The following is a 144179-nucleotide window of genomic DNA, read 5'->3' as shown; positions in this document are numbered from 1 at the left end:
GAGCTGTGACCTCACCTATGGTAAATGGTGGATCATGTGTTATCTACTGTATATAGAGGTGTTAGCAGTCATTGTACAGGAGGAGGAGGAGGTGAGCTGTGACATCACCTCTTGTAAATGGTGGATCCTGTGGTATATACTGTATATAGAAGTGTTATCAGTCATTGTACAGGAGGAGGAGGTGAGCTGTGAAATCACCTATTTTTAATGGTGGATCCTGTGTTATATACTGTATATAGAGGTGTTATATTAGTCATTGTACATGAGGAGGAGGAGGAGGTGAGCTGTGACATCACCTATTGTGAATGGTGGATCCTGTGTTATCTACTGTATGTAGTGGTGTTTTCAGTCTTTGTACAGGAGGAGGAGGTGAGCTGTGACATCACCTAGTGTGAATGGTGGATCCTGTGTAATCTACTCTATATAGAGGTGTTGTCAGTCATTGTACAGGAGGAGGAGGAGGTGAGCTGTGACATCGCCTATTGTGAATGCTGGATCCTGTGTTATATACTGTATATAGAGGTGATATCTGTCATCGTACAGGAGGAGGAAGTGAGCTGTGACATCACCTATTGTGAATGGTGGACCCTGTGTTATCTACTGTATATAGAGGTGTTTTCAGTCATTGTACATGAGGAGGAGGAGGAGGTGAGCTGTGACATCACCTATTGTGAAAGGTGGATCCTGTGTTATCTACTGTATATAGAGGTGTTATCAGTCATTATTCAGGAGGAGGAGGTGAGCTGTGACATCACCTATTGTAAATGGTGGATCCTGTGTTATATAGTGTATATAGTAGCTGTTATCAGTCATTGTACAGGAGGGGGAGGAGGTGAGCTGTAATATCACCTATTGTAAATGTTGGATCCTGTTATCTACTGTACATAGAGGTGTTATCAGTTCTTGTATATGAGGAGGAGGAGCAGGTGAGTTGTGACACCACCTATTGTGAATGGTGGATCCTGTGTTATCTACTGTATATAGAGTTGAAATCAGTCATTGTACAGGAGGAGGAGATGAGCTGTGACATTACCTATTGTGAATGGTGGATCCTGTGTTATCTACTGTATATAGAGGTGTTATCAGTCATTGTACAGGAGGAGGAGGTGAGCTGTGACATCACCTATTGTAAATGGTGGATCCTGTGTTATATAATGTATATAGAGGTGTTATCAATCATTGTACAGCAGGAGGAGGTGAGCTGTGACATCACCTATTGTGAATGGTGGATACTGTGTTATCTACTGTATATAGAGGTGTTATCAGTCATTGCACAGGATGTGGAGGTGAGCTGTGACATCATCTATTGTAAATGGTGGATCCTGAGTTATCAACTGTATATAGAGGTGTTATCAGTCAGTGTACAGGAGGAGGAGGTGAGCTGTGATATCATCTATTGTAAATGGTGGATCCTGTGTGATATACTGTATATAGAGGTGCTATCAGTCATTGTACAGGAGAAGGAGGTGAGCTGTGACATCACCTATTGTGAATGGTGGATCCCGTGTTTTCTACTATATATAGAGGTGTTATCAGTCATTGTACAGGAGGGGGAGGAGGTGAGCTGTGATATCACCTATTGTAATTTTTGGATCCTTTGTTATCTACTGTATATAGAGATGTTATCAGTCATTGTACAGGAGGAGGAGGTGAGCTGTGATATCATCTATTGTAAATGGTGGATCCTGTGTTATATAATGTATATAGAGGTGTTATCAGTCATTGCACAGGATGTGGAGGTGAGCTGTGATATCACCAAATGTAAATGGCGGATCCTGTGTTATCCACTGTATATAGAGTTGTTGTCAGTCATTTCACAGGAGGGGGGGAGGTGAGCTGTGACATCACCTATTGTAATTGGTGGATCCGTTTTTATCTACTGTATATAGAGGTGTTATCAGTCATTGTACAGGAGGAGGAGGTGAGCTGTGATATCATCTATTGTAAATGGTGGATCCTGTGTTATATACTGTATATAGAGGTGTTATATTAGTCATTGTACATGAGGAGGAGGAGGAGGTGAGCTGTGACATCACCTATTGTGAATGGTGGATCCTGTGTTATCTACTGTATGTAGTGGTGTTTTCAGTCATTGTACAGGAGGAGGAGGTGAGCTGTGACATCACCTAGTGTGAATGGTGGATCCTGTGTAATCTACTCTATATAGAGGTGTTGTCAGTCATTGTACAGGAGGAGGAGGAGGTGAGCTGTGACATCGCCTATTGTGAATGCTGGATCCTGTGTTATATACTGTATATAGAGGTGATATCTGTCATCGTACAGGAGGAGGAAGTGAGCTGTGACATCACCTATTGTGAATGGTGGACCCTGTGTTATCTACTATATATAGAGGTGTTATCAGTCATTGTACAGGAGGGCGAGGAGGTGAGCTGTGATATCACCTATTGTGAATGGTGGATCCTGTGTTATCTACTGTATATAGAGGTGTTATCAGTCATTGTACATGAGGAGTAGGAGGAGGTGAGCTGTGAGATCACTTATTGTAAATAGTTGTTCCTGTGTTATCTACTGTACATAGAGGTGTTATCAGTCATTGTACGTGAGGAGGAGGTGAGCTGAGACTTCACCTATTGTAAATGGTGGATCCTGTGTTATATACCGTATATAGAGGTGTTATCAGTCATTATACAGGAGGATGAGCTGAGCTGTGACATCACCTATTGTGAATGGTGGATCCTGTGTTATCTACTGTATATAGAGGTGTTATCAGTCATTATACAGGAGAAGGAGGTGAGCTGTGACATCACCTATTGTAAATGGTGGATCCTGTGTTATATACTGTATATATTAGCTGTTATCAGTCATTGTACAGGAGGGGGAGGAGGTGAGCTGTGACATCATTTATTGTGAATGGTGGATTCTGTGTTATCTACTGTATATAGAGGTGTAAAGGTGTTATCAGTCATTGTACAGGAGGGGAGGAGGTGAGCTGTGATATCACCTATTGTGAATGGTGGATCCTGTGTTATCTACTATATAGAGAGGTGTTATAAGTCATTGCACAGGATGTGGAGGTGAGCTGTCATATCACCAATTGTAAATGGTGGTTCCTGTGTTATCTACTGTATATAGAGGTTTTATCAGTCATTGTACAGGAGGAGGAGGAGGTGAGCTGTGACATCACCTATTGTAAATGGTGGATCCAGTGTTATATACTGTATATAGAGGTGTTATCAGTTATTGTACAGGATGTGGAGGAGGTGAGCTGTGATATCATCTATTGTAAATGGTGGATCCTGTGTGATATACTGTATATAGAGGTGTTATCAGTCATTATTCAGGAGGAGGAGGTGAGCTGTGACTTCACCTATTGTGAACGGTGGATCCTGTGTTATCTACTGTATATAGAGGTGTTTTCAGTCATTGTACATGAGGAGGAGGAGGAGGTGAGCTGTGACATCACCTATTGTGAAAGGTGGATCCTGTGTTATCTACTGTATATAGAGGTGTTATCAGTCATTATTCAGGAGGAGGAGGTGAGCTGTGACATCACCTATTGTAAATGGTGGATCCTGTGTTATATAGTGTATATAGTAGCTGTTATCAGTCATTGTACAGGAGGGGGAGGAGGTGAGCTGTAATATCACCTATTGTAAATGTTGGATCCTGTTATCTACTGTACATAGAGGTGTTATCAGTTCTTGTATATGAGGAGGAGGAGCAGGTGAGTTGTGACACCACCTATTGTGAATGGTGGATCCTGTGTTATCTACTGTATATAGAGTTGAAATCAGTCATTGTACAGGAGGAGGAGATGAGCTGTGACATTACCTATTGTGAATGGTGGATCCTGTGTTATCTACTGTATATAGAGGTGTTATCAGTCATTGTACAGGAGGAGGAGGTGAGCTGTGACATCATCTATTGTAAATGGTGGATCCTGTGTTATATACTGTATATAGAGGTGTTATATTAGTCATTGTACATGAGGAGGAGGAGGAGGTGAGCTGTGACATCACCTATTGTGAATGGTGGATCCTGTGTTATCTACTGTATGTAGTGGTGTTTTCAGTCATTGTACAGGAGGAGGAGGTGAGCTGTGACATCACCTAGTGTGAATGGTGGATCCTGTGTAATCTACTCTATATAGAGGTGTTGTCAGTCATTGTACAGGAGGAGGAGGAGGTGAGCTGTGACATCGCCTATTGTGAATGCTGGATCCTGTGTTATATACTGTATATAGAGGTGATATCTGTCATCGTACAGGAGGAGGAAGTGAGCTGTGACATCACCTATTGTGAATGGTGGACCCTGTGTTATCTACTATATATAGAGGTGTTATCAGTCATTGTACAGGAGGGCGAGGAGGTGAGCTGTGATATCACCTATTGTGAATGGTGGATCCTGTGTTATCTACTGTATATAGAGGTGTTATCAGTCATTGTACATGAGGAGTAGGAGGAGGTGAGCTGTGAGATCACTTATTGTAAATAGTTGTTCCTGTGTTATCTACTGTACATAGAGGTGTTATCAGTCATTGTACGTGAGGAGGAGGTGAGCTGAGACTTCACCTATTGTAAATGGTGGATCCTGTGTTATATACCGTATATAGAGGTGTTATCAGTCATTATACAGGAGGATGAGCTGAGCTGTGACATCACCTATTGTGAATGGTGGATCCTGTGTTATCTACTGTATATAGAGGTGTTATCAGTCATTATACAGGAGAAGGAGGTGAGCTGTGACATCACCTATTGCAAATGGTGGATCCTGTGTTATATACTGTATATATTAGCTGTTATCAGTCATTGTACAGGAGGGGGAGGAGGTGAGCTGTGACATCATTTATTGTGAATGGTGGATCCTGTGTTATCTACTGTATATAGAGGTGTAAAGGTGTTATCAGTCATTGTACAGGAGGGGAGGAGGTGAGCTGTGATATCACCTATTGTGAATGGTGGATCCTGTGTTATCTACTGTATATAGAGGTGTTATAAGTCATTGCACAGGATGTGGAGGTGAGCTGTCATATCACCAATTGTAAATGGTGGTTCCTGTGTTATCTACTGTATATAGAGGTTTTATCAGTCATTGTACAGGAGGAGGAGGAGGTGAGCTGTGACATCACCTATTGTAAATGGTGGATCCAGTGTTATATACTGTATATAGAGGTGTTATCAGTTATTGTACAGGATGTGGAGGAGGTGAGCTGTGATATCATCTATTGTAAATGGTGGATCCTGTGTGATATACTGTATATAGAGGTGTTATCAGTCATTATTCAGGAGGAGGAGGTGAGCTGTGACTTCACCTATTGTGAACGGTGGATCCTGTGTTATCTACTGTATATAGAGGTGTTTTCAGTCATTGTACATGAGGAGGAGGAGGAGGTGAGCTGTGACATCACCTATTGTGAAAGGTGGATCCTGTGTTATCTACTGTATATAGAGGTGTTATCAGTCATTATTCAGGAGGAGGAGGTGAGCTGTGACATCACCTATTGTAAATGGTGGATCCTGTGTTATATAGTGTATATAGTAGCTGTTATCAGTCATTGTACAGGAGGGGGAGGAGGTGAGCTGTAATATCACCTATTGTAAATGTTGGATCCTGTTATCTACTGTACATAGAGGTGTTATCAGTTCTTGTATATGAGGAGGAGGAGCAGGTGAGTTGTGACACCACCTATTGTGAATGGTGGATCCTGTGTTATCTACTGTATATAGAGTTGAAATCAGTCATTGTACACCAGGAGGAGATGAGCTGTGACATTACCTATTGTGAATGGTGGATCCTGTGTTATCTACTGTATATAGAGGTGTTATCAGTCATTGTACAGGAGGAGGAGGTGAGCTGTGACATCACCTATTGTAAATGGTGGATCCTGTGTTATATAATGTATATAGAGGTGTTATCAATCATTGTACAGCAGGAGGAGGTGAGCTGTGACATCACCTATTGTGAATGGTGGATACTGTGTTATCTTGTGTATATAGAGGTGTTATCAGTCATTGCACAGGATGTGGAGGTGAGCTGTGACATCATCTATTGTAAATGGTGGATCCTGAGTTATCAACTGTATATAGAGGTGTTATCAGTCAGTGTACAGGAGGAGGAGGTGAGCTGTGATATCATCTATTGTAAATGGTGGATCCTGTGTGATATACTGTATATAGAGGTGCTATCAGTCATTGTACAGGAGAAGGAGGTGAGCTGTGACATCACCTATTGTGAATGGTGGATCCCGTGTTTTCTACTATATATAGAGGTGTTATCAGTCATTGTACAGGAGGGGGAGGAGGTGAGCTGTGATATCACCTATTGTAATTTTTGGATCCTTTGTTATCTACTGTATATAGAGATGTTATCAGTCATTGTACAGGAGGAGGAGGTGAGCTGTGATATCATCTATTGTAAATGGTGGATCCTGTGTTATATAATGTATATAGAGGTGTTATCAGTCATTGCACAGGATGTGGAGGTGAGCTGTGATATCACCAAATGTAAATGGCGGATCCTGTGTTATCCACTGTATATAGAGTTGTTGTCAGTCATTTCACAGGAGGGGGGGAGGTGAGCTGTGACATCACCTATTGTAATTGGTGGATCCGTTTTTATCTACTGTATATAGAGGTGTTATCAGTCATTGTACAGGAGGAGGAGGTGAGCTGTGATATCATCTATTGTAAATGGTGGATCCTGTGTTATATACTGTATATAGAGGTGTTATCAGTCATTGTACAGGAGAAGGAGGAGGTGAGCTGTGACATCACATATTGTAAATGGTGGATCCTGTGTTATATCCTGTATATAGAGGTATTATCAGTCATTGTACAGGAGGAGGAGGTGAACTGTGACATCACCTATTGTAAATGGTGGATCCTGTGTTATATACTGTATATAGAGGTGTTATCAGTCATTGTACAAGAGGAGGAGGAGGTGAGCTGTGACATCACCTATTGTGAAAGGTGTATCCTGTGTTATATACTGTATATAGAGGTGTTATCAGTCATTATACAGGAGGATGAGGTGAGCTGTGATATCACCTATTGTAAATGGTGGATCCTGTGTTATATAATGTATGTAGAGGTGTTATCAGTCATTGTACAGGAGGAGGAGGAGGAGGTGAGCTGTGACATCACCTATTGTGAATGGTGGATCCTGTGTTATCTACTGTATATAGAGGTGTTATCAGTCATTATATAGGAGGAGGAGGTGAGCTGTAACATCACTTATTGTGAATGGTGGATCCTGTGTTATATACTGTATATAGAGGTGTTATCAGTCATTGCACAGAATGTGAAGGAGGTGAGCTGTGACTTCACCTATTGTGAATGGTGGATCCTGTGTTATCTATTGTATATAGAGGTGTTATCAGTCATTGTACAGGAGGAGGAGGAGGTGAGCTGTGACATCACCTATTGTAAATGGTGGATCCTTTGTTATCTACTGTATATAGAGGTGTTATCAGTCATTGTACAGGAGGAGGAGGTGAGCTGTGATATCATCTATTGTAAATGGGGGATCCTGTGTTATATACTGTATATAGAGGTGTTATCAGTAATTGTACAGGAGGAGGAGGTGAGCTGTGACATCACCTATTGTAAATGGTGGATCCTGTGTTATATACTGTATATAGAGGTGATATCAGTCATTGTACTGGAGGAGGAGGTGAGCTGTGACATCACCTATTGTAAATGGTGGATCCTGTGTTATATACTGTATATGGAGGTATTATCAGTCATTGTACAGGAGGAGGAGATGAGCTGTGACATCACCTATTGTGAATGGTGGATCCTGTGTTATCTACTGTATATAGAGGTGTTATCAGTCATTGTACAGGAGGAGGAGGTGAGCTGTGACATCACCTATTGTAAATGGTGGATCCTGTGTTATCTACTGTATATAGAGGTGTTATCAATCATTGCACAAGATGTGGAGGTGAGCTGTGATATCACCAATTGTAAATGGTGGACCCTGTGTTATCTACTGTATATAGAGGTGTTATCAGTCATTGTACAGGAGGGGGAGGAGGTGAGCTGTGACATCACCTATTGTAAATGGTGTTTCCTGTGTTATCAACTGTATATAGACGTGTTATCAGTCATTGAACAGGAGGAGGAGGTGAGCTTTGACATCACCTATTGTGAATGGTGGATCCTGTGTTATCTACTATATATAGAGGTGTTATCAGTCATTGTACAGGAGGGGGAGGAGGTGAGCTGTGATATCACCTATTGTGAATGGTGAATCCTGTGTTATCTACTCTATATAGAGGTGTTATCAGTCATTGTACAGGAGGGGGAGGAGGTGAGCTGTGATATCACCTATTGTAAATGGTGGATCCTGTGTTATCTACTGTATATAGAGTTGTTGTCAGTCATTTCACAGGAGGGGGGAGGTGAGCTGTGACATCACCTATTGTAATTGGTGGATCCTTTGTTATATCCTGTATATAGAGGTATTATCAGTCATTGTACAGGAGGAGGAGGTGAACTGTGACATCACCTATTGTAAATGGTGGATCCTGTGTTATATACTGTATATAGATTTGTTATCAGTCATTGTACAGGAGGAGGGGGAGGTGAGCTGTGACATCACCTATTGTAAATGGTGGATCCTGTGTTATCTACTGTATATAGAGTTGCTATCAGTCATTGTACAAGAGGAGGAGGAAGTGAGTTGTGACTTCACCTATTGTGAAAGGTGGATCCTGTGTTATATACTGTATATAAAGTTTTTATCAGTCATTATACAGGAGGAGGAGGTGAGCTGTGATATCACCTATTGTAAATGGTGGATCCTGTGTTATATAATGTATGTAGAGGTGTTATCAGTCATTGTACAGGAGGAGGAGGAGGAGGTCAGCTGTGACATCACCTATTGTGAATGGTGGATCCTGCGTTATATACTGTATATAGAGGTGTTATCAGTCATTGCACAGGATGTGAAGGAGGTGAGCTGTGACATCACCTATTGTGAATGGTGGATCCTGTGTTATCTACTATATATAGAGGTGTTATCAGTCATTGTACAGGAGGAGGAGGAGGTGAGCTGTGACATCACCTATTGTGAATGTTGGATCCTGTGCTATCTACTGTATATAGAGGTGTTATCAGTCATTGTACAGGAGGAGAAGGAGGAGGGGAGCTGTGACATCACCTATTGTGAATGTTGGATCCTGTGCTATCTACTGTATATAGAGGTTTTATCAGTCATTGTACAGGAGGAGGAGGTGAGCTGTGGTATCATCTATTGTAAATGGTGGATCCTGTGTTATATACTGTATATAGAGGTGTTATCAGTCATTGTACAGGAGGAGGAGGAGGTGAGCTGTGACATCATCTATTGTAAATGGTGGATCCTGTGTTATATCCTGTATATAGAGGTAATATCAGTCATTATACAGAAGGAGGAGGTGAACTGTGACATCACCTATTCTAAATGGTGGATCCTGTGTTATATACTGTATATAGAGGTGTAATCAGTCATTGTACTGGAGGAGGAGGTGAGCTGTGACATCACCTAATGTAAATAGTGGATCTTGTGTTATCTACTGTATATAGAGGTGTTATCAGTCATTGTACAGGAGGAGGAGGAGGTGAGCTGTGACAACACCTATTGTAAATGGTGGATCCTGTGTTATATACTATATATAGTGGTGTTATAAATCATTGTACAGGAGGAGGAGGAGGAGGAGGTGAACTGTGACATAACGTATTGAGAATGGTGGATCCTGTGTTATCTACTGTAAATAAAGACGTTATCAGTCATTGTACAGGAGGAGGAGGAGGTGAACTGTGACATCACCTATTGTAAATGGTGGATCCTGTGTTATCTACTGTATATAGAGGTGTTATCAGTCATTGTACAGGAGGAGGAGGAGGTGAGCTGTGACATCACCTATTGTGAATGGTGGATCCTGTGTTATCTACTGTATATAGAAGTGTTATCAGTCATTGTACATGAGGAGTAAGAGGAGGTGAGCTGTGACATCACCTATTGTGAATGTTGGATCCTATTTTATCTGCTGTATATAGAGGTGTTATCAGTCATTGCACAGTAGGGGGAGGAGGTGAGCTGTGATATCACCTATTGTGAATGGTGGATCCTGTGTTATCTACTATATATAGAGGTGTTATCAGTCATTGTACATGAGGAGCAGGAGGAGGTGAGCTGTGACATCACCTATTGTGAATGTTGGATCCTGTTTTATCTGCTTTATATAGAGGTGTTATCAGTCATTATACAAGAGGAGGTGAGCTGTGACATCACCTATTGTAAATGGTGGATCCTGTGTTATATACTGTATATAGAGGTGTTATCGGTCATTATACAGGAGGATGAGGTGAGCTGTGATATCACCTATTGAAAATGGTGGATGCTGTGTAATCTACTGTATATAGAGGTGTTACCAGTCATTGTACAGGAGGAGGTGAGCTGTGACATCACTTATTGTAAATAGTTGTTCCTGTGTTATCTACTGTACATAGACGTGTTATCAGTCATTGTACATGAGGAGGAGGAGGTGAGCTGTGACATCACCTATTGCAAATGGTGGATCCTGTGTTATCTACTGTATATAGAGGAGTTATCAGTCATTGTACAGGAGGGGGAGGAGGTGAACTGTGATATCACCTATTGTGAATGGTGGATCCTGTGTTATCTACTGTATATAGAGGTGTTATCAGTCATTATACAGGAGAAGGAGGTGAGCTGTGACATCACCTATTGTAAATGGTGGATCCTGTGTTATATACTGTATAAATTAGCTGTTATCAGTCATTGTACAGGAGGGGGAGGAGGTGAGCTGTGACATCACCTATTGTGAAAGGTGGATCCTGTGTTATCTACTGTATATAGAGGTGTTATCAGTCATTGTACAGAAGGGGGAGGAGGTGAGCTGTGATATCACGTATTGTGAATGGTGGATCCTGTGTTATCTACTGTATATAGAGGTGTTATAAGTCATTGCACAGGATGTGGAGGTGAGCTGTGACATCACCAATTGTAAATGGTGGATCCTGTGTTATATACTGTATATAAATGTGTGATCAGTTATTGTACAGGATGTGGAGGAGGTAAGCTGTGACATCACCTATTGGAAATGGTGGATCCTGTGTTATATACTGTATATAGAGGTGTTATCAGTCATTGTACAGGAGGGGGAGGAGGTGAGCTGTGATATCACCTATTGTGAATGGTGGATCCTGTGTTATCTACTCTATATAGAGGTGTTATCAGTCATTGTACAGGAGGGGGAGGAGGTGAGCTGTGATATCACCTATTGTAAATGGTGGATCCTGTGTTATCTACTGTATATAGAGGTGTTATCAGTCATTGCACAGGATGTGGAGGTGAGCTGTGATATCACCAAATGTAAATGGTGGATCCTGTGTTATCCACTGTATATAGAGTTGTTGTCAGTCATTTCACAGGAGGGGGGAGGTGAGCTGTGACATCACCTATTGTAATTGGTGGATCCTTTTTTATCTACTGTATATAGAGGTTTTATCAGTCATTGTACAGGAGGAGGAGGTGAGCTGTGATATCATCTATTGTAAATGGTGGATCCTGTGTTATATACTGTATATAGAGGTGTTATCAGTCATTGTACAGGAGAAGGAGGAGGTGAACTGTGACATCACGTATTGTAAATGGTGGATCCTGTGTTATATCCTGTATATAGAGGTATTATCAGTCATTGTACAGGAGGAGGAGGTGAACTGTGACATCACCTATTCTAAATGGTGGATCCTGTGTTATATACTGTATATAGAGGTGTAATCAGTCATTGTACTGGGGGAGGAGGTGAGCTGTGACATCACCGAATGTAAATAGTGGATCCTGTGTTATCTACTGTATATACAGGTGTTATCAGTCATTGTACAAGAGGAGGAGGAGGTGAGTTGTGACTTCACCTATTGTGAAAGGTGTATCCTGTGTTATATACTGTATATAGAGGTGTTATCAGTCATTATACAGGAGGATGAGGTGAGCTGTGATATCACCTATAGTAAATGGTGGATCCTGTGTTATCGACTGTATATACAGGTGTTATCAGTCATTGTACAGGAGGAGGAGGTGAGCTGTGACATCGCCTATTGTGAATGGTGGATCCTGTGTTATATAATGTATGTAGAGGTGTTATCAGTCATTGTACAGGAGGTGGAGGAGGAGGTGAGCTGTGACATCACCTATTGTGAATGGTGGATCCTGTGTTATCTACTGTATATAGAGGTGTTATCAGTCATTGTACAGGAGGAGGAGGTGAGCTGTGACATCACCTATTGTAAATGGTGGATCCTGTGTTATCTACTGTATATAGAGGTGTTATCAGTCATTGTACATGAGGAGGAGGAGAAGGTGAGTTGTGACATCACCTATTGTGAAAGGTGGATCCTGTGTTATATACTGTATATAGAGGTGTTATCAGTCATTGTACAGGAGGAGGAGGAGGTGAGCTGTGACATCACCTATTGTGAAAGGTGGATCCTGTGTTATATACTGTATATAGAGGTGTTATCAGTCATTGTACATCAGGAGGAGGAGGTGAGCTGTGACATCACCTATTGCAAATGGTGGATCCTGTGTTATATACCGTATATAGTGGTGTTATCAATCATTGTACAGGAGGAGAAGGAGGAGGTGAGCTATGACATCACCTATTGTGAACGGTGGATCCTGTGTTATCTACTGTAAATAGAGATGTTATCAGTCATTGTACAGGAGGAGAGGAGGTGAGCTGTGACCTCACCTATGGTAAATGGTGGATCCTGTGTTATCTACTGTATATAGAGGTGTTAGCAGTCATTGTACAGGAGGAGGAGGAGGTGAGCTGTGACATCACCTCTTGTAAATGGTGGATCCTGTGGTATATACTGTATATAGAAGTGTTATCAGTCATTGTACAGGAGGAGGAGGTGAGCTGTGAAATCACCTATTTTTAATGGTGGATCCTGTGTTATTTACTGTATATAGAGGTGTTATATTAGTCATTGTACATGAGCAGGAGGAGGAGGTGAGCTGTGACATCACCTATTGTGAATGGTGGATCCTGTGTTATCTACTGTATGTAGTGGTGTTTTCAGTCATTGTACAGGAGGAGGAGGTGAGCTGTGACATCACCTAGTGTGAATGGTGGATCCTGTGTAATCTACTCTATATAGAGGTGTTGTCAGTCATTGTACAGGAGGAGGAGGAGGTGAGCTGTGACATCGCCTATTGTGAATGCTGGATCCTGTGTTATATACTGTATATAGAGGTGATATCTGTCATTGTACAGGAGGAGGAAGTGAGCTGTGACATCACCTATTGTGAATGGTGGACCCTGTGTTATCTACTATATATAGAGGTGTTATCAGTCATTGTACAGGAGGGCGAGGAGGTGAGCTGTGATATCACCTATTTTGAATGGTGGATCCTGTGTTATCTACTGTATATAGAGGTGTTATCAGTCATTGTACATGAGGAGTAGGAGGAGGTGAGCTGTGAGATCACTTATTGTAAATAGTTGTTCCTGTGTTATCTACTGTACATAAAGGTGTTATCAGTCATTGTACGTGAGGAGGAGGTGAGCTGAGATATCACCTATTGTAAATGGTGGATCCTGTGTTATATACCGTATATAGAGGTGTTATCAGTCATTATACAGTAGGAGAAGGTGAGCTGTGACATCACCTATTGTAAATGGTGGATCCTGTGTTATCTACTGTATATAGAGGTGTTACCAGTCATTATACAGGAGGAGGAGGTCAGCTGTAACATCACCTATTGTAAATGGTTTATCCTGTGTTATCTACTGTATATAGAGGTGTTACCAGTTATTGTACATGAGGAGGAGGTGAGCTGTGACATCACCTATTGTGAACGGTGGATCCTGTGTTATCTACTGTATATAGAGGTGTTTTCAGTCATTGTACAGGAGGAGGAGGAGGTGAGCTGTGACTTCACCTATTGAAAATGGTGGATCCTGTGTTATATACTGTATATAGAGGTGTTATCAGTCATTATACAGGAGGATGAGGTGAGCTGTGACATCACCTATTGTAAATGGTGGATCCTGTGTAATCTACTGTATATAGAGGTGTTATCAGTCATTGTACAGGAGGAGGAGGTGAGCTATGACATCACCTATTGTGAATGGTGGATCCTGTGATATCTACTGTATATAGAGGTGTTATCAGTCTTTATACAGGAGAAGGAGGAGATGATGAGCTGTAACATCACCTTTTGTGAATGGTGGATCCTGTGTTATCTACTGTATATAGAGGTGTTATCAGTCATTATATAGGAGGAGGGGGTGAGCTGTGACATCACTTATTGTGAATGGTGGATCCTGTGTTATCTACTGTATATAGAGGTGTTATCAGTCATTGTACAGGAGGAGGAGGAGATGGTGAGCTGTAACATCACCTTTTGTGAATGGTGGATCCTGTGTTATCTGCTGTATATAGAGGTGTTATCAGTCATTATATAGGAGGAGGGGGTGAGCTGTGACATCACTTATTGTGAATGGTGGATCCTGTGTTATCTACTGTATATAGAGGTGTTATCAGTCATTGCACAGGATGTGGAGGTGAGCTGTGATATCACCAATTGTGAATGGTGGATCCTGTGTTATCTAATGTATATAAAGGTGTTATCAGTCATTGTACAGGAGGAGGAGGAGGTGAGCTGTGACATCACCTATTGTAAATGGTGGATCCTGTGTTATATACTGTATATAAAGGTGTTATCTGTCATTGTACAGGAGGAGGAGGAGGAGGGGAGCTGTGACATCACCTATTGTGAATGGTGGATCCTGTGTTATCTACTGTATATAGAGGTGTTATCAGTCATTGTACAGGAGGAGGAGGTGAGCTGTGACATCACCTATTGTAAATGGTGGATCCTGTGTTATATACTGTATATAGAGGAGTTATCAGTCATTGTACAAGAGGAGGAGGAAGTGAGCTGTGACATCACCTATTGTAAATGGTGGATCCTGTGTTATATACTGTATATAGAGGTGTTATCAGTCATTGTACAGGAGGAGGAGGAGGTGAGCTGTGACATCACCTATTGTAAATGGTGGATCCTGTGTTATATACTGTATACAGTGGTGTTATCAATCATTGTACAGGAGGAGGAGGTGAGCTGTGACATCACCTATTGTGAATGGTGGATCCTGTGTTATCTACTGTAAATAGAGATGTTATCAGTCATTGTTCAGGAGGAGGAGGAGGTGAGCTGTGACATCACCTATTGTAAATGGTGGATCCTGTGTTATCTAATGTATATAAAGGTGTTATCAGTCATTGTACAGGAGGAGGAGGAGGTGAGCTGTGACATCACCTCTTGTAAATGGTGGATCCTGTGTTATATACTGTATATAGAGGTGTTATATCAGTCATTGTGCATGAGGAGGAGGAGGAGGTGAGCTGTGACATCACCTATTGTGAATGGTGGATCCTTTGTTATCTACTGTATATAGTGGTGTTTTCAGTCATTGTACAGGAGGAGGAGGTGAGCTGTGACATCACCTATTGTGAATGGTGGATCCTGTGTAATCTACTCTATATAGAGGTGTTGTCAGTAGTGTTGAGCGAGCACTAAAATGTTCGGGTGCTCGAAGCTCGGGCCGAGCTCACTGTGATACTCGGGTGCTCGACCCGAGCAACGAGCCCAATGTTAGTCTATGGGAGACCCAAACATTTTTGCGGCGGCTCCCCCGGCAGTCTGTAGAAAGCCTAAAAAGTGCCCAAAACGATAGTGACAGTGCTCAAATGACATGGGGACAGCATGAGGATCACCCCTGGAAGCATTTCTGACCCCCAGGTCACTGCTGTCAACAACGTGGTCAGAGGTATTAAGCCACTTTTACAGGCTCACAATAAAACGTTCAAAAACGAAACTTAAAGTGCTTTCCTGTGAAATATGTTAACCCCTTAACGACCATGGGTCTTTCTGTTTTTGTGTTTTCCTTTTTTGCTCCCCTTCTTCCCAGAGCCAGAACTTTTTTATTTTTCGGTCAATATGGCCATGTGAGGGCTTATTTTTTGCGGGACGAGTTGTACTTTTAAACACCATCACTGGTTTTACCATATCGTGTGCTGGAAAATGGGAAAAAAATTCCAAGTGCAGTGAAACTGCAAAAAAAATGCAATTCCACAGTTGTTTTTTGGGTCCTTTTTTTACCACGTTCACAGATTGCTAAAACTGACCTGCCATCATTATTTTCCAGGTCATTACGAGTTCATAGACACCAAACATGTATAGGTTCTTTTTTATTTAAGTGGTGAAAAAAAAATCCAAAGCTTGCTAAAAAAAAAAAAAAAAAATGACGCCATTTTCCGAGACCCTTAGCTTCTCCATTTTTCGGGATCTGGGGCTGGGTGAGGGCTTATTTTTTGCGTGCCGGGCTGACGTTTTTATTGATACCATTTTGGGGTAGATCCGATGTTTTGATCGCCCGTTATTGCATTTTATTGCAAAGTTGTAGCGACCAAAAAAACTTAATTCTGGCGTTTAAAAATTTTTTCTCGTTACGCCGTTTACTGATTGTATTAATTCTTCTTTTATATTGATAGATCGGGCGATTCTGAACGCGGCGATGCCAAATATGTGTATGTGTTTTTTTTATATATATATATATATATATATTTTATTTTGAATGGGGCGAAAGGGGGGTGACAAACTTTTATATATTTTTTATTTTTTTAGTATTTTTAAAAACTTTTTTTTTACACTTTCTGCTTGCTTCTATAGTCTCCAGAGGAGACTAGAAGCAGCAGTTGTCTGATTGCTTCTACTGCATACAAGCGATGAGCAGATCGCTTGTATGCAGGAGAAATGCTCACTTGCTATGAGCGCTGACCACTAGGTGGCTCTCATAGCAATTGAAACATGACAACCACAGGCGTCTGCTGCAGACCCTGAGTTGTCATGCCCACCCATTGGTGACCCGCGATCACATGACGGGGTCACTGTGGGCGGGGCTTAGGACTCCCGGAAGCGCGAGTTAAATGCCACTGTCAGAGATTTAACATGTTAACAGCCGCGGGTGGATTGCGATTCCAATAATCAGCTGACATGTGCTCGCTTCAGTGCGGGCTCACCGCCGGAGCCCCCGCTGAACCGGCCTTCTCGACCTGGTGCGTACTATTACTGACCAGGTCGGAAAGGGGTTAAGGAACATCCTTTCCAGGGTAAAGACTTGTGTATAAGGTAAAATAAATAACCAAAAACAAAAATACTCCTCCACACCTTGGGCTATGTTCACAAGTAGCATTTTTTATGCGTTTTTGCACGTTTGTATTGCTTTCAACCGTGACAAATGCATTCACCGGGAAATGTCATTTTAACATTTTACAACCTTATCTGGCCATGTGCTGTGTGACACATGCATACAGTGCTAAAAACACATGGGAACAGCATGGGGAAGACCCCTGGAAGCATCTCTGACACCCAGGTCACTGCCTAAAAGTGTGCCCATCAGAAGTGATCCTTGCCGCATCAGAAGATGCAGACTTGCAACTATCCCCGTGCAAGTCCTTGTCCCAGGGCAGTGTTCAATTGTACCTCCCCCATAACTTGCAATACAAGCGCAAGTATGCAGCCTGCCACCCACCCACCCCCGGGCTGCAATACCATACTGCTAGCTTGCTTGCACTTGAAATTGGGCCTTTTAGGCATGTGGAGGTGGAATCTGGCCACCACGTCATGGCTGCGTCGGTAGCCTGGTATCCATACTCAGTCCCCTGCCGCCCGGCGGCCGGGTGTCCACGCTTGGTCCCCAGCCGCCAGGGGGCGGCCGGGTATCCATACTCGGTCCCCAGCCGCCCCGCGGCCGGGTGCCCACACGCAGTCACCGGCCGCGTGGGGGTGGCCGGGTGTCCATAAACGGTCCCCAGCCGCCCCTATTTGTCCCGGTGCGTCTTATACACAAGCGCGCATGCCAAAACATTACCTGTGCCCTCCCCAGTGCATTTAGTGGGAAGGACAGCCTAACCACAAACACGTGGACAAGTGAATGTGGCCAGGAATGGTCCATCTCACTGACGCCTTCACACTGGGTTAATATTGTGGAAGCCGGGACACAGTTGGAGACTGGGATGCAACACGTCCTCCAGACATAGAGGATTGCGGGTCCTGGGTCAATCAGGCTTCAACACAAAGTTCAGAAGGTAGACAGCAGCAGTGGTCGGCCTCCTACACAACGAGTAAATTATTCATGATCATGAGGCCATCCACCTCCTTAGCTTTCTGTTCCTTGGAATGCAAGCGCATGTATGTAGTAGCAGCTAGGCCTGAGGTGGTCAGCGTTTTGGCGCATATTCTACCTCCTTCGAGGATTGCTGGATGTTTTCCTGCTACTATCCCAGTTCTATGACTCCCGTTAAAACAAAGCTTCAGGTGATGAATGATGGATGAGGTGGTGGCAAAGGAGAAAGAGCAGGAGGAACAGGGACCATTCACATCAATATCAGGCCAGTCAACCAGATATGTCTTGTAGGATATGTTTCTGTACCAAAAGGAGCAGTTCAGCTACACAGTTATAGGGCATACAGTGAATGCAATGCCTACCAAAAATTTCAAGGCACTCCAATACCCCTTGGAAGTGACATGGAGGTCAGAGGGCCTTAACTAAACCGTTTTTTCCATTTATAGCAACTGGGTCTCCTGTACACTGTTGGCCTAAGCAGGGAATGGAAGGTTTTCCAAAAATTATTAGGCACTGCAATGCCCCTTGAAACAGACGTGGATTACAGCGTATTAAAAACCTTCTACCCATTATTGGGGAGTGGGTCTCCCTTAGTGTTCGCCTATGCATTGAAAAGCAAAAGCTGACAAAAATTAGGAGGAAATGCAATGCCCGTTGCAAGAGTCGTGGAGGTTAGAGGTAATTAAAAACAACATGTCAATGCCCCTTGGAAGAGCTGTGGAGTTCAGAGTGGTTTAACAAGACAGTTTTAATGCCCCTTAGAAGAGACGTGGAGTTCAGAGTGGTTTAACAAGACAGTTTTAATGCCCCTTGGAAGAGATGTGGAGGTCACAGTAGCTTAACAAGATGGTTTTATTGCCCCTTGGAAGAGACGTGGAGTTCAAAGTGGTTTAACAAGACAGTTTTAATGCCCCTTGGAAGAGTGGTGGAGGTTACAGTGGAATAAAAAGACAATATCAATGCCCCGTGGAAGAGACGAGGAGGTCACAGTAGCTTAACAAGATGGTTTTAATGCCCCTTGGAAGAGACGTGGAGTTCAGAGTGGTTTAACAAGACAGTTTTAATGCCCCTTGGAAGAGTGGTGGAGGTTACAGTGGAATAAAAAGACAATATCAATGCCCCGTGGAAGAGACGTGGAGGTCACAGTAGCTTAACAAGACGGTTTTAATGCCCCTTGGAAGAGTGGTGGAGGTCGCAGTGGAATAAAAAGACAATATCAATGCCCCTTGGAAGAGTGGTGGAGGTTACTGTGGAATAAAAAGACAATATCAATGCCCTGTGGAAGAGACGTGGAGGTCACAGTAGCTTAACAAAACGCTTTTAATGCCCCTTGGAAGAGTGGTGGAGGACGCAGTGGAATAAAAAGACAATATTAACGACCCTTGGAAGAGACGTGGAGGTCACAGTAGCTTAACAAGACGATTTTAATGCCCCTTACAAGAGCCATGCAGTACAGCATATTAAAAACATTATTCCCATTATTGGGGAGTGGGTCTCCCATAGTCTTTGCCTATGCCTTCCAAGCAAAAGCTGCCAAAAATTAGGAAGGGGGAACTTGCAATGTCCCTTACAAGAGCCATGCAGTACAGCATATTAAAAACATTATTCCCATTATTGGGGAGTGGGTCTCCCATAGTCTTTGCCTATGCCTTCCAAGCAAAAGCTGCCAAAAATTAGGACAGAGGAACTTGCAATGCTGGCAACATGGACCACGGTCACCCTGGTGGTATAGTGGTCGTGGAGGCTGAGGATAAGGAGAAGAGCAAAAAACAGCCGAAATGAGGAAGCGTATACCCATGTGTGGGAGTGAAGCGATGCATGGGAATACACCTCCCGAAATAACACAGTGGATTTGACTTTATGTTACTCTGCTGTCATTTGGTGGTGATGAGAAGTCTGGCCCAATCTTGCCCTTGTTCATTTTGATAAGGGTCAGCTTGTCAGCATTGTCAGTTGACAGGCGAGAGCACTTATCAGTTATAATCCCCCCAGTGGCACTAAAAACACGCTCCGATAACACGCCAGCGGCAGGGCAGGCCAGGACCTCCAAGGCGTACAGAGCGAGTTCATTCCAAGTGTCCAGCTTGGATACCCAATAATTAAAAGGCACAGAGGAATCACGGAGGACGCTGGTACGATCGGCAAGGTACTCCCTCACCATATTTTGAAACTTTCCACTCCTTGTGAGAGTACCCCGCGCCTCAGGGCCTGTAAGCTGGGCGGGTGTCAGAAAACTGTCCCAGAACGTTGACAGTGTTCCCCTGCCTCTGCTGGATTGGAGTTGCATCTCTCTCGCCTGTACGCCTTGGTTGGGCAACGAACTGTGACCTCTGCCGCTAGCGTGTTCAGATGGGAATTTTTTTAAGAGTTCTGCAGCAAGGGCCTTCTGGTATTGCCCCATTTTTGTAGACCTCTCCACCTTAGGAATAAGAGAGTGAAAGTTCTCCTTGTAGTGGGGGTCTACAAGTGTCACCAACCAGTAATGACTGTCACCCAACATTCTGACAACACGAGGGTCACGGTTAAGGCAGCGTAACATAAAGTCAGCCATGCGTGCCAGACTGGTAACGGGCAAGATTTCCGTGTCCTCACCAAGATGACGACTGACCATGCTCTCCTCCTCCTCCTCCTCTTCCTCCTCCCCCCTGTCCTCAGGCCACCCAAGCTGAACCGACGGTATGACACTTGTACAGGTACTACCGTCTACAATGCATGATAGCAGCTTCTGTTCTTCCTCCTCCTCCTCTTCCTCCTCTCCCTCATTGTCCCCCAAAGCATGTTGGGATGAGATGAGTCTGGGCTGTGTGTAATCGCCCGCTACGGCTTCTTGATCCATCTCATCATACTATGGCTGCAATGCCTCCTCTTTAATTCTCTGCAGAGAGCGTTGCAAAAGACAGACAAGTGGGATGCTGACACTAATGATGGCGTCATCGCCATTCACCATCTTGGTGGCCTCCTCAAAGTTTGTCAGGATGGTACATATGTCAGACATCCAGGTCCACTCCTGAGGTCTTATGTGTGGAGTCTGACCTGAATATCGACGGCCTTGTTGCAGCTGGTACTCCACAACTGCTCTCTTCTGCTCACAAATCCTTTGCAACATGTGTGTGTTCCAATGTGTGGGGACATCACACACCAGTCGGTGTGCCGGAAGCTGCAAACGCTGCTGCAACACAGCAAGGGCGGCGGAAGCTGTAGCCGACTTGCGAAAATGAACTGACAGGCGGCGTACTTTCACGAGCAGATCTGGCAACTCAGGGTACGATTTAAGAAACCGCTGAACCACGAGGTTAAGCACATGAGCCAGGCATGGTACGTGTGTGATCTCACCTCGCCTCAGAGCCGCCACCAGGTTACGGCCATTGTCACACGCGACCATGCCGGGATGTAGGTTCAGCGGTCTCAGCCACAGATCTGCCTGCTCTTTCACAGCTGTCCACAACTCACAAGCAGTGTGAGGTTTATCACCTAAGCTTATGAGTTTCAGCACAGCCTGTTGCCGCTTGGCGGAGGCAGTACTGCAATGCTCCCAGCTTGTAACTAATGTGGTGATATCTGAGATGGAGGCTGAACATGAGGAGGAGGAGGAGGATGCGCAGGAGCTGTACACTGTGGGGGCAACTCTGACTGACATAGGGCCCGCAATCCTCGGTGTGGGGAGGATGTGTTCCGTCCCAAGGTCCGACTGGGTCCCGGCTTCCACTATGTTTACCCAATGTGCCGTCAGAGAGATGTACTGTCCCTGGCCACAAGCACTTGTCCACGTGTCCGTTGTCAGGTGGACTCTCCCAGTAACTGCGTTGTTGAGGGCACGGCAGATGCTTTGGGACACGTGCTTGTGTAGTGCGGGGATGGCACACCGGGCAAAATAGTGTCGGCTGGGAACCGAGTACCGAGGGACAGCCACCGCCATAAGATTGCGGAAGGATTCCGTCTCCACCAGCCCAAAAGGCAGCATTTCCAATGCAAGCAGTCGTGAAATGTGCGAATTTAGGACTGTGGCCTGTGGGGCGTTAGCTGCGAATTTCCACGTTCGTTCAAAGGTCTGGGATATGGACAATTGAACGCTGCGGTGGGACGTGGACGTGGACGTTGATGCTGTTTCTTGAGAAACTGCCATAACAAGTGAAGACTGAGAGGAGGGGGCATCTTTACATGCAGTATGGACAGGGGATTGCCTTGCACACACAACAGGGGGTTCTATTGCACGCACAACAGTGGAAGAAGCAGTTGTGACACCCGCTGACACTGGTCGTGGACCCTGGGTTTCGCCCCACAAAGTCGGGTGCTTTGCTGCCATGTGCCTGATCATGCTGGTGGTGGTCAGGCTGGTAGTTTTGTCACCCCTGCTGATGCTGGCATGGCAGGTGGAACATATGGCCTTTTTGGGGTTATCAGCAGAGTCTTTAAAAAAATTCCAGACTCTGGAAGACCTATCGCTTGTACTGGCAATGTCCCTCGTGTTGGAGTTACGGGGAACGGTTGCCTGCCTTCTGTCTGCGGCCACCACACTGCTTCTTCCTGCCTGTTGGGGTACACTGCCTCCCTCCCCCTGTGTGCTGCTGGCCTCACTCTGCATGTCCTCCTTCCACGTTGGGTCAGTTACTAGATCATCCACCACCTCCTCCTCTTCCACTTGCGCACCACAATCCTCCTCCTCACTTCCTGGCAATTGTGTCTCGTCATCGTCCACCTCTTGTGACAGATTGCCAACGTCGACTTCCTGTGGCCGTGGCTGTTCAAATATTTGGGCATCGCAACATGGGATCTCCTCTTCCACCAGTTCAAGCGTATCAGGCGAGGGGCCCAAATATGGAAATGGACCAGTGAACAGCTCTTCAAAGTGTCCAAGTGTGGGATCACTTGCTGTCTGACGACACTCGGCATGGTGGGAGGAAGGAGCTTCAGGGTGAGGAGGAGTATGCGGTCGAGACTCACGGCTACTAAGAGTTGACCGTGTGGAAGACAGACCAGAGGTGGTGGTGCCCAGGTAACTGGAAGTATTATCTGCTATCCAATTAATAACCTGTTCACACTGATCAGTTCTCCATACTGGTGTTGTTCTGTGCTTCCGTAGTAATTTGGTCAAGAAGTGGGAGCGAGAAGATGTGGCTGTTGGTTGTGGCACATTTTCACCTTGGCCACGGCCCCGTCCTCTGCACGAACCATCACCAGAACGTCCACTTCCACGTCCCTTGCCACGCGCCTTGCCCATTGTAAATGAAGTAAAATAGCTTACACTTGCACTATCAATGGAAAAAGGGTAATATAGAGTAGATTAGAACCGTGGAAGAGGAAAACCACAGTTATTGTTTACTGGGGTATACCACACTTTTTTAAATAGAGATATTTGCGGCTGAACAGTGAGCGACACACTCAAACTGCTTTTTTTTTAGATACCAAAGGCCCAAAACTGGATAGTACAGCGATTTGACCCGTGGAACTGCGAAACCACACTGGGATGTCGGGCCTACACAAGAATATTTTCAACAGATATATTTTTGTGTCACAACAGTCAGGAGACACTACTGTTTTTCTTTACGGAAAAAACTACCAAAACCTGAATAATAGAGATTTTTTACCGTGGGATGGCAAAACCACAGTTATTGTTTACTGGGGTATACCACACTTTTTTAAATAGAGATATTTGCGGCTGAACACTGAGCGACACACTCAAACTGCTTTTTTTTAGATACCAAAGGCCCAAAACTGGATAGTACAGCGATTTGACCCGTGGAACTGCGAAACCACACTGGGATGTTGGGCCTACACAAGACTATTTTCAACAGATATATTTTTGTGTCACAACAGTCAGGAGACACTAATGTTTTTCTTTACTGAAAAAACTACCAAAAGCTGAATAATAGAGATTTTTTACCGTGGGATGGTAAAACCACAGTTATTGTTTACTGGGGTATACCACACTGTTTTAAATAGAGATATTTGTGGCTGAACAGTGAGCGACACACTCAAACTGTTTTTTTTTTTAGATACAAATGGCCCAAAATGGATAATACAGAGGTTTGAACCGTGGAAGTGCAAAACCACACTTTTGTTTCTCTAGCCTACACCAGACTATTTTCAACAGTTATATTTGTGTCTGAAAAATCAGAGACACGCTTTTTTTTTGGGGGGGGGGGGGGGGACGGGGACACACCAAAAGGTTAATAAGTCGGGTATTTGTACATTGTGAAGGAGGAAAAAAAAAGGAGGATTTAGATGAAAAAAAAAGGAATTTTCCTGGCCCCCGACACCTGGTGCTAAGTCCAGCAATTTAAGCAACAGGAGCACACAGGACTGTAATGCAGCGTTTGCTGGTATAACCACTGTGTCTCCTATACAGCCTGCCTGCCTGGTATCTGGGATGGATATTAGTCCTGAAAAGGACTGTTTGTTTGTTCTGGCAGCCTTTACAGACCCTACACTAATTATTTCGCAGTTTATATCTCTCCCTAAATCAGCAGCGCTGTCCCTACACTGTCTAATCCGGAGCGACTGTGTCCAAGATGGCGGCGCCCCGTTTTAAATACTCGAGGTGACACTGTGCGGCCAGCCAATCACTGTAATGCCCACAACCAACATGGCTGCAGCATTACAGTGACTGGCTGGAAATCCCTGCATGTTCATTGGCTCTGTAAAGAGCGCCAAACATGCAGGGCGGAGACCCGAGCTCCCGCCCGAGTAACCCGGAAATGCTCGGTGCTCGCCGAAGATCCCGAGTAGCGTGATGCTCGGGCGAGTACCGAGCAGTGTCGAGCATGTTCGCTCAACACTAAAAATTACTAATCATGTTTATCTGTATCTTGGCTGGAAAATAATTTGGGCTTTGTAGCAGTGTGCAGTACTGATTCTATTAGGCCATCTATACTAAGGTCCACCAGATTTAAAATTAATAATAATTTTTAGCTGCATCTAGCCCGGAAAATAATTTTGGGGCTCCGAGATGCGCAAGACACATAAGTGCCTTCTTGCTGCACTACCTGCAACATGACCCTCAGATTGTCAGAATTCGAAGTAATCCTGACTACTGGGTTGCGACACTCTTAGATCCCTGACACTCTTCGATCAACCTTTTCATTTTAATAAAGACCAAAAAAATGGTCATTTTTGAAATTATAAGCATTAGCAGGATATTAGAAACTGAAATCAAACAGTTTTCAATTCAAAACTTTATTCTAGGTGATGCTACATTTGCACATAGGACCCCTTGTTCGAAAGGAGCTTCTGAACTCTCTCGTCCATTGAATTTGTCAGGTTTTGGATGGTTTCTGCTTCAATTGTTTTGCATGAGGACAGAATACCCTCCCAGAGCTGTTGCTTAGATGTGAACTGCCTCCCGCCATCATAGACACTCCTTTTGATGATGCTCCAGAGGTTCTGAATGGGGAAGAGGTCAGGGGGGGTCACATCATAAGTTTGTCCCCTTTTATGCCCATATCAGCCAGAGATGCAGATGTGTTATGTGCAGCATGAGACGGTGCATTATCATGCATAAAAATGATCTTGCTGTGGAATACACGGTTCTTCTTCTTGAACCATGGCAGGAAGTGCTGTTTGAGAAACTCCACATACATTATGGAGTTCATCTTTACCCCTTCAGGGATCCTAAAGGGGCCGACAATCTCTCTTCCCATGATTCCAGCCCAAAACATTACTCCACCTCCTCCTTGTTGGCGCTGTAGCCGTGTTTGCGTGGGGTGTCCATCAACCAGCCATCCTCCACTCCATCCATCTGGACCATCGAGCATTGCACGGCACTCATCCGTGAACAAAACAGTTTTGAAATCAGTCTTCATGTAATGTTTGGCCCACTAGAGCCGTTTCTGCTTGTGTGAAGTGGATAGAGGAGGTCGACAGGATGGCGTACGCACAGCTGCAAACCTCTGAAGGACCCTGCATCTTGTTGTTCGGGGGACGTTGGAGGCACCAGCAGCTTCAAAAACTTGTCTGCTGCTATGACAAGGCTTTTTTGCCGCTGCTCTTTTAACCTGACGTAATTGCCTGTAGGAAAGAGTCCTCAATTTGCCCTTATCAGCACGCACACGTGCGTACTGTGAATCAGCTACATACTTCTTGATTGCCAAGACACTTCATCCTGATCATCGCACAATGTTGATTGTAGTCATGCCTTGACCTAAACACTCCACAATTTGTTGCTTCTCAGCAGCCGACACATCCTTTTTCTTTCCCATTTTGGCAGAAAATGCAGGCTGCTTAATAATGTGGGACAGCCTTCTTAAGTAGTCTTGCCTTTCATTGGACACACCTACCAAACTAATTAGCACAGGTGTCTGCAATTGCTTACAGTGATATAAAGAGCCCTGACATACATCACCATCAATGAGTTTAACTGACAAACAAACAAATTCTTCCCTTATCACTCCTAAACACTTTTTGCATAATAATTTGGAACACAGTGTACATGTGCTTTTCCACAAAACACCAGTGGTTCACGTAGTGAATCTTACAGTTCTAACTTGCCAACCGTGGTCTGTATGGAGTTGTTCAATAAAGGGCCCAAAATTAAGATAACATAGATGGGAGAGGTCTCTATGAATAGGAATTCCTAAGTTTTTGATACCCTGTGAGGGCCAGGCAAAGGGAAAGTTGGACTGGATGGAATCCTGTATGGATTTGGGGAGGGAGACATCGAGGGCCTCAGACTTCGCTGCATTGATTTTAAAATTTGACCATGTAACAAAGTGATCTATTTCAGCCATAGCAGCAGGGATGGATATATGTGATTGAGTGATATATACTAGGACATCATCAGCAAAAAGAGAGCACTTGTACTCGGTGCCTCCCACCTCAATCCACCTAATATTGGGGTTATGGTGAATTGATGAGAGCAGGTGCTCCGTCACTAGGATGTATAAGAGAGGGGACAGAGGACATCCCTGCCTTGTCCCATTGGTGATTATGAAAGGTGATGAAAATGTTCTGACGCGCCCCCTGGGCCTTGTGACACCCGGAGCCGGACCCTTTTTGGTGGATGCTGGTGGTTGTAGTCTCCGTGGCGGCTACCCGGTTCTGTGGCTCAGGGCGGTCAAACCAGTGGCGGAACTATTTATGTGGTTTTGATGTTTAAATGTCCGATTACGCCACCCGTGGATTGCGGTCAGAGTGAACCGCAGCTGCAGGGCAGACCGCTGAGGCTGGTGTTGTGGGTGCAGCAGAGCGTAGCATAACTCCCCACGGGAGGAGTATAGCCTCAGGGCAGTGTATGCGGAGGATGGGGGTGATGGTGCAGGGCAGCAGCAGTAACGACACGGAGTCAGTGATGCAGTCCAGGGCCTTTACTCACAGTTCTTATTATCCAGACCACTTCTGCAGGTAACGGCTGCCCACGACGTACTGTGCTCACCAGGTGAGGGGCTCAGACAACTCCCAGATAACTTTGGAGCGCTTCACAGGACCCCCTTTGTGTGTCCTTTGTCTGGCCTTTCTTACCAACCCTTCTGTCCTGCTGCCTCGGGCCTCCTCTTGGTAAACTTGGCGCCAGTTTCCCTGACCCTATGTGGTGCCTTCCTAGCGGGTGTAGCGAGGGGCTGCGCCACATAAAATGTCACAGCCTCCGGTTTCTAGCTGAGGGTCGTTTCCCGCCTCCACTAGTTTCGGGGACCGGTCTCCCCCTTTGGCCTGACCCCTCCACGCAGGTGGATTCGGGCGTGCGGTGGCGACTCGCCCGTCCCCACCCCTGGGATCCCTTCGTTCCTCGTTCCTCGTTCCTGGAGCCTTCTCCGCTCCTCTTCCTTCCTTCTCCCTCTTCCAGGCCTGGGCCTCTGTTACTAGGCCCGCCTCCGGAGCAGAACTCATGCAGAGCCCCTGCTCCCTGTCACTTCTGCTCAGACTTCTCTGCACTGAACTAAGATGGTGCCCACCTTTTATACTCCCTTCTCAATGCACCCAGGAACTGCTTCCTCCCTGCTCCTGCACTACAGGGTTCCCCTTCCTCAGTGTTCCCTCCCCCCACTCCAGCCAGGGACAGGGATTGTCGTGCCCATCTCAGGGGCATATTGGTCGCCCTGCCCCACGGCAATGTGGTGTAATGCATGCAGGTGTCGGGTCCTGATCCACACTCCATCCTTACCTGAGAGTGAGATATCACACCTCTGGGTGAGGTGGAATACCTCTGTAGCAACCGAGCCCTCAGGGTGCTACAGTTCCATTTATCTTCAGTCTAGGTGACGTATTGCGATACAGGGTCGTGATTTTGGCTATAAAAGGGTCCCCTAGACCCCTACCACAAGCTTTTTAAGAGAATAATATATGGCGTGCCAGGAGACTCTATGGAATGCTTTCTCAGCATCCAACGAGAGTATCTAATTACAAATTTTTAACTGCATCTAGCCCAGGAAATACTTTGTGCCTAGTAGCAGTGTCTGCTAGTCAGCGGATTATCCCGGCTGTTAAGCAAGCTACACCACCTGTAGTTTGGACACTTAATTTTTTCAAAGGAAATGCTTCGGGACCACGGGATACTCAGTGAAGAGCATTAGGAGGCACCCCAAGGCATAGGGGCTGGGACTGGCGGTAGGATGCCTTGCGGTGGACAGCCGAGCTCGATCCTTATAAAAGCTTTTTAACTGCAGCAGCTTTAGTGGACGCTACTGGAGCTGGAATTACGCGGCTGCTGGCATGAGACTTGCCCTCCAATAGATCCTTGTAAATGGATTTAAAGTGTATTCATTCAAATTAGAGAGACAATTTAAATTAAAAAGCTTAGAGCTGCCTCCACCACAGGGGGGCTCGCTCGACCCACCAGCGGACAGGCACCAGTATTGGGAGAGGGGGGCTGGCCGTCAGGGTCCACCGCGGCTCTGGCACAAACCCGGCGACACGGAGGTGGCACGGGCAGGAACGGACTGGCCGTGTCGGCTTCTCACTTTTTGGATTTTAGAAGGGCATGACATGCCTATATCTGTGTCTCCCCCTCCTTTTACTCCTCCACCTCTTTTCTTTTCGCATGACTATATGTACTTGTCACTTTTCCATGTGTTAGTTATGTCTTCTGAGCAGTTTGTCAGCTTTTGGACACCTTTGAAGGTGTTTTCTATGTGTTTCTATGTGTTTTTGTTTGCCTGCCATTGGTTTTAATGGTGTTCGAAGGTGTTCGACGAACAGTTCGACGAACAGTTCGGCGAACACACGGGTGTTCGACGAACCGAACCGAACTCGAACACTACGGGGGTGGCTCAACACTAATCCTCACCAGACACCACAGGTGGCGTCACGACAAATCCCCTATAAATAATCCCCTATAAATAATACCTTTGCACTGACCGCCCCGGGCCAGCCACCGTGATATTCCCCAAAAGCCGCCATAAGGCCAGGCTGCAGTGTGCCCCACGGCCCTGCAGGGCGAGTCAGGCACTTAGCCGTAGACTGGCAGACTCGGGAGGTGGTAAAATGGAGCGAGTATTGCCAAGAACACTGCTTGGTCACTCGGATAGCCATGGTGGATCTGATTTCAGGAATGTGTTTTCTGAACAGGGGGTGTCAAGAGATTCCTCCCCATCATCCTTATGATTGCGTCGTTAATATTATTCCTGGGGCCAAGCTGCCAAAAAAGCAGGTTATATAATATCTCTGGTTCAGAGAGGCAGGCCATGAAAAACTAGATCACTGAAAGTCTACCATTGGGCCATATAAGACGTTCTTCATCTCCCGTTGCAGTGGGGTTTTTATTTATCAAAAAAAAAGACTGGGGGTTGCGCCGACGCCTTGATTTTCGCGAGTTTAATCGGATCACGGTCTGGGATGCATATCCTCTCCCTCTCATCCCCGACCTCTTTAGAAAAAAATTTGGCTCCTACAGTTTGATTAAACTAGACCTCAGGGGGGCTTATAATCTCATTCACATTGAGGAGATGAGTGGAAGATGGCCTTCAATACTCCTGAGGGGCACTATGAAAAGCTTGTGATGGCATTTGGGTTGACTAATGCTCCCGCTTTCTTTCAACAGTGTTAGTGACATTTTTAGTCATCTGGCAGGTAGATCACAGCAAACCAATCTTGATGACATATTAATTTATTTACCTCCAGTCACATCAGGTACATGTCAGGCAGGTCTTACAGATACTCAAAGATAATAAATTATTTGTCAAACCAGAGAAATGTATGTTCTCCATTCAGGGTTAGTTCTTATCATTCACCGTTTTTGCATGGATCTGGCCGAAGTCCGGACGGTACTGGATTGGTATTATATTCAAGACTTAAAGGCGTTACAAAGTTTTTTGGGTTTCGCCAGCTACTACTGTAAGTTCATCAAAAACTTTTCGGTAGTGGCCAAACCTCTGATGGACGATTTTGCCAAATAGAAAAAAAAAATTAAGATTTTATTATTTTACTTTCCATTCTTGTAGCTAAACACAATCCAGCTAAGTTTAAAATTGAAATGAAGCCCCTGTACCCCCCTCTCTAGGTGCTTCTGTACCAAGTCTTCCCTGGTCCAGGATGGTCTCTATATCACAGCCTCCAGCAATAACCTATTGACACATGATTGTGGCAGCCCTCACGTGCTGATATATCACACTGCCAATAGAAGTGGGAAGCGGCACAGAAATCAAAAAATAAAGGCAGTGTTTGTGGTAATGCAAGAATCCAGCAAGCAGAGTAATCCACACGTCATACAACAGCCCAACATGGATGATGAAAAGCTGCGTCTTCAGGCGTCTGTGTAAGAACATCACATTTTTGTTTTCCTTCCAGAATAAGCACCAAATGGAATAGCTGAATGCCAGGATACAGAGACCGGCGGGGGACAGGGAAGCGCTGTCCGCTGGATTTTGTACTGGTTTCACAAGCGGTCACCCTGCTGTTTTCTCCGGATAATGCTGTGGAGACTTTTCACAACACATCTAATAATTGTGAACCTTCCACTCACATGTTTATTATCTTGTCCGCTGGTCAGACTGGGGGGGATGAAAGCTGGACAAGGGATGAAGAATGATCCTTATTACATATAATGGGTGCACTGAGCGATTGTGAAAAGTCGCAGAGGACTGAGAGCAGAAGGGCAGAGGGTTTCCTCTTCCTCACAGGGACAAGCACAGAAGCCGGAGCAGAAGGGCAGAGGGTTTCCTCTTCCTCACAAGGACCAGCACAGAAGCCAGAGCAGAAGGGGAGACAAGGGCTGAGCCACTTACACAGACAGAAAGCTGAGGAGAGGAGGACATGTTATTACTCCAGGATCCGCTCCATTCATTCCCTATGTGGCATTCAAGCGCTGAGCTCGGCTTTTCGGGAGCCCCATAGAGAATGAATGGAGCTGCAGTTGATCCCTGACTTTCCACTCCTTCCCGATCAGACGATGGCTCGCAGCGGTCAGACCCCACGATCAGTAAGTGATCACCGAGCCTGTGGATAAGTGATAACTTGTTTTCTTCAGACATCCCCTTTAAGTAATGGAGCATGCCAGCAGAGAAGGTGGGAGGAGGCGCTGGTTACACAGGAGACTTTACCTCTGGAGGCCGCATATAGGGCATGTGAGGGGCGGACACTTCCCATATTCATCATTACTGAACCCCCGCTCTGTGCGGCTCTTATCTGAGCTGCAGGAGATGCAGCAGTTACTAATCAGCCGCTCTCCGTTTACTTGCAGCCGTCCGAGCTCTGCTGTGCCTGTTAGGGGTGAAGTTCGGGTCCTTGGAGGCATCTACTATGCAGCCTGCACAGCAGATCACAGCCCGAGCACAGCATCTCTGGGTAAATCTCCACCTTGTGAGTTGCTTCTTGTGCAGCAGCCCCATGCAAGTTGCTCTGCTCTCCTCGGCCAGCTCCTACTGAATACTGAGCTCCTCTGCCCAATCTAGGAGCTAAATAGCCCTGATCACGTCAGTGGTAGCCCAGCGCTGCTGGATCAGATTTACAAATGGCAAACTAATCAGCCCTAGGTATTTCTAATATGTGCAGAGCAGGCGACATAAGTCTGACCGGTGTCCTCATAGACCTTTCCTCAGCCGGGGTCTAATAGGAGCAGTAAGATGGCCGTCATGGGGTCCATTGTTAGATCTCAGCTGCCATATAAACTCATTGGCACCATGATCATGCCTCCCTCTCCTGTCTAAAGTGCCTAAATGCTGTGGAAGCCCCCTACTGTGTCATACAATGGATTAAGCTGCCAGGATCAAGGTTGGCTCCACTGTGGGCAGCTGAGGCAGGAGCAGGACTGTGTTATACAGCCACACTTCTGCCGCAGATCTTGTAAGGACCTGCCTGATGATAATGTGTCCTATAGAGCAGGTCTTGGTACCGGACTGCCCTGTACATATTTACCACTAGCTGGGAACCAGTTACTTACAAGGTCTAGTTTCGGATGTGTTTCCAGGATCTGTAGTTATCAGCATTTTATCCTTAAGGCCGAGTTATAATATCACTGTAACACTCTCGCCCTGTACCTGTATACCTGCCCTGTGTGCTGCACAAAAGTATATAACAAAATGTGTGTACACAGATATCTATCTCCTGAATGGTATTACTGCTAGATCTCCTGTACATAGAAATATGAGGTTCTTAGCGCACATTTTGAGCAAATTGTGCGAGCCCATCTGCCAACGTCAAGGCGACCTCTTCAGATGGGTCCCTACACTAATATTACACTAACTTACTAACTGGGACTAGTTTTTTGTATTATTATTATTACCACCATTTTTACTATTTATTATTATTGCATTAATGCAATTAATTGTAACTGTTATAAAATGAATTAAAAAAATGTAATTCTAATTTTTTCTTATTATTCTTGTGATTCTAATAATGGTATTACTAAAATCCCTATGCCTAAAGCTGTTGATCCAGAAGAAGGCAAAAACCCCTGGACACCTTCAGCCAATTTGTGTCACAGGGGAAAAATTCCTTCTTGACCCCGGGAAAAGGCGATCAGTCGTAGGACCCTGGATCAAACCTAATAATGTTATTACAAGTAATATAATATTACACTAATTATTGTACTACTGGAGTTATTTTAATTTGTTTTTATAAATCTATTTGATATGGTTATTATTACATTGTGCTATCTTATTACAGTATTATTCTTCTTTCCTATCACTACTAATATTGCCCTATACCTACAGTGTTGATCCAGAAGAAGGAAAAAACCCCAGGACACCTTCAGCCAATTTGTGTCAAAGGGGAAAAATTCCTTCTTGACCCCGAGAAAAGGCGATCAGTCCTAGGACCCTGGATCACACTGCTATTCTACCTACTACTATTACTACTGTTATTTTATTACTTTCTTACTATTATCACTAGTATTATTATTCATATTACACTAATATGGATATACTACCACTATATTACTACCATCTCTTTCCCCCTAGGGATCTTAAGGTGCAGTTCTGTCCTCCTCCTCCTATTCTGTCCTCCTCCTCTTCCATCCTCGTCCACTTCTGTCCTCCTCCTCTTCCGTCCTCTTCCTCTTCCGTCCTCCTCCTCTTCCGTCCTCCTCCTCTTCCGTCCTCCTCCTCTTACATCCTCCTTCTCTTCGGTCCTCCTCCTCTTCTGTCCTCCGCCTCTTCCGTCCTCCGCCTCTTCTGTCCTCCGCCTCTTCCGTCCTCCGCCTTTTCTGTCCTCCGCCTCTTCCGTCCTCCTCCTCTTCCATCCTCTTCCTCTTACGTCCTCCTCCTCTTACGTCCTCCTCATCTTCCGTCCTCCTCCTCTTCCGTCCTCCTTCTCTTCCGTCCTCAGCCTCTTCCGTCCTCCGCCTCTTCTGTCCTCCGCCTCTTCCATCCTCCGCCTCTTCCGTTCTCCGCCTCTTCCGTCCTCCTTCTCTTCCATCCTCCTCCTCTTCCGTCCTCCTCCTTTTCCGTCCTCCTCCTCTTCTGTCCTCCTCCTCTTCCGTCCTCCACCTCTTCCGTCCTCGGTCTCTTCCGTCCTCCACCTCTTCCGTCCTCTTCCTCTTCCGTCCTCTTCCTGAGACGTAATAAGTAGCATTAAAGCTGCAGTAATTGTTTATATTATATATACACACTGCTCAAAAAAATAAAGGGAACACTCAAATAACACATCCTAGATCTGAGTGAATGAAATATTCTCATTGAATACTTTGTTCTGTACAAAGTTGAATGTGTTGACAACAAAATCACACAAAAATCATCAATGGAAATCAAATTTATTAACCAATGGAGGCCTGGATTCGGAGTCACCCCCAAAATTAAAGTGGAAAAACACACTACAGGCTGATCCAACTTTGATGTAATGTCCTTAAAACAAGTCAAAATGAGGCTCAGTATTGTGTGTGGCCTCCACGTGCCTGTATAACCTCCCTACAATGCCTGGACATGCTCCTGATTAGGTTGCGGAAGGTCTCCTGTGGGATCTCCTCCCAGACCTGGACTAAAGCATCCACCAACTCCTGGACAGTCTGTGGTGCAACGTGACGTTGGTGGATGGAGTGAGGCATGATGTCCCAGATGTGCTCAATGGGATTCAGGTCTGGGGAACGGGCGGGCCAGTCCATAGCTTCAATGCCTTCATCTTGCAGGAACTGCTGACACACTACAGCCACATGAGGTCTGGCCCATCTGTGGACGTCTGGCCCTCATCCCACTCTCATGGAGTCGGTTTCTAACCGTTTATTCAGACACATGCACATTTGTGGCCTGCTGGAGGTCATTTTGCATGGCTATGGAAGTGCTCCTCCTGTTCCTCCTTGCACAAAGGCGGAGGTAGCGGTCCTGCTGCTGGGTTGTTGCCCTCCTATGGCTCCCTCCACGTCTCCTGGTGTACTGGCATGTCTACTGGTAGTGCCTCCAGCCTCTGGACACTACGCTGACAGACGCAGCAAACCTTCTTGCCACAGCTTGCATTGATGTGCCATGCTGGATGAGCTGCACTACCTGAGCAACTTCTGTGGGTTGTAGAGTCCGTCTCATGCTACCACGAGTGTGAAAGCACAACCAACATTCAAAAGTGACCAAAACATCAGCCAGAAAGCATTGGTACTGAGATGTGATCTGTGGTCCCCACCTGCAGAACCACTCCTTTATTGAGGGTGTCTTGATAATTGCCAATAATTTCCATCTATTGACTATTCCATTTGCACAACAGCATGTGAAATTGATTGTCAATCAGTGTTGCTTCCTAAGTGGACAGTTTGATTTCACAGAAGTTTGATTTACTTGGAGTTATATTCAGTTGTTTAAGTGCTCCCTTTATATTTTTGAGCAGTTTACTTTTTCCCCCACTGTATATAGAGAAGATGCACAGCCCAAAAAGGGTGTTCTGTGTACCTATGTTCCCTGGAACTTGTAGGGTCTTATTTGTGGACCTAGGAAGGGGAAAATATTAAAAAATCCCCAAATCACCTCCCAAACCAGTGCCCTCTTACACTCATTGTTGTGTATCCCGCCATTATTCTGACATCAACATCAGGCAGGGGTGTCATGTGAGCACTACTTATTCTGGCTTAGATGAAATATGAATGCTGCAACCAAGCAGAAGCTGCAACACTCATGCATTGCCCCCACCGGTTGTTAACCTCATGTAACCAGTGGGGTATGCAGCGCTGGTCTGGAGATATCAATTTCTTTTAGTTTTCTCACCTCCCTTGGCCCATCAATAGTTGGTGTCTAGTAGTGGATAACCCAATTAAAGGGTTATTTCCCTCTCAGATATATCCACCAAATAAGCCATAAATGGCTAATAGATGTTGGCTCCACCTCTGTAGCCCCCCGCAGCTATCGAGATAAGGCTGTATCTCTAGTTAATATGAACATAGAAGTGGCTGTGCATGATAGGCTTTCTCCATTCACTTCTATGGAGGTTCAGAATAATACAAAGGGTTGTAGATGTGTTAATAAAGACTACAATGGAAGTCTACTAACAATACACGGGCACTGATTCCCTGTGGGCACCTGAGATCAGCCACTGAAGCTGTAGGGGGCAGTGTTAGCTTATATGTGCACATTTATATGGAGGGTGTTTGTACATATCCCTATGTTCCTGTCCCACATCTATGGATTATTTTACATAAATGAACACTGTCCCATTGTGCAGCAAAGGTCTATACAATAAACTGTGTACACCACTGTCTAATGAGGATAATAGAACTGTATTGGTTATTGTATCATTATGGGATCTAATTGATGGCTGTCGTAGCGCAGTGTTTTAATAATTAATTTACTACATCTTTTTACAGAAAACCACATTGGCAGCACGGCATATACAGTAAAATGTTACATGCATATCACATCAAGTGAAAAATCCCCATGGAAATGCCTCTACTAAAGCACGCTGCTATAAAAAGCACTCTGTAAAGTAAGTCCACGCTGCAGCATGAATATAACGGGCGAACTAGAAAACAGGTTTGGCAAAAAAATGTGTCCATCAGATAGATGTCAACTGTATACTTTTATAATATAGATCTGGACAGGGGTGTATATAGCTTAGACAGGATTGGGTTTATTAAGGATTGCATTCATACGACAACCCTACAAGGGAACCAGTCACGTGAAAGAAAGGCTATTAACCTGCAGATATGCAGTTAATCTGCAGGTTAATGGTCAAATGTATATAGAGGTCTCAAAAAGTCAGAAATCATAAAGGGATCTAATAATAAAATGTAACCTTTATTTATACAATGCTAAAAAGACATAAATATGATCTAGGACATAAACAAAAACTGCACCCAAAGCGTGAAAATATATGAAAGAAAAATATTATTTTTAAAACCAATTCAAATAGCTGTATGTGAACCTCTCTGATGACCCTCAAATGCTCCCATGAAGGGAGGAAAAAAAGCCCCATGTTTAGGAAGTTGGTGAAATGACGTTGAAGGGAAAGGATCTAGGCTGAGGTCCTGGACCCATGGATGAATGGCCTATGGAGTTTGAAGATCGGTTGATCACTGGGCTGGATAAATGTGCTACAGTTGTGGAATCTGTCGTCTGGATTTGATGAACTTTCTTAAGGACTGTTGCTACTGGATACCTGTGTCTCTATTGTTTTATCTTGTCGTCTGGAGGAGCGAGGAATGTGAATGCAAACTATACTGGTTGGCGATACGAAATCTGTGAGCCAACCAAAAGTTGGGAAACAGTGAGTATCGCCTGGTACAAAGGCAGTTGAACTACCGCCCCAGGAAGGGTATCTTGTGCACTGGGGGCAATGTATTTTGGCCATTTACCTAGAGTTGTAGTAAAACCTTGGATGTAAGAGATAAACTATTGTTGCATCGTTAACTTGTCTAGGTGATTATTGCAACCCACAACCTCAGATCTTCACATACAGGATTAGAAAAACATTATTGTTTTCTTTCAAAAGCAATATCACATCTGTCCATAGATTGTGACTGGCATTGGACTTCAGCTCTACTGAAATAAATGGAGCTGAGCTGCAATACCACACTGAACCTGTAGACAGGTTGTGGTGCTGTTTTTAGACAAAAAACACAAGTTTTTAATCATGGACAACACCTTTGAAGAGTTAGGCTGCGTGCTCACTATGCGTTTTTGCCGCCGAATTTCCGCAGCGAAAACGCTTAAAAAAACGCTTGGTAATACGTGCCGCATGGTCCCCAATGATAATCCGCATATGCTGTGCACATGCTGCGGAAATTTCCGCTGCGGATTATCATTGCTGAAAAATACGCAGCCTGCCATTAATTTTGCGGACACGCAGCGTAATTGCCGCCATTGACTTGCATTGAATCGCTTAATATCCGCATGACTACATGTGCACATGCGGATATTAAGCGATTCAATGTGCGGATGGTACCCGGGTCTGGAGAAGAGGGGACTCGAGTACCACAGAACGTCGCGTGACATGTCACATGACTAAATGACATCATGAAAGGTCCTTTCACACCACCGCGAGCCGTGCAAGAGAACGGACGCAGCGGAGAAATGACCGGGGGCCATCAGAAGGTGAGTATAATGTTTTTTTTATTTTTTACCATTGTTATTCTTTTTTTTTAACTATTAACTTGGTCACACTATATAAATCCATGCCGGTTGCATGGATTTATATAGTGTGACCAAATTGTCAAGCACTTTTATAAGCAATGCTAAAATCGCTTGGAAAAGCGCTTGATAACCCGCATGCAGAAATGCTGCAAAAACGCTTGACAAACGCTTCTACCTGGCAAGAAAAAGGCATCTAAAATCCGCATGCGTTCTTCCTGCCAGGGAGATGCAGCATTTCTGCATCGTGGGCACTTAGCCTTATGCAGTACTTCTCTCTTTTGTCAGATATTCAGGTGTAAAGAAACACTGCTGTACTCCCAGGAATAGCATTCACATTTTTACAACAGGTTCCCAGGGTCCGTCTGTGGTGTAGAGCTCCAGAGACATTTTTTTCTCTATATTATTAATTAACGCTTACAATATTCTAAATCCAGATGTAGCAGCCACTAATAAGACAGCTGTAGTCCAGTACTAGCGCACAGTGATGTGGTGCGCTCCACTATTAACATAGCACAGCATATGGCGGCTGCTATATCAGCACTCTAGAATATAAAAAATTATTTCCATATTCTAAATATACATGAGTGCAAATAATAATTATTTTATAGCGCCAACATATTCCGCAGCAATTTACAATACTTGTAAAAACAATATCAGACATTACATCGTAACACATAATTCAACAAAAACTAAAAGGAGTGAGGGCCCTGCTCGCAAGAGCTTACAATCTATTAGAAAATAGCGGGATGAGCAAAAGGGGCTTGTATTGTATAGTCCAGTCGTCATTCTAATAAATAGGGGTATTCACATAACGCTTCATGAACCAGTCATCAGCCAGTACCTGTATAAGGACAGATACAAAGTGCTACTGAGTGCACCGATTGTTGAGAATAGATGACAGAAGGTACAAGATTCTAAGAATTTAAGAAGAGAGAACAGGCAATGATTAGATTAGTGAGGTACTGTGATAGGCTAGTCTAAAGAAATGTGGTTTTGGAGCACAGTTAAAATTGTGGATACTGGGAATTAACCAGATTGTTTGGGGTAATGCATTTCAGAGAACTGGAGCAACATGAGAGAAGTTTTTGAGTGGGAGGTTTGGATTATAGAGAATGTCAGGATACAGTCATTAGCAGAACAGAAAACGGAGATAGGGTGGTAGACAGAGGTGAGGGAGGAGATGCAGGGTGGTACAGAACTGTGAAGAATGTTGTGGGTGATATTGATAAGTTTATATTGTACTCTTTAGCAGATGCAACCAGTGCAATGACTGGAACAGGGTGGAAGCATCGGTGTAACAGCTGGACAGAAATATGAGCCCCTCTGACGCATTTAGGATGGATTGGAGAGGAGAGTTTAGTAAGAGAGAGAATATTTAGTAGAGTTGCAGTAGTCCAGATGAGAATGAATCAGAGCAAGGGTTTGAGCATACAAACTATTATATCGGACGAGTGTTATCCTTGGTTTTCACGGATAGCCCTAGTATCCATGTTATTATATGGGGCTGTGCACTTGACTCAGTCATCCGAGGGGAAAAAAAAAAAAAAATTGGTGACATGTCATATTTTCATCCGAGTGTTGGATCAAAATTGGCAATGCAAGTCTATGGGTCCATGGAAAACATCTTACCTCACTCGGTAGACATCCGAGTACAGTCCGATGTCCATGGACTGCCGTAAATCGAGAAGGGTGAACATCATATTTTTTCCCACCTCTTAATGTGACTGGAAAGCCTAAATGGCAGTGGATCAGGCCTTCCCTTGCCCTCCGGCAGCTTATTGGTACCCCACAATCGCCTTAGCAGGAACTGCTCCATTTAAATGCCGCTGTCAGAAATTGACAGCAGAATCTAAATGGTTAACAGCTGCATTTGATGCTTAGCTCCGGCAATTGCTGTTTGAGACAGATGCCAGCTGTGTTAGTCAGCGTTTACTGTGTGTGAACCAGGCACAGCTGCTGATCCCGCTTCATACACTCGGTCCCATTCTAAGGCAGAATTTTTAGGCGGGCATCTCACAGGGCAATATTTTGCCACCCATTGAGCTAAACTTCTGACCGTCACCTGAAGCGAGATGCTAATCTGCAGTATATGTATAGAACCAGCGACGAACAAATGATTGGTGCAACCTGTGCAGCTGCACAGGAGCCCAAATGATAAGGGGGCCACTACCACCTCCAAAGCAGCTTCTGTCAGGCACATTGAGCCATATACCTTTTGTTTGTGTTTGTGTGACAGTAATGGGGCATTGCCTCGCACCACTATCAGAGGAGAGATGGTCGCACATGTGCAACTCACTCTCTTGTCTGCTATGACCTATGGAATCTGATTGGGCAACTGCTCCACTATTCCATGGCACTGGGTGTGACGAGTCACCCTGAGGGTGTGTGCACACATCATCATTTTCAGGTGGAAACTAGAATGTATTGGCTCCTTCCAGGTCCTGACTGCAGGACCTGGAAGGAGCCCATGCATTCTAGCATCTTTACTAGTGAGCCAGCTTGAATGTATGGGCTGTAGTCAGGACCTGGAAGGAGCCCATACAGTCTGGAAGATAGCAGAATCTATGGGGTCCTATCAGGTTTATATTATTGGAGGCAGCAGAATCTATGGGCTCCTGTCAGGTTTATATTATTGGAGGCAGCAGAATGTATGGGCTCCTGTCGGGTATATTTTATTGGAGGCAGCAGAATGTATGGGCTCCTGTTGGGTATATATTATTGGAGGCAGCAGAATATATGGGCTCCTGTCGGGTATATTTTATTGGAGGCAGCAGAATGTATGGGCTCCTGTCGGGTTTATATTATTGGAGGTAGCAGAATGTATGGGCTCCTGTCAGGTATATATTATTGGAGGCAGCAGAATGTATGGGCTCCTGTCGGGTATATATTATTGGAGGCAGCAGAATGTATGAGCTCCTGTCGGGTTTATATTATTGGAGGCAGCAGAATGTATGGGCTCCTGTCAGGTATATATTATTGGAGGCAGCAGAATGTATGGGCTCCTGTCGGGTATATATTATTGGAGGCAGCAGAATGTATGGGCTCCTGTCGGGTTTATATTATTGGAGGCAGCAGAATGTATGGGCTCCTGTCGGGTATATATTATTGGAGGCAGCAGAATGTATGGGCTCCTGTCAGGTATATATTATTGGAGGCAGCAGAATGTATGGACTCCTGTCAGGTTTATATTATTGGAGGCAGCAGAATGTATGAGCTCCTGTCGGGTATATATTATTGGAGGCAGCAGAATGTATGGGCTCCTTTCGGGTATATATTATTGGAGGCAGCAGAATGTATGGGCTCCTGTCAGGTTTATATTATTGGAGGCAGCAGAATGTATGGGCTCCTGTCAGGTATATATTATTGGAGGCAGCAGAATGTATGGGCTCCTGTCAGGTATATATTATTGGAGGCAGCAGAATGTATGGGCTCCTGTCGGGTATATATTATTGGAGGCAGCAGAGTGTATGGGCTCCTGTCGGGTATATATTATTGGAGGCAGCAGAATGTATGGGCTCCTGTCGGGTTTATATTATTGGAGGCAGCAGAATGTATGGGCTCCTGTCAGGTATATATTATTGGAGGCAGCAGAATGTATGGGCTCCTGTCGAGTATATATTATTGGAGGCAGCAGAATGTATGAGCGCCTGTCGGGTATATATTATTGGAGGCAGCAGAATGTATGGGCTCCTGTCGGGTATATATTATTGGAGGCAGCAGAATGTATGGGCTCCTGTCAGGTATATATTATTGGAGGCAGCAGAATGTATGGGCTCCTGTCTGGTATATATTATTGGAGGCAGCAGAATGTATGGGCTCCTTTCGTGTATATATTATTGGAGGCAGCAGAGTGTATGGGCTCCTGTCGGGTATATATTATTGGAGGCAGCAGAATGTATAGGCTCCTGTCGGGTGTATATTATTGGAGGCAGCAGAATGTATGGGCTCCAGTCAGGTATATATTATTGGAGGCAGCAGAATGTATGGGCTCCTGGCGGGTATATATTATTGGAGGCAGCAGAATATATGGTTTCCTTTCGGGTATATATTATTGGAGGCAGCAGAATGTATGGGCTCCTACCAGGTCCTGACTACAGCCCATATGTGGCGCCCTGCTACGCCTAGGTGCCACAGAACCCAGTAGGGTGCATGGATAGACTTCTCCACAAGAGGCCCTCATTACATTCATACACCTCCACCCTTCCACCTCACACCAGCAGAGGGAGCCCGTTAGGGACATATATATAGGGAAGGTGGAGCCAGGAGCTGAGTTAGTTCGGAGTTGTGAGAGAGTGTGCTGGCACTTAGACCAGTGAAGAGTAGAGTTGAGCCACCCCCGTAGAGTTCGGGTTAGGTTTGGTTCATCGAACACCAGTATTTTCACCGAACTGTTCGTCAGGCATACAAAAACACATAGAAACACGTAGAAAACACCTTCAAAGGTGTCAAAAATCTGACAAACTGCTCAGAAGACACAACTAACACATGGGAAAGTGACAAGTACTTAGTCATGCGAAAAGAAAAGAGGTGGAGGAGTAAAAGGAGGGGGAGACACAGATATCGGCATGTCATGCCCTTCTAAAATCAAGTCGGCACTACTTCTCAAAGAAAGGTGTGCCTGCGCTCCACCAGCATGTCGCACACAACATCACCGCTTCTTTGAGAAACTCTGTGTGTGACAGGGTGCATTTCACCACAGACACTTGGACGAGTAGGCATGGACAGGGGCATTACATGTCGCTGACTGGGCACTGGGTAACTATGGTGACAGCAGGACAAGGGGCTGCTGTCCAAGTCTTGCTGTCCCCACGAGTTGTGCATCAATCCTCTTTATCTAGAAGTTCCTCCACTGCTTCTGCCTCCTCAACCTCCTCTCGGTCCTCCACCTGCACCCAAATCCTGTCTGGTAATGCCACCCGCTTTCTAACTGCGCAGAAGGGATCCTGCACACCTCCTTACTATGCTGGCAGCAGGGTTCAATGGCAACAGGCGGTGTTTACTTTGAAATGTCTGGGAAATGTGAGTCACACAGCTGAGGAGTTGTGGTCAGCTCTGGAGACCCAGTTTCATGAATGGTTGTCTCCACTGGACCTGCAACCAGGGAAGGCCATGTGCGACAATGCTGCAAACTTGGATGCGGCCCTTCGCCGGGGCAATGTCACACACGTGCTTTGTATGGCTCACGTGTTGAACCTGGTTGTCCTGCAATTTTTAGCCCACTATCCTGGACTAGATGGCCTTCTGCAGAGGGCACGGTCGCTGTGTGCTCACTTTCGCCGTTCGCATTGCGCAACTCAATGACTTACATCTCTACAGAAGTCGTTGGGCCTGCCAGTTCACTGGCTGAAATGCGATGTGCCGACACGGAGGAATTCAACTCTGCACATGTTGCAGCGACTGTGGCAGCACCGACAAGCCCTGGTGCAATACGTTCTGACGTATAGCCTGGGCCAATGAGATCCAGAGGTGGGGAAAATCACGCTGCAGGAGTGGTCTCAGATCAGGGACCTATGCACCCTTCTGCACAGTTTTGAAATGGCGACGAAGATGTTTAGTGCTGACGATGCCATTATCAGCATGACTATTCCGGTGATTTACATGCTGGAGCACATGTTAAACAGAATTCGGAGTCAGGTGGTGGGACAAGAGGAGATGGAGGAAGTAGAGGAGGAGTCATATGCGGAAGGGATAACATCTCCAAGGTCCAGACTGCCGGCAGCACAAAGGCGGCAGGCATGGGAGGGTGGGGGAGAGGGATTAACCAGGGCGCATGGTAGCAGCCAAACAGTTGAGGAAGGTGCAGGAGCCGAGGAAGAAGTGGAGGATGAACTGGCGATGGGCATGGAAGACTCATCAGATGAGGGAGACCTTGATCACATTTCTGTTGTGCGAGGTTGGGGGGAGAGGGCAGAGGAAGGAAGCATGATTCTTACCTCGCTACCAACACAACAAGGACTTGGTCCTCCTGGATGCGCAAGACACATGAGGGCCTTCTTGCTGCACTACCTGCAACATGACCCTCGGATTGTCAGAATTCTAAGTAATCCCGACTACTGGGTTGCCACACTCTTAGATCCCCGATACAAAAGTAAATTTGCCGAAATAATTCCTGCCATAGAAAGGGATTCACGCATGCAGGAGTATCAGCAGAGGCTGTTGCAGAATCTTACTTGTGCTTTTCCACAAAACACCAGTGGTGCATGTAGTGAATCTCACAGTTCTAACTTGCCAACCGTGGGACTGTCGAGTCTTCATCTCTCAAACCGTAACAGTAACACAGTATCTGCTGGTAACAGCAATTTTGTGGAATCGTTTCACCACTTTTTTAGACCATCCTTTGCAAGGCCACAGGAGACAAGAAGTCTGACACATAGTCAATGCCTAGAGAGGATGGTACAGGAGTATTTCCAAGTGAACATCGAAGCCATGACTGTGTCACTGGACCCTTGCTCATTTTGGGCTTCCAATCTGGAAAAATGGCCGGAGCTCGCCACTCACGCTTTGGAGATCTTGTCATGCCTTGCAGCCAGCGTTCTCTCTGAACGTGTGTTCAGCGCTGCTGGTGGTGTGCTGACAGATAAGCGCACGCGGCTGTCCACTGAGAATGTTGACAGACTGACGTTCATAAACATGAACAAATCATGGATCCGCAAGGACTTTTCTACCCCTGTGTCATCCTGGGGAGACTAAAAGCTTGAGGATTTGGTAAAATCACCTCACCAACCATTTTAAGCAACTCTGGGGCAATTGATGCCACTTAAGTGGTGTCTGTGCCACAATTTTTGGAAAAAATGGAGACCCTTTTTGGAGTCCCCTTGCTGTGTTTTACGTGACGTTGGCATCGTCAATTCCAGGTGGGTTGGGTCGCTCCCCCCCCCTTTTAACCGTAAGAAACTACATACACTATGGCTTGGGGTAACACAGATGGTTGAGTCTGAAGAGCTGTTTACTCAGAGGTCTGCTCCAAAGCTTCAGTGTCTGCTAGTCAGCGTAGTAGCCCAGCTCTGAAGCAAGCTACACCGCCTGTGTATCTAATAAGAATTTTTTACTGCATCTAGCCTAGACAATACTTTCAGCGTAGTAGCCCAGCTGTGAAGCAAGTTGCACCGCCTGTGTATCTAATAAGAATTTTTAACTGCATCTAGCTTGGGCAGACTGTGGGGACCCCCAACCAAACCCAGATGCTCAGCCCCCCTACCGCCCTCCTTTCCTTGACAATACAATAATGTAACTCTTACAACTGGATGGGTGAGGATCGGTCACAGCTTTATTAACTCTTTATACTCATTCCATTAGAAAGGCATTTTATTTCTAAATAATTCAGCTTGTTGCAGCATGCCCTGTGTCTCCACACCGGCAAGTTGGCCAACAAGTGTAACTCTCCAACATGTCCTTTCTATTTCCAGGCCACGGAGGATCCTGCGTACTCATATGCAGGACTCTGACCCCCATCCATCACTCTTAACGCTTGTTCCACTCCATCCTGGAGTCCTGACAGGAATATGTCCAGTCCAATATCCATTAAGTGAACACCGTCGGGCTTTATCTCCTTCCAGTTGTCGTTGTCGTATCACTACACCGCCTCTGTCTCTTCTAAATTTTGCCATCCAAATATTTATTACCCACCTTGTCCGTTCGATGGCCGTGATGTCTCGCGCACCTTGCCATACCGCTATCGGCACAAACTCTAACCATACTATAGTTAGTTTTGTGAAAAATTCTCTGAAGCGCTCAGTGTCTAGTTTCATTATTGCCATTAGTTATGCGCTCTCATGATGACCTAGGTAGTTTCCCCCGGCATGTATAACTAAGATGACAAGACCTCTTGCCTCTCTCCCTACCTTGATTACCTCCATTAGTACCTGTGGCCATTGCAGGCCTCTAATACCTCTCCAGTTGAAATATGTGTTATGAAGCTCTAATTTCCTCCCGCCTGGGTGGACTTTCGCCCTTTTTTCTGCCCAATATGTATACGAGTGGGCTATCACCCACACTGTTGGCTTAGCGTCACCTGTAAAAGAAACAAACCACGTTAGGATAACAAGTTGGGCCTTATGTATCTCGCCAAACACGTGGATCGCCATCTCCCTATCCTCTGAACTTCCGTTTCTGACAGTCCTGCTCTTGCTGCTTCCGTGGCCGCGCCTATGCGGAATGAGTGTGTCCCGTAATCTTTGGGGTGGTTCCCTGCCGATGTTAGGCATTTATTAAATATAGCTTGGAACTGGTATCTTGATAATGGCGTTCCATCAATGTGTGATAGGAAGAAATGACTTTGTGATCTGATGGTTATATATGTTTTTACTATTGTTACCCGACTCAGTGTACCGTTTGTGGGTTGTAGAAGTACCCAAGTGCCCCTGCCCGCTGGAACTGTTTTCGATTTGCGTATGCGTAGACGTATTGTATTATTGGCTATGACTACGTCCTGGTGTAATAAGCCTCCACTGGTGGTAATTTTGGATTGAGGGACTAATTCGCTTATGCATAGTGCCCCGAAGAAAGTGATCGCAAATGCAGTAGACAGTAGTGTTGCTTCAAATTGTGAGTGTCATGTTAATGGTGTTAGGGATATGATGTGAGAAATCAGTTTTAGTGACACGGGACGAGACATCTACACTCCTGACTTGGCTGACCCCTTTTCCACCCTTTTATGGATTGTCTGATGATGAATCTCTTTGTCACATCTTCCCAATTCAGTAGTTGGAAGTGAATTGATACTCCGGTCAGACACCGCAGCACTGACGCCCTTGATATGCCCCTCATCATTAGCTGGTGGAGAAATTCTATGGTGACTTGTAATCTGGCTTGTTCACATTGGTCAACCCGTCTGCCTGCTACTAGTCGTGTCCACTGTTCCCATGCCTTACCATATGCTTGCCACGTCGATGCTCTGATTAATGGCATCAACTATTCGCCACTAGATCCCATAGGGAGGGTGGGCAACTGTTGCCCGATGTGTGGGAGTTGGGGAGGAGCTCTGTGAAAATCTGCCAATTGAATTGTGATAAAGCGTTAGCAGCAGTGTTAGACCCCTCAGCATCGTGGCTAGTGCGGACCCATGCATTGTGTTTTAGGCACAGGAATGCTAGCCGGCGTAGTAGGCCTAGCACTGGGAGAGACGATGATGCCATCTTACTAATGCAGTGCGCTAGGCTGGTGTTTTTTGTTATGAAGCGTATATTTTTGTTAGCCAGACGCGCGCCCCATATTTCTATTGCTACCACTATTGGGAAGAGTTCCAAGAGTGTCTGTTTTTTTGTTAGCACTTGTTCTGCCCAATACGGAGGCCATAAGCTTCTGCACCATTGGTTATTTAGTATCGCTGCATATCCGTACAGATGGGCTACTCCAATGAGTAACAGACACTGCTACAGGCCCAAAAGGTTTTACTTGGCTAGATGCAGTAAAAAATTGTTATTAAATACAAAGGTGGTGTAGCTTGGTACAGATGGGCTACTCCAATGAGTAACAGACACTGCTACTATGCCCAAAAGATTTTACTTGGCTAGATGCAGTAAAAAATTGTTATTAAATACAAAGGTGGTGTAGCTTGGTACAGATGGGCTACTACAATGAGTAACAGACACTGCTACAGTCCCAAAATTATTTACTTGGCTAGATGCAGTAAAAAATTGTTATTAAATGTTATTAAATTCCCTAGAGCCCCCACAGGCGTGCACCATCATCCCCCCCTTCCCCAGAGCCTCCACAGACATGCACCATCATCCCCCCCTTCCCCAGAGCCCCCACAGGTGTGCACCATCACCCCCCTTCTCTAGAGCCCCCACAGGCGTGCACCATAGTCCCCCCCTTCCCTAGAGCCCCACAGGTATGCAGCATCACCCCCCCTTCCCCAGAGCCCCCACAGGCGTGCACCATCACCCCCCCCTTCCCCAGAGCCCCCACAGGCATGCACCATCATACCCCCCTCTTCCCCAGAGCCCCCACAGGCATACACCATCATCCCCCCCCTTCCCCAGAGCCCCCACAGGCGTGCACCATCATTCCCCCTTCCCCAGAGCCCCCAACAGGCGTGCACCATCACCCCCCCTTCCCCAGAGCCCCCACAGGTGTGCACCATCATCCCCCCCTTCCCTAGAGCCTCACAGACTTGCACCATCACCCCCCCTTCCCCAGAGCCACCACCGGTCTGCAGCATCCCCCCAGAGCCCCCACAATCCCTCCAGAGCCACCACAAGCCCGCAGCATCCCCCCAGAGCCCCCACAATCCCTCCAGAGCCACCACCATCCCACAGCATCCCCCCAGAGCCCCCACAAACCCACAGCATCCCCTCAGAGCACCCACAAACCTCGCAGCACGTCCCCAGAGCACCTACAAACCTCGCAACATGCACCCAGAGCCCCTACAAACCTCGCAGCATGCCCCCAGTGCCCCCACAAACCTCGCAGCATGCCCCCAGAGCACCCACAAGCCTGCAGTGTCCCCACCAGCATCCCCCCAGAGTCACCACCAGCCCACAGCATCCCTCCAGAGCATGCACAAACCAGCAGCATCCCCCCCAGAGCACCCACAAACCTCGCAACATGCACCCAGAGCCCCTACAAACCTCGCAGCATGCCCCCAGTGCCCCCACAAACCTCGCAGCATGCCCCCAGAGCACCCACAAGCCTGCAGCGTCCCCACCATCCCCCCAGAGCCACTACCAGCCTGCAGCATCCCCCTAGAGCCCCCACAAACCCGCAGAATCCCCCCAGAGCCCCCACAAACCTCGCAGCTTCCCCCCAGAGCCCCCAAAAGCCCCACAGCGTCCCCCCAGGCCCCGCAGCATCCCCCCAGAGCCCCCACAAACCTGCAGCATGACCCCAGAGCCCACAGCATGCCCCCACAAACTTTGCAGCATGGCCCCAGAGCCCTCACAAACCTCGCAGCTTCCAGCCAGAGCCCCCACAAACCCTACAGCGTCCCCCCAAGCCCCGCAGCGTCCCCCCAGAGCCCCCACAAACCTGCATCATCACCCCAGAGCCCACAGGATGCCCCCACAAACTTTGCAGCATGGCCCCAGAGCCCCCACAAACCCGCAGCATCACCTCAAAGCCCGCAGCATCACCTCAAAGCCCACAGCATGCCCCCAGAATCTCTCCAGAGCCACCACCAGCCCGCAGCGTGCCCCCACAAACCTTGCAGAATCCCCCCAGAGCCCCCACCAGCCTGCAGCATCACCTCAGAGCCCCCACAAACCTGTAGCATGCCTCCAGAACCCCACAAGCCCACAGCGTGCCCCCCAGAGCGACCACCAGCCCGCAACATCCCCCAGAGCCCCCACAAACCCACAGCATGCCTCCAGAGCCCCCAAACCTCACAGCGTCCCCCTAGAGTGCCCACAGTCCCGCAGCATGAGTCCCCCTAGAGTGCATGCAAACCTCGGAACCCGCCCTAGAGTGCCCACAGTCCCCCCCAGAGCCCCCACAAGCCCGCAGCATCCCCCAAAGCCCCCACAAGCCCACAGCATCCCCCCACAGCCCGAAGCATCCCCCCAGAGCACCCACAAGCCCGCAGTGTCCCCCCCTGAGCCACCACAAGCCCCGCAGCATCCCCCAAAACCCCCACAAGCCCACAGCATCCCCCCAAAGCCCGAAGCATCCCCCCAGAGCCACCACAAGCCTGCAGCATCCGCCAGACCCCCACTATCCCCCCAGAGCCCCCACTAGCCCGCAGCATCCCCCCAGAGCCCCCACAAACCCGCAGCATGCTTCCAGAGCCCCCACAAGCCCACAGCATGCCCCCCAGAGCCACCACCAACCCGCAACATCCCCCCAGAGCCCCCACAAGCCTGTAGCATGCCTCCAGAGCCCCCAAACCTCACAGCATCCCCCTAGAGTGCCCACAGTCCCGCAGCATGCGTCCTCCTAGAGTGCATGCAAACCTCACAGCGCCCCCCTAGAGTGCCCACAGTCCCCCCAGAGCCCCCACAAGCCCGTAGCATCCCTCCAGAGCCCCTACAAGCCTTGCAGCATCCCCCCAGAGTGCCCACAGTCTCCCCCAGCATCCCCACAGAGCCCGCAGCATGCCCCCACAGAGCCCGCAGCATGCCCCCCCAGAGAGCCCCAAGCGTGCATAATCCCCCCCCCTCCAAAACCCGCAGCATGCCTCCACAGAGCCTGCTGAATGCCCACAGAGCCCCAACAAACCACAGCATGCCCTCACAAGCCCCGCAGCGTCACCCCAGAGCCCCCACAAGCCCCGCAGTGTTACGCACGCGCCCGGACTGACTGGCGTGAGTGTGATTAGTGATCCCACTGTACCATGAACCGAGGAGTGCCTGGAGGGGCGTAACTAAATATCAACCCGATCCGACCAAGGTCGCACGGTGGCTAACGACTCCGTGAACCAGGGAGGAACCGAACAGAGGGACCAGGGGCTACTCCAGGTCAGACCCTGGTCACAGCTGTTGACCCACACCGGGGAATGCAGGAACAGGCAGGTAAGACTGGCGTACAGACAGCAGCTATAAGAATTAGGAAGTAACCGGGCCCCCGCCCTAAGCAGTCAGTCAAGAGACATGCACACAGCATGAACTCACAACATGAACTGGAGCTCGGTTTGCAGGCTGGACTGATGGGTAAGATTGCAGTCTTGCATGGTGGGAGGTGGTGCACCATGCAAGCACACAGCCAGGGATGTTACAGTACCCCCCCCTTTACACCCCCTCTTCTTCAGGCCTGCAAGGGTCTTCTGCAGAGAATTTGGAGGCCAATCCTTCTCTTCAAGAGGATTACTTCTTCTGTCCACTAGAGGAAGCGAAACTGGTCTCATCATCTTGGTGACTAGGATGCTTCCTCCTATCAAGCCACCCTCAGCAACAGATGAAGAGGGTGAAGTACCGGGAATAGCACACAGAAAAGTCTCTCTCCATTTGTTATCAGGTAGCACCCTGGTGGATTCAGGAGACAACTGGAGGTCCTCCGCCTGGTTGGAGAGGTGCAGATGTGACGCTCACAGCCCTCCCTGGGAAATGGGGTACTCGGAGCCGGGTTAGGTGTTGGGGAGGCAGTCGTGGCCAGGACCCGCTCCGTGCCCAGGGCCGTCACATAAAAGTTAATGGGCTATCAGGGTTGAGTGTTTGCTATCGACTACGCCACCTGTGATATCTGGTGATGGCCACCAGTACTGCTGCAGTCCTCTGAGGTGGGGTGTTGTGGCAGCCGTAGTTGATACTACTCCCCACAGGCGGAGCAGGGCCTCAGGGCAGAGAGGCAGATGGAGGGAGTTGTAGTGGAGGAGTTCTGGTGCCGTGCGGTGCGTTGCAGAAATAAAGAGACCGGAGGCCATAGGGGTAGACTTCCAGGGTTTTTACTCATGGTAGAGCATGCAGCTGCAAGGCTTCTCCCTGCTCCTCACGGGGGCTCTGCGGCCACCAGGACTGGGGGTCCGACAACCTCCGAGTAGTTCAGGTGCTTTAGTTAGGACCCCGCACAAGAGTGTTCCTAGACTTCAAACCAAGTCCCCTCCTGTCCGTGTGTGTGTAGAAAGGCCGGGTCTCCCTCTGGACTATGCACAGAACAAGGGTAGGGGTGGCAACTCCGCTCCGTCCGTTACCCGGTGGGATCCACTGAGCCTTCCGGGCTTTCCTGACTAGGACGTAGAGTAGCAAAGTCAGGTGTCGGGGGCCGATACCCCTCTTGCAGCCGGAATCCCTCTGACTAGGCCAGAATAGCGAGGACCGGTGGCGTATACCGCTCCGTCTGCATCCCCCTGGGATCCTTTTGCGGTGGAGCTAGACTCCTCAGCTCCAGGCCTTCTTGGGTAGGGACCTTGACCGGGTAGAGACATCCGTTAACTCTAACCCGCTCCTCGACTCAAGGCCAGAGTACGGGGACCGTGTCCCCATCAACTGCAGGTTCACACAGAAAGCCACGTTCAGTGATGAAGATCACAATCAAAAGACCATAAGCCCAAGATGGCTGGTTATTAAATATGAATTATTAAGTATAACCTACATGTGCGTCCTCCACCCTCACCCACTACATGGTTACCCCCCTAACTTTTGGTTCCCCAATCTCCTCTTATCCCGGCTGGGGCAGCACACTGGTGCCTATTAACCCCCCCTACAGGTGGGAGAAGTGTGGTGTTGGATGTAGAGGTGGGGTCCTGACAGTTGCACCATCCTTACCTTGAAGGAGAGATACCACACCCCATTAAAGAGGTGCAGTATCCCTGTTGCTATCGAACCACCAGGGGCGCCACACAGAGACTCAGGGGTAATCACTGCTTCAAAGTTCACTTTGCCAGGCTTACAGGATGAAGTGGGCGAAGTACCAGGTACAAGGATGTAGGAAAGTTTCTCTCCGTTTATCAGGTAGCACCCCGGGGAATTCAGAAGACAACTGGAGGTCCTCTGCCTGGTTGGAGGGGTGCAGAGACTCTGGGGTAATCACTGCTTTAAAGTTCACTTTGCCAGGCTTACTAGATGAAGTGGGCGAAGTACCAGGTACAGGGTGCAGAAAAGTCTCTCTCCATTTATTATCAGATAGCACCCCGGAGGATTCTGGAGGCAACTGGGGTTCCTCCGCCTGGTTGGAGGGCGGCAGAGACTTGGAGGTAGCCACCGCCTTTATGGAATTGAGACCAGATTTATTAGAGATGGAGGGTCCTTGCTTTGGGACCATCTTCAATCTGGTTTTAGAGATGACATGTCTGTGAGGCGGGTCGGTACCTGAAGCCAGATCATTGGTACAATCGTCGAGACTGTGTGGGGACATCGCCTCCGTTTCTCTTCCTTCGGAGACTTCAGCGCACAGCGAGACAGCGCCTAGCAGATCTGGTGAAGAAGAAGAAGAAACTGCTGACTGTCCTGAAGATATGGGGACTGGACACCCCTTGTACCTTAGCAGTCCCCCAGGATACACCATACAGGATCTCCAGACCTGAGCGGGCACTAGATGTCTCGGCTCAGGACGACCTGTGGGTAAGCCAGTCAGCACCTGGAATGTGAACTTCTTCATGTGTAATGCTCCAATCTGGAGCTTAATTTGTACAGACATATTTTGACTGTTTCTGAGTAGGGCTCGTCCTTCTGCTAACAATGCCCAAACCGGCTTCTGAAGTTGTCGGACAGGAATCAGACACCGACTCTTCAAGGCTTTAAGCCCGAAACTTCCGGTTAATCCGAGGCCTTCACTTGCCACGGAGACAGTCATGGTCATCTGTGGAGAGGAAACACTAACGCCAAGGACAGCCTCTCCTGCAGGCCTAATGTCTTGGGATTCTCCAACCTTCGCTGGACAAAGACCATGAGAGGGTCCCAAGCAATCGCAGCGGGACCACAATCCGATTTTGTGACTGAGTTCTGGCCTCTGCTTTGCCTGAAGAACATAGTCATCCTTTATGGATTCAGTGTGGATAGTTACCTTTACAGGCTGGTGAACAGGAGGTCTTTGGGAGGACAGAACCTGGCGTGATGGTTTACCTCTACGCCTTGCACGTCTGGACTGCCTCTTGAGGTTGGGAAGAGAAGTATTCTGTGGAGCATAGTCATCCTGTGAGGATTCAGGGTGGGCAGTAGTCTCTTCAGGCTGGAGAACTGGTAGGCTACCTACACACACTACCCATCGGGGCTGCTCCGGGATATTGGGAAGGGAAGCTTTAGCAGAGGCTTCAGGATTAGGGTCATCGAAGACCATTAGAAAGGCCACCAGGAAGGCCTGCAGGTCAAAGATGATAGGATCCCATGCTTCCCATAGGGAAGTGATCCATTTCAAGGCATCACCCGCTAGGTAGGACATCATGAATGCTACTTTAACCTGATCAGTAGGAAAATAGTGAGCATAGAACTTGAAATGCAGCATGCATTGCTCCACAAATGCACGGCTTCGTTTTGGATCCCCATAGTATCGTGGTGGATCCGCAGGAACGAGTGCTGGTACAGTAGATCCATTTGGGCTGGTGCATAAACCGCCTGGGCCATAGCTTGAGGAAAAAATTTTTCTTGGTGCACGTATTCGCCAGACAAGGATTCAAAATGTCTTTGAGAGCGAAAGGCCGTGGGGCTCAACGGGAACCATGGCCTGAGCAAACTGTTACGCTCGCGCCCGGACTGACTGGCGTGAGCGTGATTAATGATCCCACAGTACCATGAACCGAGGAGTGCCTGGAGGGGCGTAACTAAGCATCAACCCGATCCGACCAAGGTCGCACGGCGGCTAACGACTCCGTGAACCAGGGAGGAACCGAGAAGAGGGACCAGGGGCTACTCCAGGTCAGACCCCGGTCACAGCTGTTGACCCACAGCGGGGAATGCAGGAACAGGCAGGTAAGACTGGCGTACAGACAGGTGGTTATTGACAGGCACGGCTGGTATGCAGACAGGTGGGTACTGGTAAGCACGACTGGTATGCAGACAGGTGGGTGCTGGCAAGCACGGCTGGTATGCAGACAGGGGGGTATTGACAAGCACGGCTGGTATGCAGACAGGGGGTTACTAGCAGATAGGAGTGCAGGCTGGATAGGGTCCAGTACAGACTGGGAGACAAGAACAGAGCCGCAGATGCGGTAGACAAGCAGAGTAAAGCAAAACAGCCGGTGCGGTGGATAAGGCAGAGCAGAGAGGACCCGCCGGAGCGGTGAGCAAGGCAGAGCAGAGGGAAACCGCCAGAGCAGTGAGCAAGCAGAGCAGAACTAAACCGCAGGTGCGGAGAACAAGGCAGAGCACAGAGTAACTAGGCAGAGTAGAGTGGAACCGCTGGAGCGGTGAGCAAGCAGAGTAGAACTAAACCGCAGGTGCGGTGAACAAGGCAAAGCAGAGAGGAGCCGCCGGAGCGGTGAGCAAGGCATAGCAGAGGGGAACCGCCGGAGCGGTGAGCAAGGCAGAGCAGAACTAAACCACAGGTGCGGTGAACAAGGCAGAGCAGAGGGGAACTGCCGGAGCAGTGAGCAAGGCAGAGCAGAAGTAAACCGCAGGTGCGGTGAACAAGGCAGAGCAGAGGGGAACCGCCGGAGCGGTGAGCAAGGCAGAGCAGAGGGGTACCGCCGCAGCGGTGAGCAAGCAGAGAAGAAGGGAACCGCCGGAGCGGTGAGCAAGGCAGAGCAGAACAGGGCTGACGGTGCAGGCAGAGAGGACAGGGCTCTGTTCACATGGAACAGACTGAAAGATACAGGAAGATGGCTAGAACACAGGAGGTAGATACGGAGGAAGGGAAAAGGGACAAGCAGAACCAGATACACACAAGGTACTGACAATTAAGTAGCGAGTGGACTCAAAACTCACAAACAGAAGTACAGAAACAACGAGTAGGAGTTAGGTGCTGGTTCAGACACTGCAGGAAAAGGGAAGGTACGAACATAGAGACAAACAGATAACAGGCTAGGATACAGTTCAGACAGGAACTGATACTGCAAGAGATACAAGAACAGGCCTGGGTATACAGCCCCCAGGGATGGCGGGAACGGACAAGATGGCACAGAAAACAGGTCTGGGAATGCTGCCCCAGAGATAGCGGAACAAAGAAGACACAGAACTGGACTTGGCAACTTCAGAGTCAAGGAGCACACTGAATGTTAGTGTTGCTCAGGCACCTCCTACTGGGTGGAGGGGGTTTAAATATCCAGTGACTCACAGAAATAGGCTGGAGACGCATTAGAGGTGCGCCCACAGCAGCTATAAGAATCAGGAAGTAACCAAGCCGCCGCCCTAAGCAGTCAGTCAAGAGACATGCACACAGCATGAACTGGAACACGGTTTGCATGCTGCACTGATGGGTAAGATTGCGGTCTTGCATGGTGGGAGGTGGTGCACCATGCAAGCACACCGCCAGGGATGTTACACGCAGCATCCCCCAAGAGCCCCCACAAGCCCTGCAGCGTCCCCCCCATTGCGCACACAAGCCCGCAGCATCCCCCCAGAGCCCCCACAAGCCCCGCAGCATTCCTCCAGAGCCCCCACAAGCCCACAGCATCCCCCAGAGCCCCCATCATTCCCCCAGAGCCCCCACAAACATGCAGCATCCCCCAGAGCCCCCACAAACCCCCAGAATCCCCCCAGAGCCCCCACAAACCCGCAGTATCCCCCCAGAGCCCCCACAAACCTTGCAGCATGCCTCCAGAGCCCCCACAAACCTCGCAGCATGCCTCCAGAGCCCACAAAAACCTCGCAGCATGCCCCCAGAGCCCCCACAAGCCCGCAGCATCCCCCCAGCATCCCCCCAGCCCGCAGCATCCCCCCCAGAGCACGCACAAACCCGCAGCATCCCCCCAGAGCCCCGACAAACCCGCAGCATCCCCCCAGAGTGCCCACAGTCCCCACAGAGCCCCCGCAAGCCCGCAGCATGACCCCAGAGCCCCCACAAGCCCGCAGCATCCCCACCATCCCGAAACATGCGTCCCCCTAGAGTGCATGCAAACCTTGCTGCATCCCACAAGAGTGCCCGCAGCGTCCCCCCAGAGCCACCACAAGCCCCGCAGCGTCCCCCTAAGCCCCGCAGTGTCCGCCCAGAGGCCCCCCAAGCCTTGCAGCGTCCCCCCAAGCCCTGCAGCGTCGCTCCAAGCACCACAGCATTGCCCCAGAGCCCCCAGCAGGCCCCTAGAGCCCCCACAAACCTGCATCACCCCAGAGCCCACAGCATGCCCCCACAAACCTCGCAGCATGGCACCAGAGCCCCCACAAACCCGCAGCATGCCCCCACAAATCCACAGCATCACCCTAAATCCCGAAGCATGCCCCCAGAGCCACCACCAGCCCACAGCATGCCCCAACAAACCTTGCAGCATGCACCCAGAGCCCTCACCAGCCCGCAGCATCCCCCCAGAGCCCCCAGAAACCAACAGCATGCCTCCAGAGACCCCACAAGGCCGCAGCATGCACCCCAGCATCCCCCCAGAGCCACCACCAGCCCGCAACATCTCCCAGAGCCCCCACTAACCCGCAGCATCCCCCCCAGAGCCCCCACGGACCTGCAGCATGCCTCCAGAGCCCGCACAAACCTCGCAGCTTTACTCCAGGGCCCCCACAAACCCGCAGCATGCCCCCCAGAGCCACCACCAGCCCGCTACATCCCCCAGATCCCCCACAATCCCGCAGCTTGCCTCCAGATCCCCCACTAACCTCACAGCGTCCCCCTAGAGTGCCCACAGTCCCGCAGCATGCGTCCCCCTAGAGTGCATGCAAACCTCGCAGCGTCCCCCTAGAGTGCCCACAGTTCCCCCCCAGAGGCCCCACAAGCCCGCAGCATCACCCCAGAGCCCACAGAATCCCCCCACAAACCTCGCAACATGGCCCCAGAGCCCCCACAAACCCGCAGCATGGCCCCAGAGCCCCCACAAACCTGCAGCATGCCTCCACAAACCCTCAGCATCACCCCAGAATCCCCCCAAAGCCACCACCAGCCCGCAGCATGCACCTACATACCTTGCAGCGTACCACCAGAGCCCCCACAAGCTTCACAGCATGCCCCCAGAGTCCCCACAAACCTTGCAGTTTCCCTCTAGAGTGCCCGCTGCATCCCCCCAGAGCCCCCACAAACCTCACAGCGTCCCCCTAGAGTGCCCACAGTCCCGCACCATGCGTCCCCCTTGAGTGCATGCAAGCCTCACAGCATCCCCCTAGAGTGCCTACAGTCCCCCCAGAGCCCCCACAAGCCCGCAGCATCCCCCCAGAGCCCCCACAAGCCCCGCAGCGCCCCCCCAGAGCCCCCACAAGCCCCAAGCATGCATCTTTCCCCCCCGAACCCCCACCATCCCCCAGAGCCTCCTTAAACCTGCAGCATCCCCCCCACAGAGCCGCCACCACCACCAGCCCGCAGCATCCCCACAGAGCCCCCACACACCTAGCAGCGTGCCCCCAGAGCCGCCGCCGCCACCAGCCCCGCAGCACTGACCTCCTCCTGCAGCTTCACTGGCAGCTGTGTCACTCTCTGCATTAGACTATGGCGCCTGGTGCTAAACTAGAACACGCCCATAATGCACAGTCAGGACACGCCCCTGTAAATGACATCATACGTGGAAGGAGCCCATACATTCTTGCTTTTACCGTGGTGGGTGGTGAGGCTGCTGAGTACTGGGGAGACATGGCGGATGACTGCGCATCACACACTGAGCTCCCGGGCAGCCTCAGTCCCGGGGGGCAGCCTCAGTCCCGGGGGGAAGCCTGGCTTCCAGTGGATGTGGTTAGTCCCCTGCACTATAGAGAGTGGCTCATAGACTGCTGTATAGCAGCAATGGTCGTGACGGGTCAGAGCCAGTGATTACAGGGAGCCGCAGCCTCTCACCTGTCAGCAGTTGGACTATAAACCAGGTTTCCATTCACTGACAGTATGGCTGGAGCTGTGCCCATTATGTACTGTTAGAACTTGGCAATTTCTGCAATGTTTGGAGGTTCCCGGATTCTGTATTTTTATACACAGTGTTTGTCAAGGAGGAAAAGGAACACAGAGCGCCAGTCCTGGCCACAGGTTGTGTCTGGTACTACAGCTCCGGTCTAGTGACGTGACAGGTGCTGAGCTGTAATGCCACACACAGCCTGTGCCCTGGGGTGGCGTTGTAATCCATCAGCTCTGGCTTTCTACTCTGGAAAAACTTCTGTAAGGCTGAATTCACACATCTGTGCTCCACTGACCGAGCTCAGATCTGACAACCGCTGGGTCACCAGTGCTGATCTGTGATTACCTCCTGGGAATAGATGAGGCATTGATCAGGTCCAGAGAGCCGGGCCGGGTGCTCGATCCCACCACGGATGTGTGAATTCGTCCTTAAGTTAATATCCATTTTTCACGGATTGACGTAATGGAGAAGATGGAGAATTTTTTTTTGACCTATGTCTTGTATCTTGTTTTGTGTCACTTTATGTACAGTCGTGGCCAAGTCTTGTGACTGATACAAATTTTGGTGTTCACTTCAGTGTTTTTAGATCTTTGTCAGATGTTTCTGTGGTTACTGTACTACAATTATCAGCATTTTATAAGTTTTACACTTTTATTGACAAATACATCAAGTTTATGGAAAGATTCAATATTCACAGTGTTGACCCTTATTTTTCAAGACTCGCTCCCTTCGCCCTGGCAGCTGGACATTGGCTGCTGGGCCAAATCCTGACTGACTACGGACAATTTTTGTCTAATCACTGCTTGGAGCTGACTACATACATTTCTGTTTGTCCACCCGCTTTTTGAGGATTGACCACAATCAAATTGAGATCTGGAGAGTTTACTGGCGATGAACCCAAAATGTCAATGTTACCCAGACACTTAGTTGTCACTTTTGCCTTGTGACATATTCTCCGTCATGCTGGTAAATGCATTGTTAATCACCAAAAATGCTCCTGCTGTGTTCTTAGGCAAAATTGTGAGTGAGCCCACTCCCTTTTGATGATGATGAATAACTCCACACATGACTCGTCTCGGGGTGCTTTACCTTTGGCATAACACTGGACTCAAAGTAGCGCTCAGCTTTTCTTCTCCGGACATTCATTCTTCCATATGTCCCTAACAGCACTGGCGCCTGCCTGCTGCCATTCTTGAGCAAGCTCTGCACTGGTGTTGAACCAATTCAATAGCTGAATCCTATATAGGAGGTGATACTGGGACTTGCTGGAACCTCCCCCTATTAAGTTACTATTTTAGTGCCGTTTATTACATGGAGCTTTACATGTGAAAAGGGATATGTGGCACCCCAGGGGGTCTGGTTGCCACAGTGGTAGAAATACCATGTCTGAGAGCGAGCATGGGTTTTCCTGGTCAGGATCATTATTGCATGCCACACCTCCTGCCCCAGTCCAGGCAGGGGAGGATCCTGCCCTTTATAAACTGGATCTGGGGCGGGGTTAGCAGAGAAGAGTCTAGTTCCAGAGAAGGGACAGAGCAGCAGCAAGGAGCTCTGTAGGAGCCAGGAGCTGAAGACCAGGGACTGGAGCAGAGCTCGTCCTGGCAGAAGACGCAGAGAACCGGACACCGGAGTCCGAGGCTGTGGGGATATCTACATCCAGCAGCAGAAACCACCTGGCAGGGGATTTCAGGTCCCCTGGCCATAGAAAGCCCGGAGGCTCAGTCACACGCAAGGGACCGGTACCGCCATCGAGGAGCGGAAGGAACCAAAGGCCCCAAATCACCAGCCATACGGGTGAGCATCACACGGTACACTCAGGGACGTGGGCTACTACACGACTACAGCAGGGTAGCCAGGAAGAGTGCAGTCAGACGGGAAGGCCTACACCTCCACCTGGCCAGGGGGACTCTTGTTCGCTCACAGACTGACCAGGCCTCTAATGTTAACCAGTACTCCCGGCAGGGCCTTCTTCATTACCAACAGTAAAGACCCTGAACTGCACTGCACGGACTCTGAGTCATTTCTGCTGTGCCCCTGCACTACAACCCTCACCATCTACATACGCTGCCCTGAGGCTATATTCCTCCCGTGGGGAGTTATACTACTCTCTGCTGCGCACCCAACATCAGCCTTAGCGGTCTGCCCCGCAGCGGGGGTTCTCAGTGACCGCAATCCACGGGTGGCGTAGTCGGACATTCAAACATTAAAAACCAGATAAACAGACCCGCCACTGGTTTGACCACCCTGAGCCACGGGACCGGGTCGCCACCACGGAGATACAACCTCCAACATTATACAGAGTCCCGGCTCCGGGTATTCCCACACACACGGCCCAGGGGGCGCGTCAGATATACATAGCAAAAAACAAGTACAATAATCTTGAGCAAAAACAAATCACCGACTGGTACAGGAGGAGCGAGGACCCTGCCTGTGAGGGCTCAGTCTACAAGGGATGGGTGAGGATACAGTAGGTGAGGGTACTGCTGGTCGTGGAGCGGTGGTTACTGCAAGTTGTAGGCTTGTCGGAAGAGGTGGGTCTTCAGCTTCCTTTTGAAGGTTTCCACGGTAGGCGACAGTCTGATATGTTGGGGTAGAGAGTTCTAGAGTGAGGGGATGCACGGGAGAAATCTTGCGTGCGATTGTGGGAAAAGAAGATAAGAGGGGAGTAGAGAAGATCTTGTGAAGATCGGAGGTTGCGTGCAGGTAAGTACCGGGACGCTAGGTCACAGTTATATGGAGGAGACCGGCTGTGGATGGCTTTGTATGCCATGGTTAGGGTTTTCAACTGGAATCTCTGGATAATGGGGAGCTAGTGAAGGGATTGACAGAGGGGAGAGGCCAGGGAATAGCGGGGGGGACAGGTGGATTAGTCGGGCAGCAGAGTAGAGTTATCTGACAGGAGAAAACCAACTCCTTTGCCATGCTTGCCGATGGGGTGAGGGGTGTGGGAAAGGTGGAATCCAATGTATGAAAGTGCAGCTGGAGAGGCCATGTCAGAGGGGATGAGTCAGATACCATTGATGCCAAGGAAGGAAAGTTTGTTAGTAATGAAAAGGTCATGCATGTAGGAAAGTTTGTTGCAGACGGAGAGAGCGTTCCATAGAGCTCCTGTTGGTGGGATTGGTGAAGGGGGGGGGGGCAATGGGTATAGGTTAGACAGGTTGCGGAAATTTGATAGATTGTGGATGAGAGGTCGAAGTGACTGTGGGGATGTGATGAGGAGGGCCATGATTTGGAGAGATATCGCCAGCAGTGTGGAGGAGCAGAGAAAGTGATATTAATGGGAGCAGGAGAGAGCGTGAGGTGGCTGTCTGTGTTTGGAGACAGAGGATTGTATGTTAGGGAACAGATCTGAGGAGGAGGTGAGACGGAGGGAGAGATCACCACTTCATTATTATATGTAGGGATGAGAAGGGTTAGTAGAACGTGTAGGACTATAGGGGTGAGAGTGAAAACAAAGAGAATTTTATTTACTATGGCTGTGCAGTTACCTTCTGTTATCTTCTGGTTCAATTCTGGTCTTACTCAGTGCAGCACACTGTAAGGTTGCTCCCAGATAGGTTGTTGACAGAAGGTATGCGTCCCCGAAGTACCAAGCTTCTGTAGGACACAGAGAAACAGGCTCCAGCACACATAGTGCTGAGAGGGAGTTAAAGGGCTGGGTTTTACAAGCAGCTGAAAGAGCTGGGGGGGAACAGCTGCTCACTTACCTCCAGTCCAGGTCTTGGAAGGCCTGATTTAAGACAGCTGCGCCTGTCTCAGTGGTGCTGTGTGTTGTGCAAGGTGAGCAAACCTTGCATGTGCTGCTCAGTCTGCAGCAGGCAGAGAAAAGTGTGGCGCCCTGCTGTGCATTGGTGCCACAGAACCCAGAAGGGTGCGTGGATGGATTTCTCCACAAGAGGCCCTCGCTACATTCACACACCTCCACCTTCCACCTCATACCAGCAGATGGAGCCCGGATAGGGATATATATATGGAAGGTGGAGCCAGGCAGCTCAGTGAGAGTTGAGTGTGCAGTGTGCTCAGGAGGGAGCAGCACGCAGGCTGCTGTGTGAGGCAAGCTAGGCCTCCAGCAGCCCTGAAGCCTAGATAGGGCCCCGAGCGTGGCCGAAGGCGAGAGGAAGGAAGGAGTAACAAAGGGGGCAGAGGAGCATAGTAAGCTCACCCCGTTATACAAACCGGACACCGGGTCCGCGCCTACAGGGACTCATTATACCCAGCAGGAATTACCGGAATCCCTGGAGAACTACAGGTCCCAGGTTCACCAAAAGCTGACTGCAGTACCATGGCTAGGAGTCACGGAGGCCCCAGCGACCAGGGAGAGTGACTCCAAAGAGAATGCCCTACCACCAGATCAGCAGGTGCAAAGACAGACAATAACCAAGCTAGGCCTAGATTCAGGCAAGTCAGAGCTTATCAAGTGGAGGCAGACGATCAGTCCACCCGCTCACTGGGGAGAAGTCCAAAAGTGCGCCCTTCACCTGGAGTACCCTGGACTGTGCCTGCATCATCATCAGTAAAGGTACTGAAGCGCACCCCCGTGTGAGTGTCAGTCTTTCCTCTGGGACTGTCCTGCCGTCTCTCCCCTGCACCACCATCCATCTACCCCTACACTGCCCTGAGACCTGCTCCACCTGTGGGGGGCCATTCCATCTCCAGCTGCCCTAACACCTGCCTCAGAGGACTGTTGCAGCACTGGTGATCCTCACCAGACACCACAGGTGGCATCACGACAAATCCCCTACAAATATTCCCCCCTCTTTTTTACTGACCGCCCAGGGTCACGGACTGGGCCCGCCACCGTGATATTCCCTGCAAGCAGCCATAGGCCCGGCTGCCGAGTACCCCACGGCCCAGGGGGCGCATCAAAAGCACTACATTTAAATGGCTGATGCCGTGCTGTATGGACTGGTTATTTTGAGTTTTGTTCTGTTATACCTTTTGTGTATCTAATGTATGGTGGCAGAAGGTGCCAAGCCCCCCGGCTTTAGGCAGAGGGAGGGTATGTAAGGTTGCTGCCGGACAGGTTGTGGATGGGAAGTATGTGTCCCCAAAGTACCAAACTTTGGTGATGTAGGACTGGAAGAAGCAGGCTCCAGCACACATAGTGTAGGTGACGCGCCCCCTGGGCCAGTGCTGTAGTGCGGCGCGCGTGCGCGCGGGGAATACCCGGAGCCGGATCCGATGGGGGTAGTAGTCTTCGTGTGGCGGTGACCCGGTCCGTGCCCAGGGTGGTCAAACTAAGTGGCAGTTATTGGTATGATGGTATTAGTGTCCGACTACGCCACCCGTTGAATGCGGCTATGAAGCCGCCGCTGCAGGGCAGTCCGCCGAGGCCGGTGGTACGGATGTGCAGCGTGGATGGTATAACCCCCAACGGGAGGGGTATGGCCTCAGGGCAGAGGATGAGGTTGATGTTGGGAGTGATGGTGTGGATGTCCCAGCACTAATGGTACGACAAGGAAGCACGGAGACGCGAGGGTACAGTTCAGGGTCTTTACTGATGGTACAAGGCAAATTCCCCCGGGAGTACTGGCTAGTAGTTGGGGCCTGGTTAGTCTGCGAGTAAGCCGGAGTTCCCCTGGCCAGGTGGAGTTGTAGGCCTTCCCGTTAGTCTGTACCCTTCCTGGCTACCCTGCTTTCGGCGGTTACAAGTAGCCCACGTCCCTGGGTATACCGTGTGGTGCTCACCCGTATGGCTGGTGACCTGGGGCCTCCTGTTAGCCTCCGGTGCTGGTCCCTTCGTCCGGGCTTTTATGGCCAGAGGACCTGGAATCCCCTGCCGGATGGATTCTGCTGCTGGGTATATCTTAGTCCCCACAGCCTCGGACTCCTGTGTCCGGTTTTTGTACCTTCTCCCAGGGCGAGCTCTGCACAGCTCCAGCCCCTGGCGCTTCTCCTTGGCTCCTACAGAGCTCCTGATGTTTATCTGTCCCTGTTTCTGCGTGTCCAGACCAGACTCTGTCTCTGTCTGGAACTCCTCTCTCTAACCCTGCCTCAGCCCCAGTTTATGTAGGGGAAGTTCTTCCCCTCCCAGGACTGGGCAGGAGGTGTGGCATGCTTAGGATTCCTGCCCAGGAGACCTCCCACCTGCTCACAGACGTAATACTGCTATTACTGTGGAAACCAGACCCCTGGGGTGCCACATTCCCCCCTAGTGAAATTTAGTACTCCCGGACTAAACATATATATTTTTTTTTTAAACATAACAGGGTATAAACAATAACAATTAAATACATGAGATGGTCACGGCGTGTCCGTAACCGGGAAGCAATAAGGGTGTCCATTTCACCAAAGAACAGGGAGCCATAACCAGGTAGGGGTCTGTCCTGCCCCAAGTCTTTAACAGTCTGTAGTCCATTCCTGGGTTACGCTCCAAACATATTTACAACAGAGTTCCGGTTACTCACTGTCCATAACCTGTCAGTCCATATAAAGAAATCTGTAACTGAAAAACATAATTAGCAACGGCTACAACAAAACAGGTAAACATAAAATAGTTAAAGCAGTTAGCCAACTTAGATTCTCCAACGTACGGGCATCTGGCCTCTGGTAACCCTAGTGGACCTACGGAGCTCACTCACTGGTCCTGCACTACAGGGTGTAGGAGGTGTTATGGGCAAGCTGGGCAGCTTTCTGCGCACTCTTTGGCTCACTAGGGGCACGGCAGGCTCACTACTAGCAGAGGGTTGATCCTCCTGTACTGCTGGTGTGGACTCTTCTGCCTCTTGGGCCGGCTGCTCTTCCAGCTCTTCCGGTTCCTCTGTAGGCACTTGCGGGGCTGGTTGGAGAAAGGTGAGGACGGGTACCACGACAGCACCGTTTACTTGTGTCCAAGACCGGGGGAAGTCTCCGAGTACAGTCCTGATCATTTCTTCCCTTTCCTCTGCGGGTCGAGGGTTTTCTTGATCTTCTTCTTCAGGGTTTTGCAGCTGCTCGGGACACTTCTTCAGGTGGTCTCTGGAGACAACGGCTGTGGTTTCTCCTCCATCCTTACTGATCACGCAAATCTTTGGGCTCTCATGGCTTGATGGCAGTACGGTGTACGGGTCCTTCTCCCACTGGTCGTCCAACTTGTGGAGCCGTCTTTTCCTCTTCAAGACCTGCTCTCCAGGTACCAGGGGAACAGCGGGAGCATACTGATTATAAGCCCTCTCTTGCCTTTCTCTAGCTTGAGACAGACTTCGCTCCACGCTCTCCTGCACTTTCCGATACTGCTGCTGCCGCCCTGTATCTAAGTCTGCCTCTGGCGAGGTGTCCTCGGGCGTCAGGACTCCCATATCCAGGTCGATAGGCAGCTTACCAGGTCTCGCTCTCATTAGGTAAGCCGGGGTACAGTTGGTAGAACCTACAGGGATGTGGTTGTATAGGTCCACCAGATCAGGCAGCTTCTCAGGCCACATACTGCGTTCTTCCAGGGGCAATGTTTTCAGGAGGTCTATCACCACCTGGTTCATCTTCTCGCAGAGTCCATTAGTTTGTGGGTGATAGGGCGTTGTTCTTATCTTCGTGCAGCCATACAGGTTGCAGAACTCCTGGAAGACTTCCGCTTCGAAGGCTGGCCCTTGGTCTGTCAGCACTTGGTCCGGGTACCCGTGTGGACGGCAGAAGTGCTGCTGGAAGGCTCTAGCTGCTGTTTGAGCCGTTAAGTCCTTGACCGGGACCACCACCAGGAACCGGGAGTAATGATCTACGATTGTGAGGGCGTAGACATACCCAGATCTGCTTGGAGCCAGTTTCACATGGTCCAGGGCTACCAGTTCCAGTGGCTGTCGGGTGATCATGGGCTGCAAGGGAGTCTTCTGGCTGGCACGGTCCTTCCTTCTTAGGTGGCACGGTCCACAGTCTCTGCACCACCTCTCGATGGCTCCTCTCATGCCTACCCAGTAGAACCGTTCACGCAATAAGAACTCCAGCTTCTTCCACCCGAAATGTCCTGCTCCGTTGTGGTACGCCTCCAGAATCATAGCCGCGTCTCGTCTGGGGACCACTATCTGCCAGGTCAACTCATGTGTTCGAGAGTTAACCATTCTCCGGCACAACTTCTCCCTGTAGAGGAACAGCCTACTTTTCTCCTTCCACAGTTGCTTAGTCTCCTCTGGGGCGTCTGGGTCCAGACTGGCATCGGCTTGGGTCAGCATTTCCTTCACCAGACGGACTGCGGGATCACTGTCTTGCGTCTCCGCCCAGTTGTAGTGGGGCAAGGGATTGAACGTCGCGGAGCGCCTGTCCTTCACACGGTGGGAATACAGGGTAATCCCATGACGGTGGAACGCAGGGAGCTCAACTTCTTCCAGATCTTCTGGATCTTCCCCTACGTCCGGTAAGTTCGGCATTCTAGACAGGGCATCCGAGTTGGCATTGGAGCGTCCTGCCCGGTATTTGATGGTGAATTCAAAGTTGGACAGGCGAGCCATCCATCTCTGTTCCAGAGCACCGAGCCTTGCAGTGTCCAGGTGTGTCAATGGGTTGTTATCCGTGTACACGATGAATTTGGAGGAGGCAAGGTAAAGCTTGAAACGTTCGGTCACTGCCCACACTACTGCCAGGAACTCCAGCTTGAATGAGCTATAATTCTCAGGGTTCCTCTCGGTGGGTCGTAGCTTTCGGCTAGCGTAAGCGATTACCCGTTCTTTTCCTTGCTGGATCTGGGACAGCACGGCTCCTAGCCCGATGTTGCTTGCGTCCGTGTGGAGGATGAAGGGCTGGCTGTAGTCTGGATATGCCAGGATTTCATCCCCCGTGAGGGCCATCTTCAGCTGGCAAAAGGACTCCTCTTCCAGCTTTTCCCACCTGAAGGGCGGCTTCTGGTTTTTGGCTTTTCGAGATTGACCTATCAGGAGGTCCTGCATAGGGGCTGCCATTTTGGTGAAACCGGGAATGAATCTTCGGTAGTAGCCTACCAACCCGAGGAACTGCCGCACTTCCTTTATGCTGGAGGGTCTTGGCCAGTCCTTAATCACGGTGATCTTATCAGGGTCAGGAGCCACTCCGTCAGCACTCACCACGTGTCCCAGGTATTGCACCTTTGGTTTCAGGAGGTGACACTTGGAGGGTTTCACCTTTAGGCCGTAGTTTGCCAGAGCTTCGAACACTTCTGCCAGGTGTTTCAGGTGGTCCTCGTAGGTCTTGGAATAGACGATGACATCGTCCAGGTATAACAGGACCGTCTCGAAGTTCCGGTGTCCCAGACAGCATTCCATCAACCGTTGGAAGGTTCCTGGTGCGTTGCAGAGCCCGAACGGCATACAGTTAAATTCGCTGAGACCCATCGGGGTGGTGAATGCGGTCTTCTCCCGGTCTGCCTCTGCTACAGGAACCTGCCAGTACCCGCTAGTGAGATCCAAAGTAGAGAAGAAGTTAGCAGATTTTAATGCAGCTAAGGACTCTTCTATCCTTGGTAACGGGTACGCATCTTTGTGTGTGATACGGTTGACCTTCCTGTAGTCTACACACATTCTCATAGTGTTGTCCTTCTTTTTCACTAAGACTAGTGGAGCTGCCCAGGGGCTACAGCTGTCCCTGATTACCCCAGCCTCCTTCATGTCTCTAAGCATCCCCTTGGCGTGTTGGTAGTGTACAGGGGGTACGGGTCGGTATCTCTCCTTTATGGGAGGATGGTCTCCCGTGGGGATGTGGTGTTCTACCCCCTTTACTCGCCCGAAGTCTAACGGGTGTTTACTAAACACTCTCTCGTACTCTTGAACCACCCGATAGACTCCTTGTTTCTGGTGTGAGGGAGTGGAGTCAGTACCCAGATGTAGTTGCTGACACCAGTCCTCCATTGGTTTCTTAGAGCCGTTACCTTCCTCTGGTTGAGATGGAGGCAAGGGTTCCACGGCCTGTACAGAGTTCTGGTTTATGGTGAACAATTTAGCTAGCGTGGCATACCGGGGCAGGTGTACTTCTCTCTCCCCGATATTGATGATGCGAACGGGCACCCTCCCATGGCGTACATCGACCACCCCCCGTGCTGTCAAAATGGTGGGCCTACTGTCTGAGTAGACGGGTTCTACCATTGCTTGGTAGTCTCTACCTCTTAGACCAATAGCCGCCCGGCACCAAATCATCATCTCACTTTTTGGGGGCATAGGGAACGGGTCACACATTCTCACGCTACTTATCTCACCACCAGATAGTTCCACCTGTTGCCGCTTCATCAGTGCCCGGATCTCTTTTTGGAGCACACGCTGCTGGCCGGAACTGGCGTTCTTGGCCACCTGCTGTAAAATGAGAATCACCTCTGCAAGACAATTTTCAATTACATTGGTTCCCAGGGTGATTCTAGGGTGACTCTCATGACGGTCGATGTCCACTATAATCAGTCCTTGTGCCGCTAGTTCGACTTTACCGATTTTAATGGTCACCTCCTTGAATCCCACCTGTGGCACGGGCTGACCATTGCTGGCGATGATACTCAGGTCGTCGTCTGGGTAGCGGGTTATGTCCGAATCATTCCAGTACTGCTTGAAGAGCACGTACGGGATGGTGGTGACCTGTGACCCAGTGTCTAGTAGGGCACTCATAGGAATGCCATCCAGTACCACAGGCAAGATTGGACGTCCCCCTACGTATTTATCACGCCAGTTTGATGGGCCTGATGGTCTTATGCCTGGGGGTTGGCCCTCTATCCCAGGTTGTGCCCGTTTAAATGACAGTACCTTGCCACATGTCCGGGTTGATTGCAGCGGCGGTAAATAGGTCGTCCGTCCTCGTTGTATCGATCGCTGGGTCTTCCTCTGGCCGGTGGGGTCCTCCTTGGTCGGCGCCACGGGATGTCCTCCGGTCCGGATGCCAGCTCGATCTTCCCTGCAGTAGAAACCTGTAAAGACTGCACAGTTCGGGTTAGCGCGGCAACGCTTTTAGTTAGCTCTTGGACCTGATGGTGCAGGTCTGTAGCTGGGTCATTGTTTAAAGCCTGCGCATCAGCTCCCACAGGCCCTGCAGACAAGGGCGCCGTCTCCTGGTGATAAGTGATAGCAGGGCGCCTGTGGGTCACAGCGCCACCTGGTGCCGGTTCTCGGAGCACCCGGATGGCTCTGTCCTTGAACTGTGCAAAGTCCAGGTCAGGGTCCTGTAAGGCCATTGCCCGCAACTGGGTTCGGTGGGCATTGCACAGTAGACCCTCAATGAATTGTTCAGTCAACAGCTTATCTTCATTTCCCACGCTGTCAGGGTCTGCCTGCTTAATGGCTCTCAGGGCCTCTTGTAGGTTTAGAGCATAGTCTCTTATACTCTCATGTGCCCGTTGTTTGCACCCATAAAATCTTAGTTTTATTTCGGCTGAGGTGCGGGTGTCAAATGTGTCTTTCAGCCGGGTTAGTATGTCTCTGACAGTCCTCTTCCTCCCAGGTGGCCAGGACTTTACCTCCCTTTGGGCTGCCCCGATTAATTGGGCCACCAGGATGCTCACTTTTTGCGCCTCCGTGAGGGGATACACCTGGAAGAGGCTATCCAGCCTTTCTCTGAAGTCATTTAGGGTATGTGACTCCCCTGAGTACTGGGGTAGCCAGGCTGCCCCTGGGATATAGGGCATGGTGAAAGGCATGACCGCAGCAGCGGTGGCGCTGGCGGCGGCTGTGGCGGTGAAGCTCTCCTCCGTATCCGACATCCTCCTCCCCCCTAGTGGACCGTGGCCTACCTTGCGATGATCCTCTTCCATAGGCCGCGGCTCCGCAGTGGATCCTCAGGGTTGAGGACCTTCCGTCGCGCTCCTGTGACGTCGGCGTCTGCTGGGCTCCTTCCAGGACCTTACGCAACGTCCGGACGTGAGGCGGGGCTTCAGTTCTCGCGGGCTTTCGGAGTCCACGCCCCTCTTCTTCCCGCGCGGCGCCCTCAAGATGGCGTCCAATGGCGGGAAAACTCCACGGATGGCGGGAAGAAGGCAGAAGATGGCGTCGGATGGCGGGAATCGGCTCCAGATGGCGGGAAACGACTCCGGACGGCGGGAAACTTCACCACAGGTAAGTATAAAAGTCTCTTTTTTTTTTTCAGGCACGCAGTACCCGGTGGTTGCGGGCACGTGATCCTGCCGACTACGCCAAAAATTGACGCGCCCCCTGGGCCAGTGCTGTAGTGCGGCGCGCGTGCGCGCGGGGAATACCCGGAGCCGGATCCGATGGGGGTAGTAGTCTTCGTGTGGCGGTGACCCGGTCCGTGCCCAGGGTGGTCAAACTAAGTGGCAGTTATTGGTATGATGGTATTAGTGTCCGACTACGCCACCCGTTGAATGCGGCTATGAAGCCGCCGCTGCAGGGCAGTCCGCTGAGGCCGGTGGTACGGATGTGCAGCGTGGATGGTATAACCCCCAACGGGAGGGGTATGGCCTCAGGGCAGAGGATGAGGTTGATGTTGGGAGTGATGGTGTGGATGTCCCAGCACTAATGGTGCGACAAGGAAGCACGGAGACGCGAGGGTACAGTTCAGGGTCTTTACTGATGGTACAAGGCAAATTCCCCCGGGAGTACTGGCTAGTAGTTGGGGCCTGGTTAGTCTGCGAGTAAGCCGGAGTTCCCCTGGCCAGGTGGAGTTGTAGGCCTTCCCGTTAGTCTGTACCCTTCCTGGCTACCCTGCTTTCGGCGGTTACAAGTAGCCCACGTCCCTGGGTATACCGTGTGGTGCTCACCCGTATGGCTGGTGACCTGGGGCCTCCTGTTAGCCTCCGCTCCGGGATGGCGGTGCTGGTCCCTTCGTTGTGACTGAGCCTCCGGGCTTTTATGGCCAGAGGACCTGGAATCCCCTGCCGGATGGATTCTGCTGCTGGGTATATCTTAGTCCCCACAGCCTCGGACTCCTGTGTCCGGTTTTTGTACCTTCTCCCAGGGCGAGCTCTGCACAGCTCCAGCCCCTGGCGCTTCTCCTTGGCTCCTACAGAGCTCCTGATGTTTATCTGTCCCTGTTTCTGCGTGTCCAGACCAGACTCCGTCTCTGTCTGGAACTCCTCTCTCTAACCCTGCCTCAGCCCCAGTTTATGTAGGGGAAGTTCTTCCCCTCCCAGGACTGGGCAGGAGGTGTGGCATGCTTAGGATTCCTGCCCAGGAGACCTCCCACCTGCTCACAGACGTAATACTGCTATTACTGTGGAAACCAGACCCCTGGGGTGCCACATAGGGAGTTAATGGGCCTGGATTAAAGGGCCGAGTTTTACAAGCAGCTGAAAGAGCTGTTATGTTTTGTTTTCCTGGTTGGTTTATGGACATTTAATAAACCACCAGTTTGTTTTGAAACGTGCATTCCTGTGTGAACCTGCGCCTACCCAAGAGCTGATCTGTCACAACACGTATATGATGCACCGCACACTAAATTCCTAATGATCCGATAAATGGTTGATCTAGGGGCAATCTTACAAGCAGCAATGTCCTTGCCTGCAAAGCAATGATGACTGCACACATTTCCTTGAAGGTAATCAGAAGACAATGATTTGAAGCACCAGCCTGCTCTTGTAATTCAGTAAGCATGACTGAGTGCTATCAGCTGCCTTGTCCTCTTTTACACTTTGTCCTGAGCTAATGAGAAGATCACTGAAATGATATAAGCAGATCATTTTGTGGTAGGGCAGAAATTCAGTGGAAATGGGGGTTTTGTGGTTAAGTAATTTCGTTGTGACGACATTAATATGCATTTTTTTTAACAATTCATCTGATCATTCTTCATAGCAATCTACAGTTAATGTAAATTGACACAATAAAAACTGAAGCAGCCAACTTTCTGAAAGCCAGAATGTGTTTCAGTCTCCAAACTTGCCTACTGTGTATTATTGTGTTACCTCTTTTGTATATTATTGTGTCACCTCTTTTCTTGTGTATCTCCTCTCTTTTCAGATTGTTAGCCACATGCTGCCAGGACAGAGCTTGTGGTCACAATCATGAGGCTGGTGATTCTTGATGACTATGCCCTGGCCAGCGAATGGGCAGCAAAATACATAAGTAATTGCATCGCCCGGGTTCAATCCTGGACCCGACAATTACTTCACACTTGGACTACCCACAGGTAATGTGCCTTTTATCTATCTTTATCCAGTTTTCCACCGGTTGGTTCAAGCGTTTTAGTTGTGGATTGAACTATTTTTGCACATGTGAATTATGAGAAGTCCTCACGAGTAAGTCAGATGTGTACGACAAAGTTTCGTAGAGGAGGGAGACTTCAAGTTCACTGCTGAACATCTGCTCTCCATGTTTCGTTGCGATCTACAAGTGTCTCCGTAAGATTTGGCCGCTCTCTACTGTTATATGCAAGAATGTGCCAATTTTCCAAAGGAACAAGGAGATTGAGTAGTTCAACAGCCTCTTGCCACTGATCGGCAAACAAATTTGGAGAAAATAATTGGACAAAGCCTGAAGGACGCTGTAATGCAGGGCTGTGTTCTGGGGGATCGATGAAGACATAAGAAGCATGATCTGTGCCCAACAGTATGGATGGTAATCCAAAGCCTCCATAACCAAGCTTGGCATGGAAGGCACTCGGGAAATAGGAGTGTGAGTTGGGGGTCTCCCAGTGGTAATACAGTTGGAATCACTGCCTTATTAATACAACGGGGAACTGTTTTATTTCAATTAACAATTTAAAGCGGTTGTCCAAAACAACACTGAGTTAATCCTAAATCTCTACTTAATGTAATAATCTAATTGCTTTTCTAATATACTTTAATTAAAAGTTAATCTAAATTGATCTAACTGGGGTGTGTGTGTATATATTTGTTTTTTTACCAACTTCCTGTTTGATAATATTTAGTTTGAAAATCCCCAGTGCATCCTGGGATATGAAGACGGACGTGATCAGGGAGCAGAGGCTCCGGTCCCTGCTGCTGCCTCTTTCCCCACCCTGAATGAAGCGTCATCAGTGATGCCTGTTTCAGGGGCTGGGCTAGTCCTTGCTACTCTGCGCATGTGTCGGTTGTCAATTCTAACACTCAGTTGCTCAGCAGGATCTTGTCACTGTGCAATATTCTTTTTAATGCGCAGCGTCAGGGATTCCTCAGAAACGGCACCGTGGAGATCACGCAATATCTCACCCTGCCGTCACTGTGTCACAGATTTTGTCCGGAACCGCGAGCACATGATCCAGATTACTCGACAGTTCAGCAGTTTTTGGGGATTATGAATCTCAAGAATGCTACCTCCCGGAAGTTAAAATACAATAAATGAGGGGCCAGGTGAAGAAAGCCATAGCAAATTTCGGTCAGGTCCCTTAGAGGTGCAATGTACCTGTTGGGTACCCTGACATCGTGCTTCCCAGGGGTTCTGTGAGCACAATACCATTCCAGGGTTCTGTGACGTCTCTACTCGATAGCCCTTTTGTTTACCCTGGGAGATGGGGGACTCGGAGTCGGGTCCTGAGATGGAAAGATGGGGTGCAGCCATCCATGGCCCGGACCCGACCCGTGCTCAGGGCCGTCACATTAAAAGGATGGTGTGGGCTTATCCGGGTTGAGTGGCTGATTCCGACTACGCCACCTGTGGCACCTGGTGAATGCCACCAGCACTGCTGCAGTCCGCTGAGGCCTGGTGTTAGGTCAGCCATGGTTGTTACTGCTCCCCACAGGCGGAGCAGAACCTCAGGGCAGGTAGAGACAGGATGGAGGGTGTAGTAGTAGAGGAGTACGAGTGCCGCATCGTGCGGTGTAGCGCAGAATAAACAGTCCGGAGGCCATAGGGGTGAACTTCCAAGGCTTTATTCACATTAGAGATTGCAGAAGGAAGGCGACTCCCTGCTCCCCGTTGAGTCCTGCGGTCACTAGGGACGGGGGTCCGACAACCTCCGAGCAAGTCCAGCATTCAATCGGGACCCCGCACCTGAGTGTTCCTGAACTACAGACCGTATCCTCTCCTGTCTGTGTGTATGTAGATAGGCCGGGTCTCCCTCTGAACTCCTGTCAGAACAAGGGCACGGGTGGCAGCTCCGCTCCTTCCGATACCCGATGGGATCCTCTGGGCCTACCGGGCTTTCCCAACCAGGACATGGAGTAGCAAGATCGGGTGTCGGGGGCCGGTACCCCTCTTGCAGCCGGACTCCCTCTGAATATATCAGGTGGTGAGGACAGGTGGCGTACACTGCTCCGTCTGCATTGTCCCCGGGATCCATTTGCTGTGGAGCTACACTCTTAACCTCTGGGCCTTCTAGGTCGTGGTCCTTGACCGGGTTGAGACATTCCTCGTCTGCAACCTGCCCCTCGTCCCAAGGCCGGGGTACGAGGGCTGTGTCTCCATCCACTGCAGGTCCACACAGGATCCACGTTCAGGGTGGGAGATCACAGTACCTCACAGTAATTAACAGCACAAAGACCAAAACCAAAGATGGCTTTTTATTAAATATGAAACTTAAAGTGTCACTAAATTGTAAGTCCTCCACCCTCACCCACTAACTGGTTCCCCTCACTCTTGGTTCCCCAGTCTTCCTGTAACCAGGAGGGCAGCACCTGGTGCATACTAGCCCCCTCTGGTGGAGAAATGTGGTGTTGGATGCAAAGGTTGGGTCCCGACCATCACGCTGTTCTTACCTCGGAGGAGGAACACTACACTCCATTACAGAAGTGCAGCATCCCTGTGGCGGTCGAAACCTCAGGGGCGCCACATTCCCCCCTGCTGAAACACAGCACATCCACGGGCTGCAATAGAATAACACCTAGGAAATTTTCTTTTTATATAACAAAACCATCTTCCCTTTATGGGAGGCACATCTTCTTAAACGTTGCAAAAATAACAATACCTTATAAAAGTACAAAAATATAAAATTATAATAGTGCTAGCATTTTTCCAGAGACATTTTTGGTAAGACAGACGGGTTAAGGTGAAAAGGCGCAGAGTCAGTTCAGAAGTGCGAGGGACCTGTCCCAAACCCTCAACGTGGGCCCTGGGGTGGCTGTGGGGCATGAAGATCCCGAGTTGGACCTCCCAGAGAGCCACCCTGACAGGTTTTCCTTCTGAGGTCTTGAGGTAGAAGTGTCCACGGTTTTGTATAAAACCAATATGGAGCACCTAAAAAGATGCAAACTATATACAAGAAAGGAGTCTGTCTGCAGCCAGTCCGCAGGGACACATGTCTCTAGAAACCGGGGTTAGAAGAAAATCAAAATATAAATGTCAACATTTGAACTATAAACAAGTTGCAACAGCCGGGGCTGCCTAAACCTCGGGTTCCCTCCTGGGAAAAGGCTCGTTTCTCCCGATGGAGGCTGACCGGTCCCCTGAGGCTGGGCGCGAGGGGGCGTCGCTCCCGGACACCTTGTGTACATCCAGGGCGTACCACCCCCGCACCCCTTGGTGGCGAGAGTAAGTTACTACATCGCCCGGGAAGAGGTTCCGGCCAGGGTGTCCCTTCTTCAAACGCGGCTCGACGTCCCGCCGGCTGACAAACACGTCGTCCTCGTACTGGGGACTTCTGATGAACCCCCACCCCGCCTCATGGTGGAAGCGGACGACTTGCCCTTCCACTCGTGGACTGGGACAAGTGGCCTCCTCCTGACGAGCCCGGGATTTAGCAGCTTTGGCCCGTACCTCGAGGCGTTCGCAGCGGAGCTCCCGTTGACGTTGCTCCCGAGTGAGCTGGAGTATCTGCTCCCTGAACCGCTGGCTCCTCCTCTGCACTTCAGCCCGGGTCTCCCGGGGGAAGCCCATCAGATCCCCCCCCTGGTTGTCCCAGGCCCACTCCTCAGCCTCCAGCCAGGTGACTGTTGTTGCGGGTAGCGGTGTCATTAAAGGCTGCTGCGGGTCCTCTGCAAGCGCGGACCAATCCGGCTTGGAGCCGGTGGACACCTCTGCAGCTTCAGGCACTTCGGGTTCGGGAGTAGGGCGGCATCGCAGGTCCCCACCTATAGCTGCTGCTTGTGACTCGCCCCCTGGGCCGTGGGGCACTCGGATCCGGGCAATAGGGAAACGATGGGGGTAGTGGTGGCACCCCGGTTCCGTGGCTCAGGGTGCTCAGACCGGTGGTAGTCTGCTATGCGCTGTTGGTATGTCTGACTATGCCACCCGTGGATTGCGGTCAGTGCGAACCGCCGCTGCCAGGCAGACCGCTGGGGCTGATGATGTATGCAGCTGGGGTAGTGTGACTCTCCACGGGAAGAGTGCGGCCCCAGGGCAGTATAACGGAAGATGGGGGTGATGGTGTAGGGCGTCCCAGTACCGTTAGTGCTGGAGGAGCAAGGAGCACACAGACAACAGGCTGCAGTCCAGGGTCTTTACTAGAACAGGTGAACTGACCCACAAACAGTCCCGGCTAAGAGGGGACCTGGATGTCTGAGAGCAAATGGGAAGTTGGCCCTGGTCAGGGTGAGGGTGTAGGCCTACCGTGCTCTCTGCGCTCCTTCTGGCTATCTCCTCCTTATAGGGTAACAGCCCACGTTCCCGAGCTCACCGTGTCCTCTCGCCCGTATGGTTTGCAACGTGGGTCCCTTTCTACTCTCGGCCTGGTACGGCTTTGCTGGTCCCTTCTGCTGTGGCGGAGCCTCCGGGCTTCTTAGGCCAAGGAACATACAGTCCCCTGTGGACTGGTTATCTGCTGCAGGACGTGGAATCCTCACAGCCTCAGACACCAAAGTCAGGTAAATTTGGTTCTTTGTCTGCCAGGACAGGCGTACTTCACCTCTTGTCCCTGGCTTGTGGCTCTCCTACTGCCACACGTCCTCTTAGGCTGCAACACAACTGTTTCTCTCTTCTCTGGGACACCTCTCAGTCCTGAGACTTCTCTGGGACACCTCTCAGTCCTGAGACAGGTCGTCCAGTTCTCTCTAACCCTGCCCCCAGTTCCAGCTTTTATAGTGGCAGCCTGCTCCCCCTTCTGGCCTGAGACAGGAGGTATTACATGCTAATGTTCCCCTGACTAGAGAACCTCCCCCTTGCTCTCAGACACAGCTTTATTATATTTGTGGCATCCAGGCCAGGGTGACACATTCCCCCCTAGTAGAATTTAGTACTCCGGGACTAAACAGTAAACAAAGATAATATACATGACTATAAAACATTAGTAGACAAACGACGCACAGGTTGAGTTCTTAAGGTCACAGTGTGGTCTGTGACCGGGTGTCCATATCACCAACACAACGGGGAGCCTTAACCAGGTGGGGGTCTGTCCTAGCCCAAGTCCTTTACAGTCTTGGTTCATTCCTTGGTCAGGCTCCGTACGCAGTCCATGCAAAGTCCCGGTTATTAAAAGTCCATAACCTTTGAGTCCGTACGGTAACTGCAAGAAACTGAAATACACTATTAATAATCATGCAGGTAACTTGCCAAACATTTCAACATTTGGCAACAGGGTTATTTACAGTTCTAGTGCATTCTATATTCTCCCGCGAGCGGGTATCTGCCCCTTTGTGCTCCTGGTTGACCTCCTTAACCCACTGTCTGGTGGTGGACCGACCTGGCTTTCCCCACTAGCGTTAGGGGTACAGCTACCAGCTGGGTGTACAGGTAGGGCAGGCAGCTGTCTGCGGGTCCTTTGGCTTACCGCAGGCATGGCAGGCTCACTGTCAGCAGAGGGTTGATTCTCCTGGGCTGCTGGTACCGGCTCTTCTGCCTCTGGAACTGCTTGCTCTTCTTCACCTTCCGGCTCTGGTGTAGGTTGTTGCTGAGCCGGTTGCAGGAAATGCAGGACGGGTACCACTATGGCATCGTTTATTCGAGTCCAGGACTGAGGGAACTCTCCGAGAACGGTGCTGATCATTTCTTCCTTGTCCTCTGCGGGTTCAAGGTCACTTTGATCCTCTTCTGCACTACGGAGTTGCTCGGGGCACCTTTTTAGGTGGTCTCTGGAGACGGTACTAGTGGTTTCTTCTCCATCCTTGGTGATCACGCACACCTTCGGGTTGTCGTGATCAGACTGCAGTACGGTGTAGGGTTCCCTTTCCCACTGGGCGTCCAACTTATGTAGCCTTCTCTTTCGCTTCAGGACCTGCTCACCAGGTTCCAGGGGCCCAGCAGGGGCGTGTTGGTTGAAGAGTTTTTCTTGCCTCTCTCTCACCTGGGCCAGGCTTTCTCCACACTCTCCTGTACCTTCTTGTACTGCAGTTGCCTTTCCGTATCCCAGTCCGCATCCGGGGAGGTGTCCTCAGATGTTAGGACTCCCATCTCCAGGTCTACGGGCAGCTTACCTGGTCTGGCTCGCATCAGGTAAGCCGGGGTGCAGTTTGTAGCATTCACCGGGATATGGTTGTATAAGTCTATTAGATCCAGCAGTTTTTCTGGCCACAGGCTGCGTTCCTCCAGGGGCAACGTCTTCAGGAGATCAATGACTATATTGTTCATTTTCTCACACATCCCGTTGGTTTGTGGGTGGTAAGGCGTTGTCCGAATCTTCTTACAGCCATAGAGGTTGCAGAACTCTTGGAAGATTTCAGCTTCGAACGCTGGACCCTGGTCTGTCAGGACCTGTTCCGGATACCCGTGTGGATGGCAGAAGTATTGCTGGAAGGCTCTGGCCTCCGTTTGGGCTGTCAAGTCTTTTACCGTGACCACCACTAGAACACGGGAATAATGGTCTACGATTGTCAGGGCATAGATGTATCCTGACCGGCTTGGAGCCAATTTGACGTGGTCCAGAGCTACCAGCTCAAGAGGCTGCGTGGTGACGATGGGCCTCAAGGGTGTCTTCTGGCTGGTGCGGTCCTTCCTCCTTAGGTTACAAGGGTCACAGTCCCTTCACCACTTCTCTACATCCCCTCTCATGCCGACCCAAAAGAACCGTCCTCTCAGCAGGAACTCCAGTTTCTTCCAACCGAAGTGCCCCGCTCTGTCATGGTAAGCCCCCAGGACCATAGCTGCATCCCGCCTTGGGACCACGACTTGCCAGTCAGCTCGTGTGTCAGGTGGTTGACAAGCCTTCTGCACAGCTTGCCTTCATAGAGGAACAGCTTGCTCTTCTCTTTCCATAGCTGCTTGGCTTCCTCTGGGACATCCGGATCTAAGCGGGCGTCTTCCCAGGTCAGCAGATCTTTCACCAGGCGGATTGCAGGGTCACTATCTTGGGTCTCTGCCCAGCTGTGGTGAGGTAGGGGATTAATCATAACGGTGGTTAAATCTTCCTCCTTCACACGGTGGGAGTATTGAGCTGCTCCGTACCAGTGAAACGCGGGGAGTTCTACCTCCTCCAGCTCTTCTGGGTCTTCGTCACCTTCGGATAAGTGAGGCATTCTTGATAGGGCATCAGCGTTGGCATTGGTTTTGCCTGCCCGGTACTTGATCACGAAGTCATAATTGGAGAGACAGGCCATCCACCGCTGTTCCAGGGCACCAAGTCTTGCACTGTCTAGGTGTGTTAACGGGTTGTTGTCCGTGTACACCGTGAACTTTGTGGAGGCCAGGTAATGCTTGAAGCGTTCCGTCACGGCCCACACCACCGCTAAGAATTCTAGCTTGAAGGAGCTGTAATTCTCAGGGTTCCTCTCGGTGGGCCTCAGCTTCCGGCTGGCGTACGTGATCACCCTTTCTCTGCCCTGTTGGTTTTGTGACAGTACGGCTTCCAGTCCCACATTACTGGCGTCTGTGTGGAGAATAAAAGGCTGGCCATAATCAGGGTAGGCCAGGATCTCATCCCCTGTGAGGGCCATCTTCAACTGGCGGAAGGACTCCTCTTCCGGTTTATCCCACTTGAAGGGTGGCTTTTGACTTCTGGACTTAGACTGTCCTATCAGGAGGTCCTGCATAGGAGCTGCCATCTTAGTGAACCCGGGGATGAACCTTCGGTAGTAGCCTACCAACCCGAGGAACTGCCTCACTTCTTTGATGTTTGAGGGGCTTGGCCAGCTCTTGATTGCCGTGACCTTGTCAGGGTCGGGGGCCACTCCTTCCGCGCTTACCACGTGCCCTAGGTACTGGACCTTCGGTTTCAACAGGTGACACTTCGATGGTTTCACCTTCAGGCCATAGCCTGCCACGGCTTCGAACACCTCGGCCAGGTGCTTTAGATGGTCCTCGTAGGTCTTCGAATAGACGATCACATCGTCCAGGTAAAGGAGGACCTTCTCAAAGTTTCGGTGCCCTAGACAGCATTCCATCAGCCGCTGGAAGGTCCCTGGTGCGTTGCAGAGCCCGAAAGGCATACAGTTGAACTCGCTCAGTCCCATCGGGGTGGTGAAGGCGGTCTTCACCTTGTCAGCCTCTGCCACAGGAACCTGCCAGTACCCGCTAGTAAGGTCCAAAGTAGAAAAGAAGTTAGCTGATTTTAGTGCGGCTAAAGACTCCTCTATTCTAGGCAGCGGGTATGTGTCTTTATGGGTGATACGGTTGATTTGCCTATAGTCCACGCACATTCTCATGGTGCCGTCTTTCTTTTGCACCAGAACCAAGGGGGCTGCCCAGGGGCTACAGCTATCTCTAATGACCCCAGCTTCTTTCATTTCTCTTAGCATTCCCTTTGCGTTCTGATAATGTGCAGGGGGTACAGGTCTGTGTCTCTCTTTTATTGGTGGGTGGCTCCCTGTGGGGATGTGGTGTTCTATCCCTTTTATTCTGCCGAAGTCTAGCGGGTGCTTACTAAAGACTCTCTCGTACTCCTGTACCACCCGGTAGACTCCTTGTTTTTGGTGCAGGGGAGTGGAGTCAGCACCCACGTGGAGTTTCTGGCACCAGTCCTCCTTTTGTTTCTGGAAGCCATTACCCTCCGCCTGTGGAGATGGAGGCAAAGGTTCCACGGCCCTGATAGCTTTGTGTTCGACAGCAAACAGTTTGGCAAGTGTAGCGTACCTGGGTAAGTGTACCTCCCTCTCTCCAATGTTGAGAATGCGGACGGGCACCCTCCCATGACGGACATCAACCACCCCCCGGGCTGTCAAAATGGTGGGCCTGCTGTCTGAGTACACGGGTTCTACCATGGCTTGGTAGTCTCTACCTCTCAACCCGATTGCAGTCCGACACCAGATCATCATTTCACTTTTGGGAGGCATGGAAATGGGGAATGGGTCACTCAGTCTTACGCTACCGATCTCACCACCAGACAATTCTACCTGCTGCCGTCTCATCAGGGCTTTTATCTCCTTGTTGAGGACTCTCTGTTGGCTGGAACTAGCATTCACCGCCACCTGTTGTAGAATTACAATTACCTCTGAAAGACAATTTTCAATCACGTTAGTACCCACAGTTATTTTAGGGTGACTTTCACGACGGTCAATGTCCACAATAATTACTCCCTGTGCCGGTAGTTCAACTTTACCAATTTTAATGGTCATCTCCTTGAACCCCATCTGCGGCACGGGCAAGCCATTACTGGCGATGATGCTCAAGTCACTGTCTGGATACCGTGTTATATCAGCATCAGTCCAATACTGCTTAAAAAGTACATAAGGGATAGTAGTTACTTGCGACCCGGTATCCAGCAAGGCGCTCATGGGGATGCCGTCCAGCACCACGGGTAAAACTGGGCGCCCCCTAACGTACTTATTACGCCAATTGTAAGGGCCTGGTGATCTTATGCCTGGGGGTTGGCCCTCTGCCCCAGGTTGGACCCGTTTAAATTACAGTACCTGGAAATGTGTCTGGGCTGGTTGCATCGACGGCAAATGGGCTGTCCATCCTCTGAGTAGCGGTCTGTGGGCCTCCCTCGGAACGACGGGATCCTCCTCTGTCGACGCCACTGGACATCCTCCGGACTTGAAGCCAACTCGATAGGTCTTGACGGGTCCACTTGTAACGCCTGGACGGTCCTGGTCAACGCCGCGACGCTCCTGGTCAGCTCCTGGACTTGGTGGTGCAGATCTTTCGACGGGGCTTGGTTCAGGGCCTGTGCATCAGCCCCCACGGAGTCCATAGAGGAGGGCGCCGCCTCCTGGTGGTAGGTGAGAGCAGGGCACCGGGGGTTTATAGCGCCACTGTTTGCGGATTCACGCAGCACCCTTATGGCCCTGTCTTTGAATTGGGCAAAGGTCAGATCAGGGTTCTGAAAGAACATGAGGCGCAGCTGGGTCCTGTGGGCGCTAGACAGCAGACCTTCTATGAACTGTTCTGTTAGTAGCTTATCCGTATCCTGCACGCTGCCAGGATCAGCTTGTTTGATGGCTCTCAAGGCTTCCTGCAAATTTAGCGCATAGTCTCTGATGCTGTCCTGTGCCCGCTGCTTACACCCGTAGAACCGCATTTTAATTTCAGCGGAGGTACGTGTATCAAAGGTACCCCGCAGCCGGGCCAGAATGTCCTTTACAGTTCTTTTCTCCTCAGCGGGCCATGACTTTACCTCCCGCTGGGCTGCGCAGCTTAGCTGCCCTGTCAGTATGCTAATCTTCTGTTCCTCTGTCAGGGGGTAAACTTGGAACAAACTGTACAGCCTTTCCTTAAAGTCAGTTAGGGCATGGGGCGCCCCTGAATACTTAGGCAGCCAGACCGCTCCAGGGATGTAGGGCAGGGAAAATGACATCGCCGCTGCTGCAGCTGCGCTGGTGGTAGTGGGCGCCTCCGTGTCTGACATCTTCCTCCCCCCTAATTAAGCGTGGCCTACCTTCCGGCGATCCTCTTCTGTAGGCCGCGGCTCCGCTGGTGCTGCTCTGGACGAGGACCTTGCGTCGCGTCCTGGTGACGTCAGCGTCGCTCTCTCTCCCTTCCAGGACCTTGCCCAGAGTCGGTGCGTGGGGCGGAGCTTCGGGTCTCGCACGGTTTGGACGTCCACGCCCCTCTTCTTCCCGCGCGGCGTCCTGAAGATGGCGTCCGATGGCGGGAAAACGGCTGAAGACGGCGGGAACCGACGGAAGATGGCGGGAGATGGCTGAAAATGGTGGGAAACGGCTCCAAATGGCGGGAAACCTCTTCTTCAGGTACGTGTACAGCCTTTTTCAGGCACGCAATACCCGTTTGTGGCGGGTTGGTTACAATCCTGCCGACTACGCCAAAGCTAACTCGCCCCCTGGGCCGTGGGGCACTCGGATCCGGGCAATAGGGAAACGATGGGGGTAGTGGTGGCACCCCGGTTCCGTGGCTCAGGGTGCTCAGACCGGTGGTAGTCTGCTATGCGCTGTTGGTATGTCCGACTACGCTACCCGTGGATTGCGGTCAGTGCGAACCGCCGCTGCCAGGCAGACCGCTGGGGCTGATAATGTATATAGCTGGGGTAGTGTGACTCTCCACGGGAAGAGTGCGGCCCCAGGGCAGTATAATGGAAGATGGGAGTGATGGTGTAGGGCGTCCCAGTACCGTTAGTGCTGGAGGAGCAAGGAGCACACAGACAACAGGTTGCAGTCCAGGGTCTTTACTAGAACAGGTGAACTGACCCACAAACAGTCCTGGCTAAGAGGGGACCTGGATGTCTGAGAGCAAATGGGAAGTTGGCCCTGGTCAGGGTTAGGGTGTAGGCCTACCGTGCTCTCTGCGCTCCTTCTGGCTATCTCCTCCTTATAGGGTAACAGCCCACGTTCCCGAGCTCACCGTGTCCTCTCGCCCGTATGGTTTGCAACATGGGTCCCTTTCTACTATCGGCCTGGTACGGCTTTGCTGGTCCCTTCTGCTGTGGCGGAGCCTCCGGGCTTCTTAGGCCAAGGAACATACAGTCCCCTGCGGACTGGTTATCTGCTGCAGGACGTGGAATCCTCACAGCCTCAGACACCAAAGTCAGGTAAATTTGGTTCTTTGTCTGCCAGGACAGGCGTACTTCACCTCTTGTCCCTGGCTTGTGGCTCTCCTACTCCCACACGTCCTCTTAGGCTGCAACACAACTGTTTCTCTCTGCTCTGGGACACCTCTCAGTCCTGAGACAGGTCGTCCACTTCTCTCTAACCCTGCCCCCAGTTCCAGCTTTTATAGGGGCAGCCTGCTCCCCCTGCTGGCCTGAGACAGGAGGTATTGCATGCTGATGTTCCCCTGACTAGAGAACCTCCTTCTTGCTCTCAGACACAGCTTTATTATATTTGAGGCCAGGGTGACACATTTGCAGCTCCGGAGCCAAGACCTGCTCCCAGGTGGCCGCACCGGGTATGAGATATTCGGCCATGAGGTCCAGGATTGGAAAGGTAGGCTCTGCAGCCGGGGCAGGGGTAGCACACCCACCTGCCGTTGGGCCGCTCACGACCTCTGTCACTGTAGCTCCTTGGGCTTCAACTCCTTGGCGGACCCGGTTACGTAGCAACATCTCTTCCCGCCACGCAGCCGTCGCCGCCTCTTGGGCCTCTCTCTGTCTCCGCATGAGACCCGGGGCTTCCTGTTGGAGAAATTCCAAATCTCCCTCTGTTCACACTCTGCCGCCTCGTTCCCTGCCGGGTGAAGGGCCTGAACCGGATTCAGAAGGTTCGGTGGGTTGCGCTCCAGAAGCGTCCATGTCTGCCTCTGAAGAATGCCAACCTCCAACTGCAATGGCCGCACCTTGTTGCTTTTCTTCTTCCTCCTCTTTCGGGGCGGAGCCTGGGCGGCATGCTGACAGGCCCGCCTTCGTTCAGCCCATCCGGTTTGACAGGCATTACCCCGCGGACAGTCTCTGATGGAAGGGGCAGTCCACATTTTTGGCGCCAAGCAGGAGCCCAGCCCATGATGGGAGGCGTTTGAAGACCGTCTTTTCACAGCAGTATGGCGCCTGTTCTTCTTTGGCGGGCGCCATTTTAGGTGTGAAACGAAAGTTCAAGGTGTAAGGCACACAGTACCTGGAAGCAATGGGTAATTCCTTCCTTTGCTGCGGGCACGCGATCCTGCCGACTACGCCTGGTTGTGACGCCTCTACTCGATAGCCCTTTTGTTTACCCTGGGAGATGGGGACTCGGAGTCGGGTCCTGAGATGGAGAGATGGGGTGCAGCCGTGGCACAGATCCGACCCGTGCTCAGGGCCGTCACATTAAAAGGATGGTGTGGACTTATCCGGGTTGAGTGGCTGATTCCGACTACGCCACCTGTGGCACCTGGTGAATGCCACCAGCGCTGCTGCAGTCCGCTGAGGCCTGGTGTTAGGGAAGCCATGGTTGATACTACTCCCCACAGGCGGATTAGGGCCTCAGGGCAGGTAGAGACAGGATGGAGGGGATAGTAGTAGAGGAGTACTGGTGCCGCGTCGTGCGGTGTAGCGCAGAATAAACAGTCCGGAGGCCATAGGAGTGAACTTCCAAGGCTTTGCTCACATTAGAGATGGCAGAAGGAAGGCGACTCCCTGCTCCCCACGGATTCCTGCGGTCACCAGGGACGGGGGTCCGACAACCTCCGAGCAAGTCCAGCATTCAATCGGGACCCCGCACCAGAGTGTTCCTGAACTACAGACCGTATCCTCTCCTGTATGTGTGTGTGTAGATAGGCCGGGTCTCCCTCTGAACTCCTCTCAGAACAAGGGCACGGGTGGCAGCTCCGCTCCTTCTGATACCCGATAAGATCCTCTGGGCCTACCGGGCTTTCCCAACCGGGACATGGAGTAGCAAGGTCGGGTGTCGGGGGCCGGTACCCCTCTTGCAGCCGGACTCCCTCTGAATATATCAGGTGGTGAGGACAGGTGGCGTACACTGCTCCGTCTGCATCCTTCCCGGGATCCATTTGCTGTGGAGCTACACTCTTAAGCTCCGGGCCTTCTTGGTCGTGGTCCTTGACCGGGTTGAGATATTCCTCGTCTGCAACCTGCCCCTCGTCCCAAGGCTGGGGTATGAGGGCTGTGTCTCCTTCCACAGCTGGTCCACACAGGATCCACGTTCAGGGTGGGAGATCACAATACCTCACGGTAATTAACAGCACAAAGACCAAAACCAAAGATGGCTTTTTATTAAATATGAAATTTAAAGTGTCACTAAATTGTAAGTCCTCCACCCTCACCCACTAACTGGTTCCCCTCACTCTTGGTTCCTCAGTCTCCCTGTAACCAGGAGGGCAGCACTTGGTGCATACTAGCCCCCTCTGGTGGAGAAATGTGGTGTTGGATGCAAAGGTTGGGTCCCGACCATCACACTGTTCTTACCTCGGAGGAGGAACACTACACTCCATTACAGAAGTGCAGCATCCCTGTGACGGTCGAACCCTCAGGGGCGCCACATTCCCCCCTGGTGAAACACAGCACGTCCACGTGCTGCAATAGAATAACACCTAGGAAATTTTCTTTTTATATAACAAAACCATCTTCCCTTTATGGGAGGCACATCTTCTTAAACGTTGCAAAAATAACAATACCTTATAAAAGTACAAAAATATAAATTTATAAAAGTGCTAGCATTTTTCCAGAGACATTTTTGTGCAGACAGACGGGTTAAGGTGCAAAGGCGCAGAGTCAGTTCAGAAGTGCGAGGGACCTGCTCCAAACCCTCAACGTCGGTCCTGGGGTGGCTGCGGGGCATGAAGTTCCCGAGTTGGACCTCCCAGAGAGCCACCCTGACAGGTTTTCCTTCTGAGGTCTTGAGGTAGAAGTGTCCGCGGTTTTGTATAAAACCAATATGGAGCACCTAAAAAGACTAAACTATATACAAGAAAGGAGTCTGTCTGCTGCCAGTCCGCAGGGACACATGTCTCTAGAAACCGGGGTTAGAAGAAAATCAAAATATAAATGTCAACATTTGAACTATAAACAAGTTGCAACAGCCGGGGCTGCCTAAACTTCGGGTTCCCTCCTGGGAAAAGGCTCGTTCCTCCCGACGGAGGCTGACCGGTCCCCTGAGGCTGGGTGCGAGGGGGCGTCGCTCCCGGACACCTTGTGTACATCCAGGGCGTACCACACCCCTCACCCCTTGGTGTCGAGAGTAAGTTACTACATCGCCCGGGAAGAGGTTCCGGCCAGGGTGTCCCTTCTTCAAACGCGGCTCGACGTCCCGCCGGCTGACAAACACGTCGTCCTCGTACTGGGGACTTCTGATGAACCCCTGTGACGCCCAGCTGTGCTTGGTATCACAACTCCTAGAAGGGTGTATCGATGGATTCCTCCACAAGAGGCCCCCATAACCATTCACACATCTCCACCTTCCACCTCAGACCACCAGAGGGAGCCCGTTAGGGATATAAAAGGGAAGGTGGAGCCAGGCAGCTGAGACTGTTGGTGAGTTCCTGCAGAGTGAGACGCAGAAACAATTCAGTCTAAGTCAGAGTCTAGTTCAGTCTGGTTTAGCAGTGAGTCCAGTACAGCCTGAGAGGAGTTACCTCAGAGGACAAAAGCCTGTTCCAGCTCCTGCAATTGCTAGCCTGCAGTGGAGCTTATTCAGATCAAGACTCCGTGTAGCTCAGAGAGGTGAGCCTTAGGTGTGCCGGCGCCATAAGATCGGTGAAGCGCGGCAAGCTGCTGTTAGTGTGAGTAGTCTATTGAGGGCCCGAGTAGGCCGAAGGCGAGTAGAGAGTTAGTTCATAGGGGGCAGAGGAGCTTAACTAGCTCACCCCGAAGAAGCAGTTACAGGACACCGGGTCCGAAGCTTACCGGGATCTCCAAGACCCAGTAAGATAAACCGGAATCCCTGGAGAACTACAAGTCCCAGGATCGCTAAAGTGCTGATACGTAACAGAGCCAGGAGACACATAAGCCCCGTAAATCGGGAGCGTGTAATCCAACATAAGGCCCTACCACAAGTTCAGCCAGCGCAGGACAGAGACAAAGTTAGGCCTAGCTCCAGGCAGGTCAGAAACTTACTACGCAGAATCAAGAAACAGGAGGCCCAAAACCCACTCATTGGGGAGGATCCGGACATACACCCTTCACCCTACAGTGCTCTGGGGAGTGCCTGAATTTCCATCAGTAAAAGGTACTGAAGTGACCATCATGTCTGTCCCTGTTCTTGCTCTGACCCGGCGGGGTCTCTTCGTCCTGCTTTCCCCGTTCATACACTGCCCTGAGGCCTAGCTCCACCTGTGGGGAGCTTTACCATCCAGCTGCCTTATCACCGGCCTCAGTGGACTGCGCAGCGCTGGTGGATATCATCAGGAACCATAGGTGGCGTCAAAAACTTTTATAAACTTGATATCTATCAACGCCTTTTTAAAGAGAGACCCCAGAGTACGGGCCCGGGAGCCGACCACCGCGACCTCCTTAAGACTAAAGGCCCGGGTAACCGAGTCATTCCCCATCCCCTGGGCTAGTCATCTCACTTGGCGTGACGAACAGGATTGCGTGCCCGCTGCAGCGACGCCGTGTTTTGCCAGGTTGCCACCGGGTAGTGTGCGCCTTTATTCTGAACTGTGTACGTAAAGTTGTGGTGAAGGTTGCCGCCATTGTTGGGCCGCTGAGTGAGAAGAAGGGCGTAACCGCGGGAAAATAAGGGGCATATCTGCAAAAGAGCGCGAAGTCCCGGACATGCCCCATGCTACAACGTCAGACCAAGAAGCGCCAGCTCCTGTACGGAGCGTCGCTGAACGCTCTGACGTAGGACGCAAGCGACGCAAGGACCTGAAGATAACCGTCACCTGCGGAGCTGCGGCCTACCGGAAGAAAAACCAGAAGGTAGGCCACGGTTAACTAGGGGGGCACTAAGATGTCCGACGAGCAGCAGAACGCCGACCTGCCGGTCAACGTCCCTGAGGTTCAACCCGCGCCCGATGATGAGCAGGCCGAAGCCGCCGCTCCACCAGCAGCGCCTGTAACACCCGTCATTCCTATGACTTTACCGTACATTCCTGGAGCAAAGTGGCTCCCCCAGTACAGCGGCAAACCAGATACCCTGTCTGGATTCAAACGGAAGATATGTGGTATCTTGGACATGTACTCTATGACCGGGAAACAAAGAGCTGCCATTGTATTAGGACAACTGACCGGTGCTGTGGAGGGGGAAGTGGAAACATGGTCGGCCGCAGACCAAGAGTCAGTGTCCGCAATATTCCAAAAACTACAGACTGTATTTGAGGACCTTACTGAGGCGGACCTTCGGATGAGGTTCTACAGCTGCTCCCAACAACCAGAGGACAATGTTCGGGACTATGCCTGGCGTCTCCAAGGTGCCCTGTGGGCTCTGAACCAGGTTAGTCCAACCAGCGTTGAGAATGAGAACAAAATGCTGAAGGAACAGTTTGTCCGGGGACTGAGGTCTCCAGATGAGAGCAGGACTGTGCATTGGTGGTCCCTGGATCATCCAGATGCCACCTTTGACAATCTCAAGGACATGGCTATAAAAGGACTGCAGCCCCTGGAAACAAATGCCATCCAACGTTACCAGGGTGGGGTTACTCCAGTGCCTGCTGCACCCACCTTATCCCCAGTGGCTGCTGAAGTTAAAGTCCCAGCAACGTCCCCTAAAGAACTGGACAGTCTGCGCTCTGAGGTGCGTCAGTTGAGCAAAACTCTGACCACCGTGCTGAGTGCTCTGCAGCTGCGGACGGAGCCCGAGGAAGGAGGGAAGATCCTGCTAGCCGATAGCCCTGAGGATGACCCCTGGATGCGCAGGAGGAGGAGGCCAACACCGCCCTCGCCGAGGACCAGTGACCAGCGTCATCCACCGAGGGACCCGACCTGCTACCGCTGCCGCAAGACCGGACACCTCGCCCAGAAGTGTCCTTTAAACGAGAAAACTCTGGGTCCGAGGGCCGACACCCAGGAGTAGACTCACCAGGCCCATCAGACTGGTACAACAGGTTCGTCGGAGGAAGACCTTTCCTGTCCATTGTACTGGACGGGATCCCGACGCATGCCCTGCTGGACACGGGATCTCAGGTAACCATCATGCCTGATGTCTCCAAAAGGTTCTGGTCCATGGACGACCTACGTCCGCCAGCTCCAGATTTGACTGTATATGCCTCAAATGGACTCCCCCTTAACCTACTCGGGGTTAAGAATGTGACTGTAAAGGTGGGGAGAGTGGAGCTGAAGGACCAGGGACTAATTGTAGCAGAGACCAATCCTGATGACACTAACCCGTACATGGTACTTGGCACTAACATTGTTAGTAACTGTTTGTGAGAGGTTGTGTTCTTACTCCAACAGATAGCTGACATTGCCAAACCAGGACAGAGGAGGGCGCTACAGAAGGAGATCCGAGTCCTGATGTATCAACAGCAAGTAAGGCTAACACACGATGAAATCGGTAACGTGAGGGTAACAGACCCCATACCCATTGTCATCCCCCCAATGAGTGAAATTCTCATCTGGTGTAGAGCTGCCATAGGTCTTAGAGGACAGAGCTACCAGGCGGTAGTAGAACCCTTTTGCTCCGAGCATACACCTACGCTCTTAACCGCCAGGGGAGTGGTAGATGTACGTAATGGGGGAGTGCCCGTCCGTCTTCTCAATTTAGGGGAAGATGAGGTCAGACTGCCACGTTATGCCACTGTTGCCAAATTACATGCTGTCAATAATAACTGCATCCATGAGGCGGAGTCCTTAACCTCACCAGACGAAGTAGAGGATAATGACCCTGCAACCCAGGTGGAGGATTGGTGTCAACAGCTCCATGTTGGGACAGACACCACTCCTGCCCATCAAAAACAGGGTGTACACCGGGTGGTTCAGGAATACTCGCAGGTGTTCAGTAAACATCCACTTGACTTTGGGAGGGTTAAGGGGGTTCAACATCATATCCCCACAGGCAACCATTCCCCAATCAAAGAACGTTATAGGCCTATACCCCCAGCTCACTACCAGAAGGCAAAAGAAATGCTGCATGACATGAGGAAGGCGGGAGTGTTAAAGGATAGTTGTAGTCCCTGGGCGGCTCCCCTAGTGCTGGTTAGGAAAAAGGACGGGAGCATGAGAATGTGTGTAGATTACCGTCAAGTAAATCGCATTACACATAAAGATGCATACCCTTTACCACGCATAGAGGTGTCCCTAGCTGCCTTGAAGTCTGCAAATTGCTTTTCCACCCTTGACCTCACTAGTGGGTACTGGCAAGTAGCTGTGGCTGAGGAGAATCGGGAGAAGACGGCCTTCACCACCCCGATGGGACTCTGCGAGTTCAACAGCATGCCGTTTGGACTCTGCAATGCCCCCGGAACGTTCCAGAGATTGATGGAGTGCTGCCTGGGACACCGCAACTTTGAGACTGTGTTACTTTACCTGGATGACGTAATTGTGTACTCCAGAACGTACGAGGACCACTTGAAACACCTGGCAGAGGTATTTGAGTCACTGTCCCGGTACGGGATGAAGTTGAAACCCTCAAAGTGCCATCTGCTCAAGAAGAAGGTACAGTACCTGGGACACATTGTCAGTCCGGAAGGCGTAGCACCAGACCCGGAGAAAGTCACAGCCATCCAGAAGTGGCCGGAGCCGAAGAACCTAAAGGAGGTGTGTCAGTACTTGGGACTAGTAGGATACTACCGGAGGTTCGTGAAGGACTACACAAAGAAAGCAGCTCCTCTGCAAGACCTCCTGGTAGGGCAGTCCCCCAAAGGCAAAAACCCTCCATTCCACTGGGGTAAGGAGCAAGCAGAGTCGTTTCAGCAGATGAAGGAGATCCTGACAGGTGATGAGATCCTAGCCTACCCTTACTACAGCCAACCGTTCCTGCGGTATACAGATGCCAGCAACGAAGGCTTGGGCGCTGTCCTAAGTCAGAAGCAGAATGGGCAAGAGAAAGTCATCGCATACGCAAGCAGGAAGCTCCGTCCGACTGAGAGGAACCCAGAGAACTATAGCAGCTTCAAGTTGGTGTTCCTGGCCTTGGTCTGGGCCATCACTGAACGGTTCAAGCACTATCTGGCCTCCAGCAAGTTCACTGCCTTTACTGATAACAACCCCTTGACCCATCTTGAAACAGCTAAGTTGGGGGCACTGGAACAACGATGGATGACTCGGCTGTCAAACTACCAATTTACAATCAAATACCGGGCGGGCCGCAAGAACGCCAACGCCGATGCCCTGTCTAGGATGCCTCACCAGTCAGACACAGAAGAAGAAGTGGATGACCTGGAAGAGATTGAGCTACCTGCCTTTCACCGGAATGGGATGATCCATGAGCAGAGAGCCTCGAGGAAGCAGCGTGGAAAGACGTTAAACCCCCTTCCTCACCACAGCTGGAAAGAGACCCAGGACAGCGACCCGGTTGTCAGCCGCATTAAACAGCTGATAACCCAAGAAGGTGCCTCCCTGGAGAAGGAAGCGTCTCTGCAAGCAAAGCAGCTGTGGAACGAGAGAAGCCGGCTGTTTATTTACCGTGAGAAGCTGTGCCGGAGGTACGTCAATCCAAAAACTCATGAGATGGTATGGCAGATAGCAGTCCCTAAGACAGACATCCAGATGGTATTGGAAGCTTACCACGATCAGGCGGGGCACTTTGGCTGGAAAAAGCTAGAGACCCTGTTGAAGTGTCGATTCTACTGGGTAGGAATGCGCAGCTCCATTGAAAGGTGGTGCCAGGACTGTGGACCCTGCGGCCTAAGAAGGAAAGACTTCAGCAGCCAGAAGGCACCCCTGCAGCCCATCAAGACGACTCGGCCCCTGGAGATCGTGGCCCTGGACCATGTCAAGCTCTCCCCCAGCCGGTCAGGGTACTCCTATGCTCTGACCATGGTGGATCACTACTCACGTTTCCTGGTGGTCGCCCCCGTCAAAGACCTGACGGCAGAAACAGCAGCAAAAATGTTCCAAGCGTATTTCTGCAGACCCCAAGGCTACCCTGAGCAGGTGCTGACGGACCAGGGCCCGGCCTTTGAGGCTGAGTTGTTCAAGGAGTTCTGCCATCTCTACGGGTGTAGAAAGATAAGAACTATGCCTTACCACCCACAAACAAAGCGTCTCTGCAAAAAGATGAACAACATCATCATCGACCTGCTAAGGACCATACCACTTGAGGAGAGAAACCAGTGGCCAGACCTACTACCAGACCTAGTGGATCTGTACAATCATATACCAGTCAGTTCCACCAATTGCACTCCGGCATATCTCATGCGGGCAAGGCCAGGAAAGCTGTCCATGGATCTGGAGCTTGGTGTTGTTGAACCTGAAGCTGATATGACCACTGAGGACTGGGACACGACCAGACAAGAGCAGTACAGAAGGGTACAAGCCTGGGTCGAGGACAGTCTCACTCAAGCAAGGGACAAACAGGAAGCCAACTACAACAAAAACGTACCCGCAGAACCTTTCACACCAGGTGAAACAGTACTAAAAAGGAAAAGACGCAACCACAAACTGGATGACCAGTGGGAAAAAGACCCCTACACTGTGTTACCGTCAAGATTTGACAACAAAAAGACTTGTATAATCAGTCGAGATGGAGGAAAAACATCTACAGTGTCCAGGGACCATCTAAAATTGTGTTCAGATTTACTGAAACCCCAAGAAAAAGTGCCTCTCACAATCCAGGAAGAACCTGAAGAAGCGGTGATACACACTGACCTTGGAGACTTCCCAGCTGATTGGCCTCAGATAGGAGGTGCAGTAATAATTCCAGTACTCCAATTCTATGAACAACCAGAAAACCCTCTACAGCAAGTTGTACCTGTAAGTGCTGCAGAAGAGCCAGCTCAAGAAGTATCCCCGGATGAAGGATCCCCGGCAGGAGCAGAGCAAGAGGGCCCAGCCAATGGTAGACTTGCCAGTACAAGAGAGAGGTTAAGGCAGTTTTACAACATGCTTACACGTAGAACTGATAGAATAACTGAGGATATAGACACTGACACTCCACCAACCACAGCATTACGCAGATTAGTACGCAGCACAAGAGGTAAACCTCCTGCTAGGTACACACAGTAGATGATCAAAATTGCTGAAAGTGTAGATAGTTACCCCTGGGGTATTGTGTATTAACTTGAAATGTACTGTATAATTGTGTATTTTCATGCATATGTCCTTATTAATTTGTGCTTAACCTCATTAATTTCCTTTATTCATGGCATAAAGAACTGTGTGACTGAGGACTGTGTGCAGCCCAAAAACTTTTATTGTATATAATTGCGCTCCCTGGAGTGCCCTTTAGGTGAGCTCAGAAGGAAAACCTGTCTGGAGTGGCTCTCTTGGAGGTCCAACGTGGGATCTTCATGCCCTGCAGCCACCCCAGGGCCTATGTAGAGGGTTTAAGACAGGTCCCTCAAAAACCACCAAGTACTCTACCTTGTGAGATGGACATCCTTTTTGGGAACCTCACCATAGGAGACTCGAATTCTGAGGGCACTCTGCTTTGTTTAATTGTTATGCAATGTTTAAGATTGGTGCCTCCCATAATGGGAAGATTGTTCATGTATTGCTTATGTTTCCTATTGTTATTGTTTTATAAAATGTACTTCATCCCAGGAGTGATGAGCTTAACTAGGGGGGAATGTGACGCCCAGTTGTGCTTGGTATCACAACTCCTAGAAGGGTGTATCGATGGATTCCTCACAAGAGGCCCCCATAACCATTCACACATCTCCACCTTCCACCTCAGACCACCAGAGGGAGCCCGTTAGGGATATAAAACGGAAGGTGGAGCCAGGCAGCTGAGACTGTTGGTGAGTTCCTGCAGAGTGAGAGGCAGAAACAATTCAGTCTAAGTCAGAGTCTAGTTCAGTCTGGTTTAGCAGTGAGTCCAGTACAGCCTTAGAGGAGTTACCTCAGAGAACAAAAGCCTGTTCCAGCTCCTGCAATTGCTAGCTTGCAGTGGAGCTTATCCAGATCAAGACTCCGAGTAGCTCAGAGAGGTGAGCCTTAGGTGTGTCGGCGCCATAAGATCGGTGAAGCGCGGCAAGCTGCCGTTAGTGTGAGTAGCCTATTGAGGGCCCGAGTAGGCCGAAGGCGAGTAGAGAGTTAGTTCATAGGGGGCAGAGGAGCTTAACTAGCTCACCCCGAAGAAGCAGTTACCGGACACCGGGTCCGAAACTTACCGGGATCTCCAAGACCCAGTAAGATAAACCGGAATCCCTGGAGAACTACAAGTCCCAGGATCGCTAAAGTGCTGATACGTAACAGAGCCAGGACACACATAGGCCCCGTAAGTCGGGAGTGTGTAATCCGACAGAAGGCCCTACCACAAGGTCAGCCAGCGCAGGACAGAGACAAAGTTAGGCCTAGCTCCAGGCAGGTCAGAAACTTACTACGCAGAATCAAGAAACAGGAGGCCCAAAACCCGCTCATTGAGGAGGATCCGGACATACACCCTTCACCCTACAGTGCTCTGGGGAGTGCCTGAATTTCCATCAGTAAAAGGTACTGAAGTGACAATCGTGTCTGTCCCTGTTCTTGCTCTGACCCGGCGGGGTCTCTTCGTCCTGCTTTCCCCATTCATACACTGCCCTGAGGACTAGCTCCACCTGTGGGGAGATTTACCATCCAGCTGCCTTATCAACGGCCTCAGTGGACTGCGCAGCGCTGGTGAATATCATCAGAAACCATAGGTGGCGTCACAAACTTTTATAAACTTAATATCTATCAATGCCTTTTTAAAGAGAGACCCCAGAGTATGGGCCCGGGAGCCGACCACCGCGACCTCCTTAAGGCTAAAGGCCCGGGTAACGGAGTCATTCCCCATCCCCTGGGCTAGTCACCCCCACCCCGCCTCATGGTGGAAGCGGACGACTTGCCCTTCCACTCGGGGACTGGGACAAGTGGCCTCCTCCTGACGAGCCCGGGATTTAGCAGCTTTGGCCCGTACCTCGAGGCGTTCGCAGCGGAGCTCCGGTTGACGTTGCTCCCGAGCAAGCTGGAGTATCTGCTTGCTGCACCGCTGGCTCCTCCCCTGCGCTTCAGCCCGGGTCTCCCGGGGGAAGCCCATCAGATACCCCCCCTGGTTGTCCCAGGCCCACTTCTCAGCCTCCGGCCAGGTGACTGTTGGTGCGGGTAGCGGTGTCATTAAAGGCTGCTGAGGGTCCTCTGCAAGCGCGGACCAATCCGGGTTGGAGCCGGTGGACATCTCTGCAGCTTCAGGCACTTCCGGTTCGGGAGTAGGGCGGCATCGCAGGTCCCCACCTATAGCTGCCGCTTGCAGCTCCGGAGCCAAGACCTGCTCCCAGGTGGCCATGCCGGGTATGAGATATTCGGCCATGAGGTCCAGGATTGGAACGGTAGGCTCTGCAGCCAGGGCAGGGGTAGCACACTCACCTGCCGCTGGGCCGCTCACGACCTCTGTCACCGTAGCTCCTTGGGCTTCAACTCCTTGGCGGCGGGCCCGGATACGTAGCAACATCTCTTCCCGCCACACAGCCGTCGCCACCTCTTGGGCCTCTCTCTGTCTCCGCATGAGACCCGGGGCTTCCTGTTGGAGAAATTCCAAATCTCCCGCTGTTCACACTCTGCTGCCTTGCTCCCTGCCGGGTGAAGGGCCTGAACCGGGTTCAGAAGGTTCGGTGGGTTGCGCTCCAGAAGCGTCCATGTCTGACTCTGAAGAATGCCAACCTCCCACTGCAATGGCCGCACCTTGTTGCTTTTCTTCTTCCTCCTCTTTCGGGGCGGTTCCTGGGCAGAATGCTGACAGGCCCGCCTTCGTTCAGCCCATCCGGTTTGACGGGCATTACCCCGCGGACAGTCTCTGATGGAAGGGGCAGTCCACATTTTTGGCGCCAAGCAGGAGCCCAGCCCATGATGGGAGGTGTTTGAAGACCATCTTTTCACAGCATTGTGGCGCCTGTTCTTCTTGGGCGGGTGCCATTTTAGGTGTAAAACGAAAGTTCAAGGTGTAAGGCACACAGTACCCGGAAGCAATGGGTAATCCCTTAATTTGCTGCGGGCACGCGATCCTGCCAACTACGCCTGGTTGTGACGCCTCTACTCGATAGCCCTTTTGTTTACCCTGGGAGATGGGGACTCGGAGTCGGGTCCTGAGATGGAGAGATGGGGTGCATCCGTCGCCCTGACCCGACCCGTGCTCAGGGCCGTCACATTAAAAGGATGGTGTGGGCTTATCCGGGTTGAGTGGCTGATTCCGACTACGCCACCTGTGGCACCTGGTGAATCCCACCAGCGCTGCTGCAGTCCGCTGAGGCCTGGTGTTAGGGAAGCCATGGTTGTTACTACTCCCCACAGGCGGATCAGGGCCTCAGGGCAGGTAGAGACAGGATGGAGGGGGTAGTTGCAGAGGAGTACGGGTGCCGCGTCGTGCGGTGTAGCGCAGAATAAACAGTCCGGAGGCCATAGGGGTGAACTTCCAAGGCTTTGCTCACATTAGAGATGGCTGAAGGAAGGCGACTCCCTGCTCCACGCGGAGTCCTGCGGTCACCAGGGACTGGGGTCCGACAACCTCCGAGCAAGTCCAGCATTCAATTGGGACCCCGCACCAGAGTGTTCCTGAACTACAGACCGTATCCTCTCCTGTCTGTGTGTGTAGATAGGCCGGGTCTCCCTCTGAACTCCTCTCAGAACAAGGGCACGGGTGGCAGCTCCGCTCCTTCTGATACTCGATGGGATCCTCTGGGCCTACCGGGCTTTCCCAACCAGGATATGGAGTAGCAAAGTCGGGTGTCGAGGGCCGGTACTCCACTTGCAGCCGGACTCCCTCTGAATATATCAGGTGGTGAGAACAGGTGGCGTACACTGCTCCGTCTGCATCCTCCCCGGGATACATTTGCTGTGGAGCTACACTCTTAAGCTCCGGGCCTTCTTGGTCGTGGTCCTTGACCGGGTTGAGACATTCCTCGTCTGCAACCTGCCCCTCGTCCCAAGGCCGGGATATGAGGGCTGTGTCTCCTTCCACTGCAGGTCCACACAGGATCCACGTTCAGGGTGGGAGATCACAATACCTCACAGTAATTAACAGCACAAAGACCAAAACCAAAGATGGCTTTTTATTAAATATGAAATTTAAAGTGTCACTAAATTGTAAGTCCTCCACCCTCACCCACTAACTGGTTCCCCTCACTCTTGGTTCCCCAGTCTCCCTGTAACCTGGAGGGCAGCACCTGGTGCATACTAGCCCCGTCTGGAGGAGAAATGTGGTGTTGGATGCAAAGGTTGGGTCCCGACCATCACGCTGTTCTTACCTCGGAGGAGGAACACTACACTCCATTACAGAAGTCCAGGCAATGTGAACTGAGGTCTAAGATGGTAGACATGCAAGAAATAGGAGCATGTTCACACTAGCAAAAAAGAAACAAAACCTACAAAAGACAAAAGACAAAAATATATCTCATACCCTACCATCATTATATATAAATGTAAAGCAAAGTTGCATAATAAATATAGGGTACTTAGTGAACTATTTTTGATCAAAAAAAGTATACAAGCCGTCCCACCAGCGGCAAGGTGACCCTAAATTGGGACGGTACCTATACTGCCTATATTAAAAACCTTACTGTATATCAAAGTTGAAGCAATGCATATAAAAGGGTAGACAAATAGGACCGGGTCCCAACTCCAGACCACCCAGGCCCGTGGTAAGCTACATATATACCAGTCAGCTCAACAAAGGGGATGCCACACCCTTAAATTGCACAGAATGCAAACAAGACAAAAAACCAGGCAATGTGAACTGAGGTCTAAGATGGTAGACATGCAAGAAATAGGAGCATGTTCACACTAGCAAAAAAGAAACAAAACCTACAAAAGACAAAAGACAAAAATATATCTCATACCCTACCATCATTATATATAAATGTAAAGCAAAGTTGCATAATAAATATAGGGTACTTAGTGAACTATTTTTGATCAAAAAAAGTATACAAGCCGTCCCACCAGCGGCAAGGTGACCCTAAATTGGGACGGTACCTATACTGCCTATATTAAAAACCTTACTGTATATCAAAGTTGAAGCAATGCATATAAAAGGGTAGACAAATAGGACTGGGTCCCAACTCCAGACCACCCAGGCCCGTGGTAAGCTACATATATACCAGTCAGCTCAACAAAGGGGATGCCACACCCTTAAATTGCACAGAATGCAAACAAGACAAAAAAACAGGCAATGTGAACTGAGGTCTAAGATGGTAGACATGCAAGAAATAGGAGCATGTTCACACTAGCAAAAAAGAAACAAAACCTACAAAAGACAAAAGACAAAAATATATCTCATACCCTACCATCATTATATATAAATGTAAAGCAAATTTGCATAATAAATATAGGGTACTTAGTGAACTATTTTTGATCAAAAAAAGTATACAAGCCGTCCCACCAGCGGCAAGGTGACCCTAAATTGGGACGGTACCTATACTGCCTATATTAAAAACCTTACTGTATATCAAAGTTGAAGCAATGCATATAAAAGGGTAGACAAATAGGACCGGGTCCCAACTCCAGACCACCCAGGCCCGTGGTAAGCTACATATATACCAGTCAGCTCAACGAAGGGGATGCCACACCCTTAAATTGCACAGAATGCAAACAAGACAAAAAACCAGGCAATGTGAACTGAGGTCTAAGATGGTAGACATGCAAGAAATAGGAGCATGTTCACACTAGCAAAAAAGAAACAAAACCTACAAAAGACAAAAGACAAAAATATATCTCATACCCTACCATCATTATATATAAATGTAAAGCAAAGTTGCATAATAAATATAGGGTACTTAGTGAACTATTTTTGATCAAAAAAAGTATACAAGCCGTCCCACCAGCGGCAAGGTGACCCTAAATTGGGACGGTACCTATACTGCCTATATTAAAAACCTTACTGTATATCAAAGTTGAAGCAATGCATATAAAAGGGTAGACAAATAGGACCGGGTCCCAACTCCAGACCACCCAGGCCCGTGGTAAGCTACATATATACCAGTCAGCTCAACAAAGGGGATGCCACACCCTTAAATTGCACAGAATGCAAACAAGACAAAAAAACAGGCAATGTGAACTGAGGTCTAAGATGGTAGACATGCAAGAAATAGGAGCATGTTCACACTAGCAAAAAAGAAACAAAACCTACAAAAGACAAAAGACAAAAATATATCTCATACCCTACCATCATTATATATAAATGTAAAGCAAAGTTGCATAATAAATATAGGGTACTTAGTGAACTATTTTTGATCAAAAAAAGTATACAAGCCGTCCCACCAGCGGCAAGGTGACCCTAAATTGGGACGGTACCTATACTGCCTATATTAAAAACCTTACTGTATATCAAAGTTGAAGCAATGCATATAAAAGGGTAGACAAATAGGACCGGGTCCCAACTCCAGACCACCCAGGCCCGTGGTAAGCTACATATATACCAGTCAGCTCAACAAAGGGGATGCCACACCCTTAAATTGCACAGAATGCAAACAAGACAAAAAACCAGGCAATGTGAACTGAGGTCTAAGATGGTAGACATGCAAGAAATAGGAGCATGTTCACACTAGCAAAAAAGAAACAAAACCTACAAAAGACAAAAGACAAAAATATATCTCATACCCTACCATCATTATATATAAATGTAAAGCAAAGTTGCATAATAAATATAGGGTACTTAGTGAACTATTTTTGATCAAAAAAAGTATACAAGCCGTCCCACCAGCGGCAAGGTGACCCTAAATTGGGACGGTACCTATACTGCCTATATTAAAAACCTTACTGTATATCAAAGTTGAAGCAATGCATATAAAAGGGTAGACAAATAGGACCGGGTCCCAACTCCAGACCACCCAGGCCCGTGGTAAGCTACATATATACCAGTCAGCTCAACAAAGGGGATGCCACACCCTTAAATTGCACAGAATGCAAACAAGACAAAAAACCAGGCAATGTGAACTGAGGTCTAAGATGGTAGACATGCAAGAAATAGGAGCATGTTCACACTAGCAAAAAAGAAACAAAACCTACAAAAGACAAAAGACAAAAATATATCTCATACCCTACCATCATTATATATAAATGTAAAGCAAAGTTGCATAATAAATATAGGGTACTTAGTGAACTATTTTTGATCAAAAAAAGTATACAAGCCGTCCCACCAGCGGCAAGGTGACCCTAAATTGGGACGGTACCTATACTGCCTATATTAAAAACTGTCTTTTGTCTTTTGTAGGTTTTGTTTCTTTTTTGCTAGTGTGAACATGCTCCTATTTCTTGCATGTCTACCATCTTAGACCTCAGTTCACATTGCCTGGTTTTTTGTCTTGTTTGCATTCTGTGCAATTTAAGGGTGTGGCATCCCCTTTGTTGAGCTGACTGGTATATATGTAGCTTACCACGGGCCTGGGTGGTCTGGAGTTGGGACCCGGTCCTATTTGTCTACCCTTTTATATGCATTGCTTCAACTTTGATATACAGTAAGGTTTTTAATATAGGCAGTATAGGTACCGTCCCAATTTAGGGTCACCTTGCCGCTGGTGGGACGGCTTGTATACTTTTTTTGATCAAAAATAGTTCACTAAGTACCCTATATTTATTATGCAACTTTGCTTTACATTTATATATAATGATGGTAGGGTATGAGATATATTTTTGTCTTTTGTCTTTTGTAGGTTTTGTTTCTTTTTTGCTAGTGTGAACATGCTCCTATTTCTTGCATGTCTACCATCTTAGACCTCAGTTCACAGTGCCTGGTTTTTTGTCTTGTTTGCATTCTGTGCAATTTAAGGGTGTGGCATCCCCTTTGTTGAGCTGACTGGTATATATGTAGCTTACCACGGGCCTGGGTGGTCTGGAGTTGGGACCCGGTCCTATTTGTCTACCCATTTATATGCATTGCTTCAACTTTGATATACAGTAAGGTTTTTAATATAGGCAGTATAGGTACCGTCCCAATTTAGGGTCACCTTGCCGCTGGTGGGACGGCTTGTATACTTTTTTTGATCAAAAATAGTTCACTAAGTACCCTATATTTATTATGCAACTTTGCTTTACATTTATATATAATGATGGTAGGGTATGAGATATATTTTTGTCTTTTGTCTTTTGTAGGTTTTGTTTCTTTTTTGCTAGTGTGAACATGCTCCTATTTCTTGCATGTCTACCATCTTAGACCTCAGTTCACATTGCCTGGTTTTTTGTCTTGTTTGCATTCTGTGCAATTTAAGGGTGTGGCATCCCCTTTGTTGAGCTGACTGGTATATATGTAGCTTACCACGGGCCTGGGTGGTCTGGAGTTTGGACCCGGTCCTATTTGTCTACCCTTTTATATGCATTGCTTCAACTTTGATATACAGTAAGGTTTTTAATATAGGCAGTATAGGTACCGTCCCAATTTAGGGTCACCTTGCCGCTGGTGGGACGGCTTGTATACTTTTTTTGATCAAAAATAGTTCACTAAGTACCCTATATTTATTATGCAACTTTGCTTTACATTTATATATAATGATGGTAGGGTATGAGATATATTTTTGTCTTTTGTCTTTTGTAGGTTTTGTTTCCATTACAGAAGTGCAGCATCCCTGTGGCAGTCGAACCCTCAGGGGCGCCACAGTTCTACAGTGGGATGTGCTACATAATGAAGTTTCTCTTAAGGAGCACTTGGAAGGGAAGATGTCCTTATCACCCCGGTCAGTAAAATCTTTATAGTGGTGGCAGGATGAGCCTAACCTATCTCGAGGGGTTCCCTGGGTACTTAGGGTCACTAGAACAATTACCACAGATGCGAGTCCGAGAGGGTGGGGCGCCCGTCTGGGAGATATGGTAGCCCAGGGGACCTGGTCAGATATCGAAAAGGGTCTCTCCTCCAATGCAAAAGAACTTCTGGCGGTAGACAAGGCGGTGAATAATTTCTTACCTTTCCTTCAGGGCCAGAATGTAAAGATCCTCTTGGATAATCTAGTTGCGGTAGCATATGTGAACCACCAGGGGGATACATGGTCAAGATCGCTGATGAGAGTGACAGATCATCTCTTCCAGATTACAGAAAGTCACCTCCTTTCCCTGATGGCCCTCCATATAAGGGAAAAAGAAAACATGAGAGCAGATGTCCTAAGCTGCTATCCTCTGATGCAAGGGGAATGGGAACTAAATCAAGGAATTTTTACCCAAATAACCGAAGATGGGGGGAGCCTCCGGTCAGGTAGATCCGTTTGCCACAAAACTAAATCGGAAGACAAAGATCTTGTGTTCCCTAAATCCCCTAGCTGTGGACGCTCTCCTGATACGTTGGGATTTCAGCCTGGCGTATGACTCCTCCCCCCCGTTTGGCTGTTCTTCTCATAGTCATAAGAAAGATCTGGGAGGACAAGGCCAGGGTTCTGCTGATCGCACCGTTTTGGCCCAGGAGGCCCTGGTTCTCATGCCTGAGGAACATGTCCATCTCCGATCCTTGGGTTCTTCCAGAGATTCAATATCTCCTTCTCCGGGGTCTGATATTCCATCCTCAAGCAACTGGCCTCCACTTGACGGTGTGGAACTTGAAAGGACACTGCCAAATCAGAAAGGTTTTTCCCAAGGTCTAGTAACCATCCTGATGCACAGCAGAAAACCTGTTACAACCCAGATTTATGCCACAAGTTGGAGAAAGTTTTTGTCTTTCTCTGGTTCTGGGGTTGATGGGGAGGGGGTGCCAATAGGACAAATCTTTGGAGTTTTTACAAAAAGGTCTTGAACTAGGGTTATCCACCAGCACCCTTAAAGTACAGATTTCTGCCTTGGGTGCCCTATATAGCTGTGATGTAGCTTGTAACTACTGGGTTTCTCGGTTCATTAAGGCAGCTTTTAGATCTAGACTCATTATTAAAAGCAGCTTGGTTCCCTGGGATTTAAATTTGGTTCTAAAGGCCTTGACTAGCTCGCCGTTTGAGCTAATAGTCAGCAACCCTTAAATCCCTCTCTCTTAAGACCGCTTTAATATCTTTAACCTCGGCCAGGAGCATTAGTGACATCCAGACCCTGTCTATGGCCTCGCCGTTTACTCAAATTCTGGATGATAGGCAGGATCTGGTCTAAAAATCACTCTCTCTCCCTAAGGTAGCTACTCGTTTCCACAGACTTCAGGAAGTCCTCCTACCCTCCTTTTGTCCACATCCTAGTAACCAAAAAGAGGTGGAGTTACATACGTTAGAAGTGAGGAGATGTCTGGTTAGGTACCATTCAGTTACCAAAAGCTTTAGGAAAGATAACTCGTTGTTTATATCCTACCAAGGGGCTAGGAACGGTCTAAGGTCATGAAGTCCACCATAGCTAGATGGAATTGGGAGGCCATTTCTCTATCATATACAGTATAGACCAATTTAAAGATTTTTCTGTATTTTCTTGACTATGGAAATTGTACATTCACACTGAAGGCATCAAAACTATGAATTAACACATGTGGAATTGTATACTTAACAAAAAAGTGTGAAACAACTCAAAATATGTCTTATATTCTAGGTTCTTCAAAGTAGCCACCTTTTGCTTTAATGATTGCTTTGCACACTCTTGGCATTCTCTTGATGAGCTTCAAGAGGTAGTCACCAGAAATGGTCTTCCAACAATCTTGAAGGAGTTCCCAGAGATGCTTAGCACTTGTTGGCCCTTTTGCCTTCACTCTGCGGTCCAGCTCACCCCAAACCATCTCGATTGGGTTCAGGTCTGGTGACTGTGGAGGCCAGGTTATCAGGCGTAGTCCCCCATCACTCTCCTTCTTGGTCAAATAGCCCTTACACAGCCTGGAGGTGTCTTTGGGGTCATTGTCCTGTTGAAAAATAAATGATGGTCCAACTAAACGCAAAGCGGATGGAATAGCATGCTGCTGCAAGATGCTGTGGTAGCCATGCTGGTTCAGCATGCCTTCAATTTTGAATAAATCCCCAACAGTGTCACCAGCAAAGCACCCCCACACCATCACACCTCCTCCTCCATGCTTCACGGTGGGAGCCAGGCATGTAGAGTCCATCCGTTCACCTTTTCTGCGTCGCACAAAGACACGGTGGTTGGAACCAAAGATCTCAAATTTGGACTCATCAGACCAAAGCACAGATTTTCACTGGTCTAATGTCCATTCCTTGTGTTCTTTACCCCAAACAAGTCTCTTCTGCTTGTTGCCTGTCCTTAGCAATGGTTTCCTAGCAGCTATTTTACCATGAAGGCCTGCTGTACAAAGTCTCCTCTTAACAGTTGTTGAAGAGATGTGTCTGCTGCTAGAACTCTGTGTGGCATTGACCTGGTCTCTAATCTGAGCTGCTGTTAAACTGTGATTTCTGAGGCTGGTGACTCGGATAAACTTATCCTCAGAAGCAGAGGTGACTCTTGGTCTTCCTTTCCTGGGGCGGTCCTGATGTGAGCCAGTTTCTTTGTAGTGCTTGATGGTTTTTGCAACTGCACTTGGGGACACTTTCAAAGTTTTCCCAATTTTTCGAACTGACTGACCTTCATTTCTTAAAGTAATGATGGCCACTCGTTTTTCTTTACTGCTTTTTTCTCGCCATAATACAAATTCTAACAGTCTGTTCAGTAGGACTATCAGCAGTGTATCCACCAGACTTCTGCACAACACAACTGATGGTCCCAACCCCATTTATAAGGCAAGAAATCCCACTTATTAAACCTGACAAGGCATACCTGTGAAGTGAAAACCATTTCCAGTGACTATCTCTTGAAGCTCATCAAGAGAATGCCAAGAGTGTGCAAAGTAGTCATCAAAGCAAAAGGTGGCTACTTTGAAGAACCTAGAATATAAGACATATTTTCAGCTGTTTCACACTTTTTTGTTAAGTATATAATTCCACATGTGTTAATTCATAGTTTTGATGCCTTCAGTGTGAATGTACAATTTTCATAGTCATGAAAATACAGAAAAATCTTTAAATAAGAAGGTGTGTCCAAACTTTTGGTCTGTACATCTAGCGGCAAGGAAGGGCCAGAAGGGCTGAAGGCTCATTCCACCCGGGCTGTGGCGTCCTCCTGGGCTGAGAAGACAGGTGTCTCGATAGAAGACATATGTAAGGCTGCTACCTGGTCCTGTCCCTCTACATTCCATAGACACGATAGGTTAGATATAGGTGTATCGGCTGACCTCACCTTTGGGAGAAGAGTGTTCCAGGCTGTGGTCCTTCAATAGATTACTTCATCTCTGTAATTCTCTCATGGTGCTGTCATGGTCGACCGATAAAATCTTAAATTACATACCGGTAATAGGATTTTTCGGAGACCATGACAGCACCCTTATATTCCCTCCTTTCACGTTTGTGGGAACACTCCCGTTTTATTAATTATAATCTCACACTCAATAGGTTTCGTCTGGTATGGCAATTTTGTGATTGTTTGCTGTGTTTATTAACCTGGCGGTCTTCTCAATGCTCTGTAATCCAAACTGAGGCGGGAGAGAGGTGGCGCCCTTTTAAGCCTGTATGTTTCCTCTCCTTGGTGGGCGGATCCCCTCTCTCGTGGTGCTGTCATGGTCTCTGAAAAATCCCGTTACCGGTAAGTAACTTACGACTATTCATTTGATGGAGCAATCAAAAAGTTGTACCCCAAAATGGTATTAAAAACGGTCTTAGAAAATTGGAACACAAGCCAAACAATTTGTTTGCAAAGTTTAGAATTTTTTAAAAGCAGTAAAATGTTTTTGTTTTCTTCTGCACCATTTCACTTTATTTGGAATTCATTGCCCTTTATTTTCTATATGTTGCACAGTAAAGTGAATGGCGTCTTTCAAAAATACTGTAATTTTGTCCCACAAAGTACACCTCAACCCTGCTGTATTGAATAGTGTCTGTGTTATTCACTATGTAATATGTGTTTTTTTTATTGTATACTAATGTATAGTGACTAGTGATGATCGAGCGTGTTCTATGAACCCATTCAGCGAGCACGCTAACAGCCGTGACACTTGCAGGCACGGCGACCTTAAAAGAAATGCCGAGCATGCCAAAATACTCGGCGAGCACCCGAGCGTGCTTGCCGAAGGGGTTGATAGAACACGCTCGATCATCACTAATAGTGACCAGATGCCTCTAAGGAATCTTTTTTGGCCTCTGTTTTACTGGTGCTTGAAGTGCAATTTTTTGTAGCTCTAATGATTAAGTAATATGCAGCTATGTGAACTGCAATTGCCAATTAACAATTTAAGGGAATCCATCAGATATACCCCTCCCTTCAATTCCCATTCATGACCATGCAGGATTTGGAAAGATAAATCCATAGACACCTCTATATCTTTTATCTGTTGCTGCATTTCTGAGTGCTCTGGGTGTAACGGAGCACTAACCAAGCCTCAGCCTTCCAAGGTTGCTTCCCTGCCCAGCACCAGCCTCTTTGTCTTGATTGATAGCTCACTGTCAGTTTTTTGGGATGTCAGGCACCAAGCAAGGAAAATCAGTGAGCTAGACACTAGCACTGGGAACTTTCCCTCCGTACACGCAAAACAGAAACCAAAAAAAAAGCAATTTGGCACGTTACTTAATTTATGTAGATTTATAGAATGAAATGTTGGATTTCGTACGAGCTCGATCCTTGTTTTTCACAGAACTCATATCTATTATAGTCTAGGGCTGTTCACATATTTCTGTGGACCGCGTATTTTTCACCGAAACAGGTTGACCTGTCGGATTTTGATCCAAATCAAAGTTTAGAGCTTCTCGGATGCAAAACAAAGCTGATGAAAGTCTGAATGAGGCCTTACTCTATTATTTATTTTTTAAGCAGCGTTCATTCCAGGCTGCTGTACACATGAAGAGGGTTTACACACCTAAAATACATATATAAATCACAGAAACAAGCTACCATTGACAGACTAGTATGGAGGGAGACACTGCCACTACGAGCTAACAGTGTGGATTCTGGTGTCTCGCTCCTTCCCTCAGGGTGTATTCCAAAAGCCTCCTCCAATAAGCAAGTTCTGGACAAGCTGCAGGTGGAGAGGGAGCGCGGGATTACGGTGAAGGCCCTGACTGCGTCTCTGTTTTACACTTACGAGGGAAAGAAGTATCTCCTGAACCTGATCAACACTCCGGTGAATGTGACGTTTCTTCTTGATTTGTTTCTCTGTGGTCTTGTTGCGGATGTTCAACAGGTCACGGCAGTCTCGTGACCTGTCCAATGACTAAATGACGTCATGGAAGATCCTTTCACTCCACCGTGAGCCATACAAGAGACCAGACGCAGTGGAGAAAAGACCGGGGGCCATCAGAAGGTAAGTATAATGTTATTTTCTCCAATCCCCAATCCTCCATGACAGCACACCTGGAGGTAGCCTCCCCATCCTAATTAGGGACAGGAAAACAAGAGGTTAAATAGCCCCTTCCCGCTACAATCCCCAGTGTTTTCCTGTCCCTATGGGATGAAGAGGTTACCTGGGGTGCCTGCAGCCGGCAAGCAGGGCCCTATTAAATTTACCTGCCGGGCTGCAGGGAGCGATCGCCTCCGACCTTCCTTCCTTTGCAGCTCCCGTGTCTCCTTGAGAGCGGGACCCCCCACACACACACTCGCCTGCGTGTAAAGCCGAGTAGGGTTTTGGGGGCTGGGGGCATCCTGTAGCTCCCCGGCCGGAGTCTCCTCTGTCCTCCATGGCGGCGTGCCGGAAGTCAGGCTTTTGGCCAGCGGGACGTCACTTCTGGTGCGTTCCACCGTGGAACGCATGGGGCCGCGGCGGGAAATTCAAAAGGAGAAGCCGCGGTTTGCCCTGAAAATGAGGATCCTTCACCAGATAGGTGAAAATTTGGCACTGGATCTCGGTCTCCCCTATAAAAGACCCAGATGAGAAGACTCCATTAAGGTAGGACAGAATATTCTGCTACTATGGAGGGTGCTGTTCCAAAGCCTGCGTCTGCAGAGTCCAGTGCTAACCCGGCCCCAGTAAGTACTAGGTCCTAGGTTATTCCCCACTCTCTTTTGAGCAGGATCCTAAATATATTTTAAATCTCCCCTTTTTTTATTTTTAATTTAGGGAGACAAGGATCCGGCACCGACAGTGGGAGAAAGCACTACAGTTCGCAAATGTGCCATCTGTATAAAAAAGCTGGCTTCAGGGCATAAGAAACCCCTATGCTGGAAATGCACTGACAACATTGTGAAGGAAGAACAGCCTTCCCTTATGGAAGAAGTCAGGGGAATGGTTCGGCAGGAAATACAATCTTCCCTAGCCTTCTTCTCACAAGCCAGAGCTGAAGGTCCATCTTCCCCCAAAAGGAGAAAATATACGGTTAGGGAGACCTCTGATTCAGAATTAGGGTCTATGGAGGAACCGGAAGAAGGGGTCCTAAGTGAAGATCATGAGGAAGATAGGAAATATTACTTTTCGTCTGAGAATATGAAGGAATTGTTGTCGCAGGTGAGAGACACGATGCAGGTGGAAGAGGAGAAGGAAACCCGTACAGTTCAGGATGAAATGTTTGGCGGTCTGAAATCCAAGAAGAAGGTAGTGTTCCCTGTGCATGACAACATTTGGAGTCTTATTTTGGATGAATGGGAGTCACCTGAGAAAAGGCTTAGTATGGCAGGAGAAATGAAGGATAGATTCCCTCTAGATGAAAAGGCGGCTAAGCTATGGATGGAAGTCCCGAAGGTTGATGTACAGGTGGCAAGGGTTGCGAAGAAAACAACCCTTCCCTTTGAAGACTCGTCACAGCTCAAAAATCCTATGGATAGGAAGATGGACAGCCTTCTAAGGAAGGCATGGGAAACATCGGCGGCTTCACTGAAGACTAATATCGCTTCAACTTGTGTAGCTCGTTCCATGTTCCTCTGGCTCCAACAACTAGAGGAACATCTCTGGAAAGGTACCACTCAAGAGGACCTCCTAGCATCTCTTCCTTTTCTGCAGAAGGCCACTGGATTCCTAGCGGATGCCTTGGCGGAGTCGGTCAAGATTGCGGCAAGATCGGCAGCATTATCAAATTCTATGAGAAGAGCTCTGTGGTTGAAGATGTGGAGTGGGGACAACGCATCAAAATCTAAGCTTTGTTCCATTCCATTTAAAGGAGAGTATATGTTTGGGGCGGTGCTAGACGAGTTGTTGGAGAAAGCATCCGACAAGAAGAAGTCTCTGCCAGAGCCAAAGAATCCAAAAAGTTTCAGAAAGAGACCATTTCTTCTCCCTCAACAACAACAGCAGCAAGCATTTCAGTACAGAGGCAAGGGTAAAACTGGTCGCTGGAGTTACACAAAAGGGGGAAGAGGTAGGAATATCTTTCAAGGTTCTAGGCAGGACAGACAATGACGCCAAGAAGGTAGGAGGCAGAATTGCGAGCTTCCTTCCTCAATGGCAGCTTATTGATTGGAAAAGGATTTGTCGTGGCAACAGTAGACCAGCCAGAGGCTTACTACTACGTGCCAATTCATCCGGATTACAGAAAATTTCTCAGATTTGCTGTAACTCAGAACCGAGAGGTACTTCATTTTCAATTCAATGTACTCCCCTTCGGCATTTCGTCAGCACCCCGCCTGTTTACAAAGATCATGGCAGAGGTAGTAGGTTTATCTAAGGAAACTGAATATCTGCATCGTCCCATATTTAGACAATTTTTTGGTGATGGTTCCCTCGGTTTCAAGTTTGGAAAGAGACCTCCAGATGACCCTCCAGATTCTGGAATCCTTGGGATTGTTGATAAACTACCAAAAGTCAGATCTGATTCCCTCCACCAGGAAGACCTCCTTGGGAATTCTCCTGGATTCTCAGCAACAAGCCTCTTTTCTGCCAAAAGAGAAGCAGATTCAGTTGAGGTCGAAAGTTTATGCACTAAAGAACCAGAGAGGAGTGTCATTAAGATTCGCCATGTCCGTCCTCGGGTCCATGACCTCCTTTATTTAGGCGGTACCTTGGGCTCAAGCGCATTCAAGGGTCCTTCAAAACTACATCCTTTCCTGTTGAGACAGATCTCCAAGTTCCCTCTCCAACAGAATTCATCTGCCAGAGAAGGTGAAAGCATCTTTAAATTGGTGGCTCTGTCCAGGAAATCTGGAGAAAAGTTCAGCATGGATTCAACTTCCCTTGTTATCCGTCAAAACAGACGCAAGCAAAAGAGGATGGGGAGCAGTAGTCTCCCACGTGGCCTTCCAAGGGGTCTGGTCGCAAGAAATAGCAGAGCAGTACTCAAACTTAAGAGAAATGAAAGTGGTGGAAGAAACCCTATGGGCAGCCACTACTGTGCTTCAGGGGTCGAATGTCAGAGTCTACTCGGACAATATGACAACTATAGCCGACTTGAGACATCAGGGAAGTACAAGAAACAGGAGGTTACATATGATCTCCGAAAGGATCTTCCACTGGGCGGAGCATAATCTACTATCCTTATCGGCTCTGCATCTGAGGGGCTCCGACAACTATCATGCAGATCTTCTGAGCAGAAAATACATTCATCCAGGGGAGTGGAGCATGAACTCGAAGATATTTCAGATGATTGTTCAAAAGTGGGAATACCCAGATGTGGACCTGTTTGCGAACCAGGAAAACGCAAAAGTAAGAGCCTTTTTCTCTTTGAAACCTGAGGATTCAGCAACAGGGATAGATGCATTCGCTCACCCTTGGAAAGTTGGGCTCGCTAATGCTTTTCCCCTGATTCTGTTAATACCAAGGACTTTACAAAAAATCAGGTCGGAAGGGCTCAAGACTATCCTAATAGCTCCAATGTGGCCAAAAAGAGCATGGTTCGGAACATTGAGCAGTCTAAGAATGGATGATCCATTGATGCTTCCTCGAATCCACGATCTGCTGCATTAGAGCCAGATTTTCCATCCGGCCCCTCATAATTTGGCTCTAGCAGCTTGGCTTCTGAGACCGCCCTCTGAAAAGCCAGAGGCTTCTCAGTACAGGTGATCCAAATGTGGCGCCCTGCTGTGCATTGGTGCCACAGAACCCAGAAGGGTGCATGGATGGATTTCTCCACAAGAGGCCCTCACTAGATACAAACACCTCTACCTTCCAACTCATACCAGCAGAGGGAGCCCAGATAGGGATATATATAGGGAAGGTGGAGCCAGGCAGCTCAGTTGATTAGTGAGTGCTCAGAGTCAGAGCAGAGCAGGCAGGCTGAGAGAGAGCCTGAGAGCGTGCCGACACTCAGATAGCGGTGAAGACGCAGCACGTCAGCTGCCTAGTAGTGAGGGCCCCGAGTGTGGCCGACGGCAAGGAGAAAAAGGGGAGTGAAACCAAGGGGGCAGAGGAGCACAATAAGCTCACCCCATTATATCTACCGGACACCGGATCCGCGCCTACATGGACCCTTTACACCCAGTGGGGATAACCGGAATCCCAGGAGGACTACAAGTCCCTGACAAACCTGAAGGCTAGACACACACAGGATCAGGAACCACGAAGGCCCCAACGTCCAGGGAAAGTGGTTACCAACCAGAGGTCCTATTTCTGAGCATCTGGTGAAGTAAAAGCAGGACACATAAGCTAGGCCCAGTTGCAGGCTGGCCAGGAGCATACATAGGGACAGACACGGATCAGGAGGCCCTATACCTGCTCCCTGGGGAGAAGTCCAAAAGTGCGCCCTTCATCTGGAGTACCCTGGACCGTACCTAACAGCTGTACCAGTAAAGGAAATGAAGCAAATCCCCTGTCTCTGTCCGTTACTCCTGCTGTGCCATTGCTTTCCCTGCACCACAATGCTCAGCGCAACCTGCATCATTTATACTGCCCTGAGGCCTGCTCCACCTGTGGGGAGCCGTTCCATCTCAAGCTGTCCTGACATCTGCCTCAGAGGACTGTTGCAGCGCTGGTGATCCTCACCAGACACCACAGGTGGCGTCACAACAAATTCCCTACAAATAATTCCTTTTGGCACTGACCGCCCTGGGCCTGCCACCGCGATAATCCCCGCAGGCAGTCTTAGGCCCGGCTGCCGGGTGCCCCGCGACACCCCTGGGGGCGAGTCACATACACTGCAGAAAAGCAGAAAACCAGTCACAATTTCCATCTATGGAAAAATCTAGAAAGCTTTCAAGCTATGGTATGAGCCTCGTCCATTAGATCCCTTTCGGCCTGACGTGGCCAGAATCTTGGATTTCCTACAGAACGGTCTGTCTAAAGGATTAAGACCAAGCACGCTGAAGGTCCAAGTCTCGCCTTTATGTTCCTATTTTGATGCTGATTTGGCCCAAAACAGATGGATTAAGAGGTTCATGATAGCTGCTTCTCGGATTAATCCAACAAGAGCTAAAATAGTTCCACCTTGGGATCTCAACGTAGTTCTTAGAGGCCTAACTATGCATCCTTTCGAGCCAATAGCCGAGGCACACATAGACAAATTGTCTTGGAAAGCGGCATTGCTTATAGCTCTGACTACAGCCAGAAGAGTGAGTGAAATCCAAGCCCTGTCTATCAGAGAGACTTATTGTCGTATTTTGGAGGACAGGATCATCCTCCAGTTGGATCCTTCTTTTCTACCTAAAGTGTCGTCTAATTTTCATATGTCTCAGCCAATAATTCTTCCGTCATTCTGTCAAAATCCATCAAATAGCAAGGAAGAAGAATTCCAAGCGTTGGATGTAAGAAGGACTATAATCCGCTATTTGAGGCAGACTGAAACCTGGAGGAAGGATCAGAACCTATTTGTCCAATATGGAAGCCCCAATAAAGGAAAGAAAATTGCAAAAATACGCTAGCAAATTGGATTAAGAAAGCAATTTGTGAAACATACATAGTTCAAGATTTGCCTCCTCTGAAATCCTTGAAAGCTCTTTCTACTAGAGCTATGTGGGTCTATGTGGCGGAAAAAACTAGTGCATCCATTGAGCAGATTTGCAGGGCAGCTACATGGTCGTGTGTCCATACCTTTGCTAAACATTATAGACTAGATGTAATATCTAATAGAGACTTAGCATTTGGAAGGAAAGTCCTTCAGGCTGTTGTCGCTCCCTAAAATTCATTCTTTGGTATTACTCCAGGTGTGCTGTCATGGAGGGGATTGGAGAAAATAGAATTAGACTTACCAGTAATTCGGTTTCTAAGACCCTCCACAACAGCATGGGTAGTTCCCTCCATTTCTTTAATTGGAAAAATCCTTAGTGTTAATAAATATTTAGAGCATTCATACTGTGTGGTCCTTTGAAAACACTGGGGATTGTAGCAGGGAGGGGCTATTTAACATCTTGTTTTCCTGTCCCTAATTAGGATGGGGAGGCTACCTCAAGGTGTGCTGTCGTGGAGGGTCTTAGAAACAGAATTACCGGTAAGTCTAATTCTATTTTTTTTTTTTTTACCATTTTTATTCTTTTTTTCAACTATTAACTTGGTCACACTATATAAATACATGCCGGTTGCAAGGATTTATATAGTGTGACCAAGTTGTCAAGCACTTTCCAAGTGATGCTAAAATCGCTTGGAAAGCGGTTGACAACCCGCATGCGGACATGCATGTGAAAAATGCTTCACTTACGTTTGTCCCTGGCAGGAAAAACGAATGTAAAATCTGCATGCGTTTTTTCTGCCAGGGAGATGCAGAAACACTCAGGAAAAATCCGGAGCATTTCTGCATCGTGGGCATGTGGCGCCGCTGAGGGTTCAGTCGCCACAGAGGTACTGCACCTCACCCAGAGGTGTGGTGTCTCCCTTCACTCAGGTAAGATGGGAGTGCTGCAGAGAACCCCCCAAAACACCTGCATCCAACATTACACTGCTTCAGACCGGCTGGAAGGGCAACATGCAGAGCGCAGCTGCTGAGCCCTGTCCCTGGCTGGAGTGGGGGAAACCCAAAGGTAGGGGGAACCAGTAGTGGGTGTGGGTGGAGGAAGCAGTTAGAAGGAGCACACAGTAGGTATATAATGGGAAGCAATCTTAGGGTGGCAGTTCAGAACAGAATGGTCAGTCAGTACAGTACAGACGGTCAGTGAGGACTGTCTGGGAGCAGAGGCTCAGCAGGAGCTCTGCTCCACAAGAAGGGCCCGGGATAGAGGCCCCGGAGGGGAGCAGGGAGTAGGCTCCATTCTAAGAAGGGATCCCAGGGGTACGGCGCGTGCAGGACAGCACCCGTACGCCCCACATCTGTCAGAAGACAGAGGGTTCTGTTGCCCCATTCTAATCTCCAGGGGGTCAGGTTGGTCCCGGATCCGACGTACAGGAAGGACTTCAGCATACCCCAGCGGGATTGAGAGTGGGCAGCGCAGGGCAGCAGGGAGAAGGACCTAGTGTGAAGACGGTCAAAGTAGGAACACGAGAAAGTGGGGTTCTGCCAAGCATTCCTAAACTTCCTGAGGAAGGATTGAACCCCTGCCAGGGTGAACACGGCGCAACGTGGGAGGCCTTCACCTGTAACTTGCACTTGTGTGTTTCCTGAAGAACTGTGAATTAAAATCTTGGACGACTGCACTGAGTTGCCTCCTGAGGCCCGCTCCACCTGTGGGGAGCCGTTCCATCTCTAGCTGCCCTAACATCTGCCTCAGAGGACTGTTGCAGCACTGGTGATCCTCACCAGACACCACAGGTGGCTTCACGACAAATCCTATAAATAATCCCTTTTGCACTGACCGCCCCGGGCCAGCCACCGTGATATTCCCCAAAGCAGCCATAAGGCCCGGCTGCCGTGTGCCCCACGGCCCAGGGGGCAGCGAGTCACCACTTGGCGTCACGAACAGGATACGTGACCAGCCTGCCATCTGCGGGTAATGTGCGCCTAAAGAAGTGTTTTCTTCCTTGAATGTGGCGCCCGCCCCAGAAGAACGGGCGCCATTATGTGCGTGCTAAAGAACAACAGAATGGAACCTCCCGTCGTGGGCCGGGTCCCAGAATGGCTCCAAAAGCAGGCCCTGCCCCTTGCAACAGTGACTGTCCGCATAGATGTGTCCGTCAAAGCGGGGAGGCTGACACAGGGAGTGACCGACAGCAAAGTGCCATGGGACCGCCCCCGAAAGAGGAGAGGCGGTGGAGAGAAGCTGCGTAAAGACCGGGAGGTGTCAGGCCGAGCTGACGCAGTCGCGGGAGCAAGTCGGAGTGATGTCCCTGTCCCAAATGCGGCTGGTGCTGCTCCATCCCTGGTCCCCCTGCAGCCTGAGGCTGATGACCAGGCTGGGTCAGCCTGCAGAAACCAGGGGTTCCCCCGGAGGGGGCCCCACTGTTAAACTGTTTTAGTTAACTGGACTGTACATAAGTTGCCCGGAAGGGTGCAGTTGACTTCATGTTTGCTACCCAGTTACCCGTCAGGGTACAGAGACTGACAGGCTGAGGACTGTGAGAAGCCGGACGTTGACATTGTACATAGTTTAGCACTTCTTAAAGTGCATCCTATTGGTTTTATAATTACAAATATACCTCAGAACAAAAACCCGTTTGGCGTGGCGGAAGACGAGGTCCAGGATTGGATCGTCTATGCCCTGCAGCCATGCCCAGGGCCTACGTTGAGGGTTTGAGGACGGGTCCCTCATGCTGCTACTGTTGCACCCTGGTGCTGGAACTGTCTTGAAAATTGTTTTATATGACAATACTCTTATGATGTTTTATAATGTAACCAGTAACGTTAAAAGAAATGTGCCTCCCATAAAGGGAAGAAATGCTGTTTTATGGTCAAATATGCGGATGCATCTTAAAAATTTTGCATGTCAGTTATGCCTGGTTTTGCTCTGTTCCAGCCCGCGGACGTGCTGTGTTTTACCCGGGGGGGGGGAATGTGGCGCCCCTGAGTGTTCAGTCGCCACAGCGGTACTGCACCTCACCCAGAGGTGTGGTGTCTCCCTTCACTCAAGTAAGATGGGAGTGCTGCTCAGAACCCCCCAAAACACCTGCATCCAACATGCAGAGTGCAGCTGCTGAGCCCTGTCCCTGGCTGGAGTGGGGGGAACCCAAAGGTAGGGGGAACCAGTAGTGGGTGTGGGTGGAGGAAGCCGTTAGAGGGAGCACTTATACAATAGGTATATAATGGGAAGCCATCTTAGGGTGGCAGTTCAGAACAGAATGGTCAGTCAGTCTACCATTGGGCCCTATAAGACGTTCTTCATCTCCCGTTGCAGTGGGGTTTTTATTTGTCAAAAAAAAAGACTGGGGGTTGCGCCCCCGCCTTGATTTTCGCGAGTTTAATCGGATCACGGTCTGGGATGCATATCCTCTCCCTCTCATCCCTGACGTCTTTAGGAAAAAATTTGGCTCCTACGATTTGATTAAACTAGACCTCAGGGGGGCTTATAATCTCATTCACATTGAGGAGATGAGTGGAAGATGGCCTTCAATACTCCTGAGGGGCACTATGAAAAGCTTGTGATGGCATTTGGGTTGACTAATGCTCCCGCTTTCTTTCAACACTGTTAGTGACATTTTTAGTCATCTGGCAGGTAGATCACAACAAACCAATCTTGATGACATATTAATTTACTTACCTCCAGTCACATCAGGTACATATCAGGCAGGTCTTACAGATACTCAAAGATAATAAATTATTTGTCAAACCAGAGAAATGTATGTTCTCCATTCAGGGTTAGTTCTTATCATTCACCGTTTTTGCATGGATCTGGCCAAAGTCCGGACGGTACTGGATTGGTATTATATTCAAGACTTAAAGGCGTTACAAAGTTTTTTGGGTTTCGCCAGCTACTACTGTAAGTTCATCAAAAACTTTTCGGTAGTGGCCAAACCTCTGATGGACGATTTTGCCAAATAGAAAAAAAAAATTAAGATTTTATTATTTTACTTTCCATTCTTGTAGCTAAACACAATCCAGCTAAGTTTAAAATTGAAATGAAGCCCCTGTACCCCCCTCTCTAGGTGCTTCTGTACCAAGTCTTCCCTGGTCCAGGATGGTCTCTATATCACAGGCTCCAGCAATAACCTATTGACACATGATTGTGGCAGCCCTCACGTGCTGATATATCACAGTGCCAATAGAAGTGGGAAGCGGCACAGAAATCACAAAATAAAGGCAGTGTTTGTGGTAATGCAAGAATCCAGCAAGCAGAGTAATCCATACGTCATACAACAGCCCAACATGGATGATGAAAAGCTGCGTCTTCAGGCGTCTGTGTAAGAACATCACATTTTTGTTTTCCTTCCAGAATAAGCACCAAATGGAATAGCTGAATGCCAGGATACAGAGACCGGCGGGGGGCAGGGAAGCGCTGTCCGCTGGATTTTGTGCTGGTTTCACAAGCGGTCACCCTGCTGTTTTCTCCGGATAATGCTGTGGAGACTTTTCACAACACATCTAATAATTGTGAACCTTCCACTCACATGTTTATTATCTTGTCCGCTGGTCAGACTGGGGGGGATGAAAGCTGGACAAGGGATGAAGAATGATCCTTATTACATATAATGGGTGCACTGAGCGATTGTGAAAAGTCGCAGAGGACTGAGAGCAGAAGGGCAGAGGGTTTCCTCTTCCTCACAGGGACCAGCACAGAAGCCGGAGCAGAAGGGCAGAGGGTTTCCTCTTCCTCACAAGGACTAGCACAGAAGCCGGAGCAGAAGGGGAGACAAGGGCTGAGCCACTTACACAGACAGAAAGCTGAGGAGAGGAGGGCATGTTATTACTCCAGGAGCCGCTCCATTCATTCCCTATGTGGCATTCAAGCGCTGAGCTCGGCTTTTCCGGAGCCCCATAGAGAATGAATGGAGCTGCAGTTGATCCCTGACTTTCCACTCCTTCCCGATCAGACGATGGCTCGCAGCGGTCAGACCCCACGATCAGTAAGTGATCACCGAGCCTGTGGATAAGTGATAACTTGTTTTCTTCAGACATCCCCTTTAAGTAATGGAGCATGCCAGCAGAGAAGGTGGGAGGAGGCGCTGGTTACAGGGGAAACTTTACCTCTGGAGGCCGCATTTAGGGCATGTGAGGGGCGGACACTTCCCATATTCATCATTACTGAACCCCCGCTCTGTGCGGCTCTTATCTGAGCTGCAGGAGACGCAGCAGTTACTAATCAGCCGCTCTCTGTTCACTTGCAGCCGTCCGAGCTCTGCTGTGCCTGTTAGGGGTGAAGTTCGGGTCCTTGGAGGCATCTACTATGCAGCCTGCACAGCAGATCACAGCCCGAGCACAGCGTCTCCGGGTAAATCTCCACCTTGTGAGTTGCTTCTTGTGCAGCAGCCCCATGCAAGTTGCTCTGCTCTCCTCGGCCAACTCCTGCTGAATACTGAGCTCCTCTGCCCAATCTAGGAGCTCAATAGCCCTGATCACGTCAGTGGTAGCCCAGCGCTGCTGGATCAGATTTACAAATGGCAAACTAATCAGCCCTAGGTATTTCTAATATGTGCAGAGCAGGCGACATAAGTCTGACCGGTGTCCTCATAGACCTTTCCTCAGCCGGGGTCTAATAGGAGCAGTAAAATGGCCGTCATGGGGTCCATTGTTAGATCTCAGCTGCCATAGAAACTCATTGGCACCATGATCATGCCTCCCTCTCCTGTCTAAAGTGCCTAAATGCTGTGGAAGCCCCCTACTGTGTCATTCAATGGATTAAGCTGCCAGGATCAAGGTTGGCTCCACTGTGGGCAGCTGAGGCAGGAGCAGGACTGTGTTATACAGCCACACTTCTGCCGCAGATCTTGTAAGGACCTGCCTGATGATAATGTGTCCTATAGAGCAGGTCTTGGTACCGGACTGCCCTGTACATATTTACCACTAGCTGGGAACCAGTTACTTACAAGGTCTAGTTTCGAATGTGTTTCCAGGATCTGTAGTTATCAGCATTTTATCCTTAAGGCCGAGTTATAATATCACTGTAACACTCTCGCCCTGTACCTGTATACCTGCCCTGTGTGCTGCACAAAAGTATATAACAAAATGTGTGTACACAGATATCTATCTCCTGAATGGTATTACTGCTAGATCTCCTGTACATAGAAATATGAGGTTCTTAGCGCACATTTTGAGCAAATTGTGCGAGCCCATCTGCCAACGTCAAGGCGACCTCTTCAGATGGGTCCCTACACTAACATTACACTAACTTACTAACTGGGACTAGTTTTTTGTATTATTATTATTACCACCATTTTTACTATTTATTATTATTGCATTAATGCAATTAATTGTAACTGTTATAAAACGAATTAAAAAAATGTAATTCTAATTTTTTTTTATTAATCTTGTGATTCTAATAATGGTATTACTAAAATCCCTATGCCTAAAGCTGTTGATCCAGAAGAAGGCAAAAACCCCAGGACACCTTCAGCCAATTTGTGTCACAGGGGAAAAATTCCTTCTTGACCCCGGGAAAAGGCGATCAGTCCTAGGACCCTGGATCAAACCTAATAATGTTATTACAAGTTATATAATATTACACTAATTATTGTACTACTGGAGTTATTTTAATTTGTTTTTAGAAATCTATTTGATATGGTTATTATTACATTGTGCTATCTTATTACAGTATTATTCTTCTTTCCTTTCACTACTAATACTGCCCTATACCTACAGTGTTGATCCAGAAGAAGGCAAAAACCCCAGGACACCTTCAGCCAATTTGTGTCACAGGGGGAAAATTCCTTCTTGACCCCGGGAAAAGGCGATCAGTCCTAGGACCCTGGATCAAACCTATTAATGTTATTACAAGTTATATAATATTACACTAATTATTGTACTACTGGAGTTATTTTAATTTGTTTTTATAAATCTATTTCATATGGTTATTATTACATTGTGCTATCTTATTACAGTATTATTCTTCTTTCCTATCACTACTAATACTGCCCTATACCTACAGTGTTGATCCAGAAGAAGGCAAAAACCCCAGGACACCTTCAGCCAATTTGTGTCACAGGGGAAAAATTCCTTCTTGACCCCGAGAAAAGGCGATCAGTCCTAGGACCCTGGATCACACTGCTATTCTACCTACTACTATTACTACTGTTATTTTATTACTTTCTTACTATTATCACTAGTATTATTACTCATATTACACTAATACGGATATACTACCACTATATTACTACCATCCCTTTCCCCCTAGGGATCTTAAGGTGCAGTTCTGTCCTCCTCCTCCTATTCTGTCCTCCTCCTCTTCCATCCTCCTCCACTTCCGTCCTCCTCCTCTTCCGTCCTCTTCCTCTTCCGTCCTTCTCCTCTTCTGTCCTCCTCCTCTTCCGTCCTCCTCCTCTTCCGTCCTCCTTCTCTTCCGTCCTCCTCCTCTTCTGTCCTCCGCCTCTTCCGTCCTCCGCCTCTTCTGTCCTCCGCCTCTTCCGTCCTCCGCCTTTTCTGTCCTCCGCCTCTTTCGTCCTCTTCCTCTTCCGTTCTCTTCCTCTTACGTCCTCCTCCTCTTCGGTCCTCCTCATCTTCCGTCCTCCTCCTCTTCCGTCCTCCTTCTCTTCCGTCCTCCGCCTCTTCCGTCCTCCGCCTCTTCTGTCCTCTGCCTCTTCCATCCTCCGCCTCTTCCGTCCTCCGCCTCTTCCGTCCTCCTTCTCTTCCATCCTCCTCCTCTTCCGTCCTCCTCCTTTTCCGTCCTCCTCCTCTTCTGTCCTCCTCCTCTTCCGTCCTCCGCCTCTTCCGTCCTCCATCTCTTCCGTCCTCCGCCTCTTCCGTCCTCTTCCTCTTCCGTCCTCCTCCTGAGACGTAATAAATAGCATTAAAGCTGCAGTAATTATTTATATTATATATACACACTGCTCAAAAAAATAAAGGGAACACTCAAATAACACATCCTAGATCTGAATGAATGAAATATTCTCATTGAATACTTTGTTCTGTACAAAGTTGAATGTGTTGACAACAAAATCACACAAAAATCATCAATGGAAATCAAATTTATTAACCAATGGAGGCCTGGATTCGGAGTCACCCCCAAAATTAAAGTGGAAAAACACACTACAGGCTGATCCAACTTTGATGTAATGTCCTTAAAACAAGTCAAAATGAGGCTCAGTATTGTGTGTGGCCTCCACGTGCCTGTATAACCTCCCTACAACGCCTGGACATGCTCCTGATGAGGTTGCGGATGGTCTCCTGTGGGATCTCCTCCCAGACCTGGACTAAAGCATCCACCAACTCCTGGACAGTCTGTGGTGCAACGTGACGTTGGTGGATGGAGTGAGACATGATGTCCCAGATGTGCTCAATGGGATTCAGGTCTGGGGAACGGGCGGGCTAGTCCATAGCTTCAATGCCTTCATCTTGCAGGAACTGCTGACATACTCCAGCCACATGAGGTCTGGCATTGGGCACAACCCCCATCTGTGGACGTCTGGCCCTCATCCCACTCTCATGGAGTCGGTTTCTAACCGTTTATGCAGACACATGCACATTTGTGGCCTGCTGGAGGTCATTTTGCATGGCTCTGGAAGTGCTCCCCCACACAGCTCCATCAACCCGAAAACTGAAAATGTTTCGGGTCTCAGAAGAAATGGTGACAGCATCAAAAAAAAGTTTTTTTCTTTTGCCAAAACTATTGGAGAAGTTTGGTCTTGCTGTAATCACACTGAGGAGTAGGATCCTATTACCAGGTCATTTTTACCACACAATGTACGCCGTTAAAACCGTTCCCAGAAAAACAATGTCAGGCTTTTTTTTTCGCACTTTTACTGCACTTGAAATGTTTTTCCCGTTTTCTAGCACTATGTGGTAAATGAATGGTGTCATTTATAAGGACAGCTCATCCTACAAAATAACAAGACCTCACACTATGTGGACAGATATCAAAAAGTTATAGCCCTTGGAAAAAGCGGAGGAAAAAACAGAAAAAAACATAAATTGGTTATGTCGGGAAGGGGTAAAGCTGAAGAAACGCATGTAAGAGCAGAATATGGAGGAAGGCCAGATATCACAGACTGGTGGATACTACCTGCTCCATCGCTGGCAGAATACTCCACCCCCATGGTGTCCGCTGATATCTTCTCTTGTAGCAACGTCTCCAAACTCTATAAAACATCGGGAACAGTCAGCAGAGGGTTTGATGATTGGCTCATATTGGCGATATACTCAGGGGCATTACTGGGGCCAGGGAAGATTGGGAATGAATAGCGTATTGACTGTTAGAGATGTGATCTCTTCCATTAAAGAGGATGTCTAGTTGGAACAAGTTATCACTGATCTCTGGATAGGTGATGACCTGTCCCAGTGGGAGCACCCCTTTATTATGTGGTATATATGGAGGATGTGATATCATGCAGAGTTCTAGCAGTATTACACTTCGGTCCGTTCTGCGTGCATCTGGGCCATTCCCTATGGAGGAGCGGAGCTGGGGGGAAATATCAGGATCTCGTCGCTGGATCCATCCAGATGGGAGATGTAACGAGTGCAGCGCCCCCCACTGGTGTCTCAGCGTATCATGTGTTGGGGAATAATAACTTATTGTCTGGTAAATGTGCTGATTCCTGTGAGTTGTGGTCGCTGAGTGCGTGTGATGGGATGTGGCTCCGTCCGTTATATTATATCACGTCTTATACCTATAATCTCTCGCTGATCGCAGGTGTCTGTCTTCACACTCAGATTAGAAGGAACAAACTGACGATATAGGACTTTTTTTTTTTTTCCAAATTCAAACCGAGCAATCCTATTGGCTGAGTATGAATGCAGTTACCATGGTGACAGAAGTAGCAGCAGATTTAAAGGGACAAAACACTAATATTGTACTAAAGTGTATTTTATTATATATTTCACATAACTGACTGGGTACACCTTGGTGCGGGTGGGATGGCTTTTTTTAAATCAAAAACCATGTTTACTAAGTACCCTATATTATATATAATCACTATTGCTTTTTACTTACTTATAGCAGGGTATGTGCTCATATTGTTTCTATCCTAAGTTTATCTATTTTCTAATAGAGACATGACCAGTCCTCTTTAGAATTTTATAGTGACCCCATTGAGGTCATGGACTGATATTGGGGATTGCAGAGTTGGGGCAAGGTGACAGGTGACAGTAAGTGACATCAAATGAAGGCTATGGTGCATACACAGTAAATCAGTCGTGTTATTCCACAGAAATGCTGTTCTATAAAACACAAAATATCTTCATATGGTGAGGAGTTGTGTTGTGTTTTCATCATTTACATTCTAGCGTGGTGATCACATAAAATGTAAAATTCCTATTAAATAATTACTGAATGACAGTAGCCTGTATCCCTGGAGGACAAGTCATTTACCGCTTCACCAGGTTTGATGTTCTAATGCATTTAGATGTTTCAGTATTTGTATATATGTATATATATTTTTTTCCCCCCTTAAGGGTATTCAAGCGCAGCCGGTGACCAACTTCTTCCTCGCCTTTGAAGCACAGCTTTCAATTATTCCTGTCGTAAACAAGGTAAAAAGCTTAGAGCCGAACACTATCAGACTCCTTCAGTCCCGCAGCAGGTAAATCTGGGAACATCGCCGGCACTCCTGCTGTTCCTAGTACCGATCCCTCTATGAGCGGCTGTGCAGTAATGAAGGCAGGAGTCACCCAAACTTGCTCGTCTTTTTTTTCGATTTCCAGTTCTGGTAATTAGTTATACACATGTATATATCCAGTGGTCAACTCACAACCTGTGTATGGAAAATGAATTGTTTGCTGTATGCATCGCATTTGTAGGATGCACACTGTTCATTTCATTATGGAGCGGAGTAGGAGGAGACTTTCATTACTGTTCCCTTTACTTCCTCCCTGCTGATAGGAAATGCCATGCTGTTTGCTTGTGTCCTGTGATTACAGCAGCCTGCAACAGTTTTCAAGCGTGCACTTCCCGGCTCAGGCATCAAGCAGTAAATGATAAAATTAAAACGCTGCTATCCCTTTGTTAGTCACTTTTTTATCTTCTTCCCCCTTCTACGAATGCTGTAGTCCTTTATTCTAGAACTGCTCTAAAATGGTTCTCTCTGGAGTGTTGGGATTTGGGTTTAGGGTGGGTTAGGGAATTGAAGTTCAGATACTTTGCTCATGTTTTATACTATGGAATTACTATGTCATGTATGTTATTTGAAAGATGGAAAATTTGTATTTGGAGTTTTTCAATAAAAATTATTTGATTAAAAAAAAATCATGAAATTAAAATTCCTCCCGTTCTTGAGAAAGAATAGGATTTTTACTAAGAGGTAAATTGCACGTTCCTTGTTTTACAGGCACTTTACATTTTTGCTAGTTTTCTGCGATTACACAATCCCTTTCAAAGGCCAGTGCCAGTTGTACATCTCTCCCTAAACTCTTGTTCAGCACTATATTTTATGCCAGTTTTATTATATGGTTTCTAGATTTTGTCCAGCTTTGATAAATAATTAGTATTTATACTTTTGCTTTTAGGCTGCGTGCCCACGTTGCGGATTACAAGCGTTTTTTATGCGGAATTTCCGCAGCGGAAACGCTTGTAAAACGCATGGTAATCCGCACCCCATGGTCCCCAAGGGGATTCCGCAAGTTCTATGCACATGCTGCGGATATTTCCGTAGTTTTTATGCTGCGTTCAAAAATCCGCAGCATGTCAATTAATTTTGCGTTTCCACAAGCGGAATTGCCTTGTGCAATGCATTAAAAACGCAAGGCAATTCCGCATGTGGAATACGCGAGATAAACGCACGAAAAACGCGCGATAAATGCGTGCGGAATTCTGCATGCGTTTTTCCGGGAGAGGACTTGCAGAAATGAAGCAGAAATTTTCTGCTTCATTTCTGCAACGTGGGCACATAGCCTTAGATAGACTTGAAGAATGCAGATCCGGAGAGGGTGGAGAAACAAATTGAGAAGATGGTTGACATTCCCGCTAGTGACTGTATCCGTGTACAATGCGCTCCAGATCAAAATCATTCCTGTAGGCAAATTTAACTTCGCTGTCTGTACCTTGTCTTTTATTTTTTTTTCTACAAAATTTGGCTGGAAAAGGGGCAATGTAGCGAGGAATTTACATCAATTTTTGGTGTTAAAAAAACACAAAACTATTTTGTGACACATCATTTTTGCGCAAAAATGTGCAGCTTCCTTTTTTACAGCACTCTTGCAACTTTTAGAAATTGGGCTTGGAAAGCTACACAGGTCTAAGAACGACGGGTGACGTTAAAAGTGGATAAAGATACACGGTGGCTCAGTGGATAAAGATACACGGTGGCTCAGTGGATAAAGATACACGGTGGCTCAGTGGATAAAGATACACCGTGGCTCAGTGGATAAAGATACATGGTGGCTCAGTGGTTAGCATTGTTGCTTTGCAGCACTGGGATCCTGGGTTCAAATTCCACCAAGGATGACATCTGCAAGAAGTTTGTATGTTCTCCCCGTGTTTGCGTGGGTTTCTTCCAGGTTCTCCGGTTTCCTCCCACACTCCAAAGACATACTGATAGGGAATGTAGATTGTGAGCCCCAATGGGGACAGCGATGATAATGTCTGTAAAGCGCTGCGGAATAGGATGGTGCTATGTAAGTGAGTAAAATAAATAAATAAAGATGGAAGTGCTACATAAACATTTATCAAACATCGTGCAACTCTTTGATACATTTTGCACAAATAATGGTAACACAACCACAAGCAAAACTGACCTGAGGAAGTCCCTTTATGATACATTTTTCGGAAAGAATTTGAAAGATTTAAAGCGTTAGTGACGCGCTCCCTGGGCCAGTGCTGTTTGGGGATTACCCGGAGCCGGATCAGATGGGGGTTGTAGTCTCCGAGTGGCGGCGACCCGGTCCGTGCCCAGGGTGTCAAACTCAGTGTGTGGCAGTCTTTACAGATGTTGTTAAAGGTCCTTAGTGTCGACTACGCCACCCGTTGATTTGCGGTCAAAAGGCCGCCGCTGCAGAAGGGTCCGCTGAGGCTGGTGGTGTGTGTGCAGCTGTGATAGTATAACCCCCAACGGGAGGGGTATTAGCCTCAGGGGGTCAGATGTAGAGGATGGTGGTTGTGAAGGTGCAGGATGAATCAGCAAGAAGACTCAGAGTCGGGCTGTGCAGTTCAGGGGTTTTTACTTACGGGTGTTCTTATGGTCACTCTGGCCTGAAGCGACCACCCGAGCCGTGCTGCGTCCACCAGGTCCTGGACTCGGCCAACCCCCAAGTAATTCTGGAGCGTGGTCCTGAGCTCCCTTTCTGACTTTCCCTCTCTTCTGGCCGTTCTCACTAGGGATCCACTTATGTCCGGCTCCCTCGGGTCTCTTGGTGGGTACACCTCTTCTGGGTTCCCTGACCCTATCCTTGGTATGCCTTCCTAGTGGATTTAGTGAGGGTCGTGGCAGATCCTGCCCACAACCTCCGGTCTCTGGCTAAGGTGTGCTTTTCTCTCTGCCAGCTTGGGATCCGGTACCCTGGGTGCCAACCCTTCACCCTGCTGTTTGTATTCGGGGGTCTTGGGGTTCCTTCTTCTTCTCTCTGGGTCCTTCTGACTCCTCTCTCTCTCTCTCTCTCAGACTTGGCCTTGGAGCTGGGCCCAGCCGGAACCACAACTCCCTGTCAGCCCTTCTGGCTGAGCTTCTCTGCTCTGCTCCTCTGACTCTACAAAAGACCCTGTCCTAAGATGGTGCCCACCTTATATACTCCCTCTATGTGTGAGCTCAGGTGACCAGCACCCAATGAGCTCCTAGCATTACCCAGACTGCTCCCCCTATCTGCCCCTACACTACTGGGATGTTCCACCCCCCTCCTACTCCAGCCAGGGACAGACACTATCGTACCTGCACATATATTGGTGGGAGTACCGTCGATCTGTCCCCCGGAAATGGGATGTATGTAGTGTATGCAGCTATCTGAGCTCAGTCCCACACTCCATCCTTACCCGGGAGTGGAATACCACACCTCTGGCTTGAGGTGTAATACCCCTGTAGCAGCCGAGTCCTCAGGGTGCTACATTCCCCCCTGGTAAATCACAGCACGTCCTCGGGCTGTAAGATATAAAAAACATCCAAAGCATACAATTTTTTTTCATAAAACATAAACATATAAAACATCATATATTATCAGCATAAACTTTTCATATAAAACTTATCATAAATAACACTCTTGTTTCTCCGGCCACGGTGCAACTTGTGACCGGGTAAAGTGCGACAGTCTCTTGAAGAAACACGGTTTCCTATAAAACCGGTAGGGGGCGCCTTAGGAAGCGCAACTATATACAAGGGAATTATGGCCGCTCTCAGTCCTCGGCCAGGTATTAGGAACTAGGGACACACGGGGTTAACAGTTCACTCTTGGCTGGTCCCAACGGGGACTATATTTTAACTAGAACAGTTCTTATACCCTGACGGGTAACTATGTACAGTCTCTCTCTACCGTACTTCAACGACGGCGTCCTCCTGCTCCTTCTTTAGATTCTTCAGACCCGTCCGGGTCCTCTTGCTCCTCCTCACACCGCAGCTCCTCCTCCGTCAGGCGATGCACATGGAGGGCGTAGGGTCCTTTGGCACACTTGTGCCGGGTGAAGGTGACCTCGTCCCCTACATACAGGTCACGACCTCTGTGTCCCTCCGGCAGATGGCTTTCTACGTCTCTGCGGGTCACAAAGACGTCGCCGGGGGTATGATGGTCTCTGATAAAGCCCCATCCGTGCTGCATGTTGAATTTTATCACAGTCCCGGTGGAAGGGGGACCATGAGCTGCACGGGGATTCCTCCTGGTCCGGCTCTTCTGCTCCGCGCTCCTTATCTGCGCTTGTTGTTCCCGGACCCGCCTCTCTCTCCGCTCCCTCTCGAAGACCTCGAGCTGCTGCCGGCAGCACTCTGCACGTTCTGCTGCGGCCGCCCGAGTCTCCTGAGTGAACCCCATGAGGTCTTCTCCGGTGGGGTCCCACTCGAACTGTGCCTCCTCCAGCGGGGGCGAGGTCCTCTTTACGGGCTTCGGAGCCGGAATCAGGGGCTCGCACATGGGCCTTGCTCTCTGGAGTTTCAGCTGAATGTACTCCTGGGGCCATATGAAGGGCTGCCCATCCGGGCACGTATGCTGGGCAAATAGATTTTCACCCAGGTGCGGCACTCTAGAGGTTGAGGGCGCGTTGATGGTAGCTGCGCCCGGGTCGACCAGGCCTTGCGACCAGGCTTGGGGCACCTTAAAGGCAAAGGGCACCGTAAGAACGGCGGTGCCCTGGGTTACTCGGCCCTGCGACCAGGCCGGTGGCTCCGCGGAGGTAGGGGGCGCTGTTGGAATTGCGGCGCCCGGGTGTACTAGGCCTTGCGACCAGGCCGGTGGTATTTCCTGCTTTGCCACGCTCGAGGTCGAGGCGTGTGACGTCACAGGGGTCGCGGCCGCGGTTTCCGGTTGAGGCCTAGTCGGCGGCGGTGACGATGCAGCGACGGGCACGGCAGGGGGAATTTCGGGCTCTGCGACGGGGAGCTGGGGCAGGCACGCGGTTTCCCGGCTCGGGGTAGAGACGTCCCCTTTACCTGCCTCCGTCCGTTCAGCTGCCTTCCCGGCGCCGTCTCCTGCCTTCATTCCTCCTGCGCCATCCTCAGAGGCGGTCTGTCTCCTCGTCTCGGGTGGTGTGCTCCGCTGACGGGTTTCGGTCTGCTGGGCCATCTCTCGGCTCCACTCCGCCAACGTCTCCCGCTGCACCCGGGCCATCCTCCGTGCGAGGCCCTCCAGCGCGGTCTGTGCACACTCCCGGTCTCGGGGGAGCTGTGCTAGGATCTCCAGCAGGCCTTCTGGAGCGGCGACCTGCAACAGGCTCCTGACCACTGGGTCGGTGCTGCCTGACTCTCCCTCCATCTCCGGGTAGGCTCTCTCTGGACTCTCTTCCAGACGTCTTGTCTCCGGGTGCGCTCTCTCCAGACTGCTCCAGGCGACACCCATCTTTGTTCTCTTCTTCTGTCTCCGCCCACATCGAGGGTGGTCCCGGGGCAACTTGGTGATTGTCAGTTCCAGGGGCAGTTCTCTCACGCTGATGGACACTTCCAGCATCACAGTCTCTGTTGGTGGGCGCGGTTTCCGCTTTTGGCGCCATTCTTCGACCTGGCCCACGATGGGAGGTGGCCTCTTGCCACCCTCTAGCACGCCCATAATGGCGTCCGCTCTTCCAAGGCGGGAAATCTTTGGAAATGGCGGGAATCGTCTCCCAGTGGCGGGAAACTCCATGGATGGCGGGAAAAAGCTGCAAATGGCGGACAACCGGCGGGAAACGACCTGTGATGGGGTCCGTTGGCGGGGACCCTCCGGAACCGGCGGGAGACTTCTTTTTGAGGTAACGGTGAACTTTTCTTCAGGCACGCAGTACCCGGTTGTTGCGGGCACGTTATCCTGCCGACTACGCCAAAGTTGACGCGCTCCCTGGGCCAGTGCTGTTTGGGGATTACCCGGAGCCGGATCAGATGGGGGTTGTAGTCTCCGAGTGGCGGCGACCCGGTCCGTGCCCAGGGTGTCAAACTCAGTGTGTGGCAGTCTTTACAGATGTTGTTAAAGGTCCTTAGTGTCGACTACGCCACCCGTTGATTTGCGGTCAAAAGGCCGCCGCTGCAGAAGGGTCCGCTGAGGCTGGTGGTGTGTGTGCAGCTGTGATAGTATAACCCCCAACGGGAGGGGTATTAGCCTCAGGGGGTCAGATGTAGAGGATGGTGGTTGTGAAGGTGCAGGATGAATCAGCAAGAAGACTCAGAGTCGGGCTGTGCAGTTCAGGGGTTTTTACTTACGGGTGTTCTTATGGTCACTCTGGCCTGAAGCGACCACCCGAGCCGTGCTGCGTCCACCAGGTCCTGGACTCGGCCAACCCCCAAGTAATTCTGGAGCGTGGTCCTGAGCTCCCTTTCTGACTTTCCCTCTCTTCTGGCCGTTCTCACTAGGGATCCACTTATGTCCGGCTCCCTCGGGTCTCTTGGTGGGTACACCTCTTCTGGGTTCCCTGACCCTATCCTTGGTATGCCTTCCTAGTGGATTTAGTGAGGGTCGTGGCAGATCCTGCCCACAACCTCCGGTCTCTGGCTAAGGTGTGCTTTTCTCTCTGCCAGCTTGGGATCCGGTACCCTGGGTGCCAACCCTTCACCCTGCTGTTTGTATTCTGGGGTCTTGGGGTTCCTTCTTCTTCTCTCTGGGTCCTTCTGACTCCTCTCTCTCTCTCTCAGACTTGGCCTTGGAGCTGGGCCCAGCCGGAACCACAACTCCCTGTCAGCCCTTCTGGCTGAGCTTCTCTGCTCTGCTCCTCTGACTCTACAAAAGACCCTGTCCTAAGATGGTGCCCACCTTATATACTCCCTCTATGTGTGAGCTCAGGTGACCAGCACCCAATGAGCTCCTAGCATTACCCAGACTGCTCCCCCTATCTGCCCCTACACTACTGGGATGTTCCACCCCCCTCCCACTCCAGCCAGGGACAGACACTATCGTACCTGCACATATATTGGTGGGAGTACCGTCGATCTGTCCCCCGGAAATGGGATGTATGTAGTGTATGCAGCTATCTGAGCTCAGTCCCACACTCCATCCTTACCCGGGAGTGGAATACCACACCTCTGGCTTGAGGTGTAATACCCCTGTAGCAGCCGAGTCCTCAGGGTGCTACATTAGAAATGAACAAGATTATCCAATATCACAGAAAAAGGAAAAGTCTCCAGATGTCTTTATGCCGGATGCCGGTATGTGTCCATACCTAAAGAAGAGCTGTCAGAAGAATGGGTAAGGAATCCTTTAGTAAACATAAATATCCATAGGGGTTTTGAGTGTTAAGAAAAAAAGATCATCTGAAAGATTTTGTGATCTGCGTTTACATGATTGTAATAACATTACAGCCCCATTCAGACTTACAGGTTTTATCCATGAGAAACTGAGCAGAACGATATATAGGTTTGTGGGAGAAGATTCAGTATAAATTGTAATTCATTCATTAGATTTGAGAGTCCTCAGTGGTTGATACCTTTAATGGCTAACGGAAAAGATGGTAACAAATTGCAAGCTTTCCAAACTGCTCAGGCCTCTTCATCAGGCAGACCTGAGACCTGAGTAGTCTGGAAAGCTTGCAATTTGTTACCATCTTTTCCGTTAGCCATTAAAAGGTATCAACCACTGAGGACTCTCAAATCTAAATACTCTTCTATCTACTGGCTAACACAGTACAAAGATAGATATTTTTCCTGTATCAATTTATTCAGTGGAATCCTGCTGTTTGTATAGATGAGTCCAGTGGGCGGTCATGCTAGTGATTGACAGCTATCTTTGCCTGCATGGTCATACAGGGAACTGTCAATCACTTAGGACCGCCCACTGGACTAGTATAAATACTGCAGGACTTTCTCTGCATAAAATGCAAGTCTTACTGACTCTCTTCCCACAGATATGTCTATCAGTCTGATCAACTTCTCTGCTCTACAACATCCCCCTACAGATCTTATACCATTTCAACATGACAGGTTCCTTTAATCACCTGCAGATGACATAAGTAGCCATGTTCTGTGTGGCTTACGGAGGGGCTTGATTGCTTGTCAGCTTCAAACAGGTTTCATTTCTTGTGATTCATTGGAGCCGAGGTCTAAACTGTATTAAGAAATTAATTTCTCTGTTTATTTCTATTAGATCTCGGCGAAGCTTGGAACAAATGTGGAAAGTGTTCCTCAAGAAGTTGTCAGGAGGCTTCCACCGTGAGTATGGACTAATGCGGCTCTATCCATATCCATCTTCTCTTTATTAAAGGGAACCTGTCTCCTTGAAAAATGCTATGTACCTGCAGGTATAGGGTTAATCTGCAGATAAATATTGTTACAATGTTGCCCGGCCGCCTTATTGATAGTGCAGGTACTGGGAGAAAATTAACTTCTTTCCTCCCTGCAGCTGCCGGCCTTCACTCATCGTTGTACACGGAGCGGCTACAGTCTTGGATCACAGCACCGCTCACTATATCGGAGGTGACGGCTGTAAACCTGGCCCGGATTTTGATTGACAGCTTGCTCTGCACAGATGCGCTGCAGAACCACTTACAATCTGAGTGAAGGAGAGTAGTATGTTCACAGATAGAGAATATGGCTCATCCACGTGCGGATCTGCTCCACGTCCGATTACATATTTGTGGGAGAAACCCTAGTGGCAGCCTCATATTTCTGACATGGATCCTCTAGCACTATTTGTGAAACTGCGGCTCCCAGCATAACTTGATGAGAGACCGTCAGCCTGCTGGGATCTGTAGTTTCACTACAGCAGGATTGTCACAAGCTGCGGACCTCCGCTCACTCCAGCACTGGTCGGCATTTTCAGCACGTGAACGTACGCCATGCTTTCCGGAGACACAAGGGTGTAGATAACTTTATCAAACCCTTGACTGTAAGTTTGCTGAACCCTAAGTGGATTCGATTGTTCCCACAGTTTCAGTTTTGGACCATTTAAGGGGAATTTACAGGGTTCTGGCCACTGACCAGGGGGATCAGTATCCCTGTATGTCTTTGTATATACTTGATAAAGACCTATAACAGGTCGAAACGTTATGTGATGGCAGAATAAACTTTGTCTTTTGGAATTCATCACCCCGGACTGAACGCGGTTTACTTACCTTTATACCCCTTAACAGGATGTCTTATTTTTGTGTTTTAGTCCCAAGATTGAAAAGGGCAGCCCTCTTAAAGCCCTGCTGTTTGACTCAACGTTTGATCACTACAGAGACGTCGTAGCCAGCATCGCCCTGTGTGGAGGTGACGTGTGTAAAGGCAATAAATCATGTCTGCCCACTCTGGCAAGTGCTATGAAGTCAATGAGGTTGGTATACTGACCCCAGAGGAAGTACCAGCTGAAAAACTAAGTTTTTTTTAATAATCTTATTAGCCTTTCCCTCTGTATTGATGATCAGATCAAAGATCTAGACAGGGATTGTCTCACGCTGCATCTCCTTCCTGATTGTATCACTGAGAAGACAGAAGCTGCCCCATCCCATTCTCCAAGAAATGCAGAACCCAATGCATCTGCTGTCCGTGATCCGCTTATTGTCAGAGGACATCATTAGGGACTGCATTTTCTCATTGCTTAAGAAATTGTTGGGGGATCCTGCTAATCGCTGAATAATAAAACTGCAGCAACGCTCCATTTAAGGCAGTGTTTCCCAAACTCCAGTCCTCATGGCCCCCAACAGGTCAGGTTTTCCCCCCAACAGATCATGTTTTCAGGATTTCCTCAGTATTACACATGTGATGAAAGTATCATCAAGGAATCAGGAATTCTCTCACCTGTGCAATACTATAGAAATCCTGAAGACATGACCTGTGGGGACTGGAGTTTGGGAAACACTGATTTTAAAGGGACTGTCAGCACGGAATGACTGTTGAAACCAAGTACAAGCGCTCCATGGATCACGGCGTGGGCCAATCATTTCTATACACCTTCCCACCTACTTGTTTTACCTCGGTCTCCTTCCTTCTCTGGTTCTATGAAGCCAGAGCTGTCAATCAAAGAAGAGAAGGGTGTGGATAGAGGGAAAACAAGCAGGTGGGAAGGTGTATATAAATGATTGGCCCCGTCATGAAGCACTGAGAGTTGGGACTTAGTTTGAACAGTCATTCTGTGCTGACAGTCCCTTTAGGTGGACGAGATCCAGATGCAGCTCATTTCACCGCGTAAGGTTGTTTGCCCACTATGCGCTCTCTACGGCGTCTCCAGACTCTGTCACGTCTGTCGCATGAGCTCAGTGTCAACCTGCTTTCATCTATGAAGAGCACAGTGCGCCAGTGGCGACTTTGCCAATCCTGGTGTTCTGTGGAAAATGCCAAGTGTCCTGCACGGTGTTGGGCTGTGAGCACAACCCCCATCTGTGGACGTCGGACCCTCATACCACCCTCATGGAGTCGGTTTCTAACTGTTTGTGCAGACACATGCATATTTGTGGCCTGCTGGAGGTCATTTTGCAGGGCTCTGGCAGTGCTCCTCCTGTTCCTCCTTGCACAAAGGCGGAGGTAGCGGTCCTGCTGCTGGGTTGTTGCCCTCCTACGGCCCCCTCCACGTCTCCTGGTGTACTGGCCTGTCTCCTGGTAGCGCCTCCAGCCTCTAGACACTACTCTGACAGATGCAGCAAACCTTCGTGCCACAGCTTCCTTTGATGTGCCATGCTGGATGAGCTGCACTACCTGAGCAACTTCTGTGGGTTGTAGAGTCCGTCTCATGCTACCACGAGTGTGAAAGCACAACCAACATTCAAAAGTGACCAAAACATCAGCCAGAAAGCATTGGTACTGAGATGTGATCTGTGGTCCCCACCTGCAGAACCACTCCTTTATTGAGTGTGTCTTGATAATTGCCAATAATTTCCATCTATTGTCTATTCCATTTGCACAACAGCATGTGAAATTGATTGTCAATCAGTGTTGCTTCCTAAGTGGACAGTTTGATTTCACCGAAGTTTGATTTACTTGGAGTTATATTCTGTTGTTTAAGTGCTCCCTTTATATTTTTGAGCAGTTTACTTTTTTCCCCACTGTATATAGAGAAGATGCACAGCCCAAAAAGGGTGTTCTGTGTACCTATGTTCCCTGGAACTTGTAGGGTCTTATTTGTGGACCTAGGAAGGGGAAAATATTAAAAAATCCCCAAATCACCTCCCAAACCAGTGCCCTCTTATACTCATTGTTGTGTATCCCGCCATTATTCTGACATCAACATCTGGCAGGGGGGTCATGTGAGCACTACTTCTTCTGGCTTAGATGAAATATGAATGCTGCAACCAATCAGAAGCTGCAACACTCATGCGTTGCCCCCACCGGTTGTTAACCTCAGGTAACCAGTGGGGTATGCAGCGCTGGTCTGGAGATATCAATTTCTTTTAGTTTTCTCACCTCCCTTGGCCCATCAATAGTTGGTGTCTAGTAGTGGATAACCCAATTAAAGGGTTATTTCCCTCTCAGATATATCCACCAAATAAGCCATAAATGGCTAATAGATGTTGGCTCCACCTATGTAGCCCCCCGCAGCTATCGAGATAAGGCTGTATCTCTAGTTAATATGAACATAGAAGTGGCTGTGCATGATAGGCTTTCTCCATTCACTTCTATGGAGGTTCAGAATAATACAAAGGGTTGTAGATGTGTTAATAAAGACTACAATGGAAGTCTACTAACAATACATGGGCACTGATTCCCTGTGGGCACCTGAGATCAGCCACTGAAGCTGTAGGGGGCAGTGTTAGCTTATATGTGCACATTTATATGGAGGGTGTTTGTACATATCCCTATGGACCTGTCCCACATCTATGGATTATTTTACATAAATGAACACTGTCCCATTGTGCAGCAAAGGTCTATACAATAAACTGTGTACACCGCTGTCCAATGAGGATAATAGAACTGTACTGGTTATTGTATCATTATGGGATCTAATTGATGGCTGTCGTAGCGCAGTGTTTTAATAATTAATTTACTACATCTTTTTACAGAAAACCATATTGGCAGCACGGCATATACAGTAAAATGTTACATGCATATCACATCAAGTGAAAAATCCCCATGGAAATGCCTCTACTAAAGCACGCTGCTATAAAAAACACTCTGTAAAGTAAGTCCACGCTGCAGCATGAATATAACGGGCGAACTAGAAAACAGGTTTGGCAAAAAAATGTATCCATCAGATAGATGTCAACTGTATACTTTTATAATATAGATCTGGACAGGGGTATATATAGCATAGACAGGATTGGGTTTATTAAGGATTGCATTCATACGACAACCCTACAAGGGAACCAGTCACGTGAAAGAAAGGCTATTAACCTGCAGATATGCAGTTAATCTGCAGGTTAATGGTCAAATGTATATAGAGGTCTCAAAAAGTCAGAAATCATAAAGGGATCTAATAATAAAATGTAACCTTTATTTATACAATGCTAAAAAGACATAAATATGATCTAGGACATAAACAAAAACTGCACCCAAAACGTGAAAATATATGAAAGAAAAATATTATTTTTAAAACCAATTCAAATAGCTGTATGTGAACCTCTCTGATGACCCTCAAATGCTCCCATGAAGGGAGGAAAAAAGCCCCATGTTTAGGAAGTTGGTGAAATGACGTTGAAGGGAAAGGATCTAGGCTGAGGTCCTGGACCCATGGATGAATGGCCTATGGAGTTTGAAGATCGGTTGATCACTGGGCTGGATAAATGTGCTACAGTTGTGGAATCTGTCGTCTAGATTTGATGAACTTTCTTAAGGACTGTTGCTACTGGATACCTGTGTCTCTATTGTGTTATCTTGTCGTCTGGAGGAGCGAGGAATGTGAATACAAACTATACTGGTTGGCGATACGAAATCTGTGAGCCAACCAAAAGTGGTGAAATAGTGAGTATCGCCTGGTACAAAGGCAGTTGAACTACCGCCCCAGGAAGGGTATCTTGTGCACTGGGGGCAATGTATTTTGGCCATTTACCTAGAGTTATAGTAAAACCTTGGATGTAAGAGATAAACTATTGTTGCATCGTTAACTTGTCTAGGTGATTATTGCAACCCACAACCTCAGATCTTCACATACAGGATTAGAAAAACATTATTGTTTTCTTTCAAAAGCAATATCACATCTGTCCATAGATTGTGACTGGCACTGGACTTCAGCTCTACTGAAATAAATGGAGCTGAGCTGCAATACCACACTGAACCTGCAGACAGGTTGTGGTGCTGTTTTTAGACAAAAAACACAAGTTTTTAATCATGGACAACACCTTTGAAGAGTTAGGCTGCGTGCTCACTATGCGTTTTTGCCGCCGAATTTCCGCAGCGAAAACGCTTAAAAAACGCTTGGTAATACGTGCCGCATGGTCCCCAATGATAATCCGCATGTGCTGTGCACATACTGCGGAAATTTCCGCTGCGGATTATCATTGCTGAAAAATACGCAGCATGTCCATTAATTTTGCGGACACGCAGCGTAATTGCCGCCATTGACTTGCATTGAATCGCTTAATATCCGCATGACTACATGTGCACATGCGGATATTAAGCGATTCAATGTGCGGATGGTACCCGGGTCTGGAGAAGAGGGGTCTCGGGTACCATAGAACGTCGCGTGACCTGTCACATGACTAAATGACATCATGAAAGGTCCTTTCACACCACCGCGAGCCGTACAAGAGACCGGACGCAGCGGAGAAATGACCGGGGGCCATCAGAAGGTGAGTATAATGTTTTTTTTATTTTTTACCATTGTTATTCTTTTTTTTTAACTATTAACTTGGTCACACTATATAAATCCATGCCGGTTGCATGGATTTATATAGTGTGACCAAATTGTCAAGCACTTTTATAAGCAATGCTAAAATCGCTTGGAAAAGCGCTTGACAAACGCTTCTACCTGGCAAGATAAACGCATGTAAAATCCGCATGCGTTCTTCCTGCCAGGGAGATGCAGCATTTCTGCATCGTGGGCACTTAGCCTTATGCAGTACTTCTCTCTTTTGTCAGATATTCAGGTGTAAAGAAACACTGCTGTACTCCCAGGAATAGCATTCACATTTTTACAACAGGTTCCCAGGGTCCGTCTGTGGTGTAGAGCTCCAGAGACATTTTTTTCTCTCTATTATTAATTAACACTTACAATATTCTAAATCCAGATGTAGCAGCCACTAATAAGACAGCTGTAGTCCACTACTAGCGCACAGTGATGTGGTGCGCTCCACTATTAACATAGCACAGCATATGGCGGCTGCTATATCAGCACTCTAGAATATAAAAAATTATTTCCATATTCTAAATATACATGAGTGCAAATAATAATTATTTTATAGCGCCAACATATTCCGCAGCAATTTACAATACTTGTAAAAACAATATCAGACATTACATCGTAACACATAATTCAACAAAAACTAAAAGGAGTGAGGGCCCTGCTCGCAAGAGCTTACAATCTATTAGAAAATAGCGGGATGAGCAAAAGGGGCTTGTATTGTATAGTCCAGTCGTCATTCTAATAAATAGGGGTATTCACATAACGCTTCATGAACCAGTTATCAGCCAGTACCTGTATAAGGACAGATACAAAGTGCTACTGAGTGCACGGATTGTTGAGAATAGATGACAGAAGGTACAAGATTCTAAACATTTAAGAAGAGAGAACAGGCAATGATTAGATTAGTGAGGTACTGTGATAGGCTAGTCTAAAGAAATGTGGTTTTGGAGCACAGTTAAAATTGTGGATACTGGGAATTAACCAGATTGTTTGGGGTAATGCATTTCAGAGAACTGGAGCAGTATGAGAGAAGTTTTTGAGTGGGAGGTTTGGATTATAGAGAATGTCAGGATACAGTCATTAGCAGAACAGAAAACGGAGATAGGGTGGTAGACAGAGGTGAGGGAGGAGATGCAGAGTGGTACAGAACTGTGGAGAATGTTGTGGGTGATATTGATAAGTTTATATTGTACTCTTTAGCAGATGCAACCAGTGCAATGACTGGAACAGGGTGGAAGCATCGGTGTAACAGCTGGACAGAAATATGAGCTCCTCTGACGCATTTAGGATGGATTGGAGAGGAGAGTTTAGTAAGAGAGAGAATATTTAGTAGAGTTGCAGTAGTCCAGATGAGAATGAATCAGAGCAAGGGTTTGAGCATACAAACTATTATATCGGACAAGTGTTATCCTTGATTTTCACGGATAGCCCTAGTATCCATGTTATTATATGGGGCTGTGCACTTGACCCAGTCATCCGAGGGGAAAAAAAAAAAAAATTGGTGACGTCATATTTTCATCCGAGTGTTGGATCAAAATTGGCAATGCAAGTCTATGGGTCCGTGGAAAACATCTTACCTCACTCGGTAGACATCCGAGTGCAGTCCGATGTCCATGGAATGCCATAAATCGAGAAGGGTGAACAACATATTTTTTCCCACCTCTTAATGTGACTGAAAAGCCTAAATGGCAGTGGATCAGGCCTTCCCTTGGCCTCCGGCAGCTTATTGGTACCCCACAATCGCCTTAGCAGGAACTGCTCCATTTAAATGCCGCTGTCAGAAATTGACAGCAGAATCTAAATGGTTAACAGCTGCATTTGATGCTTAGCTCCGGCAATTGCTGTTTGAGACAGATGCCAGCAGTGTGACAGTCAGCGTTTACTGTGTGTGAACCAGGCACAGCTCCTGATCCCGCTTCATACACTCGGTCCCATTCTAAGGCAGAATTTTTAGGCGGGCATCTCACAGGGCAATATTTTGCCACCCATTGAGATAAACTTCTGACCGTCACCTGAAGCGAGATGCTAATCTGCAGTATATGTATAGAACCAGCGACGGACAAATGATTGGTGCAACCTGTGCAGCTGCACAGGAGCCCAAATGATAAGGGGGCCACTACCACCTCCAAAGCAGCTTCTGTCAGGCACATTGAGCCATATACCTTTTGTTTGTGTTTGTGTGACAGTAATGGGGCATTGCCTCGCACCACTATCAGAGGAGAGATGGTCGCACATGTGCAACTCACTCTCTTGTCTGCTATGACCTATGGAATCTGATTGGGCAACTGCTCCACTATTCCATGGCACTGGGTGTGACGAGTCACCCTGAGGGTGTGTGCACACATCATCATTTTCGGGTGGAAACTATAATGTATTGGCTCCTTCCAGGTCCTGACTGCAGGACCTGGAAGGAGCCCATGCATTCTAGCATCTTTACTAGTGAGCCAGCTAGAATGTATGGGCTGTAGTCAGGACCTGGAAGGAGCCCATGCATTCTAGCATCTTTACTAGTGAGCCAGCTAGAATGTATGGGCTGTAGTCAGGACCTGGAAGGAGCCCATACAGTCTGGAAGATAGCAGAATCTATGGGGTCCTATCAGGTTTATATTATTGGAGGCAGCAGAATGTATGGGCTCCTGTCAGGTTTATATTATTGGAGGCAGCAGAATGTATGGGCTCCTGTCGGGTATATTTTATTGGAGGCAGCAGAATGTATGGGCTCCTGTTGCGTATATATTATTGGAGGCAGCAGAATGTATGGGCTCCTGTCGGGTATATTTTATTGGAGGCAGCAGAATGTATGGGCTCCTGTCGGGTTTATATTATTGGAGTTAGCAGAATGTATGGGCTCCTGTCAGGTATATATTATTGGAGGCAGCAGAATGTATGGGCTCCTGTCGGGTATATATTATTGGAGGCAGCAGAATGTATGAGCTCCTGTCAGGTTTATATTATTGGAGGCAGCAGAATGTATGGGCTCCTGTCAGGTATATATTATTGGAGGCAGCAGAATGTATGGGCTCCTGTCGGGTATATATTATTGGAGGCAGCAGAATGTATGGGCTCCTGTCGGGTATATATTATTGGAGGCAGCAGAATGTATGGGCTCCTGTCAGGTTTATATTATTGGAGGCAGCAGAATGTATGAGCTCCTGTCGGGTATATATTATTGGAGGCAGCAGAATCTATGGGCTCCTGTCGGGTATATATTATTGGAGGCAGCAGAATGTATGGGCTCCTGTCAGGTTTATATTATTGGAGGCAGCAGAATGTATGGGCTCCTGTCGGGTATATATTATTGGAGGCAGCAGAATGTATGGGCTCCTGTCAGGTATATATTATTGGAGGCAGCAGAATGTATGGGCTCCTGTCGGGTATATATTATTGGAGGCAGCAGAATGTATGGGCTCCTGTCGGGTATATATTATTGGAGGCAGCGGAATGTATGGGCTCCTGTCGGGTATATGTAGCGCCCCGAGGGTTCGGCCGCTACAGGGGTATTGCACCTCAGACTGGAGGTGTGATATTCTACTCCCAGGTAAGGATGGAGTGTGGACCAGGGCTCAGTTAGCTGCATGCAGCACACACACCCCATTTCCGAGGGACAGCTCAACGGTGCTCCCACTAGACATAAGTGCAGGCACGACCGACCATGTCCCTGCTGGAGTGGGGAGGGAGGGGTGGAACACCCAGTGCTGTAGGGGCAGATAGGGGGCGGTTCCTGAGCGTAGGAAGGAGCCCATTGGTTGCTGGTCACCTGGGCTCATGGCTAGAGGGAGGTATAAAAGGTGGGCACCATCTTAGCTCTAGGAGAAGTTCGTTCTGTGGAGAGCAGAAGACAGGGAGCAGCAGCTCAGGCTGAGTGCTGCTCCAGAGGCAGGCCTCGGAAAGAGGCCAGGGCCTGAGAGGAGAAGGAGAAGTGGGCCTGGAGAAGAGGCCGAGGAGGAGGTGAAGGGGAGCTGAGATTCTGGCTCATCTCAGCTCCAAGAGAAAGGAACAGAAACAGAAAGGAACTGCAAAGAAGGAGAGACAGAGAAACAGAAGGGCTCAGGAACAAGAAGGTGGAAGGGACCCTAAGAACCCACGAGAATCCAGGGTGCAGGGTCAGGCAGATTAAGGGTACCGGATCCCAAGTTGGTGGAGGAGAAACTACCCTCAGCCAAAGACCGGTCGTCGTGATCATTTATTGGTGCGACACCTCATCAAACCTGCTAGGAAGGCACCATATAGGACAGCGGAGGACGGGGCCCACGTTTAACTGCACAGGTCCGCGGCAGCTGGACAAAAGTGGGTCACTGGTGAGGCAGGCCAGAGAAAGGATAAAAGGGGGTCCTGTGCCATGCTCCTGAACTGCCTGGGAGTTGACCGAGCCCCTCACCTGGTGGACGCAGCACGGCTCGGGCGGTCACTGCTGGCCGAAGTGACCTGGAACAAACGAACTGTGAGTAAAGACCCTGGACTGTAACTTGTTGTCTGTGTGCTCCTTCGCGCCTCCAGCACTATCAGCACCGGGACTCGCACTACCATCACTCCCAACATCAACTACACTGCCCTGGGGCTGCACTCTTCCCGCGGGGAGTCACATCACCTCAGCTGCACCCATCATCAGCCCCAGCGGACTGCCTTGCAGCGGCGGTTCCTAATAACCGCAATCCACGGGTGGCGTAGTCGGACATTATTTGGAGCGCATAGCAGACTACCATTGACCTGACCACCCTGAGCCGCGGGACCGGGCCACCACTACTACTACCCCCATCGTTCCCCTATCGCCCGGATCCGCGTGCCCCACGGCCCAGGGGACGAGTCATATATATTATTGGAGGCAGCAGAGTGTATGGGCTCCTGTCGGGTATATATTATTGGAGGCAGCAGAATGTATGGGCTCCTGTCGGGTTTATATTATTGGAGGCAGCAGAATGTATGGGCTCCTGTCAGGTATATATTATTGGAGGCAGCAGAATGTATGGGCTCCTGTCGGGTATATATTATTGGAGGCAGCAGAATGTATGGGCTCCTGTCGGGTATATATTATTGGAGGCAGCAGAATGTATGGGCTCCTGTCAGGTATATATTATTGGAGGCAGCAGAATGTATGGGCTCCTGTCTGGTATATATTATTGGAGGCAGCAGAATGTATGGGCTCCTTTCGTGTATATATTATTGGAGGCAGCAGAGTGTATGTGCTCCTGTCGGGTATATATTATTGGAGGCAGCAGAATGTATAGGCTCCTGTCGGGTGTATATTATTGGAGGCAGCAGAATGTATGGGCTCCAGTCAGGTATATATTATTGGAGGCAGCAGAATGTATGGGCTCCTGGCGGGTATATATTATTGGAGGCAGCAGAATATATGGGCTCCTTTCGGGTATATATTATTGGAGGCAGCAGAATGTATGGGCTCCTACCAGGTCCTGACTACAGCCCATATGTGGCGCCCTACTACGCCTAGGTGCCACAGATCCCAGTAGGGTGCATGGATGGACTTCTCCACAACAGGCCCTCATTACATTCATACACCTCCACCCTTCCACCTCACACCAGCAGAGGGAGCCCGTTAGGGACATATATATAGGGAAGGTGGAGCCAGGAGCTGAGTTAGTTCGGAGTTGTGAGAGAGTGTGCTGGCACTTAGACCAGTGAAGAGTAGAGTTGAGCCACCCCCGTAGAGTTCGGGTTCGGTTTGGTTCATCGAACACCAGTATTTTCGCCGAACTGTTCGTCAAATTCCGTCGAACACCGTTAAAACCAATGGCAGGCATACAAAAACACGTAGAAACACGTAGAAAACACCTTCAAAGGTGTCAAAAATCTGACAAACTGCTCAGAAGACACAACTAACACATAGGAAAGTGACAAGTACTTATAGTCATGCGAAAAGAAAAGAGGTGGAGGAGTAAAAGGAGGGGGAGACACAGATATCGGCATGTCATGCCCTTCTAAAATCAAGAAAGGCTGGAGTAAAAATCTAAAATTAGCCTACCAACACCCAGACGTCGTGACAAGAAAATTAAAAAAAGAAATATTTTTAGGTAAAATGGCTGTTCCATTCAGAACACTTTCCTTACAAGACGTAGTGGTATCCTCGTTGTGAGATGTGCCAAAAACGGAACCCAATACATTTGGACTAATCCACCATTTGTCATATCCAAGGGGCAGGTCAGTAAACGACAACATCGACGCGGATCCAAGTACAGTAGTATATACTGTACATCCTTTGACAAGACAATCAGGCGGATAAAGAAGTTGGGAAGGGTCACCCTAATGGCCAAAATAGACATTGATGCGGCGTTCCGGTTACATACTTCCTGTGCCTCCGAATAGTGTCCACCTATTGGGCTGCTTCTGGGAAGGAGCATACTATATAGATCGCTGTTTTGCCCATGGGGTGGTCCAGATCCTGCTCACTTTTTGAGGCGTTTAGTTGCTTCCTCGAATGGGTTGTAATGAAGGTTTCTAAGGGGGCACATATTATCCATTACCTCGACAACTTC

Source organism: Phyllobates terribilis, unplaced genomic scaffold, assembly GCF_046119375.1.
Source record: "Phyllobates terribilis strain yellow unplaced genomic scaffold, ASM4611937v1 Scaffold_325__1_contigs__length_2139453, whole genome shotgun sequence".
Lineage (NCBI taxonomy): Eukaryota > Metazoa > Chordata > Amphibia > Anura > Dendrobatidae > Phyllobates > Phyllobates terribilis.
The sequence above is the reverse complement of the archived record's forward strand: the minus strand, read 5'-3'. Positions refer to the sequence as shown.